We start from the raw sequence: 144179 nt of genomic DNA, 5'->3' as shown, positions 1-144179 counted from the left end.
CAAGCAAGCATTTGATAGTTTATGGTGAATTTGTTGTAGAAAATAAGAAAAATAAGTGCTTATTTTTCAAGAATTTTAAAGCTAAAATGTCCTCAATTCTGGAATGACCCATATGTTAATGCAATCATGAATTCTCTTAAGTGCGTATACTATGCGCTGTCCAGATTCACAGTGGGACCCCAATGACTAAAATGCAGGGAGAAGCCAGTGGAGGGTAAGTGGCGATGGTATGTGTGGACGTGACATCTCCAGCTGGCCTGTGACATCACTGCGGCCTGGGGCAGGAAGCGAGGGAGCTGGGAGGACTCTGGTACAGTAGGTGACATCAGAAGAGGCTGTCTGGGTCTTTCTGGCTCTCCAGCTGGGTAAACTCCAGACAAAGCGGACGTCAAATACACATATACACACACGCACACACACCCTCAAGTCCAACTGGGCCTAGCTTCATCCACCCCGCCATCCCTGCCTTTGTCTGTGTCTCGGCACCTTCTCTTATCCGCCTCTGTGTTTGTAGAAACGGGCTGCCCTCTCGCACCGTGCATGCCATGTGTTTCCTCGCGTTGTCTTCCTTGAGCTCACTCTCCCTTTTATGTGTGTTTATGTTTGTGTGTGTCTGCTCCCCATCCGCTCACCCCTCCACCCCCACCCACGCTCCATCCTCCACGTTATGCAAAGAAACATAATTATACAAGTAATATTTTTAGGATGATAAAATGAAATCCTAAGAGTTCGCCTACAATGTTAACAGGAAGCTTTAGATCGACATACTGCAAATGAAGATATTAAACAATGACACTGACCTCTTGATATGTGAAGCAATCGCTCACAGGTTTAGGTGATGCTGCATTCAGCATTAGAGAAAAGTTGGAGGTAGGATGTTTTGTTCCAGTCAAAAATAAACACGGCTGTCGAGCAAAGTACATTGTAGAGCAGGGTATCAAAATCATCTTTGTTGCAAGTCATTGTAAATATGGGTTCTTTTGGAAGGCCATAGTATTAAATATACTAGGGCTGTCAAACGATTAAAATTTTTAATCGAGGTAATCACAGTTTAAAAATTAATTAATCGTAATTAATCACAATTCAAACCATCTATAAAATATGCCATATTTTTCTGTAAATTATTGTTGGAATGGAAAGATAAGACACAAGACGAATATATACATTCACCATACTGTACATAAGTACTGTATTTGTTTTTTATAACAATAAATAAACAAGATGGCATTAACATTCTGTTAAAGCGATCCATGGATAGAAAGACTTGTAGTTCTTAAAGGTAAATGTTAGTACAAGTTATAGAAAATTTTATATTAGGGCTGTCAAACGATTAAAATTTTTAATTGAGTTAATTACAGCTTAAAAATTAATTGATCGTAATTAATTGCAATTCAAACCATCTCTAAAATATTCCATATTTTTCTGTAAATTATTGTTGGAATGAAAAGATAAGACACAAGACGGACATATGCATACAACATACTGTACATAAGTACTGTATTTGTTTATTGTAACAATAAATCTACAAATGGCATTATTAACATTCTTTCTGTTAAAGTGATCCACGGATAGAAAGACTTGTAGTTCTTAAAAGATAAATGTTATAGTTACAAGTTATCGTAATTTTATATTAAAACCCCTCATGTTTTTGTTTTAATAAAATTTGTAAAATTTTCAATCAAAAGTAGAGTTAATATAATAATAATAAGAATAAAAATAACAATAATAAAAATAGAGTGACCAAAGTCTAAGTTTTACGTGTATTTTGCATAGCTATTTTGATATGGAATGCCAGTTCATTTTGCATTGTTGTTTAACTGTGTGTCAGAATAGGGCCTCATTACTAGAGCTGGGAATCTCTTGGCAACTAACGATTCGATTACGATTACGATTCAGAGGCTCCGATTCGATTATAAAACGATTATTGATGCACCCCCCTCCTTTTTTTTTTCTTTTTTTTTTCAGTGTTTTGTACATTAGTTCCAAAATTGCTCAAAAATACTCTCAGGCTAAACCACACTACTATTTCAGTATCAAGTTATCATATAGCAGTAAACAAATAGACAAAAATAACATTAAATAAAAAACTCCAGTCCCCATTCTGTATCAGCAGCTTTAAACTACATTCAATTAATTTAATGTTGTGAATCAACCGTTAAATTTGTTATAATTGCTCCCGTTATTCCATAATTTCCCTTTTGTCTACTTTCGACATGTGAAAGTTTTAAAACTATTTTAAAGATAGATTCAAGTCAATATTTTACCGATTTAGGAGTATTTTAGATAAAAAGTTAATTAGGTTTGCTTGGAAGGTTCGCTACAACAGCCTTGCAGGGAAGTGTACTGCTTTAAGATGGCGGCCGTTTATAACGCCCACATCTAGCTTTTTGTAGATGTGCTGCTAACACTACCAAATCTATATTGCATCTAGTCCTATATAAATGATATCCACCGTAACATTATATGGATGTACTTGTAGCAGCTTTTCGGCAGCAGTCAGGTATGTTGTTGTGTTTTTTTATCTCGTTGCATGAGTTGAGCTAGAGCCGTGAGTTGAGCATTGGCATTACCCGAGGGGCCGGGTAATGGGAAGCATGATGTTTAGCTACTCTCGCTCCGTTCCGTCCCGAAGACCGCGCGGCGCGCTGAGTGTTGTGTACTTCCGCTTTACTTCGCATATTTCAGTAATCGGAATTTGGATGTTTGTGAATCGTTCTCGAATCTTCCACGGCCGAATCGCGAATAATCTAAGAATCGGAAATTTTGCACACCTCTACTCATTACTATAGACTGAAGTGCTTTTCTTTTTGTGAACATTATTTTTGGGGGGGGGAGATAGGAATATTATTTTTGTTGTGCTTTCACTAAACGATACTTATGTTTGTTGTGAAGGAGTTGCCGAAGCTTATGCCAATAAACGGCACGGTCCAAAGAACACCTGTGACCACTCGCCTTTACTGTATAACATATATCTGTACATATCTTACCCAAAATACAACAAGAGACACATAATTGCCACTAAAAGAAAGAAAACTTACCGAAATATGTGTGGAGCACAAATAGCAATTTGCATTGCATTGTGAATACAGCATAAACGTCTCACAACTACTAATTCTCCCACATTTAGAAGAAATAACATGAGTATGGAACGGCGCTGCCCCCAAGTGGCCGGTGGCATTATCTTCACTCTTAATGTCCATAAACGGCCTCATTGTAATCTGTTTGAGCCAATGTGCAGTGGGTCATTCACTGCATGCGTTAATTGCGTCAAATATTTTAACGTGATTAATTTTTAAAAATTTATTAACGCCCGTTAACGCGATAATTTTGACAGCCCTATTTTATATTAAAACCCCTCTTAATGTTTTCATTTTAATAAAATCTGTAACATTTTCAAACAAAAAAAATTAACTAGTAGCTCGCCACTGTTGATGTCAATAATTACACTGCTCATCGTGCTGAAACCCATTAAATTAGTCGCTCCCAAGCGCCAGCAGAGGGCGACAAAACGCCCAAAAAACACAAGTAACAAATGGACATGACACTGTGCTGTCATTTTAATCTGTTTGAGCGGGGCATGTACGTTAAATGCGTCAAATATTTTAACGTGATTAATTTTAAAAATTAATTACTGCCCGTGAACGTGATAATTTTGACAGCCCTAAAATATACATGATAAATTAAATGATACAGAATGCTTCAGACACTTTTTTTTTCTTTACTGGAAGCACAGTTGTCCATAACATGACATTTAGGTAGAAAATTTAGGGGCGCTCAATGTTCATCAACTTGCCAATGAAATGTTCGCATTTCCGCTCAATTTCACCATATAAAGAATACTTTAGCAGCTCATTTGTGCATTATCACCAACAACTGATATCAACTTTTTCAGCAACAAAATCAAATTGAAGTAAAAAATTTGATATCCACTCTTTCAAACTTTAGCGGCAGATACACCAATCTAGGAGCAGTATAAAGACCTGATAACTGTCTTTATTTAATTATTTTTAATTGTTCTATTACCTGGTTTTCTAAATAAAGCCAGTAAAATCACTCTGTTCAACAACTATTCCATTTTAAAAGGGCGACTGGAATCAAAAATGCTTGCAAGACAGTGCAGTTGATCCACATATGTGCTTTCAGGAGCTGCACAAAATTGTGGGATAGGGCAGACCTGGCCCCGGGGCCTTGAGTCTGACACCTGTATCTCTTCAGAAACAATGCAATCCCTGAAGTTAGACACTAACAACCAAAAAAAGAACCATAAGCTTGTCTTCTTATAAGAGTGGAAGTTGCTTTCACTGGAAAGAATGGGAACAACTCCATATTTTTTATTGTTTCCCCTTCTTGAAGTTGGAATAAACCTACAACTTTCTTCCAATTTGTTCATGTGATGGAATGCATAATCAATATGGCCATAGCAGTGTCCCCTGTGCGCACGTAAACAAAAAAATGTAGCATTTGTGCGCGTGATAGAGAGAACTGCCACTCAAAAGCGGCGGTTGGCCCATTGGTTTGTGCACATCTCCGTTTTTGAATGTGAAACACATGTCAGTGTGTGGGTGGGAGTCCTGAGAATAGAGGAGAGGGTATCCATGTCTCGATATGAAAACAGCCAGTCTCTCCATCTGTAGGAACATTTAATAGCACACCAGAAGAACTTTTTCCCATCCTTCCTACCACTCCCTATCTTTTATCACACACATATATTAAAATTCTATTCTTTAGTTGACCTCAAACTGTTTATTACTGTGTCATGAAACACACTTCTGCACTCATTTGCTGCTATTCAATGAATTCTCATTTTTCAGTGCCAATGACATCCAGTCAAGGTGTTAATTCAATTCATTTATTATGTGCTGTTGTTTACAATTTTTCCCACTTGTTAGATTTTGTTCTGTCCTGGTGAATCCAAGGTTGTTTGGTTTTTTTGTGCTCATTCCAAAAGGTTTGGCACGAATGTAATATTTGGTTTGAGCAAATAGCATTCAAGCTTAGGGTAGAAAGAAAACTATATACCAAAAACAAGGCCTTGTACAACAGATAAACTTAATTTGGGGTTTATCAGACGTACTTTGACTGACAATCTGATGATTATTTAAGAGGTCGAATGTTTTGTCCAGTTTTTATATACATTGCATTATAAAACACTGATTTATCTAATCCTGTAAAAAGTGAAGACAAATATTAGAACGTTCCAATTCAGTCAGGAATGTGCTAACATGGTAGGAAAAAAATTAATGACTTTCAATGATTTTTCAGTCCTATCATGACTTTTTCTTATTTGGTTTAGAGGAATTCTATTGTTCTACTGCCTTAACCCTTTATAGGACACTTATTCACTTATTGGCTGCCATTAACAGCATAAACGTTCATTTTGACTGGGAGAGGCAGGCAGGGAATGATCGCTGCCTCGCCTCCCATTCAATATGCAATAAGTTAAACATTATGAAAAATAATTTTAAAACATAATAATGTTTTTTAAACTATTTTATTCTATATTTGTATTTATTCATTAAAATCATGTCAAAATAATATTAACTAGAGGAGCACTCTGAAAAGGCAGACCCCTGCATAAGCCGCCAAATTCAAGGGGGTCTGTGACCTTTGACCACATTACCCCAAAAATTAATCACCTCTTCCGATTCAAATTACAAATATATCTTGCATATTTGATAGTAATCATTTTATTCATTCTTGAGTTATCTTGAACAAAAATTTACAGACAAGCAATCATACATACACAACTAAATACATAACCTCTCGCTTCTATATGGCGGATGTAATTTTACATATATACTGTACATACACAGTATATAATAATTTTATTTGAGACTTGGCATCCACATTTATAAGCACCACATTTTGGGTCATGTAGGCCACACTTTTATACCAATGTTCATAATGTATTGTGGCCTATACAATATGACCCAATATGCGGAAGCCAGGTCTTTATGGGGCAAGGTAGGGTAGTACAGTAGTTTTATTATAATTAGCATTATTACTATTGATTATTATTACCAAAAATTGTCACTTGCTCTATACAGGGTTTCAGTGAGGCATACATTTTTTAACTAAATAGGTCTTTGCTATAGGTGTGTGAATAAAAGCTTTTTGGTAACATTTTTGACCATGTATGGCACTTATGAAGTCCAACAGTGAGTGTGGGCAGCGCATTTAAGTGGAAGACATGGAGACGGGCGAGAGGCAAGCGTGTGCTTGCATTAATATGCTCTGTTTTTGTCGTTAGCGACAATCAAGAGCTTCCTGCACCAAGACTTGATGAGTAGGGGTTGACTTACGGGCAAATGTGATACAGTGAAGGGACCAAGACCTGCAATTGCAATAATTTACAAATTGCAGACGCCACACGTGTGTTTATATATATATATAAAGTACATATATATATATATATACATACATACATACATACATATATATATATATAAAATCGTAGATCGTATTTAGAGCCTTTTTTTAATTGGCTAAAGCCTTACAATCCCTCTCCCTACAATTAGAAATATCGTGGGAAGCAATGTGGGGAAGCAAGGTAGTAATTGATCTTTTACTTAACACCCTATGTTATTTCCCAACGCAGAGAAGATATATCAATTGGTAACACTACGCACAGTCATGGTTGCACTTCCCATCATGCATTTGGGCATGGCTACAGTATCATTTACTGAAAGCTCAACAAATACACTAGATGGCAATATTCAGTCACAATATACTGTACAAAGTCACATTTCTCCTTTAAGAATTACAAGTCTTTCTATCTGTGGATTCCTCTCGCAGAAAGAATGTTAATAATGTAAATGCCATCTTGAGGATTTATTGTCATAATAAACAAATACAGTACTTATGTACTGTATGTTGAATGTATATATTTGTCCGAGTTTTATTCATTTTTTTCTTAATGCATTGCCAAAATGTATATGATCGGGAAAAATTATCGAAAATGATTGGAATTGAATCAGGAGCAAAAAAAAAAGCAATCCGATCGGGAAATATTGGGATCGGCAGATACTCAAACTAAAACGATCGGGATCGGATCGGTAGCAAAAAATCTTGATTGGAACAACCCCGATACATATATATATATATATATATATATATATATAGATAGATAGATAGATAGATAGATAGATAGATAGATAGATAGATAGATAGATAGATAGATAGATAGATAGATAGATAGATAGATAGATAGATAGATAGATAGATAGATAGATAGATAGATAGATAGATAGATAGATAGATAGATAGATAGATAGATAGATAGATAGATAGATAGATATAGATATATATATAAATATATATATATATAGATATAGATATATATATATAGATAGATAGATATATAGATAGATAGATAGATAGATAGATAGATAGATAGATAGATAGATAGATAGATAGATAGATAGATAGATAGATAGATAGATAGATAGATAGATAGATAGATAGATAGATAGATAGATAGATAGATAGATAGATAGATAGATATACACGAGTATGTATATACATATTTAAATATACTTACAGTATCTGCCTCTATTAGTAGTTTCAACCCTAACTATGCCACAAACTATCTTCGTATGTTTTACAGAATACTTAAAGGCCAGAGAACACCTTCATCATGTGCATCCCAGCAGACAAGAATGTTTATTAAATTGGGAAGAAAAAAAATTCTGATCTGTAATAGTGGAGAAAAACATAAAACCAATACCCATACTCACCTTTGTATACTTTAGCAACAGTCTTTCTCATGGACATCATTTACTGTATACTATGTGCTACACTAGGTTAATTGGCAAGGGTTTTCTGTACTTGAAATCTGAAGTCAGGTGAAGCTGGTCCTGTAACATGTAAGAGTAAGTTCACCTTCAGGAAGGCCATTTCCCAAGATGAACCTGCAAAGGTGGGGGCATCCCCCCTGGCACCGCATGTGGGGAATTGAAGGAGCTGGCACAAGAGATCCACATCCTGGAATGTGGAAAACAATGACGCACGTATCGAGCTCTAAATCACCCGCAGGACGTTTGGCGTGTCGCGCACCTCCAAAAGGCAGACATCTGCATGTGTGTAATGTGAGTGTGTCATGCCATCTGTGAGCGTTTAGCAGCTGGGAGCGCATGTGGCTCCCGCGGCATACAGTATATGTATATATGGATTCTTTGGGCAGTGTATTATAAAAAAGCATGCGTACAATAGGAAGGTGAATTCCACAATGCAAATGTCATAAGTGGCCCTTGCGCCTTTTTTCCCCCTTGTTCGTTTCATGGCTTCCGCTCCATTTCAAGACTGGCTAAGATGAATGAGTGCAATCCGTAGGCCAACAGTATGATATGCGTATTAAAAAGGGTTTATGCACTTCCAAAATAGGGTTTTGAGGCAGATGTTAAGATTTCATGCAAGGTTTAGGCTTTCAAAGTAAGGTTTAGGACAGTGTGGTGGTTTAAAAATCAGATTTCAAAATAGGGTTTGAAGCCAGGGTTACGGTTGCAAAGTGGGGACTTGGGTTCGACTAAAGGTTGTTCAACGGTCTTTGGGTTTAAACACGGGTTCAGGCTAAATCCAACCCTCCTTTCAAACATAATTGACCCTTCCATCCATCCATTCATCCCTGCATCAGTTTTTCTTTTTTTTCCCCTCCTTCCTTTCCTCCATCCTTCTTTACTCCCTCCTTTCCTTCCCACCGGATTTCCTTCCTTACTTCTTCCTTCTTTTCTTCCTTTCTCATGTTAGTGACTTATTTTCCTTTTTTTCATTCCTGTTCACTTCTTTTTATCCATCCTTAAAGGGAACCTCGGACATAAAGACTTGTAGGCTCTAATAAGCCACAATTGTTCTCTTTTACTAAAATATGTTATTAGAAAGACATAAAATATTGCCATTGATTTTAAAATCTAAAATATTTATTACATGTTTTGACCTACGGAGGACACCATGTTTTAAGCGCGGAATGGACACTCGGGGTGATGATGCAGATTGTCACCATCACTTGACGAATACTACCGAGTTACTACAATTCCTTATACGCGGTGAGACGTGCAACACATGCGCTCATTAATCAAAAGCGGCTAGTACTTACTATTTGTGTTTTTATTGAGTCTTATTACCTATTCATGGCCTCAAAATACTTTTTGCAAGTGTTTCCCATCTTATATGTTTAAGCATTGTGGTATGTTTAGAGTAGATTGTTGATCCGTTGCCAACATTAGTCACGTACCATATTTAAACCATCTTTTTTGATATTACCGGTACTACGTTTGAGTATTTTTTTAAAGGCATTTTTGGTATGTTCTGTCCGTAAGCATCTAAACAAAATACGCTCAAAGCGCACAGTTGTACTTTGGGTGACAAATTCGCCTCTTGTAGATGTTTCTCCGGTGTAGCACATTTTGGCTGAACACCGTTTTTTTTTCTTCTCTCGGCTCGTTTCATCGCGTCTTTCCTGTTCATTTTTCTTTTGCTGCTTGTTTTGTGAAATATCGGCAGTGCTGTCATGCTCATTAATATTCATCTCAGGTTCAAATTGAAAGGGTTGAACAGATGACATGTTTATGTCATTAGATGTCATCCTCTGGAAGCCCGGCAGCATAACCATGTGACGTCACCGCCCTGCAAAGTCTACAGTAATGATGACCTACTAATTAAACTAATTTTACAAATTGTACAAAAACGAAAACATCAAAAGGGGTTTTAATATCAGATTATTTTAACTCATAATCATGTTTATCTTTTACAGTAAGAACAACAGGTCTTTCTTTTCGTGGATCCCTTTAAAGATCATTGGCTGCCATCAACGGCAAAAGACTTCCAACCTATTTGAATTTCCGCTGCCTGTCTGCCGAGTCAAAACGAATTTGACATCCATCACCGTCAATGGCAGTCAATTAGTTAATGAGGTTCCAAGTATCATTGCATTTGTTCCAGCCTGTACCTGAACTGAAGAAATAAGCTTGTGAAATCCTTACCTTCTCAAGCACCATTTCAACAGTTCTAGTTTTTCGGCCGTTTTTTTTTTCACCCGTGCACTGCGCTTTGCGATTGATAGCCCCCACCCCACCCCCATGGTTTCCCCTCCGCACCCCACTGAACTCCGGCCAGCCCCAGCTGCCTGGCCAGATGTGAAGGCGGAGGCAACAGGGAGGTGAAGGAACACTGGAGGATAGGGATAGGCCACCTCCTGCGGGAAGACGATGGGAAGAAGAGGAGAGGGGAGGCGAAGTGCAGAATGGCAACAAAATGACAATTTCGATTGTTAAACGCCAAGTGAGGCGAGTGTGACTTATTGCCATACCTGGCCTTCTCGTTAAAGACCACCTACCCAGACTCCCCCCTTCGCATTTCCCTCGAGAGTCAGCAGGGGATAATTCAATGTTTCACCAACTTCACAGCACTTTTCACACTTTTAATCACTACACGAGTGGAAAATGGCCTTCCAAAATAAATAAAAAGCCAAGCCAGAACATGCGTTTGCGCTTCATGGGCAACAGGCGTGATTTATATGCAAAACCCACGCTCGCAACGTTTTCTCAGGAGCCTGTCTGATTGGAGATAAGGGAGCGAAACCATGCGATCACACACCCCGCCATTTGGTTTGCATTACACACGTAAATGCACACCACACAAACACACACACACATGCTTGTGCAATGTTCAACTTGCAGGGCAACTCCTCAGTTGTGTTGTGCAAGTGTAGGGGCATCGCTGTGACGGTTGCAATGCAGATGAATGGCTCACCGTAAGAGCAACAATTTTGGGGAAAAAGCAACATTCTACTGCTGTTTACATAACATGGTTGATGAGAATTTAATGGAACCCCTAATTCAGAATAATTTGGGGCGTAATGCCAACACGTTTGGTAAGATTTCAGCTCAGCGAGCATCAAAATATGTTGCTCTAAAACTTTTTGTTACACCTAAAAGATAGCAGTAGCAAACCTACAAAATCCCATTTGCATTTGGATGCTTTGCTCTGCTGCGGTACTGCGGGGATTTTGGGTCACTTCCTGTTAATCGTGTGTCATTTAATTAGTGTTGTTAATAATGGCGTTACGAACAGCATTATTTTTCTCAGTAGTAAGTAATTTAAAGTAATTACTTATTTCATCTTTGCAACGCGGTTACTGTTACTGAGATTGTGAAGGCGTTATTACACTTTGGTTGAATGATTCAAGAGATGTCTGAGAGACACAGAGAGAGCAGAGTGGGGGGGGTTGTGACGCCGTTACAAACACGATGCTAGGGGGGTTTGGAGCATTAGCATAGCATTTGCTTTCTCGCTGGCATTAACATTTAGTGTGGCGAGTGTTATCTTAAACTCTTGCGCAAGTTTTTTTTTTTTTTTTTAACATACAGTTCGTGGCATTCAGGTAGGTACAATTAATTGAAAACAATGGACTGTTTTCTTGTTGAATATGCGTTGTATACCCACTCAACCAACTCTTTTTGGGGAGAAGTAATTTTAACTCTAATTACATTTTTAAAATAGGATTAACGACACTGCATTTAGGGTCACTTCCTATTCGTTTTGGTTTACTTCCTGATGATTTTGGGGCATCCTCGGTTCAATTCATGTTGATATTGGGTCACTTCCTGTTGATTTTGGGTCATTGCTAGATAACTTCTTGTTGATTTTGGTGCATTTCTCACGTAATAATAGAACAACATAATTGTGGCATGTCTTCCTTGAAAATGATATGATTGATGTTAGTGTAAGCCAGCATTTGAAGGTTGAACATTGACACAATGCTAAACTATAGAGGGGAAAAAACTTTTGAACATTTCATTCAGTGTTTCTTTTGCACACCATTTAATTTTAGCAACACAACTAGAGCTAAAACGAATACTCGAGCAACTCGAGTAACTCGAGTTAAAAAACTGATCCGAGTAATTTTATTCACCTCGAGGAATCGTTTAATTTTGCCAGCTGTAAGCATTACGTTTTGCCCGGACTACTTTTAATGCAGGACAACGCGCTGACGTCACGTGCGTAGAGGAAGAGGCAATTAAAAAAAAAAAAAAAACTTACTGCAGCCGACAGCCGCCACAAACTACTCCGACGTTGCTAAAAACTACGACCGCATGATGCTAGTAGTAGGTAGTGTCCGATGCATCTCATAGATATCGCATGCATTTAGTACTAGATGCGAAATGACAAACTCGGCCGCGTCTGGGCAACGTTAGTAAACTGCCACAATCTTTAAGCAGTAGACTTCTCATCGCTAATAAATATAACATCACTGTCACTTGCTCACGTAACGTTAGCCCTTCGGAGGGCTAGGTTTCTATTGATTATGACCACTGTCGATGCGTGGCTAACGTGTCTTAAATACAGGTTTTATTTAATCTGTAAAAACACAGCGCTGTAGAGTGATGAAGGTGTAAAATTAAAACATAATAAGGCTAACTGTCAGTTTTAGCTCAGTAGTCATTGCTGAATAAAACACCAAGTAGCATTGGTCCCTAATGTGCTCCAATACAGCAGTTATCATACATTTATTTTGAACACTGCAAAAACTCAAAATCCTATCAGTACTTACAATTTAGACTAACTTAAAACTTAACTAGAAGTTAAAAATAGCTTGACACAAAAGGAAATTCAATTGAAACACGTGGGAAAAACACGTAGCCTTCAAGTGATGTGTGTTATCAAGCGTAATTACATTTTTAAGAATTTTTTTTTTATAAGTTCTAGAAGTTTTTTGAGTGAAAGCAGTGAATTTTTTTCTAGTCACATCTTAGATGCAATTGTTGGCTGTTTTCAACAATATACATAAAAAATAAAGACATTGATTGACTGAAAATAGGTCAATATTGGACTAAATGTCTTTTTTTCTCATGTATATTTATAATTGTTCTATACCAAAAAAAAAAAAAAAAGTTTTATCCGATTACTCGATTAATCGATAGAATTTTCAGTCGATTACTCGATTACTAAAATATTCGATAGCTGCAGCCCTAAATACAACGCCCTACAATTGATCTGTGTGACCTGCAGATTTACCCAATCACAGTCTTGAAAATATATATATTGGAATATTTTTGTGGTACCTTATAAAAATCATCTTCAGAGGTCCCACTGTGTGATAAACCCCCCAATTGGGTCATTCTTCCCTTTTAAAGCTGTACCATATAAAAGCAACATGTGTTAATAGCCTCTCTCATTGGATTTATTCTTTACCACATCCTCCTTTTAAAAAATGAGATGAATGTTTAACTTTTTAATGCCATCAGGCTCAGTTGAGTTTTTTATACCTTGTTGCAGGACGGAGCCCCATGCTGTTTAACACCAGTGTTAATAAGAAAGGACTGTAAACACTCTACGACGTTGCAAAGAGAGCGCAGGGGCTGAACGGTTCAATTCTTTTTGAAGAAAAAGGGGTGATTTGAAACATTGAGCTAATCTATTTGCAGTCCCCCTCAGCCCCTGACCCAGACACCTCAACTCCAAGTGACATCAACGTCCTGCAAGTGAAGCAATGGCTGGAAGAACGTCACAGCCCCCTTGAGAGGGGCTCTAAATGGTAAACCAGATGGATGGACGCACTAGTCAAGCAGATCAAGATGAGTTCAAACGATTATCAAATCAGCGTGTACACTGCTTATAACTCAGTCACTTTTATTGTATAGTTTATTTATTGCTTATGAGGTGAGAAAGCATGTACAAATCTGCGTGAATCTTTCAAATCTTCCCTGTTATTGTTATTTTCAACAGAATACGAGATAAAGTCATAACTCTCATGTACTTTTCGTGTGTTATTTCAGGACGGCTTTATTCTTTTTTATGAAGGGTTTATTACTAGTAAGGGCGTAAATAATGTGAAAATAAAGCAAATCCCCCAAGAGGCGCTAGTGGAAGCTGAGCAGGGGCCATAGGTTGACTGAGGACGAGGTATACCTCCTTAGGAGACATCGGCCGCCCCGTTAAATGAGAATGAAGCTTATACAGGACCCCTATTGGGTATGGACAAACTCACTGAGGAACTACCTGGGGCCAGACAAGGTTAACTTTGCCGTAAAAAAATTAAAAAATAACATTAAATTTACACTGAAGTTCTGGCCGCTGTGGTTGACAAAATTGTACAGTTATAAAAACAGGAAATCTGTAAAACATTTACTGCTGAATTAACAACGAACTACTCTAAAAAGAACTACAGTAGATTTTAACTGTTGTTTTAAAGCTAACAACTGCAAAAAGTATGTACTGAATATATGTGTAACCGGTCTGAATGAGACTTTGAGCCAGCTGCGTCACAGCAGCAGTCTAGCATGCTGACTACTGAGCTAGTTCAGTCGAGCCAGTCTATCTGCCAGCACACTCTTTTAAGTTCTCAGAAAGTAAGGTTTTCTGACCCTTCTACATGCAAAGCACTTGCTACCGGAGGTCCTCAATAGCTCAGCAATCAGCATGTTTTACTGACAAGATGATGGTGTGGGTTTAAATCCCGTTTGAAGAAGTGAGAGAATGGGAGAATGAGCGCAGTTATGCAACAACATCACAACCAGTCACATATGGATCATCGATTCAGATTAGAGAAAAATGACAGGATTTTTTTTTCTCCAATGATTTTCGTTTTGTTGTTGTTGTTGTTGTTGTTGTTGTTTTTGTTTTGTTTTTTAAATCCATGACGATTGACCGTAGAATTCATGGTTACCAACTCACTACACTGTTTTTATGTGTATTTTGTGTATGGAATTCTGGCAAGTGCTGCTAGTATTTTATTGTAAATGTAACATTTTTATTTATTTATTGTTTACAGTATAGGACGTCCCACATTTTGGTAGGCCTGATATGAAGGCATCAATTCCAACATGGGGCAAACCAAAACTCACTCAGAGTCAACTAGGCTTTTACTGGTGCCCATCAAAGCATCTGCCGTATCAAGATGAAACCCAACAGGACATGAATGAATCAGTGAGAGTCACTCTAGGGAACCTTTGCATGTTTCTGACACTTGGTGTCCCTGAGGACATGTCTACAACCTAGTAAAAGTTCTTTGGTGTTTTCAAACCCCACGTATGTTGAGTTAAATGACTTAAATATATGTCAGATGGAAAAAAAAAAATCTTCCATCAGCAGAGATCCCTGAAAGTTTAAAGCTATTGACATTCAATAAAACCCACTTTGGGACCCCTAAAGGTGACAGGGGGAGCATACAGCCCACCAGGGGCCAGTAAAGCTGACCAGGGAGGAGGCGGAGGGGGTCCCAAAGCTGTGTTGTACATCAGGGATGTAGAGGAGACAGATCACACTCTGCTGAGCGGCTGTTGATGTCGGACAGGAAGTGCTGCACAGTGTACAGCATGTGTGTGTGTGGCCGTGGTCCACGCCGACAGGTCACGGCTGTACAGTCAGCAGGAAGTGACCCAAAACACGAATTGCACATGGAGTTTTAACCCGTTTTGTGCTGTTTTACATGTCATTTTGGAAAGTACATGTTAGGTTCATAGATGACTCTGCTTTGTTTGCACGATGACATCATTTCTGCGTATGAAGTAACAAAAGCAGCGTACGTGAGCTTGTAAGAATATTTGGAATTTTTGAGCAGAGGCGCTAAATTTAGCCCCCATTGACTTTCCCTCACACCCTCTCCTCCTCCCGACACTTCTATTCCGAAACAATAGACCCCCGAGGTTCCTCCTCCAACACACACACACCCCTACACACGCAGGACACTCCCGGTGAAGGTGTATGCGTGTGTCTGTACGGCCTCTGGAGTACCATAAGGAAGAGCAGAATGTTTCATGGCTTCTGTACAATATTTGCTTTGCAAATGTCGTTCCTATGGCGATAGTTACAGGAAGTGACCACTGTAGGACTTTGAGCGGGGCTTCAGCAAAGAAGTTCTCTGAAGGCCAGACCTAACTGATATCCAGCAGCTTGCACAAAGACACGTTCACAAGCAAAGTTTATTCATTGCCATTGATGGAGATACACGTCACGTTTTGACTAGAAGGGTTGGCAGTGTTCATTCACTGCAAGATGGGTAGCCAAACCGGGGTTGTTTCTCACAATGGACGCGAGCACAAGCAAATATGAGATTTAGGTAAGGTAGTGAGGGACCCCAGAGGGGTCGTACCTATCTGTCCCTCAGGCAGACGGGTCTGTACGGGAGTGCACAAACAAGCGCTGACAAGGTGAACCGAAGTTCTTCCTGTTTTGGCCAATGACTGCAGCCTTGACATGCGTCACCTCGCTGAAAACAAGACGGCCGTTATCATCGTCACTTGTGAGGAAGTGCCACGGTTCCTCCTCTTTCTCCTTCACTTCCCTCTTTACTTCACACAACTCCACTGTATGTATGGAAACTATAAATATCAAGCAAATTTCTTCCAGTGTTTGCGAAATACTCCTACATTTTGACATGGGTTGTTGAATTTGTGTATTCTAGCAAAGCTTTATGTATTTTTTTTAAACATAAAAATCGTTAATGAAAGAAGGATTAAACTTCTATTAGAGATTAACTAACCGATAGAAGCATGACTGGACGGCTTTTAGCGTCAATTGCACTGAAAGAGTTTAATCTAAATTCAGGCCTCGATGTGAACATTACAGAAAATGCACATTAGGACAGTAGTAGTAATAATAGTAGGTGAGTGATATTTGACAGTTTAGTTTGTACATGATTGGTTTTTAATGAGCACAAAGATTCTCTTCCGCTCAATTCTCCCCCCCTGCATCTTTTCCTAACCAGCCGCTTCCTCTCTGTCGGCGATCCGCTCTCACTGCACAAATCTGTGTGTGTGTGAGAGAGACCATCTTTTATGTGGCAGCATTCCAGTAACAGTGAGCCAGCAAGGGGTCTGCGTCTCACATCCCTCTTCAATCAAACACAAATACTTGCGTCCGGCCAGCCTGGCCCACACTATCTTTCTCCTGCCTCTTTGTGCCAGATGCACACACCCTGTTGCTTCTTTTGCCCCCGTCTCACTCTTCCTCCCCTCTCCTCCAATCCCATCAGGGCTCCACTGCTGATTCTTTTTTTTTTCATTTCCAATTTCTTCTCCCACGCTGGTTAAGCACCCTCGTGCATCACATTGTCTCCTGGCTCTTCATCTGTCCCCACTTCCTGTGTTCTCCTTTATGTGTCCTGATCATACTCCCTACCAAATCCCCCACCTCCAAGCCCTGGTTGCTCTTTCTCCTCGGGACGTGACATTCAGCACGGAAAGTCGGGCCGTTGCCAATAAACTGTAGCAGAGAAGTGTACAAGCTAAACTGGGATGGGAAATAGCAAAATTCTTAACACCTTTCTTGATGGCATATTTTAGGTTAAATTTTTACATCAAGAACTCAAAGTACAACAAGAAAGAAAGGAAAAAATAGAGATACTGTATATGAAAACTGTCCTTAAAAAACTCAAACTTAACAGTTAACCTATCAGGAACATCCATGACCTCATCATATGGAAATCTCTATGTTCTTTGAAGACAAAGTGGTACAATTTTTGTGTGTAAACTTTTGACCTTGAAGAAAAAAACATTTTTAAAAATTCCAAGAAAACAATGCAAACATATAGATAGAAATTGATAATAACGTTTTTGAGGACCAGTGTTGTTAATCTTACTTTAAAAAAGTAATTAGTTACATTTACAAATTACTTCTCCAAAAAAGTAATTGAATTTGTAACTCAGGTCATTGTAAGAAGAAGAAGAAGAAGAAGAAGAAGAAGTTATTCAGCAAATTAATTGGCGTTACTTTTCATGTTGTACACTTTTATTATATTATACATTCTATAACAACTTTCACATCAAATATGTTTATATCAATTGATTAAAGAATAGAAACACTATATACAGTATTTTAGAACTTTTGGAATGCATTTGGATAAAGTATATTAGCCTATTAAGAAAACACAAATGTAAACTGATCATTAACCAGGGGTGAAACTGGCTAGAATTTCTTATCAAAATCCCCTAATGAAGGTCGCCACGGAGCCAGATTTTTATTTATTTGTTTTTTTTTTTGTTTGTTTGTTTTTTTATGGGGGGTGGGGTGAAACCTCCTAACACCACTGAAATGCAGAGGAAACTTGCTTTTGCCACTGTTGTAACACATACACACAAATAAAATGCATGGTTACTGCATTACACATACTATATTACAAGGCAAACATGAGAAACTGATTTTCATTCAAAATTGTGTTTTTCAATGAAATACAAAAAGAAAAACAGCAGCAGTAACCCATTTTTTATTTTCCTTCAGTTCCTCACATCTAAATGCAAAACCTCAATTTTAATTAACAACGTGAGAACATAGGATGTACATTAAATTTCTAGCACAGCTAATACATTATCGCAGACACAGAAGTTTATTGATGTTGACAGGCAAAGAAAATAATCAGGTTAAGCGGTAATGGATAGTTGGCATGCAAACGTTTGATGGAACGCTGACGACCTGACACTAAATGCTATTTGTTTGTGCCTTATATACTGTTCTCAGTTGTTCTTTGTGACATATTAAAGAGTACACAGTCTTTGTGATGAAAGCTTTGTGATGCATGAGTATGATGCAATATGCTGGCAATATGCTGGTACATTGGTACATCGTTCAATGTAGCAGGGCATGATCCGCCCACCTAGCCAATCATCATCGCATTTGCAACGGCGTCAACACCCCTTTCCCTCCTTCCCCCTCCCGTTCTGCTCCCTCCAAGCAGGAAGAAGCTACCGTAATTTCCCGAATATAAGGCGCACCCGTGTATAATGCGCACCCCAAATTTACTTGTAAAATCTAGGCGAAATTATTGTACCCGTTTATAACGCGCACCCTAATTTTAGCACCAATAAATAGAAGAATGCAAGAAAACAGAGCTCATGTACAGATACACAAATGTAATTTCACTGACTGGTGAAACACAGCACAAGCATAGCACATTGGTAGTTCAAAACATTACCATAAACTGACAATATTTACGGTAATAATATGATTTGACAACTTCTCCAACTTACCAGAATCTAGGAGAAAACAAAACAGATGTGACTTTTCTTTTAAAGGCTGCTGTATAACTTGCTCGTTTCATAACACCATTTACCATTTACCATCATGATGAATAAATGTTTCTTCCATGGATTGATACGGTAAAATGAAAGTGAGAACGTAAGTCGGAAATCCGTGAGCGCTCATCGCTGTCAACACGACAGTAACAATAGGAACTATTGCTATTTGGGTTTGAGTTTCCCGAGGGACCGATATAGTTGACGGACACAGGAAGTGTGTGTGCTTATGTTTGTTATGGTCCGAGTTGCGGAGCTGCAATAAACGTCGATTCAAATGAGTTCAAGAAACTAAATTCTGTGCTTTATGACGAGTGAATAAAGCAGAATTTAACACAGACGAAATCATTCGGTTGATTAGAGTGAAGTATTACCGAAACAAAATGGTGACGTCACGTACCGTAATGGTCGGCAACGGGTCGCCACATACGTTTCTTCAACACAATGTGGCCATGTCAATTACAAAAAAATCAGTTTATATATACATATGTAATACATATATATTTCTGTCTCCATCTATGTACCCGTTTATAATGCGCACCATGATTTTTTACAAGTTGATTTTGGGGGAAAAAAGTACACGTTATATTCGGGAAATTACGGTAATTGTGACAAAATCAACTGTCGACAACTCACGGTTCATTCAACCAAATTGTAGTAATGCGCCCCTTCACATACTCAGTATTGATAACGGCGTTGCAAAGATTGGAATAGGAATTAATTTGATTACTCACTACTGAAAAAAATAACGCCGTTATACACTAACGTCGTTATTAATAATACTGTTGATGGCACAGTTTGGAGTACCTTCTCTCTGAGTAAAGAAAAAAAAAAGTATGTCAAGAAAAAGGCACAATCCGAGCCCCAAAAAATCAAAAAAGCTTATTCACAGTTACCACACCTCTACAACTGAACAAACAGGTTAACAAACTAGGTGGGTGGTAGGTGGATAGTAAAACAAAACAAAAAAGTGGGGGAAGGGCTAGATCAATGGTTTTCAACTTATGGCGTTTATCAAAATTAAATAATTTTGGTCATCCAGACTGACCTGAAACAGGAGAGATTTAATCTGGTTTGACTTCAGACAGTGAAAATGAAACATGTATTTTTGCACAGTGTATGCACACATCCGGCTTCAACTGTATATACATATATGAATGCTGTGTATAAAATGGTGATCCGAATTGGGATTTGAGTGGTCTTTATAAAATCATTAAATCAGAATGAATATTTGGATATTGTTGTGCGTATTTCTAGATTTCAATGTGTGGCAGATGTATGTGAGCGGAGGAGGTGGGCTTCTTCAAATTCAATACCCAAAAATAACCCTTATTAGCCAGCTAATTAGCCTCAAAGTGCATGTGACACCATAAAAAAAATAATAGCATTGGTATGGGAATTAAAAGCATATTGTAAGATGGTTCGACTATATACAACAATTTTGCAAAGCGCAGATGACGAAAAATGAGTCTTTCAATCTGCCGTTTAGCTACTCCTGTCATGTCCAATGAAGGAAGAAGATTCAGAACGAGGAAAATGAGAGAAAGGGCAGCAAAATGTCATCATTGTTTTAATCTCTCTACTCCAATATTTTTACAGGATATTAAGTACTTTTCCCCAATTGCTAAATAAATTGTATGGTCATGACAAATAACAGTCTCGTGCTAAATTGAATATGAAATATTAAAAATGCATTTATTCAGTACGACAGGGCTAAATTACTGCAAAATGCTCAAAACTGCCGACATCTTAAACCTCCTGAACGGTATCTTATGCCACCGGAGTAAGTCTGGCTTTTGGAGGAGAAGGAGGAAAAGAGCGTAAATGAAACAGGAGGCGTGAGAGCTAAGCGACACGCTAACCTGAACCGAGCGGCTCTTCCAAGCAGTGTTGTTAATTTTACTTGAAAAAAGTAATTAATTACAGTTACAAATGACTTCTCCCCAAAAGTAATTGAGTTAGTAACTCAGTTACCTGAATGTTAAGAGTAATTAGTTACTTGGCAAAGTAACTGGTTTTACTTTTCTTTACTCTAAACTTAACTAGACACAGGGGTATTGTGGATATTGCGATAACTACATAGTAACCATCGCTATGTTTTGAAGTCATATCATGTTGTGAATCAACCATTAAAGTTGTTAAAATTGCTCCCATTATTGCATTAGTTCCCTTCTGTCTACTTTCGACATGTGAAAGTTTTAAAACTGTTTCATCATTTAAAGATAGATTCAAGTCAAGATTTTGCCAATTTAGGAGTATTTTGGATAAAAAGTTACTTTGGTTCGCTAGGAAGGTTCTCTACAACAGAGCCTTTCTGAGAAGTCTACTGCTTTAAAATGGCGGCTGTTTACCAACGCCGGCAAGTCTGTCATTTTGCATCTAGTATTTTATATACACGTGATATCTAGCGTAGCATCATGTGGGCGTAGTTTGTAGGCTGTCAGCTACAGTCGGGCATTTTTGGAGCCACCTATCCTAGCATCGCGTATGCAACGGCGTCACAGGTCCCTCTTTCCCACTCACGCTCTTCTCTCTCCGTGTCTCGCAGTCTTTTCTCGCGTCATTCAACCAACGTAGTAACGCAAAGTAACACACGCCTTTACATCCTCAGTAACAGCGTTGCAAGGATGACAAAAGTAATTAGATCACTCACTACTGAAAAAATAACGCCGTTAGTAACGCCTTTATACTCTAAATCCGTTATTAACAACACTGCTTCCATGTCTATTTCTCGACTTTCTAAAACGAAAAATCACACAAAACTACACCGACTTATGTCACAAGGCGGCGGGGGGTGATTGTCTTCACCGATCGGCCAGTCCGCGAAGGCGAGCAAGTTTCGGCTCATCGTTCTGCTGCGGCCCCGGCAGGCAGGCAGTGCTAGCCGCCGGGGACGCAGAAGGAATGAACACGGAAAATGGGGTATTCTCGGTGGACAGACCGGCTGATGTCAGCACGCGTGGCTGCCCAAGCCCAAGCAGAGTACAGTTCTCTCTAGGCGAGCACGTGAAGAGGGTCTAAGGGGTGTGGAAGTCACGGCACAATCGAGAACAGGAGGCAAGAGTGGGGGGGCTCCCCGAGCCCAAGCTGAGGATAGCGCGCTATAGGAGGGCACGCCTTTATCGGCCGGCGACCATGGTGTGCGACAAGCACAGGGTACAAGTGGCCTTCTCGGTGGACAGGGCGCACTGTCACCCACAAAGTGCAAGCCCCCTCCTTATTTATACGTTTGCCATGATCCCAGTATTTGACAAAAACCACGTAGGTTACTTACTTCGTCATCCGTCCAGTGGTCTCTAGATTATTGAACTTGTTTTGCCCTCTCTTTGCGGCGAACAGGATCTTTTGGAACTCCAAAAGGCCTCACACTACTCTCCCTTGTGCAGCAACGAAAGCCTGCAGCACATTGGACTGGCGTGACGCAAAAAATAAACGAATTAATCCGCAAAATCAGCTGAATCCGCAGTCTTTCTGCATACTATAGTAATGGCTATATTGTGAAAATGATTAGTCCGCTGACGTCATATTCGCCTTCTTCCTCAATCCAGACTCTGGCCGGAAGACACTCAAAAAATTGAATAAATATATCGATCGCTTCCTCACACATCCAAGCGGTCCATTTCATTCAGCAGCATAATATACAGCGTGTAGTATGAAATGAACAGGCTTTTTTTGTGTCACAGGCCCTTTGAATTAACTCATTCGTTGCCATTGATTGCTGTAGTCCAGACATGTCCAAAGTCCGGCCCGGTGGCCAAATGCGGCCCGTGGTCAAATTTCCTCAGGCCCCCAGCTCCTGTCATAAAATCAATAACGTCTGGCCTGCACACAGACTTAATAGATTGGCCAGCAGTACTGCTACCAGCATATGAAGTAGCTTACACACTAAATGCTTCTCCTCATTTACCCACTAAACGGCAGCAGCACTCTAAGCAACATTACCCCGCGTGATCCTTTACTCCCAATTTTCTAAAATGGCGACAATCAACCAAAAAAAAAAAAGAAAGTTGACTGCGACCACCGCTTCAAGGATAAATGGAAATTGGATTATTTCTTCACTAAAATACGCAACATCTGTGTCTGCCTCATTTGCAAAGAGACAGTCGCTGTTTTTAAAGAGTTCAATGTGAGGCGATATTATCAAACAAGACACGCTAACATGTACGACAAGATTACAGGCAAGATACGAAGCCAGAAGTTGAAGCAACTTAAAGCTTAATTTTACAGCAGCAGTATTTTGCAAGAGCCCGAGAGTTGAAAGAGAACGCCACAAAGGCTAGTTGCGAGATTGTTGAAATTATTAATTTAAAAAAATAATAAAGCAAATGTGACATAAAGAATGGCTTGCTAAAATTTGCTGTTTAGCACTGCATATCTATAACTGTCTATATATTTCAATCTACCTGCTTTCTATTCCTCTTGCTTTTATCTCCATTGCTGATTTCAATTATTATTAGTAGTAGTAGTTTTTGTTTTATTTTTATTTTATTTATTTATTTTTATTCTGTGATTAAATGCGATCTTTTGTCTTCGTTTCAACGTTGTGTTGATTTAAATGTGATTTTTATGATCTTCATGTGATGTAATGCACTTTGAATTGCCTTGTGTTGAATTGTGCTATATAAATAAATTTGCCTTGCCTTGCCTTGCCTTGCCTAAATATATTGTTCTACGTAAAGGATGTCAGCCAAGGTCGGCCCCCCACATTTTTACCACACCAAATCTGGCCCCCTTTGCAAAAAGTTTGGACACCCCTGCTGTAGACATTCATTTGAACAGGAAGTTAAAATATGAAGCATTTTGCCAGTCAAAATGGATTGGCGTCAGTGGTAGCCAATGAGTTAAACTGTTAAGCAGCCAGTCAATTTAAAAAATGTTCCACTTCGTTGTATCCTTTTGATGGCAGTCAGAATATTTACAGCAGATGGGGGCATCTTGCTCATGACTCAGCACAGAAAAACTTGACTGTGAAGATCGTGGGAATGTCAGAGAAACAACAGTGGCAAGAGACTTTGCAGCTGGTAGAAGAAACAGAAGATATGATGCCAGTGGAGGGCACACATACACACAAACACACGCAGAGGCACACTGAGGCCTGTGTGTGACTTATCAAGAGGGAGGACAAACAGAGCTGGGCCATCTTTCTCTTTGTGTTTACACTTCATCTAAACAGCAGAGTGTCCACTGAGGCTAATGGGCTCCTAATCTTTCAAATATTTTTGTTGTATTTTTCCCATAATACACGCTTCAGTTGAATCTTCACCTGTTGTGCTTTTTCCCATTTCCATTTCCAAGTCTTACATCTACAATAATCATTTGGCCTCCAAGTATTAGTTCCTTGATTTCCAGCTCATTACAGTGAGTCGTTTCCCATCCGAGCAAGTATAATAGATTATAATGTGAAGGATTTTATATCATGGCAAAGTAGGAAATTTTCTGGATTGGTTGTTGTGGATTTTATCACAATTTTTTTTTTAAACGCAAATTTTCATTCACTTAAATTCCTGGTTTCTGTTCAACTTTGTTTATTGCTTATTTCCTTTTCAGGCATGACAGATCCAAACATACAGCATTCAGTTGTCTTTATATTCATTAAAACCCGAAAAGAAAAAGTCTGACTGGAGAAGCCGAAGCTTATTAAATCCCGCCCCCAGTATACCATAGGACGCAAATTATCGAATAACAATTTTGACATATCAGATTGTGTGATGATTACAAAATGTTTTTTTTTTCCCTCCCCTTGATTGTGAGATGTTCATCTTCCCAATAGTCATTGTCGATCGCGGCGATTAGTTCGTTAAGTTGATTTGAGCCAGTAGATTAGTTTTTCGATCCAGGATAGGGGATAGCTGAAGACCGATGGCAGCCCGTGCCCGCAACCTCCCTTCATCGATTCAATCCTCGTTGCGGTCTTCATTCCTTGCTGCATTTTGACGAACAGCCGTCTCCAAGTTTGTGTTAATTTTAATTACCAATCTGGTTGTGGCAATGTTAGAAGCAGCTAGGTCGCTCTTCACCTGTGATATATCATCACAAGCCCTGTTGAGGTTGGCATGTACTCCAGCGATAGCGCTCACAGCCTTGGTGATCAATTCCACTGATTTCCTTTGGCTATCCAGCACTTTTACGATGATCCGACGAATCCAGTGGGCTCCAAGCCCTTGCAGAAGAATCACAGCTAGCAGTTTAACGAAGAGGTAAATATCCTCGATGTCCTCAACTTCGAGTGTGGGTCAGACACAGCGGCTGCCATTTTCCCCAGCTATCCTCTATAAATCCAGACTTGAAAGTGTTGCCCGGTTATGGGCGTTGTCCAGGTTCTGTTCGCATTGTAGAGAAGATCTTGTCCAGAGCACTCAGTGACCAATTGACCAGTTCCATGTCTTTACAGATTTGGCAGAATACTTATTATCAACAGAGTTTGCTGTCTGCACGACTTTTTCATGTAGTAAATTACATTTAATTTCTCATAATTTGATCAGTTTGTGTCAAAGCATGCAAGTATTTAGACTTTAATCATTGGAACTTCTCATGAAATAAAATATTTGGTTATTTGGTTGTTTTTTTTATGTTTTTTTGACTGTGTACACCTTCCTTTAGCAAAATAAAATTTTATTTTTTTATTATAAAACTACTATAATTTGCTTATATTGAAGCCTTAATTATCAAAATTGTATTTGTTTTGTATTTGTTTGAAGACATCAAATTAGAATATTAATGAATAATTTAGAATATTACAACTTTTTTGTGGAAAACTATGTTTCAGCTCATATTATGCCTCAATTGCTGGAAATGTTGCTATTTTGTTACATTACACTTTGAAATGACTACACTTCATTTTTCCATCATACGAAGATGATGATAATACAGTAATCATATCTTGGTTTTATTTAGTGCTTTGAACAATACATGAAACAAATAAGGGTGATGGATAGGGATGGGAATCGAAATCCGATTCCAATTCGGAACCGGTTCCGAGTGTTTCGAGGCCTCGTCATCACAATGAAAAAGCCTTAACGATCCCTTTAACAATTCCTAAAGACGCGTACTGCGTCGTGACGTGTCTTGTTGTCCAGACGCATCAAACTTGCATGGCGCCAAGAACCACTCGCTCCAAAGTTTGACTACACTTCACCAGGAAAGAGTGTGAAAATGAAAGGTTACGACGGGTAAGCACGAGCATTGCAGCCATAAACATAACAATGACAGCACGTAGGTTCAAACGCTCGAAAGTGTGTCTTCACTTCACGAGGAAAAATTACAACAAAGCGACTTGCAGTCATTGCAAGGTGGAGATAACTGCATCGGGAGGGAATACGACTGCGCTGTCCTCGCAGAGAGGCTAAGGATCAGTCCTGGCTATACAGCTAGCTAAACTCCCAAATGACGATGCAGAAGACGTTGGTATAATTTGCTGACTTTATTCAACCATCACTTGAAGAGTGAAACTAAGAATAGAAATGAAACAAATCAATTTCGTCCCCAATAACAAACAGGTTTGCATCAACGTAAATCAGCGATGATTAGCTGCTAATAACAGTAATAACAAATGGTTAGCATTCGTTCGCTAGCATTAGCACATCGTTCAAACCACTACACAACTGGATTTATGTGTCGGATCGCGAGTGGAAACACAACAACAACAACACAAAAGATGATACATACAGGCGTTGCCTCTGTAGATATTAACATTAACAAAGAACGTAGGCTCGTAGAAGTGTTTCCCTCTCTCACTAACTCGCTCACTCGCTTGGATGCAGCATTTCTTCTTCGGGTGTAAGCGCGCTCTTCTTCACGTGAGCGCGTTCTTCTTCGGGTGAGGAAGCGCAAGGGCGCCCCCACTTGAGCGTGTAAGCAAAACTAAAAGGCATGCATTTCAATGTAATGGTAAATAATACACGTTAACCCAGTAGTCCCCAAACTGCGGCCCACGGCCAAAATACGGCCCGCCTCCACATTTGGTCCGGACATTTTGAATTTTTTTTCTTTCTCAATCGTGTTATTTATTTCCTGGCCTTTTCCTTGAAGAATTCAGAGAGAGTTATTTGGTTATTATCTATTTAATTAATAGTGTTTTTATTATTAATTATTATTATTATATTATATTATTATTTTTATTTTATTTACTTTCATTCCGTGAAGAATCCAGAAAGGGTTATTTGATTGTGGCTTTCTGAAAAACAATAATTTTTTACATTTATGCACTTCTGCAATCGTCACACTTTTTCTGTTACGAACTGACCCCGGCCCCTCATCAGAGAAGGGAAAAGTTATGTGGCCCTCACAGGAAAAAGTTTGGGGACCCCTGCTTTAACACATATTGCCAAAGGCAGAACAACAACCTATCTGCCAATATATACTAATATTTTTTATTTCTATTAGATAACTTTTTCAGTAAAATGTTACACATTCTTGTGTATTTGCCACTTATTGCCACAGTTAACATTGAGGCTTTGGGCCTCTTTTGATCTCGTTGTGAGTTTGTAGGGTTGTGACTTCTGATTAAACAAACTCGATGCCAATCAAAACGTTTGTTCTTCTTTTTCCCCAAATTAGAATCGATAAGAGAATCGATAAAGAATCGAATCGTTAAGCAATATCGATAATGGAATCGGAATCGTAAAAATCCTATCAATTCCCATCCCTAGTGATGGACAAGAAAGCCTAACATCTTAAAGAGACTTATAATGTCAAGTGTGTGCATTTTTTCCACTGGGATATTGCCATTGTAACAACTCAAGGGATGCGCAATAACATCCATCCAGTAAAAAGTTTGTTTAGCTTTTCTTGGAGCATTTCTCCCTACTTGTTTCCAGTATCTGCTCATGACTAATTGATGATGTCTTAAAAAAGAAAGTGTGTCTGTTTGTCAACGTGTGCGTTGACCCACTTACTGGAAAAAGACTGTTGAGGGGTGCTTGTGCAATTTTGCGCTTTTACACAGAGTTGTTTTTTGGAAGGAAATGTAAATACAAATTCAATGTGCAAAAGAAAATTGTCAAGTGAATTGAGATACCTGAAAAATCTCAAATCTCTTAAAATCATTAGTAAAGTATTTGTACTGGTATATTACTGTGGTGTGCTGTATAGGCAGCAGGATGATGAAAGTATGAGGCAAGACCAGAGACGGGATGGGTGGACTAGAGGTGCCCACGTGTTGGTCAATGTGCAGGCAGGAAGTTGCAGCTGGCAGATACACACTCATACAAGTAGTGGTGATAGTCTACGCCCACATATTTGTAACAGCACCCCCTCTGGTTTGTGATGCAACACTTCCTCCATGTACGTATCTTTCTGCTATCCGCCATACCCACTGCAGGTCTGATGTCATTGCTCATCACCATCGCCTGATCACACACACCTACGCTTCCCCCCATCCAGCCACACCTCCCATGACACTTTACCTCCTCTTCTGCTAAACGAAATAGATACATACTTCCACTGAAAAGGTTTTGTCATATTTGACAGCTGCTATGACCAAGCGGGAAGAGGTTACTGTAAATAAGTATGCATCAAGCTTGGTTGGTTGTGACACCAATATTTAATTTTAATATAAATACATATTTGTTTAGAATTTCACTTTTTCAATTCAGTTTACCATATACTTTTTTTATGATGGATTAAAATTACTATCAGCGTTTTATGAGGTCAGGATGAATGTTTGAGAAAAGTTTAGAGGTTATGAGTTGGGTTGTTGAACAAGGGATGAATTGCAATCACTGATTTTGCACGTCTGAAAGCAGGTGCAAATCAGTATGCCAAACAGGTGCCAATGTGGGATATTATGCTAAATAAGTACAAGCATTTCCAAATGCATTGTAGTTGCTATTTCTCCTACTTCCAGGAGATTTTATTTGATTTTATTTACGTTTATATCCTCTGTTACTCACCAGAAAAATTAAATTACTGTATGGTTTTTTTTCACTTTATTAAAAAAAACTAGGGTTGTTCCGATCATGTTTTTTTGCTCCCGATCCAATCGTTTTAGTTTGAGTATCTGCCGATCCTGATATTTCCCGGCCCGATTGCTTTTTTTTTTTGCTCCTGATTCAATTCCAATCATTCCCGATAACTTTTCCCGATCATATACATTTTGGCCATGCATTAAGAAAAAAATGAATAAAACTCGGACGAATATATACATTCAACATACAGTACATAAGTATTGTATTTGTTTATTATGAAAATAAATCCTCAAGATGGCATTTACATTATTAACATTCTTTCTGTGAGAGGGATCCACGTATAGAAAGACTTGTGACTTTGTATATTGTGACTAAATATTGCCATCTAGTGTATTTGTTGAGCTTTCAGTAAATGATACTGTAGCCATGCCCAAATGCATGATGGGAAGTGGAACCATGACTGTGCGTAGTGCTACCAACTGATATATCTTCTCTGCATTGGGAAATAATATAAGGTGTTAAGAAAAAGATCATTAGCTACCTTGCTTCCCATGATATTTCTAATCATAGGGAGAGGGATTGTAAGGCTTTAGCCAATTAAAAAAAGGCTCCAAAGGCTGCCAAAATTCACTCTACTCATTTTACACTGCCTTTTATCTCTCTATATAGGTAAAACGGGGCCATTACAGATTGAGCGCGACAATGCGTGGGTGGGTCGTGCAGCACATGCATTAATTGCGTTAATTATTTTAACGTGATACATTTTTTTTTAAAATTAATTACCGCCGTTATTGGGATAAATTTGATAACCCTACTTTAAGCCTAAACTAAAGACTTTGGATGAGTGTAACATATTATGTTTGTAACGTTAAATACAATTAGAAAACGATTTAATTAAAAACAATATATATATTAAAAAAAGGCATGGCCGATATTTTTTTGCCGATTCCGATACTTTGAAAATGACGTGATCGGACCCGATCGATCAGCGATTATTTCCATCTTTCCTTAAGCCCGTGCATATCATGCATAACTCATGTATTTCTGTAGCCTGTCAAAAACGGGGCACAGCATCACCAAAGCGAGGAAGACGCTTTCCTGGCCAAGCAAACGTGTGGAAGCGGAAGAAAGGGGGGAGCGTTCCACATGTGGGTGAGGAACATGTTCTCATGCTTCTTCTTTGTTTTCAGCTGCGGCCCGGCCCCACCTTTTAAAATTGAGGACGGGGCGCATGGGAGCGTGCTGGACGCTGGAGAAGATGGGAGCGGTAGATGTGAACTGAACTGGATTGAACCAAACTGGGCACACTATGCTCGCAGGCAGATGTTTTCCATTGAGTTGCAGGGAGTGGAGGCAGGCTGGAAGAGACGCCTTAGGCATGCCAGGACACACAACATGGAAAGGTCACCAAGACTGCTTCCTTTCTCTCTTGCTCGTTTACAACAAGAACCGCAGACTCGTTTTTAATTGTCATCCAAAAAAAGGAACGTTATGATTTTCCGCAATAACTGTAAAAGTTTGAAAACCCTTGAATTGAATTAAGTGGAGAATATTTTCTAGATTTAACTCATTATCTGCCATTGAAGGTGATAGACATCCAATCCATTTGGACTGGAGGGCTGGCTAGCACTCCAGTCCAAATGGATTGGACATCTATCACCGTCAGTGGCACTGAAACATGATTATTCGCTGCTACCCCTTTTTGTTCAATCAAATTGGACAGTGCTGAGAAAATAACCACATCTCGTTGTGGTCTATTCACTGACTCGACCAATTAATAAAAGGTGTGGTGACATGGTTTCAGAAAAAAGCTTTTTTTTTTTTTTTTTTTAATTAAAACACACATAAGAAGGCAAGGAAGTCATGAAAGCATCCTTTTCAGGGATTGCCTGTTTTTATTCATGCCAGACTGGAAAAGGTTGTGAACTCTTGCAGACTTTGCACTGCAACTTCTTTATCAAAGCAGTCAAACTGTGAGCACAAATTGACATGATGAAATGATGTTCAGTTCCCCTATGTCCTATGGTGAATGATTATTTTTATTAGTTCCATATGTTCTTATTGTGGGAAAATGTTAAGCTAGCTTTACTTTTCATCTTATTATAGTTATATCATAGTTCACAAATCATGTAATTCCTAAACATTTAGAAGATGTAGAAACGTTCACAATTTCACATGTTTGACCTGATTTCCCAATCATTTCAACTGACACATTCAAATACCCAGTTCACATCATCGCTATTCATTTTTCTTGTAAGTCATATCCTGCATTTCAACATATAACATAACATAAAACCTTTATATGTTCAAAATTTTTAACAAAACGTTATATTTTAACCAAAACTTCACATTAGATCCAATTGACACATCCAAATACCAAGTTCCTTTTTCTTGCAATACACCTCATTCCTATTTCAACATTGTTGATGGTTATATTGTTGAAGTTGAGTAGTTCAGTTCACAGTTACCTCACCATAAAAAAATAAAACAAAAAAACTAAGTTAGCAAAACTTGTATTTGAGGTCAACCGATTTGACTTACAAAGTCAAGTTATCACCAAAAACTTAACATAGGTCCAGTATATTTAGGATTTTAAGTACATAGAAGCCAACATTTCAAGTAAACTGGAATTCTGTTAAGTAAACTGGAAGGCTTTTTTTTCTTTCTTTCTTTTTAACTTAACATGACTTCCTTTAAGAAGTATGAACTCAGAATTTTAAGAAAACTGGACTTAAGTTTAATTACAAATGTAACAAGATCCAAGGAGGCTTTGAGTAAGGGTCATTTCAATGAGAGCGCAACACTTAGACAACTGAGCTAAAACGCCTGTCTGACAATGCTATTGCCAGTGCACTCTTTTGAAGGCATAGGGAGTGTCTAAAAGGTATCCACGGAAAGAAAGACTTTTAGTTCCTAAAAGATAACTTTATTATGAGTTTTTTTTTTTTTTTTTAATAATTTATATTCCCTTCAGGCTTGATTCAACCCGAAGAGAAAAGGGCTGACGGGAGAAGCCGAAGCTTATTGAAACCCGTCCCCAGTTAAAATAATTTGATATTAAAACCCCTCTTGATTTTTTCGTTTTTGTATAATTTGTAAAATTAGTTTAACTAATTGCTCGCCATTGTTGTTGACGTCGCAGGGCAGTGAGATCACTGGGTTACGCTGCCGGGCTTCCAGAGAATGACTCTCGCGACCTAAACATGTCATCTGTTCAACCCTTTCAATCTGAACCCGAGTGGAACATTAATGAGCATGACAGCACTGTCGATATTTCACAAAATGAGCAGCAAAAGCAAAATAAACAGGAAAGATGGGATGACAGTAGACGAGAGTATGACAAAACCGGTGTTCTACAAGAGGCGAATTTGACAATCAAAGTATTACCGTGTACCATCTTCTTTTGTTTGGATGCATAAGGAAGAATGTACTAAAAAAAAAAAAATGCCTAAAGAAAATACTTAAATGTAGATCAGGGGTGCTCATGTCCAGTCCTCGAGAGCCCCTATCCAGCTTGTCTTCCATTTCTCCCTCCTCCAACACACCTGACTCAAATAATCAGGATCATTATCAGGCTCCTGCAGAGATTGCTGATGAGCTGATCATTTGATTCAGGTGTGTTCAAGGAAGGAGACATGGAAAACAAGCTGGATAGGTGCTCTCGAGGACCGGACTTGGGCACCCCTGTTGTAGATCAACAATCTGCTTTAAAGCTACCAGAAAGCCTAAAAGTATGAGATGGAAACACGTGCAAAATGTAATTCAAGGCAATGAAAAGGTGATGAAAGAACCAATAAAAACACAAATCGTAAATACTCGCCGCTTTAAACCGATGTGCACATCTGTTAGACTTGTATTGTAAGGAACTGCAGAACACCGGTATTGTTCGCCAAGTGACAGTGACAAACTACGTCAACACTCCGAGCGTCCATTGCACGCATAACACATGGCGCCCTCCATAGGTCAAAACATGTAGTAGATATTAAAGATTTTTAAATCAATGGCAATATTTTATGTGTTTGTAATAACATATTTTAGTAAAAGAGAACAATTGTGGCTTATTAGAGCCTACAAGTCTTTAAGTCCAAGGTTCCCTTTAATATTTCTAGTTTACACAATACGCATATCAAGTTCAAAACTGATTTTCATGTATATTTCTCAACAAATGTATTAGACAATCCCACATTAGAGTAATTTATGATACCAAATGCTCTCTTAATGAGACATTCAGTACTTATTAAGCTCTGTTTATGTACCCTGTGGGTATTTGGTGCTGATTCAATGGGTTGTTTGGCCTTGGCGGAGGTCTGCACTTTACTTTCTAGTTTCACTTTCCCTCGCGCTCGTTTGATACACACACACTTCCTAATGGCTTCCTTTTGTGCTGACAGCTGACTGAGTTGAAATGACTCGGCAGTCGACACCTTTGCCCTTCTCATGTCCCATCATCCAGTAGACATGCATTCTTCCGCTTCACTGTTTCAATCCGCAGTGTTGATTTTGCCTGATGTCATTTTTGTGGTGTGAAAAGGATGAAAACACACACAGGGAATGTGTCACCACTCAGACTCAGACTGACAATCACACCCTCTCGCATTCCCGCCTGTCCACATTTTGACTTGTGCGTCCTGCGGGAGAAAAAGTACTGCTGTTTAACGACACACACAGGTTCTAGAAAAAGAGAAAAGTGGCATTTAGATACCACAGCATGTTGCCACTTGACATTAGCGGGCAAGACAAGCTAGACACTAGACACCCTTTTGACATTTGACATTTAATGTGTGGAGTGTAAAATTCAAAAGTACTCGCAAGTGCGTTCACACCGACCTCAGCCATTAAATTGGGTACACACAGTAGTGGGAAGGCATCTAGGCATATACGCTGTTTAAAAAAAAAAAAACTTAAAAATACATTTAAATACTGGCAGTTGTGGTTGTCAAAAATGTAAAGAAAACAAGAGCATTGTAAACTTTTACAGTTCTCTTGTTTACTTAACAGTAAAAGGAACTACACTTTCATTATTGTTTCACAGCAAATACCTCTAAAAAGTGTCTATGTGTAACTGATGGTGTCATCACTACGCTCCTTTTCTCCCCCTTCCCCTTCTACAACCAGGGTTTGAAGCCACATTACCACCGTGGCAGTTGAACGTGCTGACTGCTGAGCGCACTCTGGTTTTATCTGCTGGTACTCTCTTTGAAGTTATCAGGGTTTTAACTTTTTCTTAACGATCAATACACACAGTATTTCTTCCAATTTGTCTTCAGTAGCTCACTGTTCAGCACCCTCGACCAACAAGGTTACGTGTGGAAAGGGGAGAAAAGTAGAAGAAGAAAAAAAAATGCAGTGTCATCACTACCACTATCAAGACTGGTTACTTACGGATGACTGCATAAAATCGGAATTTTAAAAAATTCGATCTTGATTTTCTGTGGAAAAAAAATCTTATGGAAAAAAAGGTTTATGGTTACAGAAGCACTGTACCATTATATACACCTCTCTATAGCACGATACCATGAAGGTAGATGTAGTCCCCGGGTTACGACGTACCCGACTTACAGTGGGGCAAATAAGTATTTAGTCAACCACCAATTGTGCAAGTTGTCCTACTTGAAAAGATTAGAGAGGCCTGTAATTGTCAACATGGGTAAACCTCAACCAGGAGAGACAGAATGTGGAAAAAAAAAAACTGAAAATCACATTGTTTGATTTTTTAAGAATTTATTTCCAAATTACAGTGGAAAATAAGTATTTGGTCACCTACAAACAAGCAAGACTTCTGGCTGTCAAAGAGGTCTAATTTCTTCTAACGAGGTCTAACGAGGCTCCACTCGTTACCTGTATTAATGGCACCTGTTTTAACTCATTATCAGTATAAAAGACGCCTGTCCACAATCTCAGTCAGTCACACTCCAAACTCCACTATGGCCAAGACCTGGCCAAGAGCTGTCGAAGGACACCAGAGACAAAATTGTAGACCTTCACCAGGCTGGGAAGACTGAATCTGCAATACGTAAAATGCTTGGTGTAGAGAAATCAACTGTGGGAGCAATTATTAGAAAATGGAAGACATACAAGACCACTGATAATCTCCCTCGATCTGGGGCTCCATGCAAGATCTCACCCCGTGGAGTCAAAATGATAACAAGAACGGTGAGCAAAAATCCCAGAACACACGGGGGGACCTAGTGAATGACCTACAGAGAGCTAGGACCACAGTAACAAAGGCTACTATCAGTAACACAATGCGCCGCCAGGGACTCAAATCCTGCACTGCCTGATATGTCCCCCTGCTGAAGCCAATACACGTCCAGGCCCGTCTGCGGTTCGCTAGAGAGCATTTGGATGATCCAGAAGAGGACTGGGAGAATGTGTTATGGTCAGATGAAACCAAAATAGAACTTTTTGGTAGAAACACAGGTTCTCGTGTTTGAAGGAGAAAGAATACTGAATTGCATCTGAAGAACACCATACCCACTGTGAAGCATGGGGGTGGAAACATCATGCTTTGGGGCTGTTTTTCTGCAAAGGGAACAAAGGGACTGATCTGTGTAAAGGAAATAATGAATGGGGACATGTATCGAGAGATTTTGAGTGAAAATCTCCTTCCAACAGCAAGGGCATTGAAGATGAGACGTGGCTGGGTCTTTCAGCATGACAATGATCCCTAACACACAGCCAGGGCAACAAAGGAGTGGCTTCGTAAGAATCATTTCAAGGTCCTGGAGTGGCCTAGCCGGTCTCCAGATCTCTACCCCATAGAAAATCTGGAGGGAGTTGAAAGTCCGTCTTGTCCAACGACAGCCCCAAAACATCACTGCTCTAGAGGAGATCTGCATGGAGGAATGGGCCAAAATACCAGCAACAGTGTGTGAAAAGCTTGTGAAGAGTTACAGAAAACGTTTGGCCTCCGTTATTGCCAACAAAGGGTACATAACAAAGTACTGAGATGAACTTTTGGTATTGACCAAATACTTATTTTCCACCGTGATTTGCAAATAAATTCTTTAAAAATCAAACCATGTGATTTTCTGTTTTTTTTTTCCACATTCCGTCTCTCATGGTTGAGGTTTACCCATGTTGAAAATTACAATACTTATTTTCCCCACTATACGTGATTTCGACTTTACGACGACGGAGTCTCGTCTGCCGCTTTGTGTCCAGTCGTTTTTTTTTCAAATTCGCATATCAATGTCTTGATCGCCACCTCTCAGCATTGATGGTAAGTACAGTATATTATTTGTCGTTTAATTTTGTTATTTATAAAATCTAAATGGTTGATCTTTAATTGCTTTGAATATCTAGTATTTAATTATACTATATGTGCTATCCGCTTTCCCTTGTTGCACTCGGACTTGATGACGTCACGCCAGCGCTTCTTTCTGTTAGTTTCGAGCGTTGCTTTCACTTTGGGAAGCAAGGCTGAATGCCAGTTAACACTACAAGAAGGCAGAGAAAGTGTAAACGGCGCAGGGTCAGTGATTCCCCCGCTACCCCCCACCCCCATTAGCTTGGTATTAGCCCGCTAGCTTATTGAGCAGCATTCGTTTTCACCGCTGGACCGGTGCCACTAATAGCTGCTGTTCCCTTGATGAATTGCCCAAGATTTGGACCTTTTTTCCTTCGGTATTATTTTGCAACCATTGAGGTATGTTTTTGGAAGCAAAAAGGTCTCTGTCATGATTGTATTTTCTAATTGTGTGTTCATAGTTTCATGGTGACAAATAAATACTGTAAATGTTAGTTGTAAAAAGAACTATTGTGTGATCGATGTTAAGGGAGTGAAGAAATATCTACCTATCTGTGTTATATTTTTAACTTTATTTTATTAATATGATTTATAATACCTGTTTTTGGATAGTTATTTTGTGATTAAAGGTTCTTAACTGGTTAGGGCAGGGGTGGGGAACCTATGGCTCGCGAGCCAGATCTGGCTCTTTAAACGGCTGCATCTGGCTCGCAGACAGATCCTAATTTAAAAAAAAAAAAAAAAAAAAATTTTGTTTTACTCCTTTGCGCATTGCGCGAAGAGGTGATGGTCCCCGGTCATATGTTGGTGTTGTGCAGTAATGAGCAGACGTGACTTTTGCAGCGTACGTTAAGTTTTTTTAATGCTCCAACAACACTCGCGCACTTCACACCAGATATCATCAAATAGCAACCTAGATCTGCTACGTTAAATCCCCCCCCCAAGTCCCATACCATTGGCTGCGTGAGCCTTGGCTGATCGTGTGACACGTAGTCCATATACTACAAACGGCGACTAGAAAGCTGGTTCGCAGTAATTTTCATGGGAAAATGGCAAACGGGGTTGCCGTATTTTGCTGTCGAAAATAGCGGCCGATGTGCACATGTGCGTGAAATCAAGAAGTAAACTTACCTCGCTTTCAGTTTCGTTGTAAGCTAATTTTAGAAACCCTCTTGAGAAGATGGCTAAAAGAAAAAAAGATGAAGAGAATAATATTTTTCAGCAGGAATGGGCAGAGGAATTTGCCTTTGTGGAGAGTTTTTGACAACTTTCCGGATAAAGACAAGATAATTAAATGGATAAAAGGCATGCCTCTGTTGGCAAGAACTGTTCACGATCGTACCATCACATCAAATCAAACTGAGGCGACGTAAGTGAAGGACATAAATGCGGCAAAGTTTTTTTCTCTCGCTTTGGATGAGTCATCAGACGTAAGCAATTTATCCCAGTTCAGCGTGATTGCAAGGTTTTGACTATGAAGGGGACAACAAAAGGGGAGAATTTATTCAAGTCCTTCAATGAGTTCGCAAAAGAAAAAATCTACTGATGGACAAACTTGTTTCAGTGCGCACTGATGGTGCTCCGTGCATGGTGGAGAAAAAAAGGATTCGAGGCACTTCTTCCTGAACATGAAAAGAAACGCATCCTAATTTTCCTAATGCCTGCATGAAGATTAACTCCACCAAGTATCAATCAAACTACAAAGCCATCAGCAAAACCGTGCAGCACCAGACGTCGCATTAATGGTAAGAAATACTCATCATTGATTAGCAACAGCATAACAATGTTATGAAAAAGAATTCAGAGACTTATTGTGCTTTAAAAGTGTTGATGTTGCATAAAATGCACACGTTAATTGTATTTTTAGTTTTAAACATATTGTATGGCTCTCATGGAATTTCATTTAAAAATATGTACGGTTCATGGCTCTCTCAGCCAAAAAGTTTCCCAACCCCTGGGTTAGGGTTTCCGATTTGCGCTGAAATTTGGGTTACGTCACCAGCAATATGTGTGTATGTATGTGTGTGTGTGTGTGTTTGTGTGTATATATGAACAGTAGTGTATATATATATATATATATTTTTTTTTTTCCTTAGGGGTTTTTGCACCAGTGTTATCTTCTTTCTTTTTTCTACTCCCTACTTTGTCAAAATAGTCATTACTTTGAAGATCATGAATGAGGACAGCCTAAAAAAGATGTCAGCAGAGAGGATAAAGTCATGCTCAATTGAGATCTATCTTCAAAATGGAAACCAGGGCAAGTTGACAATTGATGACAAAAGATTCTGAGATGCATGATATCCCTTTTATTCATAAGATTTGTTTGATGTGGTTTATTTGGGGCGATTTGATATGGCTAGTGGAATCTAAAAAAAAAAAAAACAGAAACTGTTAAAGAATTATCTAATCTGGGAATTACCAAAATACAAATGGCTCTATATTTGTGTCCAGCACGAATCTTTCCAACTTCCAAAACATTTGCGGCGAGCGTTGCGCTGATATGAAAATCCATTTACGCTGCGTTTTATGCCAGCGGTTATGAAAACAGAGCCCACAAGCTGTATTTTCACAGGAAATTCCTGTAGCTACACCTTTTTCAAGATCGTCATCGGATTTCAGTTGGCTCCTTCCTTGGCCCATGAATGTAAGTTCTTTATTTTTTAATCTGCCCAACTATTCAATCCACTCAATGGCCGCATGATGACAGTCCATCATGTTCATTAGAGGATGTGAGTCAGTGTTGAAATGTCAAGCATGAGTGTTAATCACATGATGCACCTGCTAATTTTTCCAAGTTACGTCAACTGTCGTCGTGTTTGATTCATGCTAAACATCTGGATGGCTCCTTGTGCACCACTGATAATAACAATAATAATAGTAATGGGAATTTTCACACCGTGGTAAAGGATGTGTGTGTAGTGTGTGAAAGGCCGTTGGCTGGTTATCCAGTGGCTGACAGAGTAATGGATCTGCTCATTGTTGCATGCAGACATGGCATGATATATGAAACTCATTTAAAATTCTCAGACTCAAATGAGGCGCTCACGTGTGAGGGAATGCACTCACAATCCAGACAGTTTCTAATTTGGTGATAAAGTCAAACCCGTTTCATGCCAAATGAGGCAAAAATCATGTCACAGTTTTTGTTTATCTGATATTTAAATGTAACTACATAAATATATATTTGAAAAAATACAATGGTACAGTTGCATCAGAATACAATTGTATAGGATTTTAAAATAGCAAAATGTGATATAAATCAATAAAAGTGAAGTCAATTCAAATTGTTAGGAACTAAATGGATATTTGTTTTCTATATAAATTTGTACAGTATATGACTTAGATTTGTTATCATTATCAGGAACAAAACACAAAATACACATTTTCCACAATTTTTTATGCAATCGGACTTTATTGCCAGGAAGATTTTGAGTATAGTGACATAAATCGCAACATGTTTTCACATTGACTTTGAAACAATAAAAACCTCATCAACATTATTTTTTATCATACTTAAATGCAATTTTATATTTATATAGAAAAAAAATCCACAGTTGAAATGTACACAAAAAACTATGAAACATTTGGACATGCAATAAATACATTCATTTCATTAAAAGCATATTGACATTTTTTAAAATAAGGCAGAAATACTGTTTGGTTTTATTGCTACAAAGTGACCGATAGACGACACAGCTAAATGTCATCTGAATTAAGACATTGCAAAAGCGTGTGTGTTTGTGTTTTGTCAGTGTGGCAGTGTGCCCCACAGCTGAACTTTCTTCTCCCTGAACCACAACGCAGTCGGGCACAAGACATTGCAGTCATCCTCATTAGATCACGATCCAGCCACCCGCCCAACCCATCAATCCTGCCTGTAATCTCTGCATATGTGTATGTTTGTGTGTGGAGGAGGACCCTGAGGCTGTGTAAGATCTTGGCACGTATTTCAGTGTGTTCCCTTCGATCGCCCACTCCTTAATAATGACTTTTTCTACAAGAAGCGACAGTCCAAACGCGGTAGGGCAACCTCATTAAAGCTGATCTAATCTGGAGTCTGCAGCCCAGCCGTGTGTGTACATGCGTGCTTGTGACAATGCCTGCTTGTATGTCTTCTTTCTTTTACGCAACAATGGGGACATCTTTCATCGTAGGGACCAAAAAAAAGAAGGACCCACCCCCCTAAATAATGTATGATCCATTAGGTTTTTAGCATTGAGCCAATTGTGTATTTGTGTGTACGTGTACTATTATTTATCACCATTTGAGGAAAAATGAAAGAAACTGGCTTCTTTCATGAATGTCAATGAATACTAACTTACAAGAATTTAGTAGGAAATGTACAGAAATTGTATGTATAGTAATATAGTATATGCAAAAAAAATAATAAATCTTAAAACGAAAGTCTTATATTGCCACAAGAATGGTACATACTTTCTGCTACATTTTATCAATGATATCGTGAGAAAAATGAAACTAAATTAAGAGGTGAAATCATCTATTTTTTCCTCAAATTTAAAAATGATATACTAATTCACTGCCACTGATGGTGATAGAAAAATCCATTTTAAAATGGGAGGGTTGCCAGTAAATGAATTAAGAGTAATAATTGTTATCACATTAAAAAATAAATTTAAAATTTTGATTATTTTCAAGTACAGTGCTGCCATTTTCCACAAAATGCAGTACATTTTCTTTGCAAAATCCCACTATATTCAAGTGAAGCTCTCACAGCAAACACTGTGTGAAAAGAACAAATGCTCCCCATTAAAGGGTTCGTTTTAGGAGCGTTTGTTCTGGCCAAAAATTGCGCTTTTGCTACTCATCAGGCTGGAGATGCATTTGAATGTTGACTGTGAGGGCGAACTGACATGACGGATGAGCACAAGAGAGTCTGACAATGAGCTGCATCATTTCCTGAAGGTAAGCACACTTTCAAGTTCACCAAACAGAAAAGTTAAAGCAGGCAAAGCGCAACTTTTTCATTTTCTTTCTATCTCTTTCTATTGGTTTTGTTTCTGGCTTCACTTCTTTTCTCTTATTCCTTTCATCTGGGCGCATGACTTGGCTGCTGTGCACCCAAAAGCCCCAGCGCAATTGTGCAATTTCATACATGTTTACTTTACTGGCATCTTTTCTGAGCATTATTACACATTTCCTCTGGTTTTAATATCCTTCTAGTGGTCATTTTCTTGGTGGTGGGGGTAGCAGGGCCGGGCTGTGACAAGAGGTCAACGTATGCTGTGGCGGGGTTCATTTTGGAAATCGATCAGGGCTTAGCAAAAAAGAAAGTAGCCCTCGGTGTAAACATTTAGACAAGTGTCTTCTTCAGCATGAGAAACAGCTGGAAGTAAGTGGATCGGGACGTGAGAGGGGGGTTCTGCTTGTGTTTAGTGGAAGGTCAGGAAGATTTAGTGAGAAGGAGTAAGGGCCAGTGTCGGACTTTTGGAGTATCACAATGCAGTTCCGCCTTTAGCTTTAAAGGATGACTGTGACTAATCAAAAGTCCCTTTAGACCACCTGTGTCAAACTCAAGGCCCAGGGACCCAGATCCGGCATTCCATGTCATTTTGTGTGGCCCGTGAAAAAAAATCACGTATGTCCCAGTCATGTTTCTTGTTGAAATGAAATTCTAAATAAATGTCTGTAATGTCTAAAAGAAAGATCTAGGACTATAGAAATTAAAGGAGTTCCGTTTTTTTCCTTTTAAAAAATGAAGACAATATGCAATGTTTTATTTTTGGTTGTTTTTTTAATGTGAATAAGTAATATACATTAAAATAGTTTTCTTTTTTTAATCAACAAAAATTACTAAAAGAGGATTATTATTGGTTTTCTCCCCTTTTGTTTTACTAAAAATTGTAAATGACATAAAGAATATTTGCTATTAGGAGCTTAGAGAAAATAACATTTGGGCAAATTTTGTCTGTAAATGAATAGATGACTTTCAAAATACTTGTTTATTAATTTTTTATTCCATTAGTTATCAATTAGTACCGTAGATTAATTGTGGTAGCCCTTTTTGGCAGATACAGTATATTAACCAGCAGTGGGTGGTAATGCGTTAAAGTACTCCGTTACATTTACTTGAGTAACTTTTTGAGAAAAAAGTACTTCTAAGAGTAGTTTTACAAAGATATATTTTTTACTTTTACTTGAGCAGATTTGTGAGGAAAAAAAACTACTCTTATTTCGCTACTTTGGGCTACACAAGAGCCGTTACATTCTTCCTCTTCATTCTACATGTTAAATTTATTATTTTTTGCCAGCGATGCCAAGAGTAGCGCTACTAATTTCACCAATGAGATATCACAACAATAATCACATGACTGCATTACACCAATCAGATGCAAGCTTGCCGTTCTATGATCACGCCAGCCTGTTCAATCACGTGGCATCTTTAAAGCACCATAAAAAATAAAGTATTTGACATAGAACGCTGCCCCCAACATGACTAGAAAGCGCGGATTTTAACCTCTCTCTCAGTTGTTATTTGGCTCCGATTGACCACGGAAATCCGGAGATTTGATCCTTTTAATTTCATATTAGTAACCACGAAGGCAGTACAGTATTCACTATTCAAACTAGGAACTATTTTCTCCACTAGAAGGCACTAATGTTGATTGGAAAAATAATGCTTTTTTTTTTTTCTCTCGCCAGAATTCAATGATTTTTTTTGTTTGTTTGTTTGTATTTCTTTGGGTTAATGTGGTTAAGTAATGGGTTATTGTACAGTATCATTATAACAACAGTTCATATACTAGTAGATGAGTTTGCACTGAGAGAAAAAAAAAATATTGTTTAAAAAAAAAATCTGGCAAAAATAAGCAGTGACTCACAATGTTACTCATTACTTGAGTATTCTTTTCACTAGCTACTTTTTTACTTGTACTTGAGTACGTTTTTTTTATGACTACTTTTACTTGAGTAATATTATTTTGAAGTAACGCTACTCTTACTTGAGTAAAAGTTTTGGCTACTTTACCCACCTCTGATAATGACTGTATGAAACGAAAAGTACGATGTGGCTCGTGATAAAGATGAGTTTGGCACAGGAGCTTTAGACAGTCAAAGTAAGGGGACGGTCTCTCAGCATAGGGACAAAAAAATCAAGAGAATCTCAAAATATGAAATGAAGATGGGACAAAATATGGAAACATGTAATGTATCTGCTCAGAATGAGGCTCAGTATAAGCTTGGTTGGGCACAGTTCCATAAACGCGACACGCGAACAACAGTACTAAATCACCAAATAGATCAGAGACAAAGCAGATTGTGTCTGCATGCACATTCAAACATTTTTTTTTTTAAATAGACTTTTAGCTTATGCGATGAAATTGGCAGGGTTCTCTATATAATTTGGCACTTCCTAAAAAAAAGAAGAAGAAAAATGAAACAGGCACTAGACAATAGTGGCTCCTGACTCCTATGATTATCCACACAAAAAGGCAACATTGTAGAGCCGGCGCGCGATTCTATAAAATTGCAAAGACTGTCATAGATTTTTTCCCCTGTTTAAATAACGTCGGGTTTGTGCTCCTGTCCTTTGCAGGCAGCCATTTCTTTCTTGTTTGCAACTTGTTGGTCAGGAGATTCCATTTTGGACACTTTTTCGTTGTTTTAACTTATATACTGTAAATGCTGGAAAAGTTGTGAGCCTTGCAATGACATTTAAAAAGCAATGAAAAGCCTTAAGGAATCAAGCATAATTTTAAAAAATGAAAAAAAAATTTCTTTTTAAAGTTGATAACCAACTTCGAAAAGGCTTTTGTTTGGATTTGCCTAATAAATGGAATCTTTTAAAAGGCTCATCTTAACATTTAAAAGTTTTACTTCAATCTCATGCTCCAGGTCAGTGGAGCAATAAAGTAAAAATTTTAACATTTAAATACTATATAAAGTAGTTTTTGCTAGTTATTTTCATTATTTCCTCATTGTTCTTCAAGTGACAGTTGTTGTAAAGCCTGGCTTTTTGCAGTTCGTGACAAGACATTTGTAAGGAGCTTAATGCATACAAATATGCATCATAATCTAAAAAGTGGCTAGTTAAAGAGTTAATATTTATTGTATCTATTGCCTGATAGTTAATACTTGTATACAACTACTGATTGTTTTAGAATAAAATACTTTTGCAATTTTTGTCAGTTATTACCTTACAAACAAATTGAAAGTTTAATATTTAAATCATATTGTATAAATGTCCCCTAATAATGATTAGATGAGTTTGGGACTCATTGTATTGCTATTTTTACTTTGCTGAATGGGGCAGTATTGGCTACAATCTGCTAGTAAGCTGATATTTTAATTCTGATCAAAATTACATGAAGAAGAAAGTAGTTCAAACTAAAAAAACAAAACAAAAACTTTTGGCTTAAAGAGTATGTAAACCCGACCTTAAAATATTTAGTAAATGTTTTCTTGCATTGTATGGCAGCAGTGGTTGAGCCCTATAAACTAGTGATTAAGTGAAGCAATTTCTTCAGTTCAGTTCGTCTACTGTATTTTGCCATTTCTATGAAAATGTTATTACAGTTGTGAAGTGTTGTGATGAATGAAAAATAATTTTTACCTTCTGTTCGGGTTACACTATAACATTGCCTTTGGAAGAGATATAATTCTTTTGAAATAATTATACTGTAGTTTTCCTGGTAAGTAGCCTACCTAAATGGTTGGTCCCGGACCAATCTTTCCCCCCACAACGATAAATCCCCAACATCCTCGCCACAAAGCGCTTGAATGCCTTCCAGTGTGTGCGGCCGTATCACCGTGACACCGAGCACGGGTTGATTCCAAAAACGAGCAAAGAGGGGAAGGAAAAGCAAAGATACCGTTGACTTGTTTTGTGAATGGAGCGTTTTAGAAGGCCGCGTGGGCTTTTGAGAGGCGAACAATGGCTCAGGCTCCACCCTGCTTGCTTTCACCCTGGCTCCTGTCCCTCTCTATCTGCCTCAACTCATCCTGCATTACGGCCAAAAGTTCACTTCCTGCTCCTCAGCTCGTCTCCTTTACGCCGGCATTAATTCCCAAGACATGTATTAGGCCCTGCTTCGTACGCTCCGATGGTATAAACAGACAAGCAAATGCTTCCGGCCCCGATTCTTCCTGTCAGTGATCAACATCAGCACCTCAAGATATTCTCAGATAAGAAAACCTACACAGGCAAGTATGGGTTATTTGTTTAATTTGTTGTTAACACTGGATAGGTAGTTTAGGGGTGGTTTTTGGGCAGTGAAAGTAGGGCTAAGAGATGTTTTGATGAAATAATTACTGTTAAGTAGGTATATTTCATTGTCAATGTATTTGTGTGTGTTGAAGCCTCTCCTTCAAAAAGTTTTATCTGACGCTTCCCCTCCCTGCTTAGATTTGGGGCTACAGTGGAAAGTGTGTGTTATTTCAACAGGGGGTGGGGGATCATTTCATTAACTAGTGAATGAGCGCTTGAAGTTCCCACACTCTCATATCACATAGGAGAATACATTACAAAAAAGAAAATAGCGTCCTCCAATCACACACTGCCTCCTATAAACGTGTATGCGTGTGCTCCATATATGTGTGTATGTTTGCGTGTGTTTGTTGCCTGAAGCTCTCTAACACTGTGTCAAATGGGCTGTGAAAGTCCCTGGAAGCTCCACTCTGAACCCAAACAACATCAACATGGCATGGCGCTCGGCCCGAGTGCGGTTCTGATGTTCACAGACAGCCCGTGAAGGCAGCCACCAACAAGGGTAGACCTACAGACGCCTTTTTTTTTTGGAGGGCATCACAAAAAAAAAATGTACATCATGATCATGATAACAATTAAAAAAAAAAAAAAATAGGAGCAATATCAAATGGCATTGCTCTGCTGCAAAACCTAATGTATAAAGAGACAATAACCACAGGTTTAAAAACTGAAAAATTGCGCAGTTTGTGTGTGCATGTGTCTGGTCCTGAGGTAAGCACCGATTTTCGTGTCTAATACTTTGGTTGGAGAAGAAAAGTGACATGGAACAACAGGTTTACTATTGGACAGATACTACACAACTGGAGCCCCTTAAAGCAGTGGTGGGGAACACATTGATGCAGATGGATTATAAAAAGAAATACAAAATACTAGGAGGAATTGCTATAAAAAGCCAAAAACACTTACAGTAAAACATAAGCGCTTGCCTGATTTTTTTTTCATATATTTAAGACCGTTCCCCACCACTGCTTTAAAATGACTGTTACATAAAAATAAGTTTTTTTATTTTTTTTTATTTTTTCAAAGGAAGGCACAGGAGTGTTTTGGGGTTAGCTTTTTTGAGACAAAAGTCACTCAGTCCATCACAGTGTGTTTATGGCTTCACATTCACCCTCTAAGGTTGACGTTGGCACAATAGTGGTCAGACAATCTGGATTAAGGGCTGGTGAAAGTGGAGACGAAAAGAAAGTGGAGAGGCAAAAGTTCATGGATAAACATTCATATTTGAACAAAAATAAGTGCCTTCAAACCCGCATATTTCAAGTGCTCTTTTGTTTTCTGAGTGCTGTTTGGCCCCAAATGCAAAAAAAAAAGAAAAAAGCAGTTCACTGTTATTTTGGGGGGGCTTTGATATCGGCATAGAAATGAGTGAAAGGATGGTATTGAGGCATTACATCTTTTAACTAGCACTGAGGGGATATCAGGCATGAAATGGCATGCGATGTGCATGAATTGTCCAGGAGAAAGTGGGATTTCACAGGGATTACCACCACACAACAGCTGGGCCAGACTACAACCCAGCCCCTCGTGCTCGTATCGCTGACAGATTAGCGGCTTTGCTAAGTGTGTGTGAAATAGAGGGGGAGATAAGGCACGTGTGTGTTAAACACTCACTTTGGCATGTCAACGGTAGTGGGGCCTCTCGGACGTGACACCAGAGGGTCAAATCCCCAACTGGCGTTGTGCGATTAATCAATTTGAACAGGGCAATTACTCCTGTCATAAGAGGGTGACGCCCACATTGACAGATAGGGAGGGATTTTTGTGTGTTCACCAGTAGGGTATGTGCTATCATTTCACAGCTATGAGATCACGAGGCTGCATCAAGCCACGCCTCACTTAAAATGACGCTTGGGTCAGAAAATGAAATGATTTTTAGAAAACATAAATTAGAAGTCACTGCATGTGGGAATAAGATGGAGAGTTATCAAGTGTTTAATAACCCCGAATTAACACCACCCAACCATATATGCATTGTCAATAGCACATCTCCCGTTCAAAATTGTGGTAAACTGGATTCAAAACCAGCTGAATTTGTGTGAAAGGCAGACTACAGCCTGCACTAGTTGCCAGTCAATCACAGCCAGGGTAAATCTAAAGACAGACAACCATTCACAGTCAATCACATTCACACTGTCACTGAGTGGGAACAAAACCCATGCCTGCAAAAAGACAGGTGAGTGTACCACTACAACATCAGTGACTCCCAAATACTACAATAAAGAAAACTCAAGAAAGAAAACCTCCCATTATTTTAAAGCCCAGAAGAGGTGACGCTCTCAGATCTGGACAAAGCCCCTGAATCTTGTCCTTTTGTTTCTCATAGCACAGGTTTAAGGGTTTAAGCTTCTCTTTGGATAACAAAATACAAAAAAATAAATAAGCACATTTTTAAAAAATATTTGATGCTTTGGCTCAATGGCTGGAATTGTTGTTTTTTTGGTTTAGTTTTGTTTTATACATACACATATAAATACTGCAGTTAAGCGAGTGTTCCTTGGGCACAGTGCTCCTTCTTGTAGGAGGCTTCAAAGGTTAGATGCATAGAAAGGCACTTACAGTCGACACAGTCTGAGGTGCAGAGGGGTTATTTACGTGAGGTGAATGGCGTCAGAATACTGCATGTGGCATGTGGTCATCATTGGTCTTAGCTGGGGGAGTAGCGGTCAATGGCGCGGGCCTCAGAGAGGGCCTGCTGGGAAGGCGGCAGGGCTTGGCACAGGATGTCTACCTTGTCATGGCCGAGAGCACCGAGGTGCTCTGATGCCAGCTTGGAGAGCGGGTAGAGGCTATCCATGGCCTTGGGGTCGTTCACAAGCTGGTGCTGTGCCTGGAGGAGGAGCTCATTTGCCTTTTCCTGCTTGAGCCCCAGATGCTCGGCAGTGTACTTGCTCAGGGGGTAAATGCCCTCCGCAAAGTCCAGCTTCAGCTTGCCCTCGGAGGTGAGACCGCCCGCTGCCGCCCCGCTGCTGTGCATCTTCATGTGGCTGATCAAGTTGCGCTGCTGAGCAAACTTCCCACCGCACACTTGGCACTCATACGGCTTCTCCCCAGAGTGGATGCGCATGTGCTCGGTGAGGCGGTACTGGCGGGTGAAGCGCATGCCACAGGAGTCACAGGCGAAGGGCTTGAGACCCAGGTGGCTGCGCATGTGGCGTGTCATGGTGCCGCGCTGCGTGAACTTCTTGCCACAGATGCTGCACGGGTACGGTCGGGTGAGCCAGTGGGTCTTTTCATGCTGCCGGAGAGTGGCTGGATCCTTGTAGGACTTGTCGCAGGATGAACACCGGTACGGACGAATCATTTCCCCGATGGACCCTGAAACCAAAGCCTGGCTGGATTTAGTCTCCAAATGGGTCCCGCCGCCAGTTAACCCGCTATAGCCGTTGGTGCTGCTGCTGATGTTCTTGTTGTTGTTGCCATTTCCCATCTCTCCGCCAGAGTTGACAAACAGCTCCTCTTCCGTGTGAGTCTCCACATGTGCGTTGAGTTGCTCTGAGCTCGGGAAGCCCTTGTCACAGGGGATGCACACGTACAGATTGTCCCCGTAACTCTCTGGCTCGTACGGAACGTGGAACCTCCCCATGTGTCCAGAAGGGGACGGGCGGCCCTCGCTGCTGCCGGTCTCCTCGGTGCAGGAGCCGCTCTTGTCGTCCGGCCCCTCACTCTCCTCTTTGTGATGGTTGTGCCGTCGCTCTCCATTTTCACCTCCTTCATCTTCGTCCTCATCTTCATCCTCATCCTCAGCTGTGTACGGTAATGGCTCGTGTTTCACCCAGCGGTAGATATTTCCCACCTCTCTTCCGGCCTCTCCACCTTCGGTGAGTGTGTCCGGACTCGGTGGGCATGGGAAGCGCTCGCCGCCCTGTGAGCTCATACGATGGAGGTGAGGGAGGTGAGGGCCAAGGGACTGGTTTTGATGGGGAAACCGTGGCGGAGTGATAGCACTCGTCTGATCAGTTGTCTCCATTTTCTCAGAGGGGAAAGCCCTGCCATTGGCTCCCTGCGTAGGACTGGTGTGTCCATTTGGAGTCCCATCTCGCTCATCGTCATTGTGGGTGCTGACCTCATGGGACTGGGAGGGAGTGTGCTGAGACTGAGAGTTAGGACTCTTCTTGGAGAGATCTAGGCCATAGTTTGGGGAGCAGTTTCTATCTGGAAGCGCCGGGCGCAGGCCGTGCTGAGCCGGCATCACCGACTGCATGGACGGGAAGGATTGGGGGCCTTGGGTAGAGGTGGGAGCGTAAAGCTCGCCAGCATGGATGGCCAGCCGATGGGGAACCAGCTCTTCAAGCGGTGGAGGCCGAGGTGTGTGGCTGTTCATAATTCCCCCGGGAGGACATGTTTGGATAACAGGAGTGGAAACCCTGTATCGGCCTCCACTGCCTAGACCCATACCGCCCATTTTTGCATATGGCAGGAATGCCGGAGTAGTGCGAGGAGGGTACTTGCCATTTCTTTTCAGTTTCTTTTTGCACAAAGCTACTAAATCGAGCAGCTGCAGGTAGCTGGCCGCGGCCAAAACGGCACCCAGGTTGGGTTCGGTGGGAGATGAGGGGTCCCCGTCTGTGAGGCGGCCCGTGTAGATGTAGTCCAGAATGACCCGGAAGACCCCAGGACTCACCATCTCGTGGTCGAGGTTGATTAAATTGTCGTGGACCACCAAGGACTTCAAGTAGAGGCTGCTGGCTGCCAGAATGTTCTTGTGTGCCCGGAATAAAGCGTTCTGGACCACGATGATGACATCGCACAGAAATCCTTTGGTGCGCTGGCTGTTGAGCTGCAGCAGGAGATCCCTCGCGTGACTTGGTACTTCCATGGCATCCAGCATCGTCTTCAGTCCTCCACCTATAAACAGAGCAGTGAGAGGTCATATTGTGGATTCTTATAATGACAAAGAAAGGCAGGTATAGTGCATGGTACACTATATAGAAAACCAACATTTTCACTACTTGTCAGAAGAATGGCTCCATAACATAACGGAAGAAGCAAGTCACAAATCAGGCATGAAAGTAATGAATTTGTGGTCCCAATAAATTCACAGGCGGAATTGTTATCCATATGGTGGCGGTCGTGTCAGTTGTGCGGCAAAACATGCAGGCCGCAGAGTGACTGTGTGGCAAACGCATACCAGAGGGAGAGGCTCAGTAAAAGTGAATGGGAAAAGAAAAAGGTGAACACTGTCTCTGCTTTTCTCATCATGAGAAAAAAAAAAACACGTCCATCATGCGTTTACTTCCTCTGCAGCGTGTGAAACGTGAGAGAGAAGTCAAAATGCAGAGAAACCAACCAGGTTTTTTTCTAGGCTGCTAGTGGTTTTGTGCAGAGATTTGAACAATCGGAACATAGTGAAGGTTTCACAAGTGTGATGAATTGCACGTAGACTAACGGTTCCAATAACTGGACCTATGATGTACTATTTAAAATTACCAATAATTTAAGGATTATTTCTTCCTCTGAGTGTTCTAAAATCCTATATTCACAACAGTGTTATATTGCGCCGAAATCAATGCCCATCGGAGTTACATATACTAAGAGGTAAATTCTCAATTTTTCAGAATATGGCAGAATGCCGACTTCATTTGTAAGTCATTTCCAAGCACGTGGGAAATTGTTTTGAAAAACTATTACTATGAAACTTGATCTTTTTTCATTTATTTATGCCAGCAATGTATAGTGATAAGCAGAACAATGCAAGAGGAAATTTCCCTTCCTCTAGATGACAGACAGTAAAATTAACCTGTGTACCCAGCTGTTGCCATTCATACAATAGAATAATAGGTTTGTGTAAAGCTAAGCAGGCACAGCTATTACAATGACCAAGTAAGCTATTGAGGGGAAAAATGAACGGATGATCATTATTTGAATTTGTGCATTTTCTTTATCTGTTGACTGTTGAGCAAGTATCCAGCTCAACTCTGGCATTGTTGACAATATATTGACTTCTAGCTCACTTGTGTGGCATTCGAGAAGATTAACCTATTCGCAACCTTTGACGGCAATAGATGCCAAATCCATTTTAACTGTGACGGTTAGCAGAGAATGAGTCGTATCATTTTAAAAAGGATTGGACATCAATCACCTTCAATGGCACTGAAAGACTTCAACTGCGTTGCAGTAGGTGGTTTGTTCAAGAAAAACTCCTATTGCTAATTGCTCTAAGTTACATTGACTACCACTTTTCAGCATAGACCGTCATGCTGTCCTTAACCAAACTGCTGTTAACTCATCTGGTGCCATTGACCGGCGCTAGACGTCCAATCCATTTTGCTGATCATTAGATCGCTGCTAGCTCCCAAGTTAAAAAAGACGTTGAGCGTCGTCAATGGCACTGAAAAATGATCAATCAATGTCAGTCATTCCATTTCAAATGGATTTGATGTCTTTCGCTGTCAAAGGCAATGAATGATTAAAGAGATACTTAAAATATTAATGGTAAGAATGTGCTATTTCTTTCTTGAGTTATGTTCAAATAAGGAAACAAAGATATTTATAAGTATATGACCATGACCGCTATTGACATTAAACCACTAAAAACACACAGGATGTCCTGTCCATTTACATTAGATGGTGCACTACTTCACACTGTGCAGTCCTTAGGGATCCAATGCACACACACACAAACATTCACGCGCGCTCAAATATCACCACTTCACTCCTCCATCAGGCCTAAAGTAAACTACATCGCACATGAAACATGCTTTCTCGTTCCAGCAGAGGCATCTGAGGACAGTTTACAATACAGAGTGACCCTTGCAGGGCTATTTCTATGCTTGATGGGCAAACAAGCAAATCAATAAATAAAATATCACGTCACATTCTTTCTCACAGCAGCATAGAAAACAAAGGCTTTCCTCCTAAAATGTTACACGAAGCTGGGTTTTGACAACATGGTTCTGATTATGTTGGTTATTTAGCATGATCGGGTCGTTGGAGCGCAAATAAAAGTCATTTGCAGGCACAATAAACAAATGGCTAAGAAAATATTTTGAGGGGGGGAGGTCTAACATTAATAAGCTTTAATTATGAGTAAAGATGTGGCAAAGAGACTAAAATTATGAAAACTTGAAAAGTAAAATATCATGAGTAAGTATTTGGAATATAAGTTTAATAAAATTACATTGAATAACATTTATAAATGGTAGATTTTCAAAGATAATAATGTACTATTAAAAGGGATCTGGTTCTTCTAAGGGAAAAATCTCCAATGTGCATGATACAATTTTAACATTACACTCCATCCTTTCCCAAGCTGTCATTTTTAGCGCTTCCACTTCTGCTTTCCATTACAGGGGCCGTCATATTTTAACATAAATTTTAAGCCGTGGTCACATCAAACTGGAGTGAGCCAAGCATACCCCTTTCGTGAACTCTCACAGCAAACGCAGGGTACGTGACGACACACAGCGACAGAAGGCCTTACTGCTGGTAAAAAAAAATTTTTTAAAAGGCTTTCTCGCAGTAAAACACATTTTTCCCCCAAATGTTTAACCATCCTGAACGTATCCCTCACATTAATATTAGTTTAAAAGGCTCAAAATGAAATGCACATGGAGCACATTTGGTACTGTAAATGTTCCTTTGGAATGTGTTTACTCATAAAGTTAACATAGATGATAACTTGTTGTTTGCATCAAATTAATATCAAATACGTATCAACCATCTCAATGTTTTGACAGTTTTAGAGCAAAACGGTTGACTAAACGCACTCAGCCCTGGTCACGTATAAGCACGGCTGACATCTGCTGTAATGTTGCTATCGGCATGCATCATCTTAAAATCCACAAAAGTGCAAAAGAAAAGTGTATTTTACATATGTCACATCATATGTCTGCATGTTTTAAATTTGTAGAAGGTTAACGGCCAGAAGAAGGAGCCCCCCTGCTTTTTCAGAGTAGTGAAAGGTGAAAAGGTCATACTTCAGTCGTATCTGTAATGTTCGTTTGAGTCAGCTTCCTGTCTGATTGTATCGGGAAAGAAATCAGCACACCATCGGAGAAAGAGGTGACAAAATAACGTGGAGAACTCGGTTAAGTAACATGGCCACGTATGTAGCATTAGATTGGGCACAATTTGCGTGCGTGGCATTCACAAGAAGAGTTTTAAACAGCGACTCAACATATTGCCTTAGTTTTCTTCACGCATGCGACACGCATAAGCATATCCTTCCCCCCGTGTAGTTTGACAAGTCTTTTTTAACCCCAAAAAGGGGAAAAGCAACCATACACTGTACTCATCTGCTAATAAGACATGTCAACAGTGCACAAAGTCACATTGACAAATAAAATCCCCGGCTGTCAGAGAGAAAGCCAGAAATTAAAAGGGAAAATATGACAGGAAAATGAGAGTCTAAGTATTTTGAACACACACACGCAAGCCTGTTGGTATATTGGTCAGAAACCCCAATAGGAAAAGCCTCATCATAAAACCAGGTCAAATGGAGTGGCATATGTGCTATATAAAACATAAATAAAGTCAAAACGTTCCACATATTTGCTTATTTTTCATACATTTATTCACTATTAATTGATAGATTCATGTTGTAAAGCATTAAAATATGGGGGGTGACTATTATTCCTCCACTACTTAGTATGAGCTTGCATGTTTTTGTTGATCCGATGTTTCAGTGTTACCAAACGATAAGCACATCATTCTCTAAATAAAAACATGAAATAATGGGAAAACACCATTTCTATGGCATGTGAGGACATATTTTATAGTTATAAAGGTTTTTTTCTGGCTTCTACATTTTAGGATTAACACATCAACAACAATTACTTCCACATTTTATGTATTTGAAGTGATATAAATCAAAACTCTCCAATTGGTAAAAAAAAAAAAATGATTTCAATAACTTTCTTGTTCTAATGTCTTGTCTTTTAAGAACTACTCATTAATAATGCTCACTTCCAGGATGCCATAGAAATACATTTAGGGGGAAAAAATGGGATAAGCACTTGTAAACTGGTTAAATACCACACACACCTTTTTGCAGTTATCAACTTTTTACACATTCTTATTAATTAAAAAAAAATCCAGAAGTTTATACACTTGTGTTTATTTGAAACAAACACATGAAAATGTGAAGAAATATCATTTCTTCAACGCCACTTTTGTGAAGTGGCACACATGATCTCTTATTGGTTGTCAATGTACTTTTAAGGATATATAAGCCATAGAAGTCAATGTCAGAACATGTGGGAAATGACCTGTATTCATATATTACTGTGTAAAAAGGGACAATTTTAAGATTTTCTGGTTCCTGCATTAAATTAAGGATGAAATCTACTTTTCAAACAAACATATGAGTAGCATGTTGATCATAAACTTTATGATTTATTTTTTATGAAGAGTTAAGGATCATTTCAGGCATACTTTAAAAAACAAAAAGATGGCAATGCGGTGACAGTATGAGTGGCACATTCGGACACTTTTATGATAAACTGTTTTAGTCATTTAGAATTAGTGATGCAGAACTTGACAGAAATCCTTTTTTGAAAATGTGATGACAGTTTTGGTATGAGTAGCATTATCGTAAATTTTTATGACTTGATTTTATTAGATGTAGCTCATTTTGGACATACATATTTTTAAAAAATCAAAATTAAAAAAACATTTTTTTTTAAAGAATGTGTGTGTCACATGGTCCCAAACTTTTCTGCCCTCCAAACTTGAGTATTAACTGATCATATTAAACATTCTGTAATTTTTAGAGCAATAACGTAAAAATATGGGAGAAGATGCATATGTGTACTTTATGACTTGTCTGTTTCCTGTATATCGTGATAATGGATCGATAAACACAATACTGCAAAAAAATGAAAATGAGGTTAAAGTTGCGCATCAGTAGAAAATCATACACCTTCATGATTTATTATCTGATTTTATTCATTTATTTTTATTTCTGCATTTTTATTTTTACTTTGATTAAAAAACCTGACTAGTGCTGTTTAGAAATCAACTTCTGCATGGAATGGGAAGCACAACAAAACAGGTTGATAGTGGTGGTAAATCTTACAAAAGTCAACGCGAGGGAACCAAATAGTGCGTACTATTACAGCACGCTTGACAAAAGTTATTAAAAAATGAATACATGCTTATTTAAAGAGTAGTGAGTTGAAAGTCCCCCTTACCTGCATGCCCGATGTCTACTGCCATCCCATCCGAATCTGCCTCAATGATCATGTCAGCAAGCTGCCGCAGTCATATCTGACGTCCCGAGTGCCAGCCTCCACAGAGCCATGCCAGCGTCCTTTTCACCAGCTCTTTTTTTATCATTATTAATTGATACGAAAGCGCTCGTCCGCGGGCTCACGTCCGTCCTCCCTCCCACCCACTTTCTCTATCTCTCTCCCTCTCGCTCTCTTTTCTGCCCCTCCTCTCTTTTCTCATCCCCTCCTATCCAAACCAAAAAAAGCTTCAGTTTCCTCCCTATTTTTTCCCCTTCTACTAATTTCCTCTGCTATTTTGGAGAGGCAATAACGTGCACACGGCGCGGCCGTGGTGATGATAATGGAGTCTCTGTGAGCTCGCCTCCAGTGTGATGTCAGTCTATAATAAAAAACGAAGAAGGTAACGCGGAGGGCAGGAACTTCGAGTGACCCCAACTTGAACTTCTCCCAGCTCATCGTCTTAAAGGGACAGGCTGATCTTGCTGCAGTGCACGTCTGCTATCGTTCCTAGTTCTGCAACTTCCGAAAGATAGATATTTTGAAAGATGTTTGTTTTCTGACACTTTATTACTTTCTCTTAGTATAAATATTGACATTTGTTAGACACTCCAGTTAAACTTTGAAGTGACTTTAAGATCAAGTGACTATTTATGTCATCAAAAAATGAAAAACAGATAAAGGGGCACAACATGTTGATGACCCCGAAACACAGTGTCAGCAATAAAATTAACTTACAAGAATATTTAAAATAATAAGTTGACAATGAGTGTTTTTTGTTTCCTATCATTCTTGAGGGGAATTCTGAATCAGGCTGCTTAGGCAATACTTTTCGCCAAGATCGTCATCCATTGAATATGGTACGCCCGCCGGTGTCGTGCCAATGTAGTTACTCCAGTCAAAAATTGTATCCCCTGGGCGGAGCCGTATGGAGGTAGATTTGTGTCTTTATTATTCAATCCAAAAAAAAAAAAAAATGCTTCAGTAAAAAAAAAAGTTGCTTCAATTAAAATATATATTTTCATTCCAAAAAAGTCCCTTCAATTAAAAAAAAAAAAAAAAGTTTGAATGCAAAAATAAATTTGAAACTCAAAAAATATGAATATGAAATATGAAAAGCCCTTTTTTTTTTTTTTTTTTTTTTTTTTTTTTTGATTGGAATCAAGTTTTTTTTTTTTTTGATTGAAGCAACTTTTTTGATTGAAGTAATGTTGATTTGTGTTTGGACCACATTTTAGCTAGGCCGTTTTTGTCTTTATTATTCAATCAAAAAAATAAGTTGCTTAAAATATATATATATATATATAGTAGGGCTGTCAAAATTATCGCGTTAAAGCGCGGTAATTAATTTTTTAAATTAATCACGTTAAAATATTTGACGCAATTAACGCACATGTCCCGCTCAGAAAGTATTCTGCCTTTTGGTGAGTTTTACAGCAAGGCTTTTTGTGCTGTCCAACAGCAAACTCTTGTGGTCGCTTTGCGACATGGTTTATTATTTTCTTCTTTTCTTTCTTCATTATGGCTGCACGACGTCTCAGGCTGATAATGTTGTGCTTATATGATCCTTGGACAAGATTTGTCCGTAAGTATGTTGTTGTAAAGAATGTACATATTATGTTAGTAAGCGAAATGTTATATTTTTTGTATGAGACGCTTTTTATTTATGTTTAGTGAACCTGTATAGCGTGCTAAGCTAACGTTGTTGCTAATGCAATGCTTGTGGACTTTTATTTTGTGATTTTACGACGGTCTAAAGAGGACAATGGTTTGAAGCCATTTTGTTAATAAATCAGATGAAAAAGGAAGAAGTCTAATTATTAAGGCGTCGTTCACTAGCTGTCTAACTTTGGAAAAAGTAGACGCTTCGGAGTGAGGACAGCATAGACAGATTTAAATGACAGTAGAGTGAAATGCCCACTACAGTCCTTATGTACCGTATGTTGAATGTATATATCCATCTTGTGCCTTATCTTTCCATTCCAACAATTTATTTTACAGAATATATATATAATTTACAGAAAAATATGGCATATTTTATAGATGGTTTGAATTGCGATTAATTGCGATTAATTACGATAAATTAATTTTTAAGTTGTAATTAACTCGATTAAAAATTTTAATCGTTTGACAGCCCTAATATATATACTGTATATAGATATAGATATAGATATATAGATATAGATTTTTTTTTTTTTCAAAAAGAAAAATCACTTCAATCAAAAAAAGAAAATTTTCAATCATAGAACACGTTTCTAAATGCAAAAAAAATATTCAAGATTGAAAAATTTGCATTTTATCACTTAATTTTTCATTGAAAAAGTTTTATTTGATTGAAGCAATCTTTTTGTGTTTGGACCATTTATGGATAGGACATTTGTGTCTAAATTATTCAATCCCCAAAAGAGTTGCTTCAACCAAAAAAAATAAAACATTTTCAATCAAGGAAAAAAAATCATTTGAAAAATAAAATTGCCCTCCCCTAATTTTTTTTGGGGGGGGGGATTATATGCAAAGCAAAAGACCGTCTGAGGTGCTAGTCACATGATCTATTCGAAAAATAATTTTGACCCATTATAAAAATATATTTTTTTTGTTCATTTCATTCATTTTTGTTTTGTTTTGTTTATGTATGTATACATATATATGTATATATACTGGACTGTCTCAGGAAATTAGAATACACAATATTCTAATTTTTTGAGACAGTCCTGTGTATATATACAGGACTGTCTCAGGAAATTAGAATACACAATATTCTAATTTCCTGACTGTCTCAGGAAATTAGAATATTGTGTGAGCCCTCTCATACTTTTAACCATTGTGTTTTCTTGTGGTAGCTTTAAAGCAGAGTGTTCATCTTTTGACCACATTAGTCACGTAGCGCACTTAAACCATCCTTATTTGATATAACTACATTTAAGTATTTTCTTAAGGCATTTTTAGTACGTTCTGCCTGTATGCATCTAAACAAAACAAGTTGAAAGCACACCGTAGTACTTTGGGTGTCAAATTCACCTCTTGTAGCATGTTTCTCAGATGTAAGACATTTTGGCAGGACACAGGGTGTGACTTGGGCCTTTTTTTTTACGGACCGGCAATGTGTGGCAGAAAATTACAGTAAAAATAAAATAGCACGACGGGGCTAAAAACAAATATTAAGTGCAGGAAAGATGAAACTCGCTGCACGCTGAATAAACCTTTTTTTAACAGCGGCCTTCTCTAAAACTTGACGGCAAATGTCCTTGATCGCAACCATAATAAGTCCCTCTCCAATCGTGAAAGGTTTCTTGGCTTTAGCAATACGGTTCACCACAAAGTATGATGCTGTCAGTGAATTTGCTTTTGTTGCCTCGTTTGCTAGCTTTTAGCAGGGTAAACTTGGTTGTAGGCTCCTCTTCTGGGTCAGCAGGTGACCTTTTCACCATTAAAAAAAAGCTGTCCAAAGACGGCGCTGCCCACAGCACACAGCCAAGAGCAGCTAATGTTACTGTTTACATTGACTGACGCTGGGCTGCAAACACCCCAGTAATGGCGGCCAACCACTAGAGGGCGACGTACACAAATCTCTACTTGGATTAGTCAGGAGGCACAGGCCAGATTGCGGTCGTTAACAAAGTATTCATTAAATGACTATTTTTTTTAATTGTTTATCAGCAATTACCCTTACATTTTTAAAATTGATTTTGTTTTTACAATTATTATATTTAATGTACTTTTTAGATTATTTTTATGATTAGGAATCCATTTATAAAATAATACAATTTTAATTTAAAAAAAATGTATATCAATTAAATTATGATGACTAAAAACAGAAATGTACATCGGTTACGCACCCAGGTAACACTCTAAAGTTTTTGTTTTTTCATAGTATTTTCAGTAACTCATTGCATGCCATTGATGGTGATAGACATCCAATTCATTTAAACCTGGAAGATTGGCTGTTCATGCCCATATTTCAGTGCCATTGAGTTAAAAGAGTGCCCTGTAAGAGTTAGGGGGGGCGTGGACCTCTGGGGGAACCGCTAAAAAAAAAAAACATCCACTTGCACTTTCCACCACCCTCCACCCCACAGACACACACCAGACGATCGTCTTGAGGGGCCCACAAATAATTGTCCACTAGCACTCCCAGCCTACCCCCCATTGGACGATCCACTCTGGGGTCCCATTTATGCTCATCGCAACTTTGTCCTGTTCACATTTATTCCGGTACTGCTATGAACGATTATGTTTCAGTGCCACTGACTTCAATACAGTAGATGTCAATTTTGATAGGGAGAGATAGCAGCAATCGCTAGCTGAATGCCAGCCTCTCCAAGTCAAAATGGATTGGACGTCTAGCAAAGCGGATGACGAAGCTTGATCTGATTACTCGTTGAAAGCAGGTGGCGCGGAAAGCAAGTACTCCGGGTTGCAGCTGGACCTTTCTCATGCCATTTTTATTTGTTTTTTTTATTTATTTGATTTTGGAAAAATAATAAGGTAATTTATCTTATAATTCTCCTATTCCTGAGTTTTTAATTAATTTACAGTATTTTTAAATAAAGTTGTTTGTATTGGAGTTATTTTTTTTTTATTTACATCAACATCACTATACACGTTTGTCAGCACTGGCACGCGAAGGGGTAATCAGTGACATGCGAGTGCTTGAAAAAAAAAAGCGCCTTTTTACCTGAAATTAAGACATTTTCAGATGCGCACCCTGTTATTTAGGGCCTTACGAGAGCACCCCCCCCCCACCCCCTCTGCCTATAGAGGCAGTCGGACATCCGGGCATTTAATGACGTCACCAGCCACAACAAAACGTCGCCATATTGAAAATGGGGTAAAAGACGAGTCAGTTATAATAGAAACGCATTGAACTTTCGTCTTATTTGCAGTCTTTTTTCCGTCGGAATTGCTAAATGTTGCTGTGTTGCGGGTTGTCACACAAGGAAGAGTTCGGAGCCGCATTTGAAGTTCTTCATTCTTCCACGTGACAAAAAAAGGAGAAACAAATGGCTGAGAGCAATTAATCGAGGAACAGTAAAAGAAGACGGTTCCGTGGACTATTTTCGCCTGTGGGAACCTAAATCCAAGCACATTTACGTTTGCAGCCGACATTTTATTACTGGTGAGTTTAATCGATTATTTTTTGCCCCAATTAGCTGCTACGATTCAATAGACTAGGCAGTGGTTATTTTTACCTTAACCGGCAACTCGCAAAGCGTTTTTTTTCTTTTGCCGTGAACTACTCTGATAGTCAATCGGTATATTATTGGCCTGGTGGGAATTGGTTATTATGCCGTGATGTGTTGACGGCTAAATAAAGCTTGGAGGCGAATTACCGGTAACGGCAGAAATTCAATTCAATTCAATTTTATTTGTATAGCCCTAAATCACAACAACAATGTCTCAAAGGGCTTTACAGAAATGAAGCAACAAAAATGAATAGATACAGTTCAAGTCCTGGGTATCCCCTATCCTTAAGACCCTCCACGCCGGCAAGGAAAAACTCCAAAAACTCCAGAGTCAATTAGGAGAAAAATGAGAAACCTCGGGGACTACCACAGTCAGGAGAGATCCACTCCCAGGACGGATAGACAGGAACCCCAGAACTGCTAGTGGAAATTAGCAGGCGAAGTTACAGTCCGTAAAAATACAGTGGAATAAAGGAGCAAGAAGAGGTCCATCTAGCCAGATGAGACGGGGGAAGCAGCGAGGACGTCTATCCAGCCAGGGGTCCGGACAGTCAGAAGGCTGCAGCTGAAAAATAGCCGCTCCCCAGAGGGGAGGGGGGAAAGGGGACACCGGGTGACTAGTGATGAAGAGACTAGACAACTAGATATTAACATTGGAAAATAGAAATAAAGTAAGGCAAGTGGTAGGTAGAGTAAGAAAAGGAGATAGAACTCAGCGGCTGTACTTCCCCCAGCATTATAGCTTCTAGTGCAGCTTAGACTAAACTGTGAGTCTACTCCGACTTCAACTAGCCTAACCATAAGCTTTGTCGAATAGGAACGTTTTTAATCTAATCTTAAATGTGCAGACTGTCTCGGCTTCTTTAATACTAGCTGGAAGCTGATTCCATAAAACAGGGGCTTGGTGGCTAAAGGCTCTAGCTCCGACAGTACTTTTAGAAACCCTGGGAACTACCAGTAGACCTGCATTCTGAGATCGGAGTGTTCTGTTGGGGCGGTATGGAACCAGAGCATCGGTGAGATAAGATGGCCCCAACCCATTAATGGTCTTAAATGTAAGAAGGAGGATTTTAAATTTAATTCTAAACTCGACTGGAAGCCAGTGAAGTGCCTGGAGCACAGGGGTGATGTGCTCTCTTCTATTGGTTCCTGTTAAAAGTGTTACTGCTGCGTTTTGGACTAGCTGAAGACCTTTTAGAGAACTTTTAGGACAAGCTGCAAATAAATAATCACTTCTTATACACTACCAACTTCCTCAGTTCCACACAGTACATATTCCACGTAAATGATAAAGGTCAACTTACTGGGTGACTTCATGAGGTAGTTGTACATGTTTCCGAACTCCACTGCAGGCCATTCCTTTGTTTATCCAGCTATCAGCTGGGACTTTGTATCGGCAGCTTTGTACGCCAATAAACGCTCATTTTAAATTGCATCGCCTCCTCGCGTCTGTCGGCAGTGACTCGTGAGAATAGTAAGCCACATTTAAGACGTTTTTAGGAAAAAAGACGCAAAACACACCTGAAATATATGAATTTCAGACATTTGTCTATGGAATGTTAAGCTGTGCGTACCCCTTCCACAAAATGGCGACACGTTGCTAAGCGAAGTGACGTCATCGTGACATCACGCCGACTTCCTCCATAGGGCATGCGAGCATTAATGGATTTTGATCACACCACCAGCTCTTCTTAAATTTCTCGTTTCCTGCATTTTTTTTTCGTTTTTTTTTTTTTTTTTTTTCTCTGCGTGCTCAATTAGCACATGCTACTAACCTGTCACGAAGCCAACCAGTCAGAGAGCTGGCGGAAGTACACTGTGTTACCAATCTGCAATTTTTGGTAATTGCGGTGCTTTCAACTCCGCACCGTAGTGTGGAGTGGACCGACGATTAACGTGGCTCGTTCTTGTCGATTCGTCCGGTACTTCTGAGAGGTGGCGATGTGTGTAAAAACACAATGACGCATTAGATGGCATTTTGCTGGAGACTTTTGCTAACAAAACAAAAACCACCATAGGACACAGCCACTTTTCATGGCGCTCTCCGCGCAACTCTCTCTCTCAACATCTGCCTCTCTTTTTCTCACCCAGACGCCCACTTCTTCTACGCTAACTAGTAAGCCGGTCATATTGTAGGGGACAGCGGCCCCTTGGGGATGTCGGTAACAACTGGTTGGCTGGTGATTTCCGCTAGCTCTGTTTGTGTACTATGCCTCGAGGGCGTTGTGTGTCGCACAAGTGTCAAACGCCACTACGAGACAAAACATGAACATTCATGGAAATCAGGGACAGGGATCGCATTAAAGACCAAATGTGAAGTAAGTTTGGCCAACCATGTTTTTGAATAATATCAATGGCTAAACAATTATAAGTATATTTTCGTTTTTTTTTTTTTTAACGCAACCCTTCCAGAGTCTTTGTTTAACCCATAGCAACGCCCTTGACAACAAAAATGCTTTTCTTCGACAATCTTCAGAAATCTTCGGAAATGACGTCACACAGAGAACTGCAAGGGAAGTCCGCCATAGAACAGTATTGTTGCATTGCTTCTCAGTAAGATGCCACGGCGGTGTGTGGCGATGTATTGTTTTCAATTTAAAGAGGGTTGTATGAGTGGCCAAAGGATAGCAGGGCACGTAAATTGACATCTTTCGTTCGCACGTAGCAAATGAATTTCACGCCATCATTGAGTAGTGTTCTCTGCCACAAACACTTCGAAGATGCATGCTTCCTGAACCGGTCTGCTTATGATCAAGGACTTGCAAAAAAGTAAGTGTGATTTTTGGATAGATGACTGATGACTTTGTCAAAGCAGAGCTGCCAACTGTTGTGGAATGAACAGTAGAAGGTAGCGATGTTAGCCGAATGGTAACTCGAGGCAAAACCCCGATCGCGTTGTGGAATGAACAGTAGAAGCTAACTCGTGGCAGTCCCCGATCATAGTTGTATTTAGTTCATTTTGCCTACACTTATAAATTCGTCAAAACTTTTCTTTTATCCCAGGCAATAGTAGGTGGTTTATTTACCTGACATGTTTCGGCGAACACTTCCGCCTTCATCAGAGGGTCCGAAGGCGGAACTATTGGCCGAAACATGTCAGGTAAATAAAAGCTAACGTCGCTAGCTTCTACTGTTCATTCCACAACATGATCAGGTATTCGTCAAAACTTTCTTTTATCCCAGGCAATAGTAAGTGGTTTATTTACCTGACATGCTTCATCAGGTATTCGTCAAAACTTTCTTTTATCCCAGGCAATAGTAAGTGGTTTATTTACCTGACATGCTTCAAATCATAAAAATAATAACAGCCTACCAATCTTGTAATCTCGATAGGTCTTGTCTCCATTCCATGTCAGATAGTCTGGGCACATTGTTTGCATCCTGATTAGTGTCTGGCTAATACATGTACGGTCCAACATAAAAATCCAACCTCCTTCTCTTCCTCCAACTCTTCAAAGACTTGGATCTCCTCACTTGCGCTCGATCTATCGCTTATATAGCTGTTTGAATCAATGTTTGAAGGGCTTTGTATGGTGGCCGTATGGAGCGCTGCCATCGCTGTTCTCCGTGTGACGCGTCACTTCCGGATTCGTCCCCTTTCAGGCTCAAACTTCGGAAACGCGATTATTTTGTCAAATATACAACATATAACTTATTTTTTCATGCTTTATTTTTTGGACAATGTTTTATTACTTTAATTGTGATCCTATTTGGCATTTTATGAAATTACTTCACATTTGGTCTTTAAGGTAGGCATCTTTTATATTTGTAATATAAAATATAAAATTGTGCATATACAGTAATTCACTGTTTAAATTGCTCGTGAGCAAGATAAAATGTTAGAGTCGGCTGTTCTGACTTTGAAGCTTAAAACAGCCCGCTCTGTACTGTGGAGAGACCTGCACTGAGAATCACACCTGTTCCCCTTTTCCTGGTAGGGTGTGTGTGTGTCTGATATGTTTACATTAGATGATGCAGCTGTACAGCTGTTATTACTGTTGCACTTATTTTCAAGTTTTGATATTTTCTACAATATGCATTATTTTCTTTAGTTAACTGATCAAGAAGAATGGTAGTTATACAAATTCAGTGTATGTCCATGTTATTTTCCTTGGAGTAAAATTACAGCTCTGTCGGATATAAAAATACGGATGTGCGTCATTAATCTTGGTGTGGCACACTGATTGACAAGAAAGTTTGAAAGTGGCACTCCACACCAAAAAGGTTGCTGACCCCTGCTATGAAGAATAAACATGCATAGAAAACTATTTGCATGTATATAAATTCTGAATAATACTTGTCTATAATCCTATTAAAATACAAAATACAGTTTGTAATAATAAAAAAATAACAATATGATATGTTCAATGAAATCCAAACCTTATCATTGTTGCCCCCTTTATGACCATCAGCAGCAGCAGCACTTTTCACCATCAATCAAACTTTGAATTCATCGTACTTGTGGACGTGCTCATCTTTGTCGCGTTGCTCCTTCAGTCTAATAATGGCCCAAATTGGCCTCTTTTTAGAACATACCTTCAGCCTAATTTAAGTGAATTATGATGGGATTTTGGTGACATCTTTGACCGTGTTCTGATGACGTCCGCTCAGACGGTGGACAGGCACATAGGCACTTTACGCTTCACAGTGACACCCAGCGGCACAGTAGTGTAATAGCATGAGTTGCCACTTAAATGTATTGGAATTTATTGACCACCTTGACCAGCCAAATAAATAAATAAGATAAATATAATAATAATAATAATAATAATACACTGAAAGCAACCATAAAACAAACATCCATCTCCCCATAAATAGTTTTTTTACATTCATATTTCCTCAATACCCAGAACTTTGGGTTAAGATTATTTGTGTTAAAAATGAATACTTAATGTCTCACACTACACTTAATAGAGGTCACCTCTTTCATTTACAAAAAAAAAAAAAAAGGCTGTGCCTGTGATTTTAATCTGATCAGTGTCAAGCACTTGGAAGGTCTCACAATGATTAAACGCTTTGTTTCTCAACCACCAAACATTCAGTTGTGTGCCTTTGTTTTTTTGTTTTTTTTTTAATGGCAACAGCATGCGATAATGTCATGAAGGCCCCCAGCGGCTTCCTCTGGGCAGCTGATTCAGGTTCAAGGTGCAGGCCGTTAGAGTGCGGAAGTGATCTGCAACACCCCGAGTAGCCCGACCAAGGAGGGGATGAGCGTATTGTCTTGGGCTTCCATGTTCCCCTGATGAACTGCTGATAACCTGGCAGGCAGACATGGAGCGCTCAGGCCCGGCCTGGCCTGGAGAACACATACGCTCTGTGGAGGATGTGACTTTTTCATCCATCGTCCAAAATAGTTTCCAAACTGAGAGCAGTTCCATTTCACAACTTGACATATAGATTCTTTAGTGTGTATGCAGACTGTCCTTTCTATTTGCAGTACTGAGAGAGGAGAAAGATTGTGTTTGAGGTATTGTTGTCTGAAATCATCCAAACATGATCATTATTGTGACTATGTTATGTTTAACTGAATATTATTCACATTAATCCACGCCCACTATTCTTCGCAAACGACTGAAAAAATTGTATTTGTTTTTTGTTTTGTTTTTTGTGCTTTTTAGTTGCTTGTTGGATGAGTTAGATGTCAACAGAAAGAGCTGAAATAGACTTTTGTTCTTATTGGACAAATTTATCAAATAAAAATTATTCAATTCGATTTTAGAGACACAGCGTTTTTTTAGGTTAGGTTAGTTTTTTATGTCTTTGATTTTCTAATTATAGTAAAACTTTTTAATTACTTGCAAATTAAGAATTATGTGCAAAAAAAAGCCCACATGTAACATGAAGCAAAAGGAGGCAGACACTCGGCTGCTGATGGCAAATTAAATTGAGTTTTAATCTCGGAGAGCACATATATTGGCATACATTCAGTATTTATATAATTACAACCCAAACTGATAAGATGTGACATGCAGATGGGTGTAAATATGTTAAATTGATTTTTCCTTTTTTAAAATGCTTATAATTCTGATGCCATCTTTGGTTTATGTGGAATTTACATGTATTCTTAAGGTACTTAGCATTATTAACATTGAATTTGAGAAGTCAGAATGATGTTTTTGTGTTCAATATATCATTACATACATTACAAACAACTATAAATAAAGAACAGCCTTTGAGGCATCTAATTTTACATGTGACCTGCTGAATTTTAGTGTCACTCAATGTGGTGTGTTGCTCACTGATATTTGACGTGGTTAAAATAAGTAACCAATAAACTTAGCTCTTTACTATATGTCCTAGGCCAAATTTGAAGTGTTGCTTCGTAAAATGAAAGCTTAAATATTTCAGTGCTAATTTGGAATTCGAGTTGGAGGAAGTCAGCATGGAGGCCATGGAGCGAAAAGTGTTTAACACTAGAAAACCCAACATTTTTTTAGCCTACTGGAAAGCCCAGAACGGGATCAGATGATCCCCACAACTCTGGGTATCCACAATTAGCATCTGTATATGTGCAAATGAGTGTGTCATTGTCTCTCAAATAGGCCACTCAAGCACACAAGCAAACAACCTTACTCTAACCCACAAGGGTTGGTCAGTTTACACTGACTCTTGCCATGATAGTTTCAGTTATTATTTGAGAGTTTTATTTTTGAATATGGTTTTATTTTATTCATTCACTGCTCTGCCCATTTTTTCTTCTTCTCCTATAGCACACACAGGCAACTTTATGTATAAATTTCTGCAATGAAATAAACAAACGCACAGACCATTGCAACGTGCATAAAGTTATAATGAATGAAATAATCAATACATTTGTGACGACAAAAAAATCTCAAATGTTTTGGTCTCACAACCCAACCCAAGTGTGATCAGCTCTGCCATGTGGCTTTCTGAATGCAAAGTGCTAACTACGTCAAGGGGCGGGGGATGTGCTTATCTTGATGACCGAGCTAGTGTGAGCGAACGACAGTCGACTGGCGGGGTGGATTTGAACAGGAGCAGGAAATTATGGTGGCTGAGAGGTGTCAGGCGAAATGCAAAGTCTCAACACTTTGCAAATAAAAAAAAGCATGAACCCCAATTGCAAACGCTTTGCAAAAGAAAAAAAGCATGAATGCAAACCGCCACAACACGATCCCCAGTTCCTAAAGCGCGATTGCAAATTGGCAAAAGCACGAACCCTAATTGCCACAACACAACAGCAAATGGTTCGCAGAGGTCCTTACAGATAGTCACAAAGCACATATAGCAATATAAAAAGTGTCGTCCTTTTTTTTTTTTTAACTTCCGGTCATCCTTTTGCCGAGTCCTTGCTGAGTGAGGCTGCTTTCTCTTTCGCTACTACTACTAGTCAGGCTACTTTCAGACACTTATTTCTTACTTGCCTACTGTAGGTTGATAAATTTGTAGGTAGATTTGTTTATTTCTTGGTCAAGCCAAAAAAAGTTCTTTCAATCAAAATATATATTTTCAATCGAGAAAAAAAAGTCACTTGAATGAAAGCAAAATGTGTTTGAACAAGTCAGGCTGCTGTTTCTTTACTTGCAACCAGCCATGAGCTGTGGAAGGGGGTTGGGCGTCAGGCTACTCTCAGACACTTTTTACTTGACAATAAACTGCTAAACTTCTGAGGATATTTTGACAGTATTTTAATACTTCTAATTTATTCGGATGTATTTGTTTGAATACCCTCTACATGTTAAAAAACAATTTTGAAAAGATCAGTTAACAATTTACTGTGGATATACATTGATATACATAGATATTCAGAAATACTACAACAAAGCACACCAAGCAACAGTGGTAACAAGAAAAACACCTCACATGAAATGGCTGGAAAAAAATATGCAAAACTAGTAAATACCACTCTTGGTTCAGAAACAAGCTATCATTCAGGCAACTTTTGCATTCAAACACAGTTTGCTTTCATTCAAGTGACTTTTATTTTCTATTGAAAATATATACTTTGATTGAAGGAACCTTTTTTTGGATTGACTAAGACATACAAAAATCTACCTACAAATTTATCAACCTACAGTAGGCAAGTAAGAAATAAGTGTCTGAAAGTAGCCTGACTAGTCGTAGTAGCGAAAGAGAAAGCAGCCTCTCTCAGCAAGGTTTTCGCCCATCCCCCTCCTCAGCTAAAGTAGCCTGACTGAGCCTGTTTCGCCCCAACCCCCTCTTCAGCTAAAGTAGCCTGACTGTCAGACACTTATTTCTTACTTGACACTAAACTGCTAAACTTCTGAGAATATTTTGATAACAGTATTTTAATAATTCTAATTCATTCGGATGTATTTGTTTGAATACCCTCTACATGTTAAAAAAACATTTTTGAAAAGATCAGTTATCAATTTACTGTGGATATACATTTATATTCATAGATATTTAGAAATACTACAACTAAGCACACCAAGCAACAGTGGTAACAAGAAAAACACCTCACATGAAATGGCTGGGAAAAAATATGCAAAACTAGTAAATACCACTCTTGGTTCAGAAACAAGCTATCATTCAGGCAACTTTTGCATTCAAAAACATTTTGCTTTCATTCAAGTGACTTTTATTTTCTATTGAAAATATATACTTTGATTGAAGGAACCTTTTTTGGGGATTGACTAAGACATAGACAGATCTACCTACAAATTTATCAACCTACAGTAGGCAAGTAAGAAATAAGTGTCTGAAAGTAGCCTGACTAATAGTAGTAGCGAAAGAGAAAGCAGCCTCACTCAGCAAGGTTTTGCCTAAACCCCCCTCAGGTAAAGTAGCCTGACTGAGCCTGTTTCGCCCATCCCCTTCCTCAGCTAAACTAGCCTGACTGAGCCTGTTTCGCCCCAACCCCCTCTTCAGCTGAAGTAGCTTGACTATCAGACACTTATTTCTTACTTGACACTAACTGCTAAACTTCTGAGAATATTTTGATAACAGTATTTTAATAATTCTAATTCATTCGGATGTATTTGTTTGAATACCCTCTACATGTTAAAAAAACATTTTTGAAAAGAATAGTTAACAATTTACTGTGGATATACATTTATATTCATAGATATTTAGAAATACTACAACTAAGCACACCAAGCAACAGTGGTAACAAGAAAAACACCTCGCATGAAATGGCTGGAAAAAACATATGCAAAACTAGTAAATACCACTCTTGGTTCAGAAACAAGCTATCATTCAGGCAACTTTTGCATTCAAACACATTTTGCTTTCATTCAAGTGACTTTTATTTTCTATTGAAAATATATACTTTGATTGAAGGAACCTTTTTTTGGGATTGACTAAGACATACACAAATCTACCTACAAATTTATCAACCTACAGCAGGCAAGTAAGAAATAAGTGTCTGAAAGTAGCCTGACTAGTAGTAGCGAAAGAGAAAGCAGCCTCACTCAGCAAGGTTTTGCCCAACCCCCCCAGGTAAAGTAGCCTGACTGAGCCCGTTTCGCCCATCCCCCTCCTCAGCTAAAGTAGCCTGACTGAGCCTGTTTCGCCCCAACCCCCTCTTCAGCTAAAGTAGCCTATCAGACACTTATTTCTTACTTGACACTAAACTGCTAAACTTCTGAGAATATTTTGATAAAAGTATTTTAATAATTCTAATTCATTTGGATGTATTTGCTTGAATACCCTCTACATGTTAAAAAAACATTTTTGAAAAGATCAGTCAACAATTTGCTGTGGATATACATTGATATACATAGATATTCAGAAATACTACAACTAAGCACACCAAGCAACAGTGGTAACAAGAAAAGCACCTCACATGAAATGGCTGGGAAGAAAATATGCAAGACTAGTAAATACCACTCTTGGTTCAGAAACAAACTATCATTCAGGTTTCATACAATGGTGTAAATATTACATTGAATTTGAAACCATATTTGAATTTGAAACAAAACAAAATTAAACTGAACTAGTGCTCCACATCTGTGTGCATGTGTTGTGGACCCTTCCGTTTGTTACAAGTGTTTGTTTTGTTTGCTTTGCTTAAATTCAATGAAACAAGCTTGATACATCCAAATAATACTCTAACAGCTGATGACCAGTATTATCTACTCTCAATGTGTTTTCTTCAGTCAGAAAAGTGATAGTTAAAAAAAATTAATCACGATAAAAAGTGCACTATTTAGGGGTGTACTAAATTAAAAATCGACACCACTTATTGTAATGCTTGTTCATTGTGTTTCTTCATTTGTAATGTTTGTTTTGTTTTTCAGTTTTGCTAAACACACAAGTGCACTTAGTGCACTTTTTATCGTCGCTTTTGGTTACGTAACAACTGTTCGAATGGACTTATGACGTACGCGAGTGTAAAGAGGTGTCCCAATTCTTAGGGTGATGTTTCAAGCCCTACACCTTACCCCTACCCCTTATTGCTTCATTTGAAGGGCCAAGGGGTGGGCCGAGGGGTGGGCCGAGGGGTAGAGATGAGATGGGCTCGGCTTGGGGGCGGATCCCAGGGTGTCCCAAAATGGGACACCCTTGGTAGTTTTAGGAAGCACCAAAACCCCTGGTGGTTCTAGTGTAAAGCAACATAGGATAACAATGACAAAACAACCCAAATTTAATTTCTGAAAGATTTATTTGTTCCCATGACACACAGTCCACCAGCAAAAAGGAGGCGCTGCCAAATAAAAAAGTGTACGGGGGGGAAAAAAATGTCTCATGTGTGTCAGAAATGTGGCCGATTGACTTGTGGCTCATGCTGTACGCCTTACCCAGTGATGTGTCAGGATTGTATACAGTACACTGTACAGTTTTTTGTTTTGCTCTAAATAAATCTTTCAGAGATTGAAATTCGGTTATTTTGTCTTTGTTATCCTACATTGGTTTAGGCTTAGAGTCTACATTATAAGCCTGCTGGAAATGGATTCAAGATGAAAAAAAAAAAAAAAAAAAAAAAGGATTGCTAAAATATAGTTCAATATACTATGAAAGTCAACCTGTTCAGCTACACATCCACATTAGGTCTGTGGCATATTTACTGTAGCTAAATGCTTCATTCCCACATACATACACATTTGCTTTTTTTTTTTTCTTTCTTTCTCTATGTAGAGATAGAAAAAGACTCCGGTTTCCTCCCACATTCCTAAGACGTGCATGCTAGGCTGATTGATCATTCCAAATTGTCCGTAGGCGTGAGTAACAAACGACCACCATCAACGACCACAATAGATGTGCAAATTAGGATCAGATGATCCCTCTCTGGGCACAAAAGGTATATTCATCAACTGATCCCTCCTTGGGTTTTCTAGTGTTAACAGAGGTATTAATTCTGCAATCAAGCTTCATGAGTGATGAGGAAAGCTTAAGAAAGCCTGTGTATAATTGCATGTGTGCATTTTGAGCACAGCTGTTGTCTTTGCAGACTTTATCGGACTTATCAATCAGCCTCCTGAGGCCTGGACTGGACTTTAAACTTGTCAAAACACAATTTTAGCGAGCTATAGTCTGGCGCTAATAAAGCCCAAACACTGAACTTTTTATGAACTGAAGGAGGAGGATTCAATTATTTTTTTTGAAACCACCAAATTGCTGGTTGTAAGCAATAAGTGGGTTACCACTGCAAGTGCCAGGAAAAGCGTACCGTATAGGGAAGCTTTCCACATAGAAGAGCAAAATAGTAGAGATAAGACAGGACCTGTACAGCTAACCCTCTAAATTACCCAACATTCCTGCAAGTGATGCAGGTCCATGCCGTGTGACACGGTGCGGATTTTCACGGGGCTAGAGCCCGGGAAGATCAAGTGGAAGGCAGCTTTCCACACGGACGTCTGGGAGCAGACACGCTGCAGGCCTCTCGGCTGTCTGAGGCCCCGTTTCACTTTGAATTTCCACTTGCCTTTTTTGTCATAAAGCTTGGCGCAGACACACGGCAGGGGCTTGACACGATGCAGGATGCTCGACATGTAAACTTAACACCTCAAAAGCAGACGCCATCGCCATTTGAGTCCCGTGTTGAGGGAAAATTCCCAAACCTGGTGTCTACTCTTTGTTACGTTGCTATCAGTCAACACTGTTCCAAAACAAGCATGAGTGTGCTAACACAGGCGCCAATATGTCCACAATTAATTAATCAGCTGTTATACAAAAAAAATAAAAAATCAGGCTCTAGGATCGATAGATATTGCCCCACGCATAGCTGCACAGTTTCAAGACGGATCACGAAAGAGCAGGACTTTAAAGTTAGTGTCCACACGAAAAACCCAACGACACTCTTTAAAATTATAGTGACACTCAGTCGCCTTCGTTGTGCCCACCACTCTTATCTTCAATACTGGCAAGATAAGATTGCCAGAAAGGATTCTAAAGTATGGCTAGTATGGAATGGGTGTCAAAAACAGCTGAGCATGTGCTAGTCGAGTGTCCAGTCAGTCATCAGCCCAACCACTCATGGTTCTCTAGTCAAAGAAAAGAGCCTGACCAATGATCAGAAGCTGGTGCTGAAAGTCTGGACCAAATGGAAGAAGGTTAGAGGCGAACAACGGGCCGGTCAAGTTTTAGAGGATTTAAGAAAGTACTCATTGCATTGCTCAACAACAACAACAATAAAAAGAAGAAACTGAGTGGCACTTTGACATGCCTTCAGCCTGCAAAAAGGTATTTGCTAAAATAAACTAATGCAAAACTAAGTGTAACTGGGGGGCACAAATGATTGGAGATAGGAACTTGTTATTAGCATCAGCCGAATGTGGGGGAATTTTAGCAGTGTCGGGTGCCAGCGTCACTTCAACTGGCCCTTGTGGCAAATTGTACTTCCAAAGACATACCTGTCTGCCACAATTAGTCAGTAGCCTACCTTCAGTACTTGGCACAAATGCACAGTACAGGTATTCCATTTCGGCAGTGGATTGGACTGTTCACATAGTTGTGTGATGATAATGGATGTCAAGCAAGCAACTGGTAGTTGATAAGGGCAAGTGAAGGGTTGATGTAAAAATATAAGTGCCATTTTCCGAGTCAGTTATTCATCCCATTTTTTCATTCCACCACACACAGACCCCCTTAGTTCAAATTATAATTTCTCCCGGTTTAAAGTGTTGTCGGAAAATGTCTTTTATGTCATTGGAAAGATGAGATTATTCTCTTTTTAAACATACCAAACCCTTACATTTGGAAAGTGGTCATTAATCATGGCATTAACATGTCATGCAGTTTTTAGGACCATACAAGCAATTTGGCCAAGCTTCTCCTGTGTTTGTATTGTGAAAAACACATTACACACTTCATTTGTAGGTAAACATTGTGGTGATGTGTAGTTTGTTCACCTAAAGCAAATATAATTAAACTGCGGGCCAAATTTTAATTATATTTGGCCCGCGAGGCAATTTCAGATTAATATTAGAGCTGTCCCGCCGGTAATACATGGTGGCAGCGCTGTAATGCCACATTCACCACTAATACTACAAATCCCATGATGCTCTGCTGTTGTTTTGGCGCGTCATAACCAGTGTTGTTAATAACGGCGTTACAATATAACGGCATTACTAACGGCGTTATTTTTTTCAGTAGTGGGTAATCTAATTAATTATTTTTCTCATCTTGGCAACGCCGTTACCGTTACTGAGGACGGAAAGGCATGCGTTACTACGCGTTACTATATTGGTCGAAAAGTCTGAGGGAGACGGACTCACCGAGACGACAGAGCAGAGCAGGAGCGGGGAGGAGGCAAGAAAGTTGTGACGCCGAGCAAACGCGATGCTAGGTAGCTCCAATAATACATGTTGTAGCCGATAGCCGGACAAACTACGCCCGCATGTTATGGTAGATATGGTAGACATGGTAGATACACCATGTATATAGACAGGGGCGGACTGGTAATCTGTGGGTTCTGGAGGATCACAGAACGGCCGGTGCCCTGGACGGCCGGCGGCCGCCATTCATTATACATCACTGTTATTGTCCCCCCTTGCCTCTTATTATCTACAGTTCGCATCCAATCCAACAGGTGGCAGCAATGCGCCTGGCTGTTCATCGCCAGTCTGATAGAAGAACGAAAGAAGCACAAAGTTGCCTTCATTGGTTCCTTGTGGAAGCAAAATGGCGACGAGCGTTAATGCACAATATGGATGGTGGTGGCAAAAAAAGAAAAGAGAAGGGTGGCGCGAAGAAGGTTAGGAAGAAAAAAATTAAAGAAACTGGAGAGCGAAGCATCAAAATGTCATAAGTTGACAAATATTTTCGCAAGCAGCAGTCTGGCTGCAACGGCCACGTCGGGTAACAGCTGCCCACTCCCGGCGTGAGAGGGGGAGCGGCAGCCGCTCTGACGCGCAGCCGGTTCAGGGAGAGAGAAAAAAAGAGGGAGGGGGTAATGATAAGCTGGTGGAAGTTCGAGAGGGAAGTTCCCCAGACAAGCGCAGAGCAAGTAAAAATGGATGAAGAGGGTCACTTGTTCGGTATACTGGCAATTGTTATCCACCAGGTAGGTACATTTTAAATGAAATAAATGACAATTAAAGGGTTAGTGCCAGCTAGTCGATGTACCCGTTGGCAATCGTGTCAAGTTACAATATTCTAGTCCTACTATCACTCTCCTAAGAAAAAATATTTTAGCTGTAAAACAACGTATGCACACGCAGCAGCAATATTAATTCAGAAGAAATATAACAAAATATTAATAAAATGAATGGTTTTACTTTACAGTTTAGGTAGTTAAATTGATATATATTTTTAATCATTTATATATCGTTTTGTTTTCTGGTTAATACTTTCCAATGAAGGTTATGTATACAGGATTTGTCTTGAAATGTTTATTGTATTTTCATTGAAATTTATTATTTGTATGGCAAGATTAATTATGGCAGGGGTCTCCAAACCGGTCCTCAAGGGCCACTGTGGGGCCTGGTTTTTCTTTCAACCGATCGAGTACCGACAGTTTAACCAATGAAGTTTCTGCTAAAACAAGCAGCACCTGACTGCAATCAACTGATTACACTTGTAAGACACCAGATTGGTGCATAGGTGTTGTCTTGTTTTGTTGGAATGAAATCCTGTGCCCGCTGCGGCCCTATGTGGAATAGTTTGGAGACCACTGAATTATGGCATAAACAATGAAATTGTTTTATAGACAGAGATATATAGAGATATATTATAATCAATCGGATACATGAATGAATGAATTTATTGTCATTGTCATCATCATCATAATCATTGACAGTTTCAGAATGTGGAATTTGCCCGAATACTTAAAACTTGCTTTGAAAAATACATTCTTTCATTTGTTTATTTAGGTCTATCATAGAGCTAGTACAGAAAATGAACCCAACTCCAGTTCAGCCTTGCAGTACTTTGAGCGCCCCAAGTCAGACAGTGACATTCATTCATTCATTTTCCATGCCGCTTTTCCTCACGAGGGTCACGGAGGTGCTGGAGCCTATCCCAGCCAACTACGGGCAGTAGGCAGGGGACACCCTGAACTGGTTGCCAGCCAATCACAGGGCACAAGGAGACATACAACCATTCACGCACACACTCATACCTACGGACAATTTAGAGTGTTCAATCAGCCTACCATGCATGTTTTTGGGATGTGGGAGGAAACCGGAGTTCCCGGAGGAAACCCACGCAGGCACGGGGAGAACATGCAAACTCCACACAGGAAGGCCGAAGCCCGGGATTGAACCCTTGATCTCAGAACTGTGAGGCAGATGTGCTAACCACTAAGCCACCGTGCCACCCAGACAGTGACAGTCTAGACATATTTTCTTCATTTTCTCTTAAATGCAAGAAATTGATGCATTTTACAATAAAATGTAAAAAAAAAAAGGTATGCCCCCAGACACCCCTAGGGGGTCTGTTTCCCTTCGTAAAGCGATTCTTGTGGGCTGGGCTGAGTCAAAGTCCAGGGCTGCTTTTTAGTCCCAGTCCGCCCCTGTATATAGATATAACTAGATGCAAAATGACAGCCGCCATCTTAAAGCAGTAGGCTTTTTAGGACGGCTCTGTTGTAGAGAACCTTCCTCGCGAACCTAAGTAACTTTTTATCTAAAATACTTCTAAATTGGCAAAATCTTGACTTGAATCTATCTTTAAATGATGAAACAGTTTTAAAACTTTCATATGTCGAAAGTAGAGAGAAGGGAACTAATGCAATAATGGGAGCAGTTTTAACAACTTTTAACAGTTGATTCAGGGTAAAGGGTAAATTAGGGTAAAGAATTGGGCTCGGGCCAATTGTACCAAAAACCTCCACAAAAAACTTCACATAGTGTGGCCAATGTTTTTTTTTTTTTTTTTTTTTTTTTTTGAGGAAAAAAAAAAAAAAGTAATTATCACCAATTACTTTGCCAAGTAACTGATTACTCTTACATTCAGGTAATTGAGTTAGTAACGCAATTACTTTTTGGGAGAAGTAATTTGTAACTATAATTAATTACTTTTTTTCAGTAAGATTAACAACACTGGTCATAACAATGTGACAGAGGCAGATACGCCCCCTCCTCTGTGTCAGCATCAACAAGCTTTTTTTTTTTTTTTTTTTGCTGTTCCAGAAAACATGCACATTTGAACCAATCAGAGCTAACCACCTCTGCTGATCACATGTCAGTATGTCAGCCAATTGAACGGATAAGTGAGTCCAGGCGTTTTGCTTTGCTGCGTGCATTCGCACATTGACGTGACTGATCATCGTCAGACTCAGTTAACTGCAGCAGCTGGGAAAACCTCCATGCCGTCCATGGAATAAAATCAATAATAAATATTAGTGTAAAGTGATTACTCTACACAAGCAATTTATTATGCTTGTTGTTAACACTTGTGTATGTAAATCTGATGTTGGTAGATTGTTTTCTTCTTGGAGCTAAAATGCATGTGTGGCAGCTTAGCATTTTTTTTTTTTTTTTTTTTTTTTTTTTTTTTTTTTTTTACAGAGCGTTTTGACATATTTTCGGGATTAGAGCACCGTGTACCAGAACAGCATTCCGGCACTGAACCTTATTCTGGAACAGCATTACGGCCTTGAATCTTATAAGGAACTGCATTCTGGCCCTGAATCTTGTGCCGGAAATGCGTTCCTGACTGTTCTGGCTCACTTTCACCCCTGCTCATAACTATCGCCTAATTGTTTTTTTTGTTTTTTTTACTGTCACATTTTCCCAGATATTTTAGATGATGAATAATCGATCCAAACAAAGAAAAAATTGAAGGAAAAAAAAAAGTTTAAAAGGGTAAATATTTGAAAAAGAAAATCTCGACCTCTCCTTGATGTCTGCGATTTTTGCATTGCGACCCTTGTTATATTACCATGTTCACTCATAAAATCCCCAAAAAGTCGGGCTGCGGCCATTCACAGCTGTGTCTTGACACTCGGTGAGACATGCTACATGGATTTTTTGGGATCGAAACAAGGTAAGCACGCAATAATATCTCATTAAAATCATGGTGTGTTTAAGTGTGCTCTCTCATGCTCTCACCTCGAGTTTGTTTGTTTTTCTTTTTCGAATGCACTCCTGTTCAAAAATTTTCTTCGCCCCAAAAATTGAGATTTTAAGCTTTCCAATTATGTTTCACATATGCATATAGGACAATTCTGAAATTTGGCCAAATCAGGGGTCTCAGAACGGAACTTCAAGTCACCTGAGTGTTTTCCGGCATATCCATACAGAATAACATTTAAAACATCATTTAAAACATATTGCAATTATAATTGTGACCTGGCATCCACATATTTGGACATGACATTTTGGGTCATGTCGGCCACACTTGCATACTAAATGTTGATATTGTGGCCTACATGTCATGTCCACATATGTGAAATGCCAGATCTTATGAGGTTATGTTGTTTTTGTTGCTGGAATTACCAAAAACTATCACTTGTCCTAAAAAAGGTTTATTCTCAACTTTCAAAAATCAGTGGTTTTATGAAAATTTAGCCATTTCTTAAGAAGCCTTTCAAATAGACTTACTGACTGGTAAATCTCCTATTCAAAATGGTGCTTTGCTGCCATCAGCTGGCAGATGTGCAGCAGCAAAATTGTTTCAGCTCTAGAATATACATTGTGGCTGTCAGACCCTCTTATGAATTTGAAAAACATAACATTGGCCAGTATACTCATCAATGGCAAAGAGAAATTAACGAAACTGCTCAATCCACGTACCAAGAATGCACTTAAAATGGGGTACAGTGGGTTCCCTCGAAAGATAGCTTGATAGCCATTGTAGTGATTGTCATTAGTGCAGGTGTATCTAATGAAGTAGTCAGTGTGTGTGCGTTGTAAGCCTCACAGAGTTCAACAGCCTCTCACCACCTCCCCTCCACAGAATCTTTTGTTTTCTGAGTCCGACGTGCAGCCACATACACACGCACCCTTCCCAGACCCCCTCCTCTCCATCGACTAAATCTCTTTTCCGGCTTGATATTGCTGAAAACCATATGGCGTGTGACATCATGAGGGCAGGAAGCGAGGGGAGAGATAGAGACAAGCTTGCCAGGGTTCTGCGAGGTGATGTCAGCTGCAAAGCACTCTGGGAGGCCCGTCGGGGGTGCACGCAGCGGACGTTGGAAATTATATCTTGCTTCTTTTTTCCCCTTTTATATTTCATTCCCACCTGGATAATCAGGTTTGTGGAAAGAAGGGAGGTGGATGAAAGGTACACACACCTTAGAGGGGGGCTTCACTCCAAGTAATTAGCGGTTGCACAGCAGGTCACATCATGCCAACTCGGCTGGGCTCAGAGACTTTGCAGCAAAAATATCCAAAGAATGTTGTGTTCAATGAGTCTCATGTGTGGTAGTTTGAAATGTGTTCACCAGGCTTGGTTGGGCGTCACCTCCTTGTTCTCTGGGTGAACTTCTCTGCATCCCTTTGTTGTCGCGTCCTGCTCACTATTTACCAGCAGAAACAATATAAACTAGAATCTCTTTTCTTCTTTGTTGGCAAAACAGGATTAACCCTCACTGGGCACTCATTTATCTTTTCACTACCAAAGATTTTATCTTTGAGTGTTTATGGTTTTCAACTGTTCATAACTAAAGAACGAAAAAGTAAGGCAAGGTATGGCAAATTTATTTGTATAGCACAATTCATCACAAGGTAATTTCAAGTGCTTTACATCACATGAATCTCCACGAGCAGAGATAAAATGATTCGTAAAAATCACATTAAATCAAAAGAAAGTTAAAAGACAATTAAAACAGGAAATAAAATTATACGTATAAATCACATTAAATCATGAATAGAATTTTAAAAATAATAATATTCTTTGAAATCAGAAATTAAAATAAAGCAGAAAATGAATAAAAAGCAAATAATTTTGAAATTTGAAATATATAGACAGTTACGAATATGCTGTGATAAACAGAAGCGTTTTTAGCCCTGATTTAAAGGAGCTAAGAGTTTGAGCACATTTCAGACCTTCAGGTAACTTGTTCCAGAGGTGAGGAGCATAATAACCAAATGCTGCCTCACCCTGCTTGGTTCTTGCTCTTGGAACATAGAGGAGACCGGTTCCATACGACCATTAGCCTGGAACTCCAGACTCACTGCTGTTCCAGCGATTGAGTCTGGCGACCGTCCGGCGGATCAAATTATCAGGGTGGATCAAACTATCAGGGTGGAGCAAGCCACAGCAAACAGAGAGCGGAGTGGACCAATCAGCAACGGGTGGATGAGACATTGGTAAAGCGACAAGAAACTAACGCAAGCGGAGAATTGAGAAGTTTATTCAACATGGCTAGCGCGGGGCAGACTGTTGTCAATGACTTGTGTCGATGTGTTTTTGGTCATTTAAAACTGATTTTATTGCTGATTGGAACATATTCTTGGCTCTCCCGTTCGCCATCCGTGTTGTTGTGGAGACGACTTCCGACGCACATGAGTGACATTGCTTGTTAAGAACACATCACACAAATAATCGAATCTGATTGGACGGATGATTTCATTCGCCTCGAGAGGCCATTAAGGAGCTGGGTCCCAGACTATTCTCAAAGTGTTTGAAAAATACAGGGAGAACAGTCCGGCCGTGCCAGGCAAGATGACCACAGGGGTCTAGATGCTTCATGGGGATCCAACAAAACAAGCATGTATTTTGGTCCAAAGCCATTAAGTGTTTTGTAAACGAGCAGTAGTATTTTATAGTCTATCCTTTGACTCACCGGAAGCCTGTGTAACGATTTACAAACCGGTGTAATGTGGTCCGGTTTCCTTGTATTTGTGAGGACTCTGGAAGCAGCATTCTGTACTAGTTGCAGCTTCCTAACTGATTTTTTATTGAGACCTAGAACTACGTATACCCTTGCAACGGTACAATTTACTGAAAATGAATGCATGCATGAGTTTTTCCATGTCTTGTTTAATATTTATTTAGAAGCCCCTTAATTCTGGCTATATTTTTTTAGGTGGTAATAAGCAGATTTAGTGACTAACTTTAGATGGCTATCAAATTTTAGGTCCAAGTCAATGATTACACCAAGATTTCTAAACCAGATTTGTAGCTGTAAGTGACATTGTGCCAAGGTGTGCGTTTAATTTTTGACCTTTCCTTTTTTGGCCCAAAAATGATCACTTCTGTCTTCCCCATATTTTGCTTGAGAGAATTCTGGCACATCCATTCAATGTTTTCATGAATGCTTTTAATCAGGGAGACTAAGGCACAATAATCATGTGGGGACACAGAAATGTAGAGTTGCGTGTTATCTGCATAGGTGTAATAGGATATGTCAAACTGTCCCATGACCTGAGCTAGGGGAAGCATATAAATGTTAAATAAAAGTGGTCCAAGAATGGACCCTTGAGGAACCCCACATGTGAATTTCGTCCGTTCTGACTGATGGTTTCCGATTGACACAAAGAAATCCGTATCATGTAAATAAGATGTGAACCACTGAAGAACAGTGTCAGTGATCCCTACCCACTCTTCCAATCTGCTGAGTAGTATGTTGTGATCAACAATGTGGAATGCAGCACTGAGATCCAACAGTAGAAACAAATTATTTTTTTAAGGATATAAGATGTTAATCTTTCTCTTTGTACATTCTGTGTTCATGTAGCCATAGAACACAATATTGTGGCACTTGAAAAATCAGTCAAAATCATTGCAAATGGCTGGGAGTGAATCGGTTAACTTATGGGCTGCTGTTGCTGGAGCTTGACGTCAAACCCATTTTGAATGGGAGAGGCTGGTGGCAAATGATTGCTTCGACACAGTAACTTCTCCAAGCTTAAATGATTGAATGTCCATCATTGTCAGTTGCAGGAGAGGAATACTTTTTTTTTTTTTTTTTTAATATAATAATTTTGTAATTTTTATGGGGGCATAACAAGAGTGCATTTCTGATTTTATAGTTTTATTTGATCAATTTTGTTATTATATAGTTTATACACTTTCTTTTGTCATTAAAAAATGTAAAAATAATATTATTATTATGAATAAGATCAGGCGTCAACATATATATGTGGACATCACCTTTTGAGTTATGTGATGTAACGTGACGTCTATGTATGTGAACGGCAGTTCTTTATGGGGTTATTGTTTTTTATTTTTAATTTAATTAAGAGAAAAGCATGACTTCACTGTAGTTATATATTTATATATATATATATATTTTGGGGGGGGGGGCGGGGGCGGGGGGTAACAGGTCATGTGTTTGTGGCAAATTTAAATGTTACAAAATCGGGCCAAAACATTTTACTTTGGTTTTATTGGACCAAAACATATTTTCCTTACATCTGTTTGTCTATATGTACTCTGCTATTGGCTTGTTTCATAACAAGTTCTCCCCTTGTTTTCTATTATCTATTTGATTAAGAGAAGGGTTCACTTTAACTGTTGATTGTATGCAAATAGAACTCATCAGATGGTGATTTGTGATTAGCATTCTGGAGCCTATATGCATGAACCTATAGGGTGAGTTACTCCCGCTGGCCTTCCCACACATATAGTCTGAATATACCCTTGTGCCCTGCAGTTGTGTGACGCTATGTATTTCAGGCTCTTGTTCCTCTCAGGGTTTTTACGGCTTGTATGCTGCAGCTTGTTGACCTTGCGCTCACCCCGGTGCCACCCAGCCGGTGCATGATTTAGGCGTGCAAGGGCCCTGCCAAAACCCCATAGCGCCACATCTGCAATCCATAAACGCCAGCCACTATGTGCTCTCCCACATTCTCTCACAATTTTTTTAATTTGCAAATTTTTACACCCCCCTCTTCTTGTTTTCGTGCATTCCTCCGACTCCTTCCCCCACAAATTCTTTGTTTAAAATATTATTTATTATTATTAAGCTGGCCGCACTCTTATCTCGCCTGCCCCCTTCTCTTCTTCCGCCCTCTTCATTCACATCCAGTGGAAAAACTTCTCACCCGTTATATCTTCGGCCGGACGCCTTCCAAGTGTGGTGGCAGTGAAGTAGGAACCGCAAGACATTTTTGGGCCAACGAAGCACTAAGTCACCAGTGCTCATGTCTCCTGACTGCAGACATGTGCCAAACACTCAAGTCATGGGTTGGAGTCAGCGCTATATACCACGTTGCAGTTGGTCTTCAGAAAGCTCAAAGGGAGAAGCTGGAGGATAGTAGCAACTGTGCAGCGGAAACTCCAAAAGTGTTGCAATTTGGAGTTAAATGTTTGCCTCCCACTGATCTAAAATGTTAACTGCACAAGAAATTAGCTTGTTTTAAGGATACTACAAGCAAATGGCCTCAGTAATGGGAATGAAGAAAAGTGAATTGGAAATCGAACATTTTGTAGAATAATAGACATTAGCTGCTAAGTACAATGTGACCAATTTATATTGAGAGGCTGGTAGTTGCACTTAATTCCAGTATGTTTAGTAAGTAACATTCCGTTGTATTCAACTTTTAAGGTCGTTATCATTTATTGTTCAAGAGCAATTTGAATAATTTGACTTTGTGCGATCCATTTTCAAGGAATCAATCTTACCTAAAACATTGCCTGTACATTTGAGTTTTTATGATGTAGACAGTTTGAGCCTGGAACAAATTAATTCACTTTACTTAATTTCCTTTGGGAAAACAACATGGAAGTCAACTTTGTTGGCCTTTGGCACGTCCTCTGCATTTATTACTGCATTTTGGGGATATTGAATTGCGCTTTCCCTCACTGTGACCTTGAAAATGAGTGTGCACTACACACGCGCATCGTGGTTATCACCTAATTCCAACAAAAAGCAGAATATAAAGTGAGTGTTGGCACAACGCATGCCCCGACGCCAAAAAGCACGATACATCGCCCAAGTGTATCATCTTTCTTTTTCTAATAAAATAGCACAATGTGAACTTTTGCTCTATTACGGATCACGTTGCCTCCATCTCAACGTCTTCACCCTGTGCTTGCTCATGCAGACTTCTTGGCATGCCCGCCGGGATGAATCATGTTTCTGCAAGCACGCAAAAAAGGGGGCTGCGATTTGCGATAAATACTGAGATTCATAAATCAACCATTTTCCCCATTGCAAAAAAAAAAAAAAAAGGGGGGGGGGGGGGGGACTGCAGAGCATTTTTTGGCCTTCCGACTTGACAGCAATGAGGTTGTGTGAACTGTGCGGTGAAGGGCTCAATCGGGTCAAACCTGGGGCAGCCCACACTCCAAACCACATTTTGGGGGGGGCATACCACTTTAATTTTTAAAAGAAGTCGGGGACTGCACAGCACAAAGGATGCGTGCAAAAAAAAGTATTGTTTGCATAGGTCTAATGGAGGTGCCAGGTTTCTTTGCAAGGCTGTGATAGGTTATAAGAAAAATGGAAGACTTTTTCCACCTCTCACATACTTAGGCTATTGTTTCATACTGTATCCAATTTCTTTCAGGACAAGTGATGAATTACATATTACAAAACCATCGAGGTGCATTTGCGGACGGCTGTTTACAAAAGACAAAAACAAAAATCTTACGTTATCTATTATCTGTTTCCATTCCAACTCCCAATACCAGCAGTAAAAAACACTCGGTTTATGGAAAAGTGGTAATTTTACATTAAAGTCCAATAACAAATTAAGAAAAATAATACAATATTAGGACAGTCAATATTTTATTATAATTGTTATGAAGTATTTTTACAAAAATAAGTTTACTACTGAAAAATGGTAATTTGAGGAGGCACCACAATAAAATATTTAGATGAAAGTGGTCATTTTAAAAAGGGGAGAAAAGGTAACAGAAAAGGTAATTGAAATTTTAGGAGTATTATCTGAAGGCCATCAAACGTTTTGTCAAAAATTTTAACGATTGATATTAAAGATTTGATCTTTCTGCTCTACAGGATACCACACAGTTAAAACCGCAGTGATATCTTATTACTAGTTGTATTTACTGTATGTCATGCTATACATGTATTGTGTGCATTATTGTTACAATACAAAGTCAACTTAAATAAATAAACCTATAACATATCTATTTACACTAAGAATTTGCCTGGTAAAAGGTGAACCATAATTTACATATCTATTTGAACAACAGGATTTTTTTAAATAGGCAAAAGTATCATGGAAAATTTATATATTGCTGCCCTCTAGCGGCTGATACCGCTACGACAATCCAAAGGTTACAGTGCCAAATCATGAGATTTTAAAGGAGTCTCGTCTTGAATTGTATTCTTTGGCAGAAAGTATTTGTGTGAAAAATACACATAGACCTCAAATAGAAATTCACCAAGTGAAAAATCAAAGTGGAGAGTCACTGTAAATTTCCCAATCATTTTATTCATTTTCCGAGCAACTTATCCACACGAGGGTCACAGGAGTGCCGGAGCCAATCCCAGCTAACTGTTGGCAGTAGGCTGGGTACATCCTGAATCGGTTGCCAGCCAATCGCAGGGCACAACCATTCGCACACACACACACACACACACACACACACATACCTAGGGACAATTTAGAGCAGTGGTCGCCAAACTATTCCACATAGGATTTCATTCCAACAAAACAACACCTTTTCACCAATCTGGTGTCTTACAAGTGTAATCAGTTGATTGCAGTCAGGTGCTGCTTGTTTTAGCAAAAACATCTTTGGTTAAACTGTCGGTGCTTGATCGGTTGGAACAAAAACCAGGACCCACAGCGGCCCTTGAGGACTGGTTTGCAGACCCCTGATTTAGAATGTTCAATCAGCCTACAATGCATGCTTGGAGAAAACCCACGCAGGTGTGGGGGAGAACATGCAAACTCCACACAGGAAGGTTGAAGCCCGAGATTGAACCCTTGATCTCAGAACTGTGAGCTGGACGTTCACTCTGCCACCGTGCCGCCTGCTTCCCAAATCATGTTTCCCAATCATATGTAACAAAATGCATGGGATCTTGATAATTTTATTCAATACCAATGATATATTTGTTCTGAAATCCACACTGTGTCATGCTACTCCATGTCCAAGTCATTCACGTCCACTGTCGACTCTCGTTTAAACCAGGGCAAAGGCAAGGGGACATAGGGGTCAAACGTCCAACGAGGATAGACCCGCTTGTACAAGTTCATCAGGACTGTGTCTTGAGAGCGCAGCTGGCTATCAAACACGCACTTCATATGACCATGAGTTCCTTTAAAAAAAAAAGAAAGAAAAATGTATATATATATATATATACATACATATATATTATATACTTATATTTATAAATGATTCACAGAGAGCTTTTTTTTTTAATTACCTAAAGTCTCTTTGATGTGGCCCCTCCGTCCCCATTTAGTGCGAAGCTCCACAGGTTTGAACCACATGATGTCATCTAGCCCACAATGAAGAAAAAAAATGAAAGATCAATAATAGATACAATGCAGAACACATGTTGAGGCAGGAGATATCGCTCACCTCTGTTGAAAAACATGTAACGGACAACGGCAGACCTTCGGTTAATTTTGAATGGGTGTCCGCTAAGCACGATCCTCTTGAGCATAACGCGTTGAGGATCACAACTGAGCAGGCTGCCTGTGGCCACAAGGTCCTGGACACCTATACGCACAGGTAAATATTGATTTATCTCACTGGCTGGCTGACATTTGCCATTCTAGGCATCCAATACATTTTGACTGTGAGTGATGGCACTGAAACATGTGCATTCACCGACCGTTTTCCAAGTTTAAATGAATTGGCATCTATCGCTGTCAATGACAGGTAATGAGTTAACTGGATGAAAGTTGAAAAGATACTAAAGTCATGTAAAATTGACCAATAAAAACATGAATATTTGTAAGACGTAAGTGGCAATGTTATGATACAATTTGAACTGTTTATACATATACAGAAAAATATATATTTTTTTAGGTAATAAGATAAAAAGCCTCCATTGTACACAGTACATGCTTGATTTGTTGGATACCTCTGTCCGCTGTATATTCCAAGAACAAGAACCAAGCAGGGTGAGGCAGCATTTAGTTACTATGCTCCTCACCATTGGAACAAGTCACCTGAAGGTCTGCAATGTGCTCAAACTATTGGCTTCTTTTAATGACGGCTAAAACGCTTTTGTTTACCACAGCGTACTCATATATACAGTGGGGAGAACAAGTATTTGATACACTGCCGATTTTGCTGGTTTTGCCACTTGCAAAGCATGAAGAGGTCTGTAATTTGTATCATAAGTTCTCTTCAACTGTGAGGGACGGAATCTAATACAAAAAAAACAGAAAATCACGTTGTATGATTTTTAAATAATAAATTTGCATTTAATTGCATGAAATAAGTTTGCTATTACAGATACCAAACGTTTCCTGTAGTCCTTGACAAGGTTTGCACACACTGCAGCAGGGATTTTGGCCCACTCCTCCATGCAGATCTTCTCCAGAGCCGTCAGGTTTCGTGGCTGCTGCCGGGCAACACGGACTTTCAGCTTCCTCCATAGATTTTCTATCGAGTTCAGATCTTGTGACTGGCTAGGCCACTCCAGGACCTTAAGATGCTTCTTACGGAGCCACTCTTTAGTTGCCTTGGCTGTATGCTTTGGGTCGTTGTCATGCTGGAAGACCCAGCCACGACCCATCTTCAGGACTCTCACTGAAGGAAGGAGGTTGTCAGCCAAGATCTGGCGATACATAGCCCCATCCATCCTCCCCTCAATACGGTGCAGTCGTCCTGTACCCTTGGCAGAGAAGCAGCCCCAAAAAATGATGTTTCCTCCTCCATGATTCACGGTTGGGATGGTGTTCTTGGGGTTGTACTCATCCTTCTTTTTCCTCCAAACACGACGAGCCGGGTTTAGACCAAAAAGTTCAATTTTGGTCTCATCCGACCACATGACCTACTCCCATTGCTCCTCTGGATCATCCAGATGGTCAGTGGCAATCTTCAGACGTGTCTGGACATGCACTGGCTTCAGCAGCGGGACCATACGTGCGCTGTAGGATTTTAATCCATCACGGCGTAATGTGTTTCCAATGGTTTTCTTCGAGCATGTGGTTCCAGCTCTCTTCAGGTCATTGACCAGGTCCTGCCATGTAGTTTGGGGCTGATCCATCACCTTTCTCATGATCAGTGATGCCCCACGAGGTGAAATCTTGCATGGAGCCCCAGAACGAGGCAGATTGACCGTCAACTTGAACTTCTTCCATTTTCTAATAATCGATCCAACAGTTGTTACCTTCTCACCCAGCTGCTTGCTTATTTTCCTGTAGCCCATCCCAGCCTTGTGCAGGTCTATTTTATCCCTGATGCCCTTACACAGCTCTTTGGTCTTGGCAATTGTGGAGAGGTTAGAGTTTGTTTGTTTGAGCATGTGAACAGGTGTCTTTTATACAGGTAACAAGTTCAAACAGGTGCAGTTACTTCCGGCAATGAGTGGAGAACAGGAGGGGTTCTTAAAAAAGAACTAAGAGCCGAAATATTTACTAGTTGGTAATGTATCAAATACTTATTTCATGCAGTTAAATACAAATTCATTATTTAAAAATTATACAATGTGATTTTCTGGATTTTTGTATTAGATTCCGTCCCTCACAGTTGAAGAGAATTTATGATGCAAATTACAGACCTCTACATGCCTTGCAAGTGGGAAAACCAGCAAAATCGGCAGTGTATCAAATACTTGTTCTCCCCACTGTGTGTATATATATATATATTCCCCCCCCCCCCCCAAATTTCAAGCTTTTTGCTTTTCATTAATTGTTTTATTTCTATTTCTGATTTCAATTATTATTATTTTTTATTCTAATGATAATTTAATGTGATTTTTATGTATAATTTTATTTTCTGTTAAAATGGTCTTTGTTTTTAACTTTCTTTTAACGTGATTTTTATGAATCATTTTATTTCAGCTCGTGGATCTTCGTGTGATGTAAAGCACTTTGAATTGCCTTGTGTTGAATTGTGCTATAAAAATAAATTTATCTTGCCTTACACAAAAATATTTTTATTGTTAAGGTTGATTCATAAAAAATGTGAAGCAAAAACAAAAACATTTCAAGAATGAATTTGTAGTTACATTACTAGTCGTAGCTGTAAAGGGGATATATTTACAAAATAAATAAAGCCGTAATAAGACAACAGTATGGTTCATACATTACATAAAAGAATATTCATTCATATTCAAGAGCACACTTGTATTTTTTGTGGTCATTTCACTGTTATTGAATCACATGTGCATTCCAGTAATGGAAAAACAAAAAAGAATTGTAGTAATCTTACCATCATCTCTCTGTTTGAAAAGCAGGACTCCTGTCGGGGGGAAGGTAATGGGAGCATACACTGACACCACAGTAGCGGCATCTGGCCTGAGAAAGCGCTCCATCTTGTGTTTATCCCCTGATTAGCAAGATTAATGGCACCCATTGAGTTAACTTTAATTTGATATAGAGATATACAGAGTCATAACAATCACAACATTCGGGGCAGACATATCAAATTTTGGCCATATACCCACCGCTTACAGCAGTTGAGTTTCACCCTTTATCTTACCCGAGGTGTGCTGGGAAAAGATGGGCGAGGCCCTGAATCGCCGAAAACCGCAGTGGAACACCAGCTCCTCTTTGGACTTTATGGGCTCAGAGTTGCTGGGGTGCCTCCTTACTGAAAGGTGCATCACTGACATCTAAAGAAGGTGCAAAAAGTGTTTTGTCTTAGTTTTTCTTTTATTATTTTTTGCCTGCAACGTAAGGCAAAAACAGACCTTCTGTTCATGCGGTAGAAGAGACACTAGCACCAGTGGCTTCCCTGCCTGCACGCTTTCCATCACGGAGGGCGGCACATCAATGACGTGCAGCGTGACGTACCAGCCCACCTGTAACAATGAACTGTCAATACAAAACTTTGCATTTACAAAGTCCATTTTGAAGTTGGGGGTCGCCATATAACATTGAGTTTGCTAACTTAATTGTTTTGCTGTTGTTTAATACCCTCTTCAGCATCAATGTCACACACTGAGTGTTTTAAGTGTACAAATTATACCAAATGATAAAACGTGCAAACTTTTTACCATGGCACCCTCCTCCTCTTGAGCAGCTTCAGTCAAGATGCGGCGGCGGGTACGCTCAAAGTTCTGGAACTGGAAGATGCGAGAATAGTTGTGAGGCAAATTCTCCATGGGATCCCAGGGAGACGAGCGAAAACTTTTAAGGCCCCTGTAGCGCTGGAACCTGCAAGAAGAAGACAACTTATGTTCAAAACAGAGAAGCAAGAAAATTCTTAGCTTGAAAACAGTTAGTTTGGTAAACCAATTTACTGTACTCAAAATGATACCGTAATTTTGTTTGTGGGAAAAAAACATTTCATAATGAATGAGTAGCAATGTGACAATGACTTAAAAATACTCATTTAACGTGTAGATTTCTCTCAAGTTATCAGAGAATTTCCTCATATCATCAACATACTGTATACTAGTATGGGTACAGATGTATTGACCCTTCGAAGTCCGGGCCTATTGTGTCCGATTTTGCATGCCTTTAAAGAGCATATGACACGAGAAAAAAAGTCTTAAATGGCATTATTATGTGAATTAGAATCATATTTTGAGACTATTCGACTATATACAACAATTTAGCAAAGCACAGATGACGAGAAATTAGTCTTTTAATCTGCCGGTTAGCCACGCCTACCATTATAGGGCTTTAGCGTCCCCAACAGGTGGATGACGTCAGCGGTAGACTGGGCTCATCGGTTTTACTATTCAGCCCATTGGGGGGGAATTATTCAGAACGAGGAAAACACGACGAAGAGAGCCGCAAAAGGTCATTGTTTCAGTCTCTCTACTCCAATATTTTTACAGGATATTCTTTTTATCCAAGTATTTTTCCTCAATAGCTATATAAATGGCTTGAGAAGGACCAGTCAGCCCGTCGAGGGGGAACTATGCACAACGAGGAAAACGCGACAAAGAGAGCGGCAAAATGTCATTGTTTCTGTCTCTTCAATATTTTTACAGGATATTCTTTTTATCCAAGTATTTTCCCCAATAGCTATATAAATGGCTTGAGAAGGACCAGTCAGCCCGTCGAGGGGGAACTATTCACAACGAGGAGAACGCGACGAAGAGAGCGGCAAAATGTCATTGTTTCTGTCTCTTTACTTCAATATTTTTACAGGATATTCTTTTTATCCAAGTATTTTCCCCAATTGCTAAATAAATGGCATGGTCATGACAAATAACAGTCTTGTGCTGAATGGAATATGAAATAATAAAAATGCATTTATTCAGGACGACATGGCAAAATTACTCCATAATGGTCAAAACTGTCGACTTCACCTTTACTGTCGCACCTCCCGAACAATATTTTATGACACCTAAATCGGACATATGTCATTTCCCTTCCCCGGCTTCGGAGAATGTAAACAAACCAGAAGGCGTGACAGCTAGCCGACATGCTAACCCGAACCGAGTGATGTTTCAAAGTCTTCGAAGCGGAAAATCACACATAACTATCCTGGATTATTTGACATGACGACCCAGTTGTCGATTGTCATCGCGGATCGGCAAACCACCCGGCGGAGAGCAATTTACAGTTCGTTCCCCGGAGGAGGGTGGCTGGAGTTGTTGTGCAGCTAACGTGCTGCTGCTAATGAGCATTAGGAGAGCTTTTTACATGCCTATCAATGATCAAACGTAAGTAGTCCTTCATTTAAAGAAAGTTTGTAGTGTTTACTTTGTAATCGCTGTATTCGTATTTGACATAATACAAAACAAGATGTTTACTCACTTCCTCGTAAGTCCAATGGTCCCACAGTAAATATCCACGGTGAATGGGAACCTTTTGAAACTCCAAAAAGGCGCATACGCCTCTCCCTCATAGAGAATGGTTTTTCTGCAGCCGTTTGGCTGGCGTGATGCAAAAAATAAACGTATTAATCCGCAAAATCAGCTGAATCCTTCTTCCTCATACACAACAGTACACTGTCGCGTGAAGAGGACGTCTTCTACCGTACACGTCACAGCGCCCTCCTCCTCAATGCAAGACCGAAGCCGGAAGTCACTCATTTTCATGGCGCGGGATTCAAAAAACTAAATAAAAATAGCGATCGCTTCCACACACATCCAAGCGGCCCATATTATTCAGGGGCATAAAATACCACGTGTATTATGAAATAAACATGCTTTTTCGTGTCACAGGTACTTTAATCTTACCTTTATATGTCAAAGAAAAAAATGTTCACAATGGCCTGGTTGGGTCCCATTTTTCAGGACACCATAACCTTCATGTCCAAACTGTTGTTTTCTTCACTGACCAATTATAATCAACATTTACCAAACAGGGTCCCCCCAGAATTGATAAATCAAAATTTAAGACTTTTACGACCATTTTTAATGCCATTTCAACTGAAAATTAATACTTTTCTTGCACCCATTATTTAGATCATATTGAATCATATTAAATAAATAAAGCACTGAACATCAAATTTAACCTCAATTACTAAGTGTGTTTCACAAAAGAATGCACATATATTGAAGATACAAATAAAACACATTTAAAGTAACATTATAAATTTTTTAAACACACACGCACACAATAATTATGGACAAAAAGAGGAGGAGGACAGGACTCAGACCAACCATCTTTTGTAACAGGCTAGCCGCTAGTGCACCTGCCAAGACCCCAGTGAACATGGCTAACTCTTGAGTTAAAACAGCGAAATTCACATTCATTCGAATGGCAAACCGAAATGTTTAAGCAGGTCCACTGCCTTCGCATGACCCATAAACTGCAACCTAAAGTATCTGGATGTAACTTGAGCCCCTATCACATACTCCAAAACAACGGGAATATCGCGGGACTTAACCGTGCAGCAGTTGTGTGTGAAAACAATTTCCCGTGTTGACTGACATAGGAAGCAGTGTGCGTGAAAGCAGGCGTTAAATTCCCAGGTCACAGCAGATGGCTGATGACTTAAATATCATCGCGGCGGCCGATGTAACTTCCTCCCTCTTCGCAGTAAGAGGAAAAGCGGTAAACAAAACATCGCAATTATAAACATAGCAAGCACGAAACAGCTAAATTAAACTGAAAACATGACCAAAATGAAAATGTCAATTATTACGTCGGGCCGGGCCAGGGTTCTTTCTCGCTAACTTTTTGAAATATCTATATATTAATGATGCATGAATGATAAACTAAGGACTACTTTGGATAAAAAAAAAAGAAGGCGCTGTATGGTCATTGCAGAGCCAGAGCGTGCCTATACGCTCTTTTTAATCTTCCCCTCTGCGAGTCCGCAAAACCGCATCTGTTTATTTATATTTAACAAACTTTTCCAGCGTTATTTCGTTGTGTAAATAAATTTATAATGATCATAAAAATATGTAGTTTATTTAAACATTAAGAAAACGTGCAGGTTTTTTTTCTGCCAACTGAGAATTCGTTACAAAAGACAGGCTTTTATGCAGACATCGTCACACATGTTATCACACAAAACGCAGGTCGGGCTTTAATACCCGCGGACCAGTTCGGGTCAGGCTGGATTTTTTAGGCCCGATTTTACCTCTATCTTAAAGTCTTGATGAGCTTAAATTGGCTGCAGTTACGAAGTCGGGAATGCTCCCTCCGGAAAAAGCACGATTTGACCAACATTATGTTTAACAAACTTTCCTAGCGTTATTTCATTGTGTAAATTCATTTATAATGATCATAAAAATATGTAGACTATTTAAACATTAAGAAAATGTGTGTTTTTTTTCTCTGCCGACTGAAAATTCGTTACGACATCGGGAACGCTCCCTCTGAAACATATGACCAACATTGTGACAGCCGATGCCGACCAAAAATGACGTAATATCCGAAACAGATCACCAATGGACTCATTTGAAGTATATGAGTGGTGGTCTGTTTTGCTGTTCAGAATCCACAATACTTCTGCCTGCAGGGTTTTCGTTCCACCGACAAACGGACGCATTCCCGATGCAGAGGTGGGTGGATTCTCCGTTTTGCCGGTCGTGGTGGTTTGGCACGCACGAGTTGCATTTCGATTTATAGTGCAGTGCATCGTAAAAATTCTATGCGTCATCTTAGTTATGGATTTTAAAAAAAAAAAAAAACTTTGTCACGGATATAATTTAGGTTGCACTGAGATGTTCTTGAAAAATAAGACCACAGTGAAAAAATTCCAGACTTACAACAGCTAATTTAATACTTTAATAATGGAAAAGTCAATGCTTTTTTAATGCTTTTAATAACCCGCGGGTACCATAAAATATGCTCGACGAACCGTTTTGAAGCTTGATAATATTTATTCAACTTGCTAGGATAAACATTCGACAGAAAAAAATAAGACTGAATAGTTTAATATTTGATAATTCAACAGAAGCATCAGGTATGGTCATAGGTGTTTTTTGGCCTTTACACATACTATGGTCAAAACAAGTTATACACAGTAGACCAACAGTGCAAAGCAGTGAGAAAAAAATATATATATATAATACACACACACCATTAAACACAAAAAGGGTTTGGAGGATATCTCTCTCTTCTCTGGGGTTAGGTATCTCACTCATCACCTTATCAACTATATACATGCAATCAAGTTTGTCGAACACACACATCTACATACAAATTGGAAAGACTATGCAAAAAATATATATATAACCTTGAAAAAGTTTATTTAAAAAATAAATTAATTAATTCAAAAATATTTCCTTTTAACCAGTTCAGTTACATTTTTTCAGGCATGCCACTCAGCTTCTCAGGATACGGGGCTACATCACACAGCCCACACTTCCAGGACCAATATGGTCCATGCAGCGTTTTAATGTTTATTGATGAATACTATAAAACTCAAATGATATTATCTCCTGTTTGACTTGGTCAAGTGACTTCAAATAAAATCTTGCATGGACCAGAACTTCCGTACTTTCAAAAGAGACCAACCAGCAGCACAGGGGTGATGTGATTACAATGTGACGATGAGGGGTGACGTGATTACAACGTGACAATGCTTTAAAGATTATATGCGCACAGGACACGTCGACGCATCCCGCAACTTTTAAGGATTAAGGTAATAAATTAAACATATTACAAAAATGCTATTTGTACAAGTATAATGAGATGTGGTTCCCCCCATTTTTTTCACTATTTAAGAACCCACAGTTACCTGAATGAGCAAATTATTTTGTTGTATCGTAGTAAACAAAAAAATCGGGACCGACCTGATTCTGGCATCCACGTCGAGGGGCGTGTCCACCTCATCGGGGAACATGTCATTTGCTCGTGCCTCGCGGTAACGCTTCAGATCTTCCTCTTCCGCAGTCTCATCCATGTCTTCATCGTAACGCTGGTCGGCCCCGGCTCGCTCAGTGGAGCATACTTCTTCCTCCTCCTCCTGCTGCTCCTCCTCAGTTTCTGAGGCAAGGTCCGAACCTGCATCCTGACCAAAGATGGCGCAAGAGCGGGATTAACCCTTCATAAAGTACTCATTGGCTGCTAGTGACAGTTCTACGTAGACGTCTAATCCATTTTGAATCACGTCTACTGCCATCAGCGGCAACCAGTGAGTTGATAGTCGGTAATATCATTTTTGTAATTTTATATGTGTTTTTTTTTTTTTTTTTCAAATAAAACAGCAACTATTTGCTTGTTTGTTTTCGAAAGACTTTAACTCATTCACTGCCAGTGACATTCATAGATATCAAATCCATTTCAACTGGGATGGCTGGCATGAAGTGATTATGATTCACTGCCATTGACCGTGACAGGTGTCCAATCCAATTTGACTATGTGGCTGTGGGCCATTTGATCGGTAGCCCCCATCTCTCTTTCCACCTTCTGTAAACAACAACCTTTTATCTATGTCACTGAACTGTCAGATGCAGTTTAATGCATTACCTGAACTGTACAAGATTTGATTTTACCAAGGATAAAAACTGAAATCTATCATGTAATGAGGTGCTCCCTATAGTGAAGAATCACACCAGATGGTTTGAACAACCAACATTCCGGCACCAAAATTAGAAAAAAACAATCAGCATTTGAAGTACCCTATTGTTACTTACACATATTCATGTGTGTAAACTTCACCATCAAACAAGTGCAAGTGATTTTTCTTTGTCTCCTTTCAAGTAAAGCTGGAAATAAATCATTTGGTTGAACCCCCCCCCCCCCTTTCCTCCGCCACCTCCTGTCCAGACAGGAAGTCAGTTATGTACGGCTCACAGGAAGTGAGGCTTCGCTCAGGACCCCGTGCTCCAAAGCGCTATTGTTGTGGTCTGTTGCGGCAGACGCTTAGATAAATAAACTTACTCGCAAATGCAAGGTGTACCAAGGAATGGGTAACAAATGCACAGCGACAAGCTCCTAACACTATACTTGATAGCTTATCCTCAGATCCGCCTCCTGATTTTTTTCACTTCCGTGATTTAAAAAGGAAATTTGTTGAAGAAGTTAATTTCAGGGCTGATCTATAAAAATATCAGATCAGATATGAATGGGAAAAAATTTGAAACTTTGGGACGTTTCAAAAAATTACCTGTGAGTCATTGTCATTCCCATCAAGGGTCTCATCCATCATGTCGTCATCATATTCATCGTCTTCGCTACTTTCTTCATCAAGATCACAGTTTTCCTCATCATCGTCAACAATCCACGCCGCCTGGTAGTCGGATGTTCCTTTTGGGACTTTCATCACCCGTTTGTTCTTTTTGGCTTCTAAGAGACAGTAATCAGCTTATACTTCTTGCACAGCATTAGGCCTGTCGTCATAACAAATTTTAGTAGGCGATATATTGTCTCATAAATTATTGCCAATATGCAATACTGTTGTCAATTTTTTAACTAATTTAACCAGTGTCAATACATCCTAATAAACACCCATTAAGGCTCAATAAGTTGTTATTCGTATAACACAAACTATATATAAAAAAAACACACATACACATAAACAATACATAACAAGTCATTTGAAAGCTAGGTACAGAATATGAAATAGGTGAGAAACCCAATGCCATTTTTGTTCTCTGCCAATTAGAGCCCATCAAAAGTGTTTTTTTTATTATCCAAATTTACTGTCATCTTGTCCTGCAAAGTGAACATGTTAGCAAATTTGAAGCCAAATTATTATTCGCCAATCACATTTTTCATAATGGGTGCCATTTAAAACTATTCTAATCGTAGAATCTGAAGTATGTGAGTTTAACTCCAGAAATCTTTATTTAAATGTTGAACATGTCATGCTTTTATGTTGAAATGTTCACCGGAAATACGTTCGCTAAGCCGGTAAATGTAAACTTTACACTCCGTTCGTTCGCATCGTTTGCAAATGTGTTAACCAGTGATTTTCCATGTTTGAAGTGTTCCCTTATAATCGCAATTTTGCATTTTGGAGAAGACTGGCAATGTTTTATAGCAGGCTAACGTGCAAAGTACAACGTCTTTTTCCCATTAGCCTCAATGTAGTAATGCGAATTTCTTACAATGTTTAATATACAGTGGGGCAAATAAGTATTTAGTCAACCACCAATTGTGCGAGTTCTCCTACTTGAAAAGATTAGAGAGGCCTGTAATTGTCAACATGGGTAAACCTCAACCCTGAGAGACAGAATGTGGAAAAAAACAGAAAATGACATTGTTTGATTTTTAAAGAATTTATTTCCAAATTAGAGTTGAAAATTAGTATTTGGTCACCTACAAACAAGCAGCAAGATTTCTGGCTGTCAAAGAGGTCTAACTTCTAACGAAGTCTAACGAGGCTCCACTCGTTACCTGCATTAATGGCACCTGTTTTAACTCATTATCAGTATAAAACACACCTGTCCACAAACTCAGTCAGTCACACTCCAAACTCCACGATGGCCAAGACCAAACAGCTATCGAAGGACAACAGAGACAAAATTGTAGACCTGCACAAGGCTGGGAAGACTGAATCTGCAATACGTAAAACGCTTGGTGTAAAGAAATCAACTGTGGGAGCAATTATTAGAAAATGGAAGACATACAGACCACTGATAATCTCCCTCGATCTGGGGAGTGGCTTCGTAAGAAGCATTTCAAGGTCCTGGAGTGGCCTAGCCAGTCTCCAGATCTCACCCCTTAGAAAATCTGTGGAGGGAGTTGAAAGTCCGTGTTGCCCAACGACAGCCCCAAAACATCACTCCTCTAGAGAAGATCTGCATGGAGGAATGGGCCAAAATACCAGCAACAGTGTGTGAAAAGCTAGTGAAGAGTTACAGAAAACGTTTGACCTCCGTTATTGCCAACAAAGGGTACATAACAAAGTATTGAGATGAACTTTTGGTATTGACCAAATACTTATTTTCCACCATGATTTGCAAATAAATTCTTTAAAAATCTAACAGCGTGGTTGAGGTTTACCCATGTTGACAATTACAGGCCTTTTTAATATTTTCAAGTGGGAGAACTTGCACAATTAGTGGTTGACTAAATACTTATTTGCCCCACTGTAGATGTGTTTCCTTATTTTATATGTTTAAACTTTAATTCTACGGTGTGTTGATGACCAATAAACATTTGTGAAAGGAACTGGAGTCTCACATGCAATCAACACGCACGTGTGCCAAGTGCACGCAGCACACGCAAGCAGACGCATGCGGCAATAAATCGCAGCCAGGAAATTAACATGCAATGAACTGACTTATTGCATATTGCGACAGGCTTAGTTATCGTCATCGTTGACGAAAACAACACTGAAATATATATTTTAAAAAAAAATTTTTTTTTTTAAATCATTTTGAACATTATTTTTCTCAAAGTAATTTCACAGTTGAAACTAGGACTTTTAAGTGTCTTGTTGTCCTTAAAATAACATTTTCTTTTTTTTTTTTTAATTTTTTTTTTTTAAATATGCTTCTTTAATACTTGGATGTCTCACACTACTGTATTTTAGTCTTAGTTATGATTGCGCTATTCGGAGTACTTGGAGTTTAGTACAAAAAAAATAATATGAAAAGAACTGATGTCAAAGCTCAAAGCTAAATAAATTCCAACTGTGACTTTTATGAGTTTGGCAAAGACCAAAACCCTTGAAATGCACAGTACCCCCACCTCTATTTTTGTACCTTCTGCTTCCAACAGCTCCGATTCTGTGGGCCACGTTTGCTCTCCATCCATTGGGTCCACCTCAGCCTCCGACTGTAGGCTCTCCCTACAAGTGGGGTCAGCTTTCATGAGCACTCGAACGGGAGCCTCGGTTTCCTCATTATCCTGCCAAAGAACAGACATACATGAAACAAAAAAGCCCCAGCACAATATTTTGTAATTGAAAGTGTTCTCTTCAATTGTTAGTTTTAAATAAAACACTACCTGCATATCAACATCTCCTCCCTTGCCAGGCTTTGATTGCCTTGGTGCAGTTGTGATTAAAGGAAGCGGGTCCAGTGGCGCGTCAATCTGACTTAGCTGAAAGTCTCCATGTCCACTGATGTGCACCAGCCTGTCCACTCTGAGAGGACGTCCGCGAACATACCCAGAGACATGGAGAGTGCCAAGGCCAGTGGAGCATTGGGCAGAGGAGGTATTGGGTGTATAAGCGACACATTGGGCAATTAGATGGGAGCGCCGAGACCGGAAACCCAGCTTTCGGTGCCTCTGCATGCCCAAATGTCTGAGCATAAGTGTGACATCCTGCTCTGTGTCAAGTGGGAAAAGACGGGCCTCTGGGAAGCGGAGTTCCGTGATTTTGGACAACAGCCTGCGAGACTCTACCTTCTTCTTTGTGGGGAGGTCAGATACACCCTGACACACAAGAGCTACCCAGATATAGATAGATTACTATCGTCAGTCTATAAAATACAACCCTATCAGGGTTACACTTACCGTAGCTGGGGAGGCCCTGGGCAAATAGACAGGAGAGACAGTAATCCCCGTAGTTGTCCCAGCCTTCAGATGAATCCAACACAAACACAAGGCTATCTGCCATCTTTACAACATCAAGCAGTGAATGCATGTCATCTGGACGGAAAGAAAACACACCGAGTTTAAGTCAATGCTAACAACATAGAAAAAAAATACATGTGGATTGACTGAGTGAGCAATGTTTTTTTTTTAACAAGCCCACAACTTTTTTTTAACTCACATTTGATCATACAGTGGTACCTCAAGATACAAAATCAATTCATACCAGACTGGCTTTCGTATCATGATTTTTTCGTATTATGAATCATGTTTTACATGTAAATCGCACAATTCATTCCAAATTCTACTAAAACACCACATTAAATTTTATAATCTTACTAATCTTTATAACTTTGCCTTTCAAGTGGAGCAATGTCCGTAAGTTAAAGTGATACCAACAATAGGCAATAGGAGAGCAGGTTCTTGGCACCGAGAATGGGAAAGATTCTGACCGAATAGGGCAGCAGGATCTTATGGCGCTGTCATTTCCTCTGATTGGCTGGCTGTATTGGTAATGCTTTGTAGCCCCCTAGTTGTGCATTAGTGGAAATAGTTTTCAAGTTTCAGCTCATTCTACAGATTTTATCACATGACCACTCGAGCTCATAGCAAACTCTGATTGCTAAAAGACAAGTTAACTTCAGCAACCACTGTATCATTGCAGTTCTTGTCATCTTCATCTCGCTGTTTGTGCCTTGAAAAAGCATCGCTTGTAAGTAGTGATGCACGATAATGCATTTTTCAACCAATACCGATAATTTCCTCCTCATTCCAACCGATAACCAATAATGTCAAGCCGATAATTCTATGAAAAGATTTATGTAAAATTTTAAAGTATACACAAAAGAAAATATTACTGTGCAAAAATATAATTTATTGCTCTTTTTCAACATCAAATGTGAATAAGTAGTAAATTCAACATCTAAACTTTTGGCAACAATTACTTGCAGAGTAAATCCCTAAGTTGCACAAAAATGCTTTTGAAAGTTAGCCATTCCTAACATATATAACATTACTACACTGCAAAAACATGTGGTTGTAGATTTGTGTCTTTATTATTCAATAAAAAAAATTTAAAAAAGTCGCTTCAATCAAATAAAAAGTTGCTTCAATCAAAATATATATTTTCAATCGAAGAAAAAGTCACTTCAATCAAAAAAAAATGTGTTTGAATACAAAAATTTGAAACTCAAAATATATATTTGAATACTATTTTTCTTTGATTGAAATTGAAACAACATTTTTGAGTGAAGTCATGTAATTTTGCATTTGGACCACATTTTGGCTCGAACATTTGTCTCTTTATTATTCAATTAAAAAATAAGTTGCTTCAAACAAAAAAATATATATATTTTCAAAAGAAAAATCACTTCAATCAAAAATTTTTTAAAATTCAATCGTAGAAAAAAAGGTTTGAATGTGAAAAAATATTTGAGACTCAGAAATTCGCATTTTAACACTTTATTTTTCATTCAAACTGTTTTCTTTGATTGAAGCAATCCTTTTTGTGTTTGAGCCATATCGGCATCTCACCGGAGTGCCCGCGATGGTACGGTGCCCTGCTGCTTAATGTGATTCAACACGGCGAACTTCACCCGCTGCCCTGACGTGATGGTTGGTTCGAACCAGAGTGTCCGCGATGCGCCGGTACAGGAGTGGTCGGCGAGTGGCCCAACACCAGCCTGCCCAGTAGGCGAGTGGACTACCAGCGAGTCGCCGACTTCCACGCCGGGAGCCCCTTCGCTTCAGCTTTGAATGAGTGTCGTGTCACTCGCGGGCCGTCCACTCGCCAGCCGGCTTCCGCACCTGGGGGGGTTATATCGGGCGCCGACCAGTGTGCCGCAAAAAGGGCAACGTACCGTCGTGGGTACTCCGGTGAGATGCCGATGTCAAACCCCTGTACCGGTGCCCTATATTCGGCTTGGACTCCAGCAGAGTGCGATGGCTGAATGGAGCCCTGGTGGCAATTATTCTTGCTTCATACTTTTATGCCATTGGCGTAGTCACCTGCCACTCAAACATGCCGGAAGTAGCGTTGAAGTTGAATCTTTGTGTCAAAATGATTCCATCGAAAAAAAAGTGCCTTGAAAACTTTTTCCACTTCAAAAAAAAAAAAAAGTGCATTCAAAACTTTTTCCAAGAGTTTAAAACTTTTTGCTTTTCAAAAAAAGTGACACTTCAATAAAAAATATCTATATTTCAGATAAAAAAAATATTTTCAAAAAATATATATTTTTGCTAATGATTTTTTTTCTTTGATTAAAAATAGTTTTTGGAATAAAGCAACTTTTATTGCGATTGAATGATTTAGACACAAATGTCCTACCCATAATATGGCTCAAACACAAAAAGGATTGCTTCAATCAAAGAAAACAGTTTGAATGAAAAAGTGTTCAAATGCAAATTTCTGAGTCTCAAATATTTTTTCACATTCAAACCTTTTTTTCTACGATTGATTTTTTTTTATTTTTGATTGAAGTGATTTTTCTTTTGAAAATATATTTTTTTTGTTTGAAGCAACTTATTTTTTGATTGAATAATAAAGACACAAATGTCCTAGCCAAAATGTGGTCCAAACGCAAAATTACATGACTTCAATCAAAAATGTTGTTTCAATCAAAAAAAAAAAAAAAAAAAAAACGACTTAAAACAACAACAAAAAAATCACAAAAAATAGTTTTCAAATATATTTTGGGGAGTTTCAAATTTATTTTTGCATTCAAACACATTTTTTTTTTTTGATTGAAGTGACTTTTTCTTCGATTGAAAATATATATTTTGATTGAAGCAACTTTTTATCTGATTGAAGCAACTTTTTTTTTGATTGAATAATAAAGACACAAATCTACCTCCATAAAAACACACCTCCTTAAAACTAGTCAATTTTAAGTGTGAATCTATTGGAAATAAGTGAAATTATCTGTCAGCGCTTCAAGTGTATTTCACTCAGATTTCTTGGAAAGAAAAGAAAGAAAAATAGCTAGCTGAAAATAAGCTTAACAGCCTTATTTTAAGCAATAAATGATTATACTTAATCCTAAAAAAAAAAAAAACGTGTTTGTCAGAAATGTTCTTTATTCAAGAATAGGTATGATTCAAAACATTATTTGAAAGCAATTTTTAAATTGAGAAGTGTTAATGAGTGCCAATAAGTTTTGATTGTCTGCTGTGACTGTAACTGAGCAGACAAATAAGTTAAATAATTTGAAAATCGATTGCTAATGTTATATGCTTTGTTGCATACTGTGAAAATGATTAACTCAAAAGAGGGACAGGTCATGTGTCCATTGTACAGCGCTTTGTTTACATTTGCGGCACTCATGACACTTGCTTTACGGCAGCTCAGCTGATACACGGCAGTATTATTAGGCCGGAGTTGTAGCTCGCATTCCTGTGCGTGTGCCTGAGTTTTGTTAAGCCGAAAATAACGGCAGCGTGGATGAATTTATCCTTGTGTAAAAAAAAAAAAAAATCTCCTCACACCTGTGCCCTTCAGTCTGTCCGGCCGCCAAATTGGCACCCGCGCCAGGCCTCTGTCTGGCTCGATGAGTGGAACCGGACTGTCAGCGGCAGCTACGTTCGTAACGGATATTCGCCCGCCCCGGCCAGCTCGCCGCAACATATTTGGGGCTAGGCTCTGCTCCGGGCAGAGGGGCACAGCGTGGGGGAGCGCTCGAGAAACCCGCCCCGCCTAAGGCGAGGCAGCGGCCTGCAAGGACTGGCCAGAGCGGCGGGCTCCGTCGGAAGACAGCTACTTGTCGACTATCGGTTTCGTGCCGGTGTTGAGACTTAGATGGAGTTTACCACCAGCTTTGGGCTGAATGAGGACGTTTTTTTTCCGCCTCGTGAAACTTCTGCAGTGCATGTTTTGCAGATGGCGAGAGCGTCGTTTTTTGTTTTTGTTTTTTTCACAAATCCAGCCACGCCAGTGACCTCTGCCATTATCTCAAACTGCTTCTGTTGTGAAACTCCACCTCCTCAACCCCTCCTCCCTCAGGGGCTTCAGAGAGGGGAGGGGTTGAGTAGGCAGCGGTGCTGAATTCTTCGGTTGCGCACATTTGGAGGCTAAATCAAGTATATAATTATCGGATTGCATTATCGGTTGAATTTTTTTTTTTTAATCTGGATTATCTATGTGACATCATAATGGCCATTATCGACCAATAATAATCGGTAACCGATATTATCGTGTATCTTTACTTATAAGTTATATTCTTTTGTTTCATGTACATGAGCATTGTGTCACGTTGTGGTGTGTATAATTTGTTTGCATTTGTAGTCAAACTTAGTTACATTATTGCATTGTGATGAGATATTACCTTATGTATTACATTTAGCATGCTGTATAATTTTGCCTAATATGAAGGGGAAAAAGCTTCGAAAATTTTTTCCTAAAATGAATTTTTCGTGTATTGAAGCGTTCGGATCTCGAGGTACCACTGTATTTCAGTCAAGGCATAGGCTGCAATTAACTGTTAACGTAATAAATCCATTCATTCATTCATTTTCCGAGTCACTTATCCTCACGAGGATCGCAGGAGCCAATCCCAAATAACTATGGGTAGTAGGAAGGGTACACCCTGAATCGGTTGCCAGCTAATCGTAGGGCACAAGGAGACAAACAACCATTCGCACACATACTTATACCTATAGACAATTTAGAGTGCTCAATCAGCCCACCATGCATGTCTTTAGGATGTGAGAGGAAACCGGACTACCCGGAGAAAACTCACACAGGGACGGGGAGAACATGCAAAGTCCACACAGAAAGGCCAGAGCCCAATATTGAATCCTTGATCTCAGAACTGTTAGGTGGACGTGCTAACCACTCTGCCACCGTGCTGTATTATTTAATAAATTATTTCAATATACCTCTATATACAAAATTAATTCGTTCCAGGACCTCGTTTGTAAATCAAAATGGTCGAATGTCTAGCAGGATTTTCCCATAAGAATAAATTATAATTCCATTAATTTGTTCCACAGCCCAAAAACCTACACTAAATCCTTAATAAATACTGCTGGTACTATTACAAATTGTAATTACTAGAGGTGGGAATCTTTGGGCACCTAACGATTCGATTACGATTCAGAGGCTCCGATTCGATTAGAAATCGATTATTGGCGCTGTTTGTAGCGGCTGACGGCCGCAGTCAGGTATTATTGTTTTTTTTTGTTTTTTTTTATCTAGCGGCATGAGTTGAACACGACTTTTACTCTCGGTCCGTTCCTCATTGCGTCCTGAAGACCGCGCTGACTGTGTTTTATTTCCGCTTTACCTGGTATAATTCAATAATCGGAATTTGGATGTTTGTGAATCGTTCTCGAATCTTCCATGGCCGAATCACGAATAATCTAAGAATCGGAAATTTCGCACGGCTCAAGTAATTATACATGGCAAAACAAATAAATTACAAATAAAAGTCGTAATAATAATATGATAATAGTAATAATAATTCCTGTAATAATGTAAGGAATCGGGTTCTAATGTGGCGGACTTTTTTTCTGTACCTGAACACACCGCGTGACTGACGTGACAGCGAAGGAGTGGTGTGGTTGATAGTTTACTTTCGCTTTCAATGTTTCTTGAGAACAGTGTCAACTGCGGCCGACAGTAGGCGTTTTGTGTTGGATAAGTTCTGAAATAAATGATGAAGCTGGCGATTTCTTTGGCGATGTTACCACAATAATAATTGTCAAACTTAACTTATAAACACTGGCGAACGGTGATCGTCGGAGGACCGTGGAGATGCATTGTTGAGCCAGTTCACAGATGCGCACCCCACGCTCATATTTTTCTATAATTTGCATCTTCATTTCAATGGTAAGTGTCACCTTTTTCCTCGTTTCACCACCTGTACTAACCTTTTTGAAAGCTGCGTTTTCTCTCACAAGAAAATCAGCCATGCATCCATTTGCGGTGCTGTCATGTCGTCGTATTTTGAGCATGTCGTCGGATTTAGAAACAAATGGCGAGTCAAATTTTATGTTGGATGTCGAAAAGATCGTGTGTCGAAGCGATCGTATGTCGAAGTGCCACTGTATATAAGTATATTTTTATTTTTAATGGATGGATAGACAAATGGATATCTCTGAGGCATTCTGAGTTCTCACCTGTGTTGATCCTAAGAAAGGTGAATCTTTGTTTAAAACGAGGCACGACTAGCCCGAAACTGTCACTGGCGCCACTGACAGCCTGCTCCTGGTGTACAACACCCCCTGCTCCCTCTTGGCGTAGCAATTTAGTTACAGAGCCAGCATCCACAGATGCATGAAGTGACACAACAGCAACCAGAATAGGAGGGCCATCCCGGCTGCCCAAACGGCGTTTCTCCGATAAAATCTAGAATAACCAAAAAAAATTATGATATGGATACACTAATCAACAGGCTATTTTTTATCATCTTAATATACCATGTCTCTCTTATTCTTGCGAATCTGATTGGCTTTGTTCTTCCTGTCCATCTTCCGTTGCTCTTTTCTCTGTTTTTTGCTGAGGGCGATCACGGACACCCTCCCTGTAAGAGAATGTTTAAAAAGTTTAGACAAAGCGGAAACCTTATGACAGGACTACACACTGATCATTAAGAAATGGTTTCAATTAAGGATGCAACAATACTCGGTTTTATATTGAACTGTTCGATACGCCCTCTTCCGGCGCAGCTTTGCCTTGAAAAAACAAACTCTGCCACTAGCAGCCCCCCCTTTCTCCACTCCTCCCCCAAACTGCCTGAATGGTGAGAGGTGTGGCGCACGAGGATCATTGCTCGTGCGGCTTGCCAGCTTCAATGTCGTAAAGATCCACTGTTTGGCAGCATTTTGGAAGAGCTGATATGCTATCCCCACTCATACATATTTAACAAAGAATGTCTTTACGGATAAGTACAACAAAGTACGGCAATATATTGTGGCTGACTTGGCTGCTACGAACAACCTCACTTTGACAATAGACAGCTGGACAACCCGGGGGGACACTGAGATCTTCTCAGGATTATATGATGAACAACGAGTGGCAAATTTAGAGGGCTGTACTTGAAACTCGTCCTGTTTATGAAAGTCGATTGTCAAATGCTGGTGTTGTGCAGTAATGAGCAGACATGACTTCTGTGGCGTTTGTTAACTTTTTTAATGCCCGACAACACTCTCGCGCGCACACACAGTAGATATCATCAAATAGCAACCTAGATGTGCTACGTTAAACCCCATGCCATTGGCTGCGTGAGCCCAGAGCGTAGTCCATATCCTACATCGATGAATTAAAAACCGCAATGACTGAATGTAAGTTAAGCAGGCCAAATCAATCCGTACCAGTGATTATAGATAATGCTGCAAATATTGTCAATTCAGTACGTAACACAGATGGCCTCGGACCACTAATAGGATGTTTTGCTCATGTGGTAAACATACCTGCTAAGAGAGCAGTAGCAATCAACAGTGTGCCCCGCCTCACTTTACAAACAGTAAAGATTGTTTTCAGCACTTTTATACAAAATTTCTTCAGATCAATAAGAAGTAAGCACATAAATATTATGCACTATGATGCATGTTAATGACGACATTGTTATTTTTGCTTGTTAGCAAAATAAAGAAACAAACAAAAAACACTTGTATTTTTTGTTTCAGAGCATTAAATGTATTGAATCGAATCGAAAATCCGTTACCCTCGTATCGAAAATCGTACCGAACCGTGACTTAACTGTATCGTTGCATCCCTAGTTTCAATTAGCTTGGTAGCCTAGGTTAATAGCCTACAGAGGAGCCAAAGACTAACTACTGTGTTGTTATGTCAAATACTGACTAGTAAAGTACAATGTTGTTCATTCAGTCTCTTAACCATTGCCAGCTACAACCACAGTAAAAAGTTAACATATCATCATTTCTCTGACAGTGCTATAGTACGAGTCAAGGAAAATTTATTGATAGCTTTGTAATAGTTTTAAGGAAAGAGGGGACGTCAACACGTGGGTTTGATAACTAGTCACACAAGCTAACGAAAGCGATAACATGTGCCTTTTCCAAAACAAATCAACACTTACCTTTGTTCTCCCTTTCGATTTCACCTTTTGTTCGATGCCTGCCATGTTTGTGTCCTTTGTTTTTCTGCTTGTAAACGCCCGGCCTGTGGCTTTGTTGTTTATCCGTTTGTGCAACCATTTTCCCATTAATTGCTAGCGCTTTTGCGGCAGCGCCATATGCTAAGGCATAGAATACGTCACATCCGATTATGCCGTGACATCTTTCGATGCATGCGGCCATAAATACTATACTGTATATTAAAACATTGTCACTTGTCGGCCATTTTGCGTCGGAGACGTTCGCGCTGTAAAATATTATTGTCAATGAAAAGTGTACTTAAAAAAAAAAAAATTGTTACATTTGTTAACGATTTTCAAACGGATTGGTTTTCCATGAAGGTTCAAGATTCAGTTTACTAACTGCATTCTTGTAAATAATTAAGGCCTTCAGCGACTTAAAAAGTATTTTACTGAAGAAAATTACTCATCTTATGTCCACTGCAGTAGAGCACGCCAGAGAAGTTCTCCGATGCAAGATGACCAACAGTTACTTACGCCGCTGACTCCATCTTTCAACATCTCGCCTTACATGTGATATCTCTGCATACGACCATGCGGCGGCTAGTATTGCTTCATTTCCACCACGTATTCCGCGACATACAGTCTGTAGGCAATGTTTTAACCAAATGTTTTTTTTTTAAATTGCAGAAATACAATAAGAGTGAATCAATCGGTGTATCACACAAATAACTGAAAGAATGCGTTGACTTCAGTCGTCCACCAGATGTCCTTAATGTAACATTACTCTGAGTGGCTCACATAGGCACGAAATAACCTATTCTGTTCCAACATAATCGGAGGTAAAGCCTCAAATCCTCATAAGGCTCCACCCGCACACATTCTGTTTTGGGAAAAGGTTTCGAACGATCCTTTATTATTATATTTTTGTTGGAAGACACATGAGACAACCCTGACAGAAAATAAGAGACGTTTAAAGGACATTTCGGTTTAGTTTCGCACTCGTGACGTACGTCATGTCAAAACTTCCATTGACTTCCGGATGACGTTGTCGCTTCGAATTAAAAGCCCAGTTGGGGAACACTTCAAAATTACGTAAACACCGAGTAACAATTATAAAATTTGAGTAGAATCAGACCATTCATTACCTATATCGGTTGTCCTTAGTTATGCTGAAGTTCAAATACATATGTAAATTAGATTATTTCAAGAATAATTCGTCCTTGTTTTCCATTGCATAATCTATGTTAATAAAATACATAATAACAAATTACTCGGTAAAATAAATGAATTGATCAAATAAAATATGGAATGTTGCTCATGTATCTTTTTCATTATTATTTTTAATATTGAATCATCTATTTCTTCTAGATAAAATGATCTAAAATAAATTAACAATACATTATACTGCAGTGGTACCTCTACTTACGAAATTAATTGGTTCTGTAAGTAGTTTTTTAACTTGAAAATTCTATAAGTAGCAAAGCATTTTCCATGTAAATGCCCTAATCTGTTCCAAGCCTCCCAAACTTCAGACATAAATCTTTTGTAATGCATAAAAATGCATCAAAACATATAACAACTACATATTACAATTAGATTACTGCACAATAAACATAAAATCTGAGTTGTGCATAATGTAAAAATAATAAAGAATAAAAGTTAATACACTCATGTAAAGCTGTCAGAGCACTAGGGACGAATGAAGAAGACGCTGGGATACACACATGCACATACAGTCAGGGACAACAGACTTGCAGGGGCCTGGGGACAAGAGACCATTATAGGGCCCACCACCCCACCCCTGCCACTGGCTTGTCACTACAACATACGCAGTACATTTAACGCTTTGCAAGCAATGACAGTGTAAATTTTCAAAATATTTCATTTCAGATTGACAGTTAAATTTAACAGACCGTAATGTGATGTGACACAATATAAACAATTTCCAACCATGTAGGCTACAATACAACTGAGAGTGCTATGCCTGCCTGTTAAGCAAAAAAAACAGTATACCTAAACATCCTGTGCCTGCCCCCTCCACATCCCTGGGGTTATCAAGCCCTCAATTTTTTGACAGCAAAGTCATTTATAACATCACTGAAATCCAGTTTTTGGGCAAGCTCACGCTCAATGGAGAGCATGGCTAGGTTGTTGGCCTGCCCTGTGATATGGTGCAGCGTAGGTAGTTTTTTTTAATTATTATTTTCATTTTATTGAAGGCTCACTCTCCTCCAGCTACAGTCACTGGCAAAGTGAAATGCGTGTGCGGGTCTGTTCAGCCTCGTGCACCTGCTCCCCACAGACTAACATATATCCCTAATCTCCCATCACCTTCTCTCTCGGCTCAACGCAAGCAGCATGTCTTGTCATACCGCATCTCAATAGGCCACAAGCGGCCGTCGACAGACTTGAATCGGGCTTTGGTCACGGTGATCGCAAATTTTTCTCGTTCACCTCTATGTTCTTCATCTCTTTTTCTTTTTTCTTTTCTTTTCTGCATGCCCGATTTATGACGATTCACCATGTTTAGAGTTTATAACAATGTCGGATTTTAATTTCCCGCTTCAGGACACGTACGTAGTGTAGCCTTGAGTGCGCCAGAGCCGGGTCAAATTATTCTCTGCTAAGTCAGGGGGTGGGTGGTTGTGCAAAAAAAGGAAAAAATATATATTTGAAATATTAAATATGATAAAGTTTTTAAGTATATATCGAGTAGAACATAATATTTAATCAGACAATGGTTTAAATATAAAAGAAATATGTGAATGTAAAGTAAAATAAATTAATGGTTATTCAGGGGTCCCTATGGTCCTGAAGCCCGGGACAACATACCCGGTGCCACTTAACCAATTGGATGCCAGGAATGCTAGGCAATAGCCAATGGCAGAGCAGCTATAATATGGCATTATATTTGTGCCACTATTCCGAGCGAGCAATGATAGATTTTGCATCATATCGAGTCAGCCATCAGCCTCCTAGTCTGTGTACTGTAAATTGTCATAATCACAGTTATACTACAACTACCTCACTACTTGTTGCTAGTCACTTATTCATTTTATTCCCAATCTGTGTACCCTGTAATATGTGTTTTTATATCAGTGTTATTGTACCTTTGTTTTATGTGGTGCACTTTGTGGTGAAGGTTTAAATCTCACTGTACTCAGTATATTGACAAATATGGCTTTCTCTTCTATTCAACATATGCTTTTGCACCCGCACATGTTTAACGTTGTATGTACAATAAACCCTTAAAAGGGCACTCATTTAATTCATTTGGTGCCACTGAGGTATAGTGCTAAATTACTAAAAAAAAAAAAAATTAAAAATACATCAATAAATCAATAAAAAAGAATGAGCTTGGCCAACCCTCCCAGTCTAAATGGATTGGACGTCTAGCGCTGTTAATGACATTGAAATATGAGCATTCACAGTCGCACTTCCCAATTTAAATAAACTGGACATCAATCGTTGTTAGTGGCAGGATATGAGTTAAATAGTATGAATTTCAATTATCCCAGTTCAAATTACGGTAATAGGATGTCTGTTATTGTCAATGGCAGGCAATCAGTTAAAGATTATGAAATTTAAAAAAAAAACAACTTTAGAGTTATACAGGGCCATTAACCAGAGTGTATGTCAGTTTTTATGCTTTAATTTTATTAATTTGTTTTATATTAACATTTTCTTACTTTATAATTTCACAGTACTACACAAAAGATTTGGTATTCCTTCATTGGTTTTCTCTCCATATTTCTCAGAAATTAATGGAAATGCACACATTGTTATGAACAAGATATTTTATTTTACTTTACTTCAAGATGGGTGGATGGTCCAAAGTATTTTAACAAAGGGTAAATGGATCATGTGTTAAATGTGCTGTCCAGTCCACATAAGAGGAGTGGATGCTAGGGGTGGGAACCTCTTGGTACCTCACCATACGATACGATTTGCGATACAAAGCTCACGATAACGATTTCATGTAAGGGCGATACGACTATTATTGATACATTGGTCAGGAAATAATTTTAGAATATTCCACAAAACAACTAATAAACAGATAAATACGCTATTTTCATCCTGCTGCTGTGAATTGGAATGAGTTTACACACTAGATGTCCAATCCGTTTGAGCTGGGATCCCTCCCACCTCAAACGAGTGGCGTACCGCACGCATGCTATTTTTAGACCGTGACGTCGTGCCCTCGCATAGAAACAACGTAATTTGTGCTACTTTTCATCGGTAATCTTTCAAAAATGAACATGCCGATCACACATTGCTTTTTTGGAACTTGTAGAAACGACTCTAGACATTACGACACATGAAGGATGTTTTCTTCATACGTTTCTGGAAAACTCGGGAGGAAAAAATGTGAAGACCGAATGAACTTGCGCAGACTTTAACACCAGCTCGGTGAATCCATTCACATTTCATATGAAGTAAACATTTTGTTGGTTGGCATGGTCTTTCAGAGGACAAAGAGGTAAGCCATTTTTATATTTTTAACTTATTTTTTTAGCGTAACCTTGTGCCGTACTGCTTCTGTCTGACAATGAATGACCTGAAAAGAATTACAATGGTATCTGACTGCCACTGTTACCGTTTCTGTTATATATATCTATAAAAAAAAAACAACTTTAGTAAGGGGGAAGTGTAAATAAATTATAGAATTAAGATCTGTTATCAATGAAAAAATTAAAAGTGTTAGTTGGCTGTCACTGAGTAGCATTTGATCGCTACACAAAGCTAACTAAATTACCCCCAAGAACGGTCAGAGACGTAGGACAACCAGAGGATACTGTATATATGAAAGACAGGGCTGATGGTAAAGGATAGCTTGTTGAAACAGGAGAATGTCATTGTCAGTCGCGTAGATAAAAAAGCTAAGACTATGCTTAGGTCGGCTCGTTTTTTTTTCCATCTTTTCAGCCTTCGACACTCAAGCCATCTTCTTTAACTGAACATTTTTATGTTCTTCCACATCTTTGCCAGTGAATTTGGCACAAGGCACATCATTTTCGGAGAGAATTGGTAGGTTTAGCTATGTAAACATCTTCTTCGTACACAATTTCCATTCATTTCCTATTAGGGACGAACGGTGTCTTGTCCCTACTTAGCAACAGTAGCTAATGTCGTGAATATTAATGAGCGGAAGTGACGTGTTGCTTGAGGTACGCCATTGGACATCTGTGGTGGTCAATGGCAACCAATGATTGATTTGGATGGATTTCAGGATGGTGATTTTTGGTCAATTCGTATTGATTTTGGGGCATTTATGGGTCACTTCCCTTTGATTTCGGGGCATTTATGGGTCACCTCCAGTTTACTTTGGGTTACAGAACAGGAAGTGACCCAAGAATCTCCCCAAATGAATAGAAAGCGAGCTGTAAATGCCCTCAAATGAACAAAAAGTGACCTGTAAGCGCCCCAACGATATGTGGATTCTTGGCAGGAGCATATCGATAACCTTTTCTATTTTGATATTTTGTCACACTCCTAGTGGACGCCAGGTCCACTGGACACTTTTTTGTAATTAAGAAGGGTTAAAATGAGTGGTGATTAAAATAAAAGTAGAAATTGCTCAAAAAGTTTTTTATGGCCTGGAATGTCTCCACCTCCTCGTGTGTGGGTCAGATACAGTTGAATGCAACAGGCAGGCAGGGCGGAACTGAACTGTTCCAGTACGTCGAGGCAAGGCGGACACACGGCCCTGAGTTTGAACATCTAGTCGAAGTTAAGCATGGTGACGTCCTCGGCCCTTTTCTGACGTGCACTGCGGACACTATCGTAGCTTGTTTTAAAGTCACTTTTTGTGACCGTTTGAACTTTCCTGACGTCTTTGTCCTCGGCTTGTTTTTTTTCTACTTTTGACGACAAGGGAGGCGACGGAGTCAGCTCGGCAGCCATCTTTGGACCTGCTTTGCCTGGGAGTGAGATTCGACAATTCTGGCAACCCCAGTCGACTGCTTAGGGTGTGGATGCTCTTTTCTATCTCTTTTTATTTTTTTACAACCTAAATGAATACAGTCGTCTTCAAAGGGCAGCCGAGTGACAGTTAAGGAAACGACAAGATTCCGAAACGCTAATTCAGCTACGGGGCCAGGGGATGAGAAGGTACGCAACACATAGTTTTTTTCGGGAAAGTGTTTTGAATTTCACGACATTTCTCCACCGCTTGAGAGCTGGCCTGTCATGGGAGGGTGAGTTCGGAGCTAGCGTAGCTAAGCTACATAGCAAACATCCCCGTAGCTTAGCCACCAAATGTCCCTTATTTTTGCTAAACGGACTCAAAGTGAATTTTGTTCACCTGGAGTAACAAACGCCCAAATGTACAACCGATTTCAGAGATTAGGCGCACCATTGGTCTTGTTTTATCATATGACACACAACTTAATCTCGCTAACGTCAAGTTCGCTGCTAACATAACAGCCAACGCTGGGTTGGTCGAGGCTATGGTTAAAACCACACCATTTCATACACTTTGTAACACAACAGAAGTGAGGTATTTCCTCGAGAGCCTTGCGTAGAAAAGTGACACTGATATAATAATCTCTAAAGCTACTAAGTAAACCCTCACCCGGCGAGGGTTTACTTCGTAACCACAGGTAATCTCGTTTAGTTTGCGATAATTGCTGGTCAAGGTGGTGTGTTAGCAGTATCGCAGATATAACTGCGACATATGTGGGTTGTAATGAGTTTGCTCACACTGTAAGTTCAAAGAGATAAGTGTAAGAAACAAACAAGCCTCAATTTTAATAAAACCGGAATACAACGATTTTTAAATCCCTTCAAACCCACATTCAATCGAATGCCCTTCAAAATAAAAATAAAACAACACTTAACAAGCATTTGGAAACTGAGGCCACATATTTCTGAAGATTTGTTGTAAAATAAGTTTCCCCCATTCTAGCTGGATGTACAATTTAGTTGCCAAAGATTATAGTTCTCCCTTGTCGTAGTTTACGCTTCATAATGATCCATGTAGTGAAAAACTGTTCACAGTGATTGTAAATATTTTAATGTAACAGTGCCTTTGAAGATCACGGGTATTAGTAGTTGGTTTTCAACCTAGCAGCCTAACTAAAGAGATTTACCCTGATCTTAAGATATTTTAATGATATTTTGATCATAAATGATTAAGTCCCAAAAATCCTCATGATTATAGATTGAGAAATGTGGTTTTTGTACAGGAATACTCCTGTTTTACTCAAAGATGAGGTGTTATTTTTTTCAAATGATCTGTTCACCTGTGGTGTTTTGTTGCCTACGCCGTTTTGGAAAGGTGTTACAGACATCAAAATATAAGATTCTGAGATGATATTTTGGGGCAAAATAGTTACCAGTTCAAACATAGTATATTATGTCTTTGTAGTTTATTCAATTAACTATTGGTTGAAAGGATTGGCAAATAATCATATTCCTGGAATTGACATTTGTACTTTATTGTGAGGGTTGGTGAATGTGTGCTTGCTTTCTTGGGTACATAATAATTTGATTTGATTGTTATTCGTCAAACTACAGTGATGTCGTAACATGATCTAAAATGTTTATAAAATCTTATTTTAACACTGTCATACCCTACTAGTTGATTAACATTATCCATAGTCAGAAGTTTTACCCGGGATTCAATTCCACTATCACCATTGTATATATACATTCTGTACAGGATGATGATGCGTAATCCGTCATAACGAACTGTCCTTTGCCACTCTTTGATAGTCTAACTCACCAATAGCAGTTTATTTTCATTCCTATCATCCATTTAGGCCTAATATCAAGATACTAAATTTTGATTGGACTGTGATGCCGCTAATTGCCCAATAGCTGTATGAACAGGAAGTGGTGAGTAATGCCGCATGGCAAAGGCACAAATTGGGAATACCAACCCTCCAGCTCAGTTGTCTTGTCCTGCTGCATTCTTGTGCGAGTGCGTGCTGCTTTGCGAATACTAAAAAAGAATGAAAAGGTTTCTCACTTGAGGCATCTTCTTCAACAATCCCGTGTGTCTGGTGAGGATACCATCCCAGTGTATGACAAAAAAGCTCATTCATTCCGTAACAGTTGGAATTGAAGGACAATAGCCATATAGAAGCACAGTCACCCATATGATAATGAAACCTTAAAGGGGACATGTGCATTATTTTCAGCTTTAAACCTGTTTGCAGGTATCTTAATATGCCTGCGGCCTGCTTTCATCAAAAATATTTTTAATGATGGAGCTGTCTATTTAGTGATCAATCCTTTATAATGGCAGGCAATATTGGTTTACGTAATATGACAACTGTGTTCTTGCTGCCTAATGGAAATCTCTTATGTCTCACTCAATAGTGGGCGTTTGTGGTGACTAGTTGTATGTGTCTACTTTAAGAAAGCCAATCCCAGAGCATTTTGGTGGCTCATAGACACATCGCCAAACAAACTTCCACCTCTTGACCTGTTCTATCGGCAATGTCAAGAAACAATCAATTCAGTGCTGTTCAGTAGAAGCGTTTTGACATGTTCATTTCGGCCGAAGACTCAAAGTGGATCTTTATCCCTCCAACTTTGGCCATTCTGATCATCTCATTGCCTAGGAAAATTGATGAATAACTATTAATTTTAATTATATTTAGCGCAACCATATAATAGAATAGAAAGAAACATTTAATTCAGAGCTGTTGCCTGCTTCTTTTGTGAAAAATTGTGAGTTGTTCAAAGTTGGCAGACAAAAAGTCTGCTTGAAATAAGTGGCCGGTTCTCCATACAGGCAGAGAGAGAAGAGTCTTGTGACTCCACTTCGGATTCGCATTGGTCTAAGCAAGCATCTCTTTGTGATCATTTACAGTCTATGTTGTGTATGGCGGCAGCAGGAGACAGCATAAATAGCCCATGTCAACTACATGAAAGTTTGGAGATAGTGGAGAATTTGTTGACCTCGTCGACACTGTGTCCGCTTTATGTAATTTTGGAAAAACAAGGAAAAGAAACCCACATTTCCCCACAAGCCCACATTAAACATTTTTCACATGGATCGTTTTTGCCCTTTCCAGAGTTAAAGCGGATTTCATGCAAAGATTTAAAAAAAGTCAAAACCCCGTTTTTTATAATTAAAAACAATCACTAGCCCGTGATATATCTGAGTACATGTTTTTCCAGGAGCGTACAGGTTTGACGAGAAGTCCCTTCACTGGAATGCTTTGTCTCAGTTAGGCATCTAACAAGTGAGGCTGTGTGCTGTCACCTCAGGGACTTTTGTCAGGAGGTTACATCGGTCTCTCCAAATGCCGTTTGCGGCGGCGCTGGTGTAAGGTGAAGCTTTTCAGGATACGGGAGTCCTAATCTCATGAATGGTATTGTTTAGAGGCCACTATGACAACCGACTTATCTTGTGATACCCCAGTATGTCCTCCAACCCTGAACCAGACACAATTCACATTAACATCTCGTTTTGTCAATTTGGTTTGCTTGCTTAAGAAGAAATCTAATTCAATACTCAGGAATAGAACAAAAATATATTGTTATTGAACTGAAATCTGAATTTCAATCCATTTCCGTACACTGGACAGTCTCGATTTGTTTGGATTTCATTCATATGCATTTTCCCCATAGGAAATGAGGGAATTCGAATCACCTCCACTGTCACACCTTTTGAACGCTAAATTTAAAATAACTCTTTAACATTCCTAACATTCTTCAAGAAAGTACAAAAATAAAACCAGCAGTGCATTATGTAATACAGCGGGTCCTCTATGTATTGTTCTTTTAAGAGTTTAATTCATTGTGTGGCATTTGAACACTACATGGAGTGCTAGGTGAATGTCGTGGTTGCGTATTTGACGCTCAACTGAATGACAAAATATCTCTGAAAAGTCATCCAGGCATACTCTAAGGGAAGGTAGGTATGATTTAAGTCCTCAACTTTGATGAGTGACAGATGTTTAGCTGTTTGAGTAAGAGGGAATAAATGGATTTCAAATAATTTTTTTTTGACAAACTGTAAAAAACAACTATTCATGTCAGAGGTTTATAGTAACAAACACAAATGCCTATTGCGCCTTAATTCTGATGAGCAGTGGCTCGTGGTCTATATGATGCTAACTTCCTGGTGAACATTGTACTATTGTCAAAATTGACATCCATGTCAAAGATATGCGTTTTGCTTAACCGCAACCCTTTTGAGGCTGTCACATTTTTTCCTTTTTATCACTGGGACACTTCAATGGTGTCAAATTCACTTACGAACACACGGAAACCTACAGACAAAGTAAATGTAAACTAAGTCAACTGTGACGTGTTGAACATTGTGGTCCAACCGCTGATGATTTGATTATTTTTTTTAATAGAGCATTTTGACTGAATAGCCTCGAGCATAAATCTTCAAGAATGAAATTGATTAAAATATTAAACCAATATACGGTATACTAAAAATACCTGAAATCTTTAATATAGTTACCACAAGCCTCTAAACCCAAATTTTACTAAATCTAAGGAAAAAAAATACATATAAGCCACACCTGATGTCATTTGGGATATATACAGAGAAAGATTTGACTGATCTAAATAAGAAAATCTCTCTTAACCAAATGAACTTCATCAACACACTGGTTCGCGTTCTCATCATTCATATGGGGTGGTGTTCTTATTCATATGCACTGGAGTGAAACTGTCATATTGTCAGAGTCCCACTGGTTTGTTCTATTGCCAGCCTGGAACCACAAAAGCACTGAAAGCGCAAGACAAGGTTTTGATCATGTGCATCTCAGCGTAATGAATGTTTAGCAATTTGAAAAAAAATATATAAAGTGTAATAGTGGAGATAATGTTAATAAAGGCCAATATTTACTGGAAGTAGGCTTAATAGCCATTGTCAGACATTTTTAAATGCCTTAGCGACCTAAACGCGAGTATTTCAGATTGTCCCACCTACTCTTCACACATTGGCTACCTACTGTAATATGCGTGTCTATTGGATAAAGAAGCTTTAATGGCTCCAGGAAGTGTGTGCCGATTTTTTAGCTACTTTTGACCTGTTTTGAGTGTTATCAGCCTGTTATCTCTGTACATGCGTGGCCTGAATGATGTCAGTCACAGAAGGGCTGCCCTTTAAGGCAGTGTAATTTTTTTGTGGTCAAATATTTTCTCAGTGTTAGAGTTCTTAGAAATTTGTGATTTGAATATTTAGATTTTTCAACAAACATATTTGACGTGGTCATTTATACTAGTTCTTTTAAATAAAATACACTTAATCTTGACTCTTTAGCTTGCAGCAGGCAGTCCTCATAAAAGTAGCATAGTAACTCGGGGAGGGGACTGTCAGTGTTGGCCCTAACATCTTCTTAAATGTTCTTCTGTAATGGAACCAAGAACTGGACGGGGTCTTTGTAACTTTGAGAGAAATGTGATAACTTTACTATTAAACAGTAACTCAAGTGCTTATATGCTTTTCCAAAACACAATACAAATGGACACTTAAGACACTGATGAGTAGAGCTGGGAATCTTTGGGCACCTAACGATTCGATTACGATTACGATTCAGAGGCTCCGATTGGATTATAAAACGATTATTGATGCACCCCCCTCCTTTTTTTTTTTTTTTTTTTAATAAAGTTTTGTACATTAGTTCCAAAATTGTTAAAAAATACTCTCAGGCTAAACCAAACTACTATTTCAGTATCAAGTTAACATATAGCAGTAAACAAATATACAAAAATAACATTAAATAAAAAAACTCCAGTCCCCATTCTGTATCAGCAGCTTTAAACTACATTCAATTAATTTAATGTTGTGAATCAACCGTTAAAGTTGTTAAAATTGCTCCCGTTATTCCATAATTTCCCTTTTGTCTACTTTTGACATGTGAAAGTTTTAAAACTATTTTAAAGATAGATTCAAGTCAATATTTTACCGATTTAGGAGTATTTTAGATAAAAAGTTAATTAGGTTTGCTTGGAAGGTTCGCTACAACAGCATTGCAGGGAAGTTTACTGCTTTAAGATGGCGGCCGTTTACTAACGCCCGCATCTAGCTTTTTGCAGATGTGCTGCTACCGCTACCGAGTCTACAATCCATCTAGTCCTATATAAATGATATCTACCGTAACATTATGTAGCTTAGCTGTACTTGTAGCAGCTTTTCGGCAGCAGTCAGGTATGTTGTTGTGTTTTTTTATCTCGTGGCATGAGTTGAGTTAGAGCCGTGAGTTGAGCGTTGGCATTACCCGAGGGGCCGGTTAATGAGAAGCATAATGTTTAGCTACTCCCGCTCCGTTCTGTCCCGAAGCCCGCGCGGCGCGCTGAGTGTGTTGTACTTCCGCTTTACTTGGCATATTTCAATAATCGGAATTTGGATGTTTGTGAATCGTTCTCGAATCTTCCACGGCCGAATCGCGAATAATCTAAGAATCGGAAATTTTGCACACCTCTACTGATTAGCATATTCGTTAAATAGTTTAACACTCCGTGCTAAGTAGTAACAGCTCATCAACAAAGAATGCAAACAATGCAATTGGCTTCATTTACTCACATCTGACAGAGGCACACTGGATCTGACATCACAGAGGACAATCTCACTCTCAGTGCTTTGTAATGTTATTGATTCAGCATCCTAACGTGAGTGTAGCAGGGAACTCCCTCTCTTGTTTTAGTAATGGGCACACCCTCACATGAAACAAAAACAAAGACCCAAATGGTACCGCTCATACCTGCTGTCAAAACTAAAATAACAAATTCGTTGGCAACTAATGTATTAATCTATTAATTTTTTCAGGCTTTTTAAAAAGCTACAGTGTATCACAAAATTGAGTACATCCCCCTCACATTTCTGTAGATATTTAAGTATAGCTTTTCATGGGACAACACTGACAAAATGACATAACAAAAAGTGGTCTGTGTGCAGCTTATATAATGAGTTAATTTATTTTCCCCTCAAAATAACTCAAAATATAGCCATTAATATCCAAACCCCTGGCAACAAAAGTGAGTACACACCTGAGAAATTACGTACATCCCTAAATATCCAAATGGAGTACTGCTTGTTATTTTCCCTCCAAAATGTCATGTGACTCGTTACAGGAGTGCTGTCAGCATTGCTGCAGAGATTGAAGAGGTGGGGGGTCAGCCTGTTAATGCTCAGACCATACGCCGCACTCTACATCAAATAGGTGTGCATGGCTGTCACCCCAGGGGGAAACCTATTCTGAGGCTTTAGATATTTAGGCACGGGTTTAGATATTAATGGATATATTTTGAGTTATTTTTAGTGGAAAATAAATTAAATCTATTGTACGGTACCTGACAAGTCTTGTCGCTTGCATACACATGGACCTGAAGTCTCCCTCTAATATATTTGTAATCAATGTTTTCTTACAAGAAATTGATAATTTTAATCCCAACAGGTTTTGGTATAACATTTTGGTGCCAAACAAAACTGTTGAAAAGTGTTCTGATGTTTACAGCTTGGTAAAACCCATTGAGTCAATTTTTGCAAGGACATAAATCTTGTCGCCTTGTCAAATGATGCGCACAATCCCAGATTAGAGCTTCACCTGTTACCAATAATGGATCAAGTAACTCTCAGGTGTGTATAAAAACAACCCCAGTGCACTAGACTGCCCCATCAACTGCAACCTGCCCTCTGATGTGGCAGTCACCTTCAATGTTTCTCAGCGTCAGGTACAGAGGATTAAAAAAAAAATATGAACAGAGTGGAGACGATTTTGACAAGCCCAGGTCAGGCAGACCCCGCAAGACAACTGCTCGGGAGGAGCGGTTGTTTGCTGGAAAATTCAAAGCCATCCCTTTTTCCACTGCTGCAGAGCTCCACGAAACCTGGCCACCTGAAGTCCCCATGTCAACCAGAACAGTTGTCGAGTTCTGTCGAGAAATGGTCTCTATGGTCGAATCGGTGCCCAGAAACCAGCATTAAACAAAAGACAATTAAAAAAACGTGTGGCATTTGCATAGCCCCACAGCCTGTCAATAGAGTGGACGCTGGAAAAGTGGCAAAAGGTGGATTTTTCAGATGAATCTTCCTTTGAATTACACCACAGTCGCAGCGAATATTGCAGGAGACCTACTGGAGCCCGCATGGATCAGAGATTCACTCAGAAAACAGTGAAGTTTGGTGGTGGCAAAATCATGGTCTGGGGTTACATCCAGTATGGGGGTGTGCTGCGCTGAACTCTGGGAGGCATGCAAGATTGCTTTCTTTGATGTTCCTGATGACTTCATCAATAAATTGTATGAATCCTTGCCGAACTGCATGGATGCAGTCCTTCAAGCCCATGGAAGTTGTACAAAATATTACATTTGGATCTCACAGCACTACTACTTAATTATGTAACATATTTTTGTATTTGAAGTACATTTTTGTTCAATTTTCACACTACTTTCTGAAGGTGACAAGTTTTTGTCTTGCTAAAATTTGACCTTTGTCTTCATTAAATGATAAATCTTTTTTCAGTGAAACAAATATATTTTTGTACATAGCTTTCATAATTGAATAATTAAAATTCAAGTTATTAGCAATTTTTTCTACAAAATGGATAAGTGACAAGACTTTTGTCAGGGACTGTATAAGCTGCACACAGACTGCTTTTCGTTGTGTCAAAGTGTCATTTTGTCAGTGTTGTCCCATGAAAAGATATAAATATCTGTAGAAATGCGAGGGGTGTACTCACTTTTGTGACACACTGTAGTTTACACTCTTAAGATGTCTGAAAATTGGCAAAAATGTGAATTGTTTTCCAAAGTAAAAGCAGATTTTTGTTCATGTCCTACTGTGACTTCACAAAATATAATGAAGAAATGTGATATTTACAACTGAGAAGTTGTATACTCTCACCGGCCACTTTATTAGGTACACCATGCCAGTAACGGGTTGGACCCCCTTTTGCCTTCAGAACTGCCTCAATTCTCCGTGGCATAGATTCAAAAAGTGGCTGGAAGCATTCCTCAGAGAGTTTGGTCCATATTGACATGATGGCATCACACGGTGCAGAATTGTCGGCTGCATCCATGATGCGAATCTCCCGTTCCACCACATCCCAAGGATGCTCTATTGGATTGAGATCTGGTGACTGTGGAGGCCATTTGAGTACAGTGAACTCATTGTCATGTTCAAGAAACCAGTCAGAGATGATTCCAGCTTTATGACATGGCGCATTATCCTGCTGAAAGTAGCCATCAGAAGTTGGGTACATTGTGGTCATAAAGGGATGGACATGGTCAGCAACAATACTCAGGTAGGCTGTGGCGTTCCAACGATGCTCATTTGGTACCAAGGGGCCCAAAGAGTGCCAAGAAAATATTCCCCACACCATTACACCACCACCACCAGCCTGAACCGTTGATACAAGGCAGGATTGATCCATGCTTTCATGTTGTTGACGCCAAATTCTGACCCTACCATCCGAATGTCGCAGCAGAAATCGAGACTCATCAGACCAGGCAACGTTTTTCCAATCTTCTATTGTCCAATTTCGATGAGCTTGTGCAAATTGTAGCCTTAGTTTCCTGTTCTTAGCTGAAAGGAGTGGCACCCGGCGTGGTCTTCTGCTGTAGCCCATCTGCCTCAAAGTTCGACGTACTGTGCGTTCAGAGATGCTCTTCTGCCTACCTTGGTTGTAACGGGTGGTTATTTGAGTCACTGTTGCCTTTCTATCAGCTCGAACCAGTCTGGCCAATCTCCTCTGACCTCTGGCATCGACAAGGCATTTCCGCCCACAGAACTGCCGCTCACTGGATATTTTTTCTTTTTCGGACCATTCTCTGTAAACTCTAGAGATGGTTGTGCGTGAAAATCCCAGTAGATCAGCAGTTTCTGAAATACTCAGAGCAGCACTTCTGGCACCAACAACCATGCCAGGTTCAAAGTCAATCAAATCACCTTTCTTCCCCATACTTATGCTCGGTTTGAACTGCAGGAGATTGTCTTAAACCATGTCTACATGCCTAAATGCACTGAGTTGCCGCCATGTGATTGGCTGATTAGAAATTAAGTGTTAACGAGCAGTTGGACAGGTGTACCTAATAAAGTGGCCGGTGAGTGTATATGTTATCATTTCAGTTCAAAGTTTAAGGTGAAGAAGGTCCTAAACAATTATTTGGTTATCAAAATAGTTGTCGATTGATTTGCTAATCGATTAGTTGTCGATTAATTGTTGTAAATGCTCTTCTCGTGTCCTTGTCTTGGAGGGCTTTGGGGATTGTAAGTAGGTGGGATGCAACTTGGTTGGGTGTGACAGATGCTCGGCTTTGGCTAGGGGGCTGCTGTGCAGCTCTTAGACGACAGATGATGCTCCAGCAATTCCTGCTTGAGTGGGTGAAGCTCAGGTCAGAAACTGTATCCTCCCATTTCTTTCTCCGGGCTGTACTTGGCGTTTCAAGGAGATGGTCTGCTATCTCTGGGTCGCCTGATGTTTGATAGGATTGTAGGAGGGCAGCGCTTTCTTAGTACAGGCATGGGACACAGAGAGGTCTGTAGCTCCGTGGAATTCCAGTGTGGGTAGCCTTGAAGATTGCACTGCAGAATCGGTTGTATGCGTCATCTACAGTGATGGTGTTGAGTGGAATGGTGACTACACTCCGGTCCAGGGTTTCACTGAACTACTTCCAGTTGGCTTTGCGGAAGCTTACAGTGCATCCTCTTTGGGCTGTGACTGAGAGTTGTAGGCCAATGTGTACAAGCAGGGGCCGGTGTTGACTGTGATGAAAATCGTCAAAAATGAGGATTTGTGTTGGATATGGCATCCCATTCAAAGAGCTAACCCCGCACAAGTCAGGAGAATAGCCCTTCTTCCACCTGGCAGTGTAAAGTTCCTCTTTGTTTTTAGTCATGTATCAGAGCAAGGTCAAATCTGGATGCCCAGTCTGAAGGTGCCTCCTCATCACTGTCCACTGCTGGGTATCCCCTGCCAGGGCGATGGCTGTTAAATTCCCCCCACATAGATGGCAGGATTAGGCATGGTGGGTAATACTTTCAGATCCCAGTTGGCACTATGCGGCTTGTACAGATTGACAGTATGGAAGCTACCTATGGTTATGGTGTCTGAGAAGTGTGTTGATGTCAAGTAGTTTGCTTGAACTATGTCAGAGCTTACATTGGTGGCTCGTCAATGTTTGGCATGTGGGACAATGGTGTAGTGGCCTGCTTCCTCTGTGCCAATATCAGTCTCTTGGAGACAGATTACATTAATCAAGTGTTTGGAGGCAAGGACTTTGATAAGGCTTCGCTTGGCTGCAGATAGGCCTTCAACGTTAAGTTGTAGTATCTGAAGGGCAGGTCCTACGGCAAGGTGCTCTCGAGGATGTGTTTCGGCCTCGGGGCTATGACTAGGATTCTTCTTTGACTTGGCACTGAGGCATCATCTTTTTCCAGAGTTATTTATTTAACCTTTATTTAACCTTTTATTCAACTTTATAAGAGATGTTTCTGAGTCTAGGAAATTTAGGCACTTCTGGATCTATTCTATTTGTGTGATTCAATAAACATGCTTTAGGCACTTCATTGTAGGAGTGGGAACCTCAGGGCACCTCACGATACGATACGATTCGCGATACAAGGCTCACGATAACGATTATATCACGATACAGCGATTATCGATATATTGGTCAGAAATTGGATACATGACATTCTACGATACAACTGTTGAAACGAGAAAAAAAAAAAAAAGATATTTGAAAATAGAAAAAATAATGTTTAAGTCATTTATTAAACAGTGACACCTTTTCTGTGCAACATTGCTGTAAAATATAAATCTACTGCAAATTGTGCCCCTGCACATATAGAGGAAACCAACCACGACCACTGATATCGCTTGGAGAGATCATGATGAATGGCACCCTTAATTTCTTTAAAGTTTTAAATCTTTAAAAAAATAAATAAATAAAAAGTGCCGTAGGTGTCAGCAGTTGAGCTTGGAGTGGGGCAATGATAAAATTGGTGGGTCTTTTCTTCGTATATGAACTTTGTTGCTTGGTTTGAGCACTTCCGCTATCTGCTTCAGCATTTAAGATGTCAGACTTGCTCAGTCACAGTCTTCCTCACCTTAAAAACAACAAAATAAAACAAAAAATATTAGCTACTTCATAGCGTTTCCTGAAAAAAACCCTGTTTTTTTTTTGTGTTGGAAGTATTGAATTAAAAAAAATATGAATTGAATGTATAGAAATTAAAAATTCAATAATTACCTATTTTTAATATGTAGGCTACATCAATAATTACCTATTTTTAATATGTAGGCTACATTAATTATCATGCACATCACTTTATATATCTTGTAACCTATTCAAACCATTTTTATAGCTTATTGTATCAAAATGACAGTAATAACAGTTTGTGTAGTATACTAGATGGAAATTGGTTCTCAAATAAATCGGTAAATTCATGTGGGCTTGTTCGATATTCATTTTCATTCAGTTTAGGGTTCTGGTTTATTTTATATCATTCAACACCAAATGGCATCAAAATAATACATTTAAATTAAAAAGTCAATTACATTGCAAAACTTTCTTACCTCAAGTGATGAAAGCGCAGCTCACAAACTCCAGTGTCCACTACGTCACCAGCTCCCAGTGAAACTTATTTTTCTTAGACAATTCTTGCATACAGCAAAGTCCTTGTTCACCTTACTTCCTTTCTTGTTGGTGTAAAATCTAAAGTGTGTCCCCATGTGTGATTTGTAGCAATATTTTTCTCATTTTTTCCTCCACCGTTCTCACGGAGCTTTTTTTTTTTTTCAACCCACTTGGAGCGTCCTCTCTTCTTCTCTAGACAACTTGTGCGCACTTTACCCTCACCACCATTCCCGAGCGCCCCTAGTGGACCGCCAAGGAATTGCTCAACAAACATTGAGCAGTTTACAGCATCCATACTCCATTGTATGGCCAATATGTTAAATAAAAGTATCGATTCTTGGCGGGAGCATATCGATAACCCATCGGGTTGCAAAATATCGCAATATATCGCTGTATCGAGATATTGTCACACTCTTACTTCATTGAAGTTCAGTTTTTACATGATTCATAATAACCATGCTTTAGGCATTTCACTGAAGTTCAGTTTTTACATGATTGTTTTTTTACACCAATTTATACACTATTACTGAAAATAAATATTGGCTCCAAAAATTGGTTATCGGCCCCTCTAACTACTAATAATCTGTATCAGTCCTGAAAAATCCATATCTGTCAATCTACTGGATATCCATTGTTTTAAAATGCTTAACTACCCTTGGTCAGCCTTAAAGTGTTCTTCTGTAGTGCCACCAAGGGTCTGCTCTTGACCGCAAGTTGGCATGTACCTGTAAATAACTCCTCTTCTCACAGAGCCTCGGGAATGCCATCAGTAGCTAGAGCTACGTTTGACAATGCACCACGAGCACGAGGTGCTATACTCTGTTACTCATAATGTTGTTCGGTAATGAATATGATTTGCTCAAAAATTTATTTATTTTTTTCCTTTCAGTTGGTAACCACGTATGAAACAACTGTCCTGCAGATGAGCCGTCGGTGGGGGCTTTTTAGTCGCTGTCGCAGACCCAGATAGTTTGGCGGCAGCGGCATTGCCCCCCACCCCACCCCACCTCCCCACTATGCCCAACAGCAGTCGGACGGGGAGCCTGAAGGATCCCGAAATTGCTGAGCTCTTCTTCAAGGAAGACCCGGAGAAGCTGTTCTCAGACCTGCGCGAGATAGGACATGGCAGCTTCGGCGCCGTATATTTTGTGAGTGTATACCATCAATGTAGTCTTCAAAGTATTTCAATCCAGTTTTGACCATATGATTTTCATATCACTGTATTTTGGCAGAAGTAATTTCAGGGGTGTTGATTTACTTGACAGCAGAGTGAAATTCTTCAGTATTTTTGAAATAATACTATTTTACCTTTGCATTTTGGAGAAATGCAACATTACTTTTGATTTTTCTTTTCTGACAGCTATGTGAAGGTGTTTATTTGTCATAAAATGGATATATTTGGTGATGATTTGACTTTTAGCCAGCTATCATTTGTATAGAGAGGGCATGAAAAAATACCTGTCGATGAGTGCTTCACAGGCCCACAGTTGCCAGATAAGACTGATTAGTGGATGTCAGAATTATCTTTTGATAGCAGCATGCACTTAAATGCTGGGAAAATTTTGTGATCTAGGCAGTAATTGTGGTTGAACATGTTTGGTGCAAACTTACACGGTTTTATTAATGACAACTGTATATCTGCCACTTATTCAGAAGTGCTGTGTCATTGGTGTCTTATTCTGAAGTGCTGTGTCATTGAGTGAAAATACAATGGGTACTTTTATGGGCACTACAAATAAAATAGGCTTGACTTGTTGGTTACCAAATACAGTACCCCCCCCCCCCCCTTGCAAAGTGATATATTGAAAAAAGTCAGTATCAGACATGTTAAAATACAAAAAACAATAAGTAATTGTGTTACTGTTCTGGCAAATGTCAACTATTTATTGATTTCCACTTTTGTTGTCTAAAGCAATAAAGTAACATCAGTATCCGGTGTCTTGTCTTTCAGGCACAGGATGTGCGAACAAGCGAGGTGGTGGCCATTAAAAAGATGTCTTACAGTGGAAAACAGTCCAATGAGGTTGTATTCCCAAGAGTTGTTACCACTATCTTTATGTTGCATTTTATGTTAAGTGACTGACTTTTCTTCCTTTCACACACACTCCTCAGAAATGGCAAGACATAATCAAAGAGGTGAAATTCCTGCGGAGAATAAAACACCCTAATAGCATCGAGTACAAAGGATGTTATTTGCGAGAGCACACAGCTTGGGTAAGAAGCTAAACAGAGGATATTAAAGGGAACCTTGGACTTAATAGACTTGTAGGCTCGAATAAGCCACAATTGTTCTCTTTTACTAAAATATGTTATTAGAAACGCATAAAATATCGCCATTGATTTAAAAATCTGTAATATTTAGTACATTGTTTGACCTACGGAGGGCGCCATGTTTCAAGCGCGCGATGGATGCTCGGGGTGATAACTTGTCACTATCACTCGAATACTACCGGTTTACTGCAATTCCTTCTACGTGGTGAGACGTCCAACACAGGCGCTCATCGGTTAAAAGCATCGTGTACTTACTATTTGTGGTGTTACTGAGTCATTTATTACCTTTTCATTGCCTCAAAATATTTTTTTGCATGTGTTTCCCTCTCATACTTATCAAAAAATGTTTTCTTGTTTTAGCTTTAAAGCAGATTGGTGATCTGTTGACCACATTAGTCACATAGCATATTTAAACCACCCTTATTTGATATTACTGTGTTTAATTATTTTCTTCATGCATCTTTAGTATGTTCTGTCTGTATGCATGTTAAAAAAAAACAAAGTGCACGGTAGTACTTTGGGCGTCAAATTCGCCTCTTGTAGGACGTTACGGCTGAACAGTTTCCTCTCATCTCGCATCATCCTGTCTTTCCTGGTCATTTTGGCTTTGCTGCTAGTTTTGTGACATATCGACAGTGCTGTCATGGAACAGAGGACATGTTTATGTCGTTACAGTCATACTTTGAAAGCCCGGCAGCGTAACCATGTGACGTCAACAACAGTGGCGACCTACTAGTTAAACTAATTTTACAAATTGTATGAAAACGAAAACATCAAGAGGGGTTTCAATATCAAATATTTTAACTGATAATAATGTTTATCTTTTAAGAACTACAAATCTGTCTGTCCGGCAATCCCTTTAAGTGTTCTTATTGGTGATGGATGCATTTGATGATGCAGTTTAAACATTTTTGTGTATTGTATTTGCTGTTCTATTCCAGTTGGTGATGGAGTATTGTCTAGGCTCTGCTTCAGATCTGTTAGAGGGTGAGTTAAAGTTGAACAATTTCCATGTGTATCCTTGACTTTTTTTTTTCTTGCTGTGGATTTACACCACTGCCGGTTATTTTCTTTTGCATTCTTCAGTGCACAAGAAACCCCTACAAGAGGTTGAAATTGCTGCAATTACCCACGGTGCTCTTCAAGGTTTGGCCTATCTTCACTCCCATAAGATGATTCACCGGTGAGTGTTCAGGACTGTGTTGCAAGCAGTGACTGCTTTGAGCTTTTGGTCTTGTGTACAGACTTGTTATCACCAGCCCCCTCCCGCTCATGTGTGTTTAACAGAGATATCAAGGCAGGAAATATCTTGCTGACGGAGCCAGGCCAGGTGAAACTCGCTGATTTCGGATCAGCCTCCATCGCATGCCCTGCCAACTCATTTGTTGGCACGCCATATTGGTATGCTGAATAACATGAGTATTATACAATGTTTGTGTTTTGTATAGGAAATAATTATGATAATTTTTTTAATATGCATTTAGGATGGCACCAGAGGTGATATTGGCTATGGATGAAGGCCAGTATGATGGCAAGGTGGACATCTGGTCTTTGGGAATAACCTGCATTGAACTAGGTACAGTCACAGTTGTCAAAAATTATTTTGGATCTCAAAGCTGTTACCGTATTTTCCGCACTATAAGGCGCACGTAAAAGCCTTCATTTTTCTCAAAAGCAGATAGTGCGCCATATAATCGGATGCGCCTTATATATGGATCGTGATTGGTTAATCCATAGACTTCATAATACTTGACATGACGCAGGAAACGGGGCCGATCAGTAGAGGGCCTATTTTCAAAAACTTCAAATTCAAATATTTTCAAAACCAAAGCTGCTACCGACCTAAAACCAAAACAGGCACCTACCTTAGCTATATACGAGTCTCCGTGAGCAGAGGCATCAAAAAATTCAAAGTCGTTCCCTTATAAAACTACGATTAATTATTTTTTCTGTAAGTATAACCAAAGCTTAAAATGGCTATAAAATTCTCCCGATTTTACACTAGATGCACAAAAATCACCGAATGCAGAGTTAATCGCCTATATTTTCAGGATCAATCGCAATATTTAACATAAGTTTTTCCCGAAATAGCACCTTTTTTTAAAATTTTTTTTTTTTTTTAAGCAATTTTTTCTTTATTTACTGCAAGTTTCAACAGCTAGTCAATCAATTTTCACATCAGAAACTTAATACTTGTGGAAAACATGCAGAATCAGTCATGAATAATTTATAGATTATTAATAAATTTATATATACAATCGCAACTTATTATAGAATATAGTAGCCGTTTATTGTCATTATACAGATGTACAACGAAAATGTGGAACATCTCCCTTTACAGTGCAGGATAAGATGAGTTAAAATTTCAAAAGTGACTTGCAAGTATAAAGTGAAATCTAAATAAACAAATATAAAATGCGTATGAGATAGTCCTATAATTCAGGCAGTGCACATAATCGATGTGGTGTTACCAGGATTTCAGCCTAGTCTTTCAGCAATCAATTTTTTCTATGCCTTGTGTTTTATGGTCAGCTTTCTCGACTTGTACAAGTCCCTGTTCCACACAGTCTCTTTCCTGCCCTCCTTGAGTCTGCTCCTTTTCCTGCCGGCCGGCCACTCCAAGGCCTTGTTCTTCCTCGCTTCTGAAGTCACATCCTTGGAGAAGTTCACACCAAAACAGTTGAAGAGGGACCGTCAGGAACTCTAGCAGGTGCTCTTGTGCTTCCTGCACATCAGTGAGTCCCACAGCGACATTCTGAAGGACGCCATGTGGGCCATGGACCGTCCGGCCCGTCTCCAGTTCTCCCTTGTCCTCTGGAACATCTCCAGGATGTCGGCCCTGTGTGTCCCTGGTTTCGTCCTTGCCCGTGCGACCGTGTTGGGGTTGACGACCGCCATGATGAGCCCGACGCTCTGCTTCTCGTTCGAAGAGCGCGCCAGCACCTTCTGGGTCAACTTGTAGCCGGCCTTGAGAGACTTGTAGTTCTCCCACCTGGCCAGCACCTTCCGGCTTGAGAATCTGGCCGTCCTCATCCTCTCAGGCTCCTAAAAAATACTTTTGTTTTAGAAAGATAGGTGTGTTTATTCATCTTTTTTATAAAGTGAAGAATGCGGGCCACTTTCTTCAGCCCCAGGACACCTGGGCTTCACCATACAGCCGTTGTTGTGGAAGCTGCTATAGATGTTCTTCCCAAGGTGCACGGAGTCAAAGTAGACGAAGATCTGCTTGTTGCCGTCGGCGTAGGGGCTGGTGTAGGACCATGGTGTTTCACTGAAAGTCATTAGTAGGGGTGCACAATATAATTTTTTGAAACCGATATCGATTATTTTCTGCTCCTCAAGGCCGATACCGATATGATAACCGATAATAAATATATAATTTTTAAATGTATATTTACCTGAGTTTTTGAAGACCTGAAGGTCAAAGACTAGTGGTGGATTCAGCATAGATTTGGCCTCACCAGATTTTTCATGATGACATGAAAATTATTATAGTGAACAAAACAAAGACAAGAACAGTTTTGACTTCAAATAAAATTCCCATATTTTTTGAATATCATTTGTCAATTGCAATCATTCAGTCAGTGTCATTGAAGATGTGTTCCCCTGAACAATGAGCACTGAACAAAAACGAACATACACCCAACAGGGATTATGCTTTGTCAGCAGATAAAACATTTGGTGCAACAGGAGAGGAGACTGTTGTGGTCTTGGTCTATGAAACAACTTTCTTAGCCTGGCAATTATAGGACAGTAAGCCTATCAATAACCAAGAAGCCTCTCAATAACTTGTAAACATAACACTGTAAAATGCAAACATTTGCTAATTACCATAGTAATGTTCATCACTCAGTGATGGAAAAATGCGGCCTCTAGAACAGTAACAGACCTTTGCATTCTGGCAAAACAGAAGTGGAATCCAACGCACACATCTCAATCCACCGACACCATGCCAAAAATATTATATATATTATCAGGGGCAATTAATAATGTTATTGGATTTATAGGGATGACGTCATAATTCCTATTCTCGCACTACAACAAAGAGCTTATTATGTTGAAATTCTTGTGAATAAATGCTTAAATCCCTGAATTCTGTATAGATATGGACGTAAAACAGTCTCAATTCTAGGTTAAAAGCAAAAGTAACCATGCAAGTAGCAGTTATTTTACGTAAATATGTCGAATGTGCGACTCGTCTTTAAGTTCACTGTGGTGCCGCCATACTACAACAAAGAACATTTTACGTTGAAATTCTTGTGAATCAATGCTTAAATCCCTGAATTCTTTATAGATATGGACGTAAAAGTCTCGATTCTTGGTTAAAAGCAAAAGAAACCATGTAGGTAGCATTTATTTTACGTAAATATGTCGAATGTGCGGCTCTTCTTTAAGTTCACTGTGGCACCGCCTCAGTACAACAAAGAGCTTTTTACGCTGAAATTCTTGTGAATAAATGCTTAAATCCCTGAATTCTTTATAGATATGGATGTAAAACATTCTCGATTCCTACGTTAAAAGCAAATAAAACGTGCAGGTAGCATTTATTTAGCGTCAATATTGAGAACTATGAGGCTAGTCAGTCTGAAAATTAGCCCCTTCCGTGTGTAAAGAAAGAGCTTTGTCTGTTGAAAATTCTTGTGAATAAATGCTTAAATCACTGAATTCTTTATAGAATATGAACATAAAACAGTCTCGATTCTTGGTTTGAAGCAAAAAACTGGGCAGTTGGCAGTTATTTTACGTAAATATTGCTAGGTATAAATCCCAACGCTGTGGCTGCTAATTTCTCCCATTGTTTTTTTTCCACAACGTTTCAAAATGCATGCATAGTACGAAAAATATAATGATTACCTTGAATCCTCGAACAATTCACTCCTGAGACAATCCTTCTTGTTAGTATGCGGTTCAGATTTTGTACTTTTTGAATGTAAATCTAGCTTTGTGCTCAAAAGCATGTGTGAGAGTTTGACTCCCACAGACTTCTAATAAATGAAGCTGAGTCACACAGCCCCCTACGGGCAGGCGGGGCACAGTGAATGAAGGAGCTTTCAGGTCAAGTATTTTGATGTCTATGGTTAATCATGGCATGACATTCCCTTTAGCGCACCATCAGCTAGTTGATGTATAATTCAACACCAACCACCGCCACTAGTACTGCTACTATGCCTTATAATGCGGTGCGCCCTTCATATGAAAACAGTTTTAAAATAGGGCATTCTTTGACAGTGTGCCTTATATTCCAGTGCGCATTATAGTGCGGAAAATACGGTACATACATTTATAACTTGACATGTCTACCTGGTTTGCAGCTGAGAGGAAGCCTCCACTGTTCAATATGAATGCAATGAGTGCCTTATACCACATAGCACAGAATGAGAGCCCCATGCTGCAGTCCAGTGACTGGTGAGTTGGATTTTGTTCAGTCTTGTTACCTTAGAAATGCCCGTTTGATCTTTTTCCCCTTGTATCTCCTTGTTTTAGGACAGATTATTTCCGAAACTTTGTAGATTCTTGCCTTCAAAAAAGTCCGCAAGATCGGCCAAACTCTGAGGAGCTTTTAAAGGTAAGCATTGAAAATGTCTTTTATCCTAATTCATCATTCCACTAACGCATGTTTTTCCCCTAGCACGCGTTTGTTCAACGTGAACGTCCTGGATCGGTTCTAATAGACCTAATAAATCGGACGAAAGATGCAGTGCGGGAACTGGATAATTTGCAGTATCGCAAAATGAAGAAGATCTTGTTTCATGAAGCTCACAATGGGCCCACAATTGAAGCTCCGGATGAGGAGGAGGTGCATCAGGCTTTGCATCCTTTTCTTTTGTTGTCATTGTAATATATTAAGCATTTGCTTTTGACACGTTGTGCTATTTTCAGGAGCCAGAACACAGCGTGAGCAGAACTGGCACCGTGAACAGTGTGGGGAGCAACCAGTCCATTCCCAGTATGTCCATTAGTGCCAGCTCCCAAAGCAGCTCTGTCAACAGCCTGACGGACGCCGGCGACGACAAAAGCGAGGTTGACATGGAGGGGGACCACACTGTTATGTCTAACAGCTCGGTCATCCATCTTAAACCGGTAAAACAGTCTTATTGCTTTGACAGAGATTTCAGTTTTCTTAAGTTAAAACATATTTTTTGGGCTCTGTTATTTCTGTAAAAGCACCATTTTTGTTATGTCGCTTTTCCTCATAAATTTGATCTTCAATGGAGCGGCCTCTTTGTTCATAGCTGATATATTAATGTGATTTACTGTCTACTCATGCTGGCCTCAGCCTCTGAGGTTATCACAGTGATCACCCCAATATTTTTGTTACTCCCGGGCTGTTGGGGGACGGGTATCGATAAGCATTTGCTTTTTCCCGTCTTTCCTTTGTATGATTTACTGTCTACTCATGCTGGCCTCAGCCTCTGAGGTTATCACAGTGATCACCCCAATATTTTTGTTACTCCCGGGCTGTTGGGGGACGGGTATTGTTAAGCATTTGCTTTTTCCCGTCTTTCCTTTGTCTGTCATCGTCTTTTTTCTTTCGGGCAAATTCCACACTCTGAAACTGTCAGTGTTTATGATGATGATGACAATGACAATAAATTCATTCATTCATTCATTCATTCATACTCAGAAGTAAAGGGTACGACTGTATATGAAGTAGGGCTGCAGCTATTGATTATTTTAGTAGTCGATTAATCGATGTACTAATTAGTTCGAATCATCGAGTAATTGGATAAGGAACATGAAAAATTAAAATACCTGAGTTGAGCCTCAAAATGGTATTAAAAAAATAAATAAATGAGGATCTATGTACAACAAAAGAATAATTGGCTAACTTACATAGCAAAAGTCTGCTAGGTTAAATGCTATAAAATGCTAAGGTTTTTATTTTTTTACAATGCTCTTAACAAATGGTTCAGACACACATTCCCACAAAAAACTGCTAAATATACCTGTAAACTAAATTATGAATGCATTAAAAAACCTTAGCTCAACCCTTAGCTCAAACAAATCTTAGCTTACGTTGGTCTTAACCAGGAGCAGTTGGATTCAGCAATGTGAAATGAGGCAGACCAGAGGGCAGTGTATCCACCCTAATCAATAAAATGAAATGCAAACACTTTCCAAATAAACCATTACAACGCTATTTTGATTAAACGAATACTCAAAGCAACAAAATTCAATTGGAATATTTTTTTCTAATCAAATACTCGAGTTAATCGATTAATCGTTGCAGCACAAATATGAAGTTATTTTTTTTTAAAAATGGATGTACTGTGCTTGCGCTGTAATATTTTTCTGATGTAAAGTTATGTGTCTTGGGAGGATGAAGTTTGGGAAACATTAAATAGAGAATGCCTGGTGTTGTGTTCTAATCCATTTTGAAGTGAATGATTGTCTTGCTTCACTTTCAGGAAAAAGCAACATACAACAAAGATTCAGAACCCATCACCCGGTCAGCTGAGCCTCAGTCCCAGCCTGCCAACGCCCCACGGCCAAAACGGAACAGAGAACACTTTGCCACTATACGCACAGCCTCAGTGGTGATTACTATACTATCCTAATACTATAGTATACTTGTACTAATTCAATATCGAACAAATGCTTAAAAGACCAAATATCAGAGGTTTTGGACAAATGTTGTTGCTCTCGCACATTCACCAGCTAACTCGGCAGATTAAAGAGCACGAGCAGGACTCGGAACTAAGGGAACAGATCTTGGGCTACAAGCGCATGCGTCGGCAGCACCAGAAACAGCTGATGGCACTAGAGAACAAGCTGAAGGCGGAGATGGATGAGCACAGACTTCGCCTGGATAAGGAGCTGGAGAACCAAAGGAATGGCTTTGCTCAGGAGATGGAGAAGCTAATAAAGAAGCACCAGGGGTCGATGGAAAAGGATGTATGGCTTTTGGTTTGCAAATTAGGAACTTTTCTTTCTTCAGTATGTAGCAATCCTCATTTGTCGTGTTTTAACAGACAAAAACATTCAGCAACGATGAGAAGAAATTTCACCAACACATCCAGAGCCAGCAGAAGAAGGAACTCAACAGCTTCCTTGAATCACAGAAACGGGAGTACAAACTTCGCAAGGAACAACTGAAAGAGGTAGTGAATCCTCCTCTGGTTTCCTACTCACGGTGGTCCAAAGGTTTCAACTGTTCCGACACTACTTTCAAGGGTTTTAAAAGTACATAAATGACTACTTTGCACATTTAAGTAAGAATACACGCTCACTTGGTAAACGAGCGCTCAGTTATTGCTGTATTTACTGGTTTTCATTTTGTTTTATATGTCTGGTAGGAAATGTTTACTGTAATTAGACATTTTAAGGTTAGGAACAGTGTGCAATGAAATAGTTGGTGCAGCAGAATTTGTCATCACACACAAGATGGACCAGAAGGTGTTTTCATACTATTATTTACTGTAACTATGACTTCCCTAAAAATATTGTGTGTTCTGATCACCACCTTAAATATTTAGAGAGGAAATTCATTTTTAAAAAGAAGGCCCCTTTACCTTAAAAATTAAATTAAATTGTATGTTTGTCACATTAAATCTGGTTTCCCTTTGTAGGAGCTAAATGAAAACCAGTCAACACCCAAGAAGGAAAAGCAGGAGTGGTTGTCCAAGCAGAAAGAGAACTTCCAGCACTTCCAAGCAGAAGAGGAGGCAAACCTGCAACGCAGACAAAGGCAATATCTAGAATTGGAGTCGCGCAGGTTCAAGCGGAGGATCTTGATTGCACGCCATAACATTGAGCAGGATCTAGTTCGGGAGGTTTGTACTTATGTCTTTAGAATTGGCTTAAGGCCCATTAAATATTGCATTCAATTATGTTGTATAACAACGACCAAGTGAATACTCCCTTCAGCAATATACAGTAGAAACATAAATTTTCTTTTCACAGAACACATCAATCAGAACAGTGACTGATGCTGATTGTTTTGCTTTTGTGACACCTCTAAACTTTAAAGTTTTTTTTCTTACTTTAAAGCTGCTGCAGCATTTGGGAATGGTTTCTGTAAATGGGAATGCATTCAGCAATGTGCATATGGTGTCCATTTATAATAAACTCAATACTCCAAGCTCAACCCTACTTAATGATAACTGTCACGAAACAGTTTTGATGTCAGAGGTTTTAGAAAGGAAAAGCCCTGGTTAGTCTTGAACTTGTCTTTGTACCGGCTCTCTCCATGGGTGCTCGTGACAGGAGCTGAACAAACGTCAGACCCAGAAGGACCTGGAGCATGCTATGCTCCTGCGGCACCACGAGTCCATGCAAGAGCTGGAGTTCCGTCAGCTCAACACCATCCAAAGGACGCGGGCTGACCTCATCCGCCTACAGCACCAGACAGAACTCACCAACCAGCAAGAGTATAACAAGAGGCGAGAAAGAGAGCTGAGACGCAAGCATGTAATGGAGGTTCGCCAGCAACCCAAGAGCCTCAAGGTGAGAAGTGTCACAAATAATAGTTTGCCTCTTACCCGGTTTGGTGAAATCTACTTTGTATATGGAAGAACATTACCTATGTGAAGAAGTGATTTTATAAGACCTCAAATTATTAAAAATTAGAGGTATACATCACAATTTCATGACGATTCGAAACGATATTGATTCTTTGGACAGCATTACAATATTGACCAATATTAAAAGGTCTGCCATGAAGGGTTTCCCCCCATAAATCATGCAAAGCCTCGTGGTAGAGAAGTCCACTGACGGTCCACCATGCTTTTTGGAAAATAAAACAGAATGTAACTGAAAAATGGTTAAGATTGTTGGAATTTTAAAATTGTGAGTTGTTTGTTATTATAAGCCATTTATTGACATACTTAAACCTAAAGTTCTTCCAAAATTAAAATGCAATTTCAGTGCAACGGCAGAAGTTAGTCAGGTTTGTTCACACATCAACCACAAGATGCTGCCATTGCGCTTGCAGACATTAAAAATAAGGTTAAAAGTTTTTGTACTTTCTTTTGTTGCACTGTTTTAGCCTGACGGAGGGGTGAGAAAAGTCTGGCAACCCGCTGGGCTTATAAAGCACTGGCGGAAACCCTACGGCCTTTGATTTTTTTTCCTTATAATGTGTTTTTATTTTAGTGTGTATGTAACCAAACCCATAAAATCTATTAAAAATAACTTTCCAAGCAAATTATCAAGATGTTTATGAACCGAGATTTGACTGCAACTCTAATTTACAGTCCAAAGAGCTACAGATCAAGAAGCAATTCCAAGACACCTGCAAGATCCAAACCCGACAATACAAGGCACTGAGGAATCACCTGCTGGAGACCACACCAAAGTCTGAACACAAGGCTGTGCTGAAGCGCCTCAAGCAGGAGCAACACCGCAAACTCGCTATCTTGGCCGAGCAATATGATCACTCTATCAACGAGATGCTGTCAACTCAGGCGGTAGGTTCTTATATTAGGATACCAGCAGTATAATACATATTATTTTAAAGGAAATGCAACATTGGGATTAAAAAATGACAGATTTTTTTTGTCACAATCTCTTTAGCTCCGTTTGGATGAGACGCAAGAGTCCCAATGTCAGGGCTTGAGAATGCAGCTTCAGCAAGAGTTGGAGCTTCTGAACGCATATCAAAGCAAGATCAAGATGCAGACAGATGCGCAGCATGAGCGTGAGAGAAAGGATCTGGAGCAAAGGGTGTCGCTACGTAGAGCCTTGCTGGAACAAAAGGTACTTTCCATTAAGAGTGTGACAGTATCTTGATACGACAATATATCGCGATATTTTGCAACCCGATCGGTTTTAGATATACTCCCGCCAAATATCGATACTTTTATTTGATATATTGGCCATACAATGGAGTATGGATGCTGTGAACGGCTCATTCAATGTTTGTGGAGCAATTCCTTGCTGGTTCACGAGGGGCGGTCAACAGTAGCGATGAAGGTAAAGTGCGTGCAAGTAGTCTAGAGCAGTGTTGTTTTTCAACCTTTTCTGAGTCACGGCATGTTTTTACATTGAAAAAAATCTTGCGCCACACCACTCCAAAATGTTCAAAAATACCTTCTTTACAGTATATTTAATTATAAAATAAGTTCTCAGGATTTATAATTACTCACTACTCAGTGAGAAACTTGAGCCTATTAAGATGAACACAAAGCTGAAAAACAGCTTTTTTTTTTTTTTTTTTTTTTTAGCAGTTTGGCTTGAAAACCTCAGAATTATCAGACAGTGGGACTTGACTTGAGCAATGTCTTTAACCACTTCAGGGCTGATCATCTTGCTGACAATGGCTTTGCAGGCAGGTAGTATTAATGTCTGCCACAGTTAGGGACTATTTGGATTTAGCAACAAGTTCAGCAACAAAGTAACTGGCTCTCAGGGCTTTCTTATTTACCTTAGTAGTTCTTCTCAAAAAAGTTGTTTTTTTGTGTTTTCACGATGGCGAACAAAATAGTCTATTGACACGTTTTGAAGCGACGGGTGTTTCATTTGGAGATCATGTTTAAGCTTGCTTGGCACCATAGCGCTAAATAGCTGCTCGTGTCGCGTTCAAGAACTGCTGGGATTTCTAGCCATCAACCACCTTGATGTCCTCGATACTTTGTTGGGAATAAAACACAGGGGGAGGATTGAGGGTTGTCACATATGCATAAAATGGAAAGGACACTTTTGTGTACATATATCAACACTTGACGAGTCTAATCAAATGATGTACAGTACACGTGCTGGGGTCCACATTGTCCCGGACATGCAAATGAATCAACAGTTGTATCGTAGAATATCATATATCAATTTTCTGACCACTATCCCGATAATCGCTGCTCACGATAGCGATTATCTCACGATATAGAGATAATCGCTATCGTGAGCCTTGTATCACGAATCGTATCATGAGGTCACCTGAGGTTCCCAGTCGTACTTTCCATTAGTTACTCGTGCACAGTGAACGATCGCCCAACCTCTGACGCGAACATTGGAAAATAGTTCAACCTATATATGCTGCGCAAGAATATTTTAAAACATTTTTTATTCGCTGTTTGTATTCAAGGAACATGAACCCTTCACAATCACTGATTATGCTGCCAGACATCTAAAAATGGGTGCAGGTTTAGATTACAAAAAAATACTCAATACGTTAACGTTTATTACACTCCATTTGAGGTCAACTGCAACATTGAACACACAAAACAAGGAATATAACACACATAACGAGGATTAAATATTGTTTTCCAAATTCACGCTAGCTTAATGCAAGTATTTAACGGAATACGCTTAACTCTCAAAAGATCAAATATTAACACAGAAAGACCACGACATCTCTTGTCATAGATAAGAAATATAACAACGCTCACATCTATAACAAAAAAAAACAAAAACAAAGAAAGGACACGTTCTTCTTCCAGTAGGAGTTCAAATGGACTGGACGTATACCACTGTCAATGGTAGCCAGTGAATTAATTTATGGAATTATATTCAAGCTGTTAGAACAGTCAGAAGGTTAATGCGTCCCTAGTTTTGTGTTGTAAGTGGTGATATGGCAAACTCATTTTGGTCTATGTAAAAACTGTTCATTTTTGAACAGTCTGGTTCATCTATCACCATCAGTGGCCACTTGTGAGTCGGCAACATCTTTTATCTCTTTAGACAGGACGTTCCAAAGTAAACGAAACCTGTTGTAGTCAGTCGCGTTGCTCATCTTTGGAAAGTGACTGGATATGAATCCGAAATTGGCAATTGACAGTGTAATTTACTGATGTGAAGCCAGAAAACGGCCATATGCAGTGTTTTGTTTTTACTCCTGTTTTGTCTTTCAGATCGAAGAGGAGATGATGTCCTTGCAGAACGATCGCTCAGAACAAATCCGCAGCTTGCTGGAACGTCAAGCGCGAGAGGTGGAAGCGTTCGACTCTGAGAGTATGCGCCTGGGCTTCAGTAACATGGTGCTATCAAACGTCTCGCCAGAGGCCCTTAGTCACAGCTTTCCTGGGTCACCTTCAAGTTGGGGTGTTCATCTTCAGCAGCAGCAGTCACCTTCAGGGAGCTTCCACGGATCACACTGGAGTGGCGGCAGCTTGGGCGCCGGGTCGAGCCGCCCAGGCAGTGGTTGCCACTATCACTCCAGTCCCAGCGGGCAGCAGAGCTGGGGCCATGGCATGCAGGGAGGCGGGACTCCACAGCAATGGGGCCACGCATCAGTGGTATCCCGCAGCGGAGGCGGTGCGCAGAACAGCCCCCAAGGCCTGGGGAGGACACCACCCGGAAGCCACGGCGAGCAGGGGATGAGCAGGAGCACCAGCGTCACCTCGCAAATATCCAACGGGTCCCACCTATCCTATACATAGGTCTTCTGTCTGCTCACACAAAGTCAAACAAAATAGCGGCAAAGAAATCTCCCCTCCATTCTCTTTTACTGTGTGCGCACGTTTGAATCATTGTTGCTCAGGTCAAAAGGGTTGCAAAAAACTGCAACACCCTCCAGCCCTTCCTCCACCCCCTCACTGCAAACAGGTTGTTTAGGTTTATTTCATTAGCAACTTCGACAGTTTTTTTTTTTAATGATACCTTTTATTTTTAAAATACTTTTTGTCATTCACAGCTCTTTACTCCCATTTTGCACATGATAACACTGTTGAAAACCTTCCCATCAAACAAATTAATAATACACTCACTCCAATACAATTTCCTTTGGCCGGTAATGTGGTTTTAGACACATGTGATGCCAGCCTGCTGTAATGGCTAATTTAGATCACCACCAGTCCAAAGTCAAACTCATATTGGCATTTTCTTCCCTTCAGCTGTAGGCTAAAAGCTTGACAAAGGTGCCTTTTTACCTTTTTTTTTTTTTTTTTTTTTTTTTTTTTAAAATGTATAAATTAAAAAGGAGCAACTTAAATGTTAATGTATAAAATCCCCAAGAGATTAGTTTCCTGCACAGCAAGATGCGTGACCTCTTTAAAGTTTGTTTTGTAGAGTGTTAAATAACTGGTTGCCATTGACAGCAGTAGATGCCTAATCCATTCTGATAGGGAGAGCTAGAAGTGATCATTTACTGCTAACGAATTCTCCTGGTCTACATGTTATGAGAGTGCGAGTGCTTGTTTTTACATCATTAGAATCCTTATTTCAACAAGTCCCAAATTTAATAAGGGACGCCCTTTGGTGATGTGCTGAGTAGTCTTAAAAAAACTGAGGTGTGAAGAATGTGTAAATATGTATTTGAGTAGTCTGTAGTCCTCTATTTGTGTTGTATTTTCTTTCGAAGTGATGTGACATAATTTCCTAAGGTGATGCCCTTGCCTTCATATTATGATATCTTGATTTTTATCAGTGCCTTTTTGTAGATAAAAATACTGCTGCCTTTTTGAAGCACTTTATCCTAAATGCAAGATGCTTTCTAGAGTAAATACTTACTTTGGCAAGAGCAACAAATAGATGAATGCTGTGTTGTCAGGATTTAGTACACAGGAAGCATGGTGTGTGAGTTTAAACCCTTAAAATGAATGTGTTGAACTATTGGAGTTGTAGTTTTGCTTTTTAAATCTGACCCATTGAACTACTCAGGCTGGTAGTGTGTAGTCTGTACTAGCCAAGACCATTACAGCAGGCTGGCAGCACATAACAGCCCGGTGAGGTAACAACGCAAAGGTCCAACAATAAAGAATATGACGGCTGACTGAATCAAGCATGCATTTTTGTGTCTAAATAGAAACTAATGTGGCAATTAGCACTTAGCCATTTCCTTTTCATGTTACTGGATTGGCCTGCAACCTTTACAGGAGCTATCAAACTTTTTTCTACAGCAAGGGCCAATATGACTGTGAAAACCATCTTAATGTATTGTCAGCACATGTTGCAGTCATCATGCAGAATTATACGAATCCATAACTTTTCAGGTCCTTGCCCTAAAAATACGTTATACTGTAGTGGTTGAGCAATTAACATTGCATTGCCAAAGCAAGCAAGCCATTTCCAGCATTTAAAAAACACGGAGTGGCCAATAGAATTGGGGGGGGGGGGGGGGGGGGGGGGAATCACCGAACGTGGGGATTGATTGTTTTGGCTACATGCCTATGATCAAATTTGCTTCTGTAATTGTTAACGCTATAACGTTTAATTTAAAATAGGAGTCGTGCAAAATCATGGCAAAGAATTGCTTTCAACATCTTTAAAAGTTGAGTGCAAAATAGAGAAGAGCAAAACCCACATGAAAAAAAAATGGACAATTCATTTGCATCTTTGGAGCAATTAAAAGCATACGATGGGCTGAATGGGGTTGTTGGGCCTTTGATTTGGCACAAATGCTTGAAGCACATTTTAGAAAAGTGGAACATCCCAAGTTGAATGCCACCAACTGATGTCAAAAGTTAAATTTCAAAACTGTTTCCACATTGGAAATCATTTAATGCTGATTCA

General features: G+C 39.4%; 3 protein-coding genes across 8 annotated transcripts; 1 reads left to right on the top strand and 2 right to left on the bottom strand.

Annotated features, from left to right (window-relative positions):
* Positions 1–39570: 39570 nt before the first annotated feature.
* Positions 39571–55720, bottom strand: hic1 (hypermethylated in cancer 1). The gene is made up of 2 exons (XM_057839766.1): positions 55515–55720; positions 39571–50229 (listed from the first exon to the last, which is right to left on the bottom strand). The coding sequence occupies exons 1-2, from the start codon at positions 55564–55566 to the stop codon at positions 48029–48031; spliced, it is 2253 nt and encodes a 750-aa protein (XP_057695749.1). The 5' UTR covers positions 55567–55720; the 3' UTR covers positions 39571–48028.
* Positions 55721–85367: 29647 nt separating this feature from the next.
* Positions 85368–108501, bottom strand: tsr1 (TSR1 ribosome maturation factor). The gene is made up of 15 exons (XM_057839760.1): positions 107973–108501; positions 106351–106454; positions 106051–106279; positions 99859–99993; positions 99346–99791; positions 99102–99246; positions 96557–96735; positions 95241–95458; positions 90087–90246; positions 89781–89891; positions 89570–89702; positions 89300–89416; positions 86492–86632; positions 86334–86408; positions 85368–86225 (listed from the first exon to the last, which is right to left on the bottom strand). Exons 1-15 carry the CDS (start codon positions 108190–108192, stop codon positions 86047–86049), a joined length of 2592 nt encoding a protein of 863 aa, XP_057695743.1. The 5' UTR covers positions 108193–108501; the 3' UTR covers positions 85368–86046.
* Positions 108502–113615: 5114 nt separating this feature from the next.
* Positions 113616–143783, top strand: taok1a (TAO kinase 1a). 6 transcript variants are annotated; one of them, XM_057838899.1, is made up of 21 exons: positions 113616–113941; positions 127275–127333; positions 127414–127672; positions 128476–128547; positions 128637–128738; positions 129737–129782; positions 129882–129978; positions 130083–130196; positions 130280–130371; positions 134108–134201; positions 134280–134361; positions 134425–134592; positions 134676–134876; positions 136205–136333; positions 136455–136691; positions 136769–136897; positions 137366–137569; positions 138003–138242; positions 138992–139204; positions 139311–139493; positions 141581–143783. In XM_057838899.1, exons 3-21 carry the CDS (start codon positions 127541–127543, stop codon positions 142106–142108), a joined length of 3063 nt encoding a protein of 1020 aa, XP_057694882.1. In that variant the 5' UTR covers positions 113616–113941; positions 127275–127333; positions 127414–127540; the 3' UTR covers positions 142109–143783. The 6 variants fall into 6 exon arrangements, with proteins under 6 accessions (XP_057694882.1, XP_057694881.1, XP_057694883.1 ...); XM_057838898.1 differs by having other exon boundaries at positions 113616–114083; XM_057838900.1 differs by lacking the exon at positions 127275–127333.
* The last annotated feature ends 396 nt before the right edge of the window (positions 143784–144179 follow it).

This window comes from Corythoichthys intestinalis, chromosome 6, assembly GCF_030265065.1.
Source record: "Corythoichthys intestinalis isolate RoL2023-P3 chromosome 6, ASM3026506v1, whole genome shotgun sequence".
Taxonomy (NCBI): domain Eukaryota; kingdom Metazoa; phylum Chordata; class Actinopteri; order Syngnathiformes; family Syngnathidae; genus Corythoichthys; species Corythoichthys intestinalis.
Note: the sequence above shows the minus strand (reverse complement) of the source record. Positions and strands in the feature narration are given on the sequence as shown.

What these genes read in the sequence shown, in the direction of transcription:
- taok1a (XM_057838900.1), top strand. Translation starts at nt 127,541, where the DNA reads ATGCCCAACAGCAGTCGGACGGGGAGCCTGAAGGATCCCGAAATTGCT. An exon ending in TTTGTTGGCACGCCATATTG is followed by an intron (nt 130,197 to 130,279) that starts GTATGCTGAATA and finishes ATATGCATTTAG; the next exon opens with GATGGCACCAGAGGTGATAT. An exon ending in AATAACCTGCATTGAACTAG is followed by an intron (nt 130,372 to 134,107) that starts GTACAGTCACAG and finishes CCTGGTTTGCAG; the next exon opens with CTGAGAGGAAGCCTCCACTG.
- tsr1 (XM_057839760.1), bottom strand. Translation starts at nt 108,192, where the DNA reads ATGGCCGCATGCATCGAAAGATGTCACGGCATAATCGGATGTGACGTA. An exon ending in GGAATGACAATGACTCACAG is followed by an intron (nt 95,459 to 96,556) that starts GTAATTTTTTGA and finishes ATCTTTGGTCAG; the next exon opens with GATGCAGGTTCGGACCTTGC. An exon ending in GACGTGGATGCCAGAATCAG is followed by an intron (nt 90,247 to 95,240) that starts GTCGGTCCCGAT and finishes TTCTTCTTGCAG; the next exon opens with GTTCCAGCGCTACAGGGGCC.
- hic1 (XM_057839766.1), bottom strand. Translation starts at nt 55,566, where the DNA reads ATGATCATTGAGGCAGATTCGGATGGGATGGCAGTAGACATCGGGCAT. An exon ending in AGTAGACATCGGGCATGCAG is followed by an intron (nt 50,230 to 55,514) that starts GTAAGGGGGACT and finishes CTCTGTTTATAG; the next exon opens with GTGGAGGACTGAAGACGATG.